We start from the raw sequence: 138310 nt of genomic DNA, 5'->3' as shown, positions 1-138310 counted from the left end.
TTTGATTTATAGATCAATGTATTTAAGCTGTCTTTTTCTATGAAGGAATTGAAGCATCTTTTTGCCTAGGTGCCTGTGTGAAAGACCTGATTATAATTTTAAAACAAAACAAGTGAGTGCTTTCCACAGTAATAAAAACATTATAGTATTCGGGGAAAGATAAAGAGAGAACAGCCACCCCATACTCTGCCAGCCCAATGCAAAGTCAAACACTGCCAGCATTTTTTCTTTCCAGTTTTCCTCTTGCTGATTTGCACTTTAAAACTCATTATTCAGTTTCTATCCTGCCTTTTTTTAAATTAATTTTTTAATTAAAAAAAATTATAACAACAGACACATTCTTAGCATGTGATCATTCTGTTTTACATATATAATCAATAGTTCACAATATCACATAGTTGCATATTCATCATCATGATCATTTTTTAGAACATTTGCATCAATTCAGAAAAATAAATAAAGAGACAACGGGAAAAAATTCATACATACCATACCCCTTATCCCTTCCTTTCATTGATCACTAGCATTTCATTCTACTAAATTTATTTTAACATTTGTTCCCCCTATTATTTATTTTTTTGCCATATGTTTTACTCATCTGTTGATAAGGTAGATAAAAGGAGCATCAGACACAAGGTTTTCACAATCACACAGTCACATTGTGAAAGCTATATCATTATACAATCACCTTCAAGAAACATGGCTACTAGAACACAGTTCTACAGTTTCAGGCAGTTCCCTCTAGCCTCTCCATTACATTTTTTTTTTATCTTAAATAACAAGGTGATATCTACTTAATGCATAAGAATAACCTCCAGGATAACCTCTCCACTCTGTTTGGAATCTCTCAGCCATTGACACTTTATTTTGTCTCATTTCACTCTTCCCCCTTTTGGTCGAGAAGGTTTTCTCAATCCCTTGATGCTGAGTCTCAGCTCATTCTAGGATTTCTGTCCCACGTTGCCAGGAAGGTCCACATCCCTGGGAGTCATGTCCCACATAGACAGGGATGGGGTGGTGAGTTTGCTTGTTGTGCTGGCGGGAGAGAGAGGCCACATCTGAGCAACAAAAGAGGCTCTCTTGGGGGTGACTCTTAGGCCTAAATTTTAAGTAGGCTTGACCTATCCTTTGTGGGGTTAAGTTTCATATGAACAAACCCCAAGATTGGGGACTCAGCCTATTGCTTTGTTTGTCCCCACTGCTTGTGAGAATATCAAGAATTCTCCACTTGGGGAAGTTGAATTTTTCCCCGTTCTCACCATTCCCCGAAGGGGACTTTTATCCTGCCTTTTTTTACTTAACATTTTGTCAAGCCCATTTCCCACTGTTGCATCAACTATTTCCAAAATTGTCATTTTAACGCTGTGTAATATTCCATCAAAGAATAGACCACAGTTACTTACCCTGTGTCCCCTGAATGGACCTCTTGGCCATTTGCAGTTATTCCCATTGCAAATAAAGCTGAATGAACATTTTTGTGCATAGTTTTCCCATGTTTGAAAATGGATTTCCTTAGTGTTGATTCACAAACTGCTTCATTCATTTATGAAATCAACCAAGTGAGGGAGTGAGGGAGCGACTCAGACCACACATAATGTAAACTAGAAGACCAGAGTAGGCAGGGCAACATGACTGAGGATGGGCCTGCCCAGGCTTCCAGAGACCTAGTTTTGGGGCTAAAGTGTTGGGTGATCCAGGGTAGACCTGTTCCCCTCATTGAGCCCCAGATTTGGCAATGAAATGAGGGGATTGGATTCAATGACAGTTGTGTTGATTGTATCTTTTCAGTTACAAATCATAGAAAATCCAGCTCAAATTGGATTGATCAGGTCTGGCTGGATCCAGGAACTCAAACTATGTCGTCTTTCTGTCTTGTTGCTCTGTTCCCTTGTGTGAAGCTCATTTTCAGGCAGGCTGTTTCCAGGTGTGGACAAAGGCCAGAGCTGACAGTTATGAGACTGGCTTGGACCAACTGTCCATTCTGGTAGGAATGGAGAAGGGAACAGGGGACTGACTCCACCTGGATCCCACCTGCTCCTAGAGCTAGGGGGAAGCACAGCCTTTCTGGAACTCATTAATTCAGAGTAGGGGAGGGGTAATTCCCCAGAAGAAAATCAGTGTGTGAACAAGAGTTGGGGAAGGGTGTTGCATAGGCAAAATCCCTGAGGTCACCAGGAGAAACGCAGCCTCGTGTTTGCACATATTTAAGCACATCATTTTCTGCTGATTCTTTGTACCAATTCTGGGACCTGAATCTCCATCTTCCAGCAAAGGAGGCAGAGGCTGAGAGCTCAAGTAACTTGTCAAATAGAGTTGGGCTCTAACCCAGGACATTTTCTGATTCATCCTGTTGCCCCGTCTCTGACACCCCTTTAATGTTCCAAGGCCAGCTTGTCCCCATGCAGTTATAACAGATTACTGGGCACTGGGCATGCAGGGGCAAGCACCCCTGATTGAATCCTGTGGCCTCTCTTGGTATCTGGGGCAGAGGCATGTCATGGGGACCGAGTAAGAGATTCTGGCAGGGAATTGAGGGCGGGGCAGACATTAAGAGGGATATAGGGGGAAGGGCTCTCACTAGGCTAGGCGTGAACACAGCTGGCAACGGGGCTTCCTCCTGGACCAGCATGGCTTTCCCCACCCCCTTCCCTCAGGGAAGGTCCAGGCCCCACACTTGGCTTTAGACAACTGAGAGGAATACCCTGTGCCAGTATTCATTGTTCTCTGGGCCTCAGTTTACCCTTCTGTATACAAAAGGCTTGGATAAGTGCTTTCTAGCTCTAAAACTCACCAACTAACAAAGGCTCAATTACTTCACACAATAAAGAGCGCCCACAAATCAATAAGAAGAAACCCCCTGATAGAAAAATGGGCAACGAGCCTGAATGGGCAATCCCTCCTCAAAAAGCAAGAAGGATTAACAACACATGAAAAATGTTCAAATTCAGTGGCAATCAAAGAAATAAAAGTAAAATCAACAAAGCAGCAGTAGTTTCACCAATCACATTAATAAAGAAGATTTCAGGACTGTTGGGGCTAGGGGTGGGCACTCAGCTATTTGGTGGAGTAGACACAGCTCCTACTATCTTTCTGGAGGAAAGTTTGTGCATCCTTAATAAAAGCCTTAGAATATGTGGGCTGGCAATTCCACTTCTAGGATCTCTCTGAGGAAAAAATCATGGATGTTTGTAAAGGTCGTTTGCAACCACCAGTAAAGCATACAATAGCCAGAGAGGTATTCTTAAAATCACATATCAGATCACATCAACTTCCACCACTCCCGTTAAAATACTCCAAAGATTTCCCATCAGGCTCAGAATAAATCCAACTCCTCATCACAAGGACTGGCCCTGCTCCCTCCTTCTCTGCCCTACATCACCCTTTGTGTGTCCTATCTGTTCCTCAATCATGCCAGGCCTAGTCCAGCCTCAGGATCTTTGCACATGCTATTCTCTTTGCCTGGAATTTCCCCCCCCCCCCCCACCTTGAGTGTGGGCTCCATGAAGGAGGACCTCTGTGTTGTTTACTGCCGGATCCCTTGCCTGACCCCTAATGTCAGTAGATGTTTGCTGAATAAACAGTTAAGAGCCCGAGCTTTGAGATCAGAGGCAGGTGTAGGCTTGAGCCCTGGCCCCACCACTGATTAGCTGTATGATCTTGAGCAAGTTCCTTTACTTTTCTGAGCCTTGGCTTCCTTTGATGTGAAGTACAAACTACCTTATGGGGTTCTTATAGGGATTAACTAAAGTAAGGCATATGAAGTCTGGTGCAGTGTGAGCTCTTGAGAGCTATTTGTAATAATTAAGAATGTTTCCAGATATTGTCTGTCACTGTTTTGCCAAGGGTTGAAGAAGCCCTGGGGCATGCAAAAAAATGCACCCCCTGATAGGACATTTTAAGAAACAACTTGTGTGTGCAAAAGGGTTAAAGATATGCTGTCTACGCACTCATATCATCATTATAAGCCTATAAAGCATGCTCGTAAAAATATAAGCAACAAAGTAAAATTAAAGTCTGCTATATCCCCAATCTCTCATCCAAATCCAAATTTCATGTCATTTTAAATGAAAAAGGCAGGTAAAAAGCAATACGCCTGGTATGAACTGACTTTTTAAAAAGAAAACATATTAATATATACTCATAAAGAAGGTTCTGGAGGATTTACATTTAAATGTTAAGGGTGTTCGGGAGGAGAGTAGAGATTGAAGGCAATTCTCAGAGTCTTTTTTAGCTTTTCCTGTCATTTCCTCACTGTCTCCAATGGTTGGCCACATATTACTTTTTGCAAACTAAGGGAGGGAGGTGCCGCTCTCACGGACCACGGGGGGGTTGCTGGCAGAGGGCAGGGAACTCCTCTCCACTAAATGCATTTAAGGCTGTGCTTCACAGAGCGCTGACGTGCCCTTTCTCTAGAAAGCTGAAATAGTCACAATCCTCTGCCCGCAGCTCTTCCGAAGAGCAGATTAACAAGGCCCCCATGGCGGGGGTTGGGGTGTGTGGAGGAGTAGGGGGTGGAGGAGGGGAGAGTTAGGGTTCGGGAAGGGTGGAGGCAGGGGGAGGCGGGAGGGCTGTGCCTGGGGATCAGAAGACACGGTCCAAGGACTCAGCGAGTGACCGTGGCCAAATCACCACCTTCTCCAGGCCTCAGTATCCCCATCCGCAAAGGGAGTTTGCGCTGGCAGAAGCCTTCAGATTTTAGAACTGTGCTGTGTATTTTTTTTTTTTAATGAAATTATCGGGAGACAGCTGCCCCTTCCTTTCCACTGATTCACAATGGGTTCTTAATGGGAGCCAGTTTATGGCTGCGACCCGTGAGCGGAGGGGGATGGTATCGTTTTTCCAGGAGGAGCCTTTAGCATGGCTGTAAGTGAAGGGGAGTTGGGAGGCTATTTCTGGCAAAGACCGAGGTGGGTGAAAAATGCGGGGGCGGCGGGTGTCGGGGCGCTCGGAGAGGAAACTTGAGCCGGGGCCTCGCTCCCAGGTTCTGGGCTGCGGGCGGGGCGGGGTTAAGGCAGAGTGGCCCCGCCCCCAGGGCCCGGCAGGGCGAAGCTTCAGCAGCTGGGAGGGGAGTGGGTGGGACAGGAATGTCTCTCCTCCTGGGCACCTGTCCCCAGACTTGTCGACCTTTGGCCCCATTTCACAAACACTCCCAGACAGGAAGGCAAGGAAGGCAAGGGAAGCCTCTCCAGTGCCCACCACGCCTTTAAAATAGGGAGGTGGTAACTAGTGAGAACCTCCCACCAGCCGGGCGCTATTCCACCCATTTACATGTACCATCTCAATCAATCCTCCCAACTATATGAAATGGGCATGGTTATTAGCCCCATTCTACAGATAGGGAATGTGAGGCCCAGAGAGGTACATGCCTTGCCCACAGAGGCACAGCCATGAGCAATGGCGCCAAAGTGGGCCTATGGGCACCTGTCACAATGGGCAGACTAGGTTCAAAGCGGAGGAATGGTCAGGTCACAAATGCTGGGAGAGCCAGAGCTGGAAGGAAACGCAAGCACTTTGCGGAGGAGATGGGAATGAGGAAGGGGCAAACCATAACCCGGGCCTTAAAGGATCAGTGCAATTTTGACAGGAGGAAACATGCAGGGAAAGGCGTTCCACAGGGAGGGTACAGCATAAGCAAAGATAGAGAGGCATGCAAGTGCAGGGGACATTTGGGGTACGGCAAGCAGCCTGGTGGGGGCCTTTCCCAGTGCTCAATGGGTAGCAAAAGCCACATGAGCAGTGGGCTGAGGGCAGAACTGCTGTATGCTCTGAAAGGGCCTTGAGGCCTGGCATCTCTGGGAGAGCTGGAGGACACAAAGGGGCAGGAAACCCTGCTGCTCTCGGACCTGTGCTGAGAATCCTGCTGCAGCATGGGCGGCTGTGGATGGACAGGAAGCCGGCTGTTCCTTCCCGTGAGCTGGAGGAGAATGGCTTCTGTGTGAGCCACAACAAAAAGGCTTTTCTGCCAAGTCTGAGGGGGGAGGAAGCAGACGGCTGGGCCCCTGCCCCTGCCTGAAAGGAGGCTCTGTTGGTGGCCCTGGGGTCTCCTCCATGCGCAGAATGCATGGGGCGGGGTAGAAGGAAGTGGGGTTGGGAGGCAGCACCACGGTGGGCTGGGGCTGGGCTGCCGTGCGAGACTGTCCGCCTGGGTTCTAATCTCAGTGTGGCCATTTCCCAGCTGTGTGACTTCGACCAAGTTGCTCCACCTCTCTGAGCCCCATTTTTCTCATGAGCAGACCCTCCAGAGGGGAGCATGCAGGATGCCTGGAGTCATGATCACACACATTTAGCACTAGGCCGCTTGGCCGGCCCTTTACAGCCATCTACCCTCTCTTCGTCCTCTCAATAGTCCGTGAGTTAGGTGGGGAACTGAGGCTTAAGTACTTGCCCTAGTTGAGGAGCTGGCAGTGTCAAGGCTCAAGCCCAGTATGTTTTAGACTCTAAAACTCCAAGTTGTGAAAATGCAGAGAAAAAAATAACTGGAAGGAAATATGCCAAGCCATCAACACTGGCTGGTGGAATCATTTTCTTCTTTATGTATATCTGTAATGCCTTAACTTTCCTACTTGGGAGTTAGCACAACATAAAGACGCTGACGGAATGGGGGCTGCGAGGAGTCCAAGGTGAGTTTTGGTTGCAGCCACCTTTTTTTTAAAAAAAAAAAAAAAAAGTATTTAAGATGCAGTCTCCTGTTCAATCCCGGGCTGTGGCCAAGCTGGGGTTTGCTGGAGTCTGTGCGGATGGGGAGGTGGGACCTGCTTGTCCACCCTTCTGAGACCTGGACTCCCACAACCCCTTCAGAGTTCCTTCAGCCACTGGGTTTCTCTGAGACTTTTAACAGAAGGTTCGGGGACAGAAGAAACTCAGGCAGTTTCCTGAGAAGCTGAGGCCTCTGCCAAGCCTCTCCTCTGGCCTTGGCTCCGAGGAAGAGCTTAAGGAGAGAAAGCCTTTCATCCTTTCCTTCCTCAGCCCTGTGCCATCCCCACCACTGCCCTCCAGGAGCTCCGGGCAGAAGGAAGGCCTGGGAATAGCCCTGGGCCTTCTGCAATGGGGAAACGGACAAGATGGCGTCTGCCCTGGATCCTCCCCCCTCACGCTGACCGCCGCCCCTGCAGTGTGTGTGGGGGGGCTCAGGCTGTTAGTCAGCTAAGCTTGAGGGGCCTCTGGGGCTTCTAAGGGCCAGCATTTCCTCCTCTCTTCAGCCAGTTTCCAACACAAAGAGAGGAAGGGGTGGGACCGAGGGGGCTAGGAGCTGCGGTGGGGGAGGGGGGGCAGAACAGGTCAAGACCCTACCTGAGGAGTTGTGGAGGCCTGGCCTGCTCCACGGTTGGGGTGAGACCCCACTGCAATGCCACTGCATCCCTGGGGGCCCAGGCTGGCACCTAACGGGCTTGGCCGAGAGGATGAATGGGTAGAAGACAGAGCTCCCTGGCTCACCAGGCATGCCCAGACCCAAGGGCAGCCTGCTCTCCTGGGGCGTCACCTGCACCCTGCCCAGGCCTGGGTTTGGATTTTCTGCTTCTTCAAAGATGTGAGGGCAGGTCTTGGGTGCCCCCTCGCCCTCTCACCAGAGCACGTGGGTAAAGTTCCCCTTGGAATTGAAGTGGCACTATTCCCACTTCTTTTATATCTAGCTCTGGGCTCCTGACCAGGCTGGGCCCCCAGGCTGCCCTAGAATTCGGTGTTTCAGTGGGAGGGTGGGGGTGACCTGGCTGGGTCCTTCCCACACCGTCTAGACATGGAGGTGTGTGTGAGAAATCGGGTTGCCCTTTCTCACCCAGAACGAATGGCAAAACAAATCCCCTGCTCCTCCCCTGTGCCACCCCAGCAGGGGGACCCCAGGTCCCTGCTTCTCCCTCCCCTGGTCAGTTGAGTGGCAGTCACCCTTATCCTATCCCAGGGCCTTGTTTCCAAAGGCCACCGGGAAGGATGCTCCCCCAAATTGGGAACAAGGCTCTATTGGGGTGGTGCGTGAGGGACCTAGGTCCCTAATTCCAGCCTAGGTTTGATGCCCCTGCCACCGGCAGGCCCCTCCAGTTGTAAGCTTCAGCCCAGGCCTCTTACAAACAAGGCTATACTCGCCGGCTGTACAATTTAATCAGTGCAGATTATTTCCAGAAATAAACGTAGGGGGATGGGTGCTGGACCCCACCCCTACCCTTCAGCTGGGTTCTTGGAGGTGGTGGTGAAGAAAGCTGCTGCCTCCACATCCTGTGCCAGCCCAGAGAGAAGCCACCACGTGGAGAGAGGCCAGCGGAACTCCCACCCCAGGGCCCCGGGGGTGCTGGGTACAGACCCTGTTTACTAAGGTTATTGGGAAGCAGAGGGGACAGAGCCGGCTGTACAGTACCATTTCCCACAGCAGCCTCGACCTCCTGTTTAATTTGGGAAGGAAAAGAGGAAGGAAGTATCTCAGCCCTCAGGGCTCAGCCCAGAGAGGGGGGTCTCCGTGGCTGGGACTGGCTCCCTTGGGGGCTCCACTGCTGTCCCAGCCATTTGTGGGCGGGACAAGTTGCTGGCCTCCATCAGTGTCTGTCCTTCCACTCCCCTGGGGGACAGGGAGCTGGAGGGGAGGACTCCCCTGAATCCTGGTGTTTGGTGGGCTGGGGGCACCCAAACTGGTGAACACAGGTCCGTGGACATCCACCACCCCAGCCTGGGCACTGGATTAGTGCCCTCTGCCTCAGGGAGCTGGGGCAGTGGCAGCTGGCAGAGCTCTGAGAGCCCCGAGGACTGCAGTGCCGGTGGGGAGGAGGCAGGAGGAAGCCCAGAGAAGGAGCCCAGCTGGGTTACAGTTCAGAGAGGGACAAGTGACAGAAGGCTTTAAGTCCACCCTGGGGCTAGGCCGGTGCTACCTCTTGGGGGGACCCCTCAGCAGACCCCCTTTGGTCCTTGGTAAGGCAGGCCCAGGACCCCTTCTCCAGAGAGGGGAGAGGTGTGGGCTTCCAGGGGTACCTGGGAGCTGCCAGGGGTGGGCTAGGAAGGAGCCAAGCCTCCACAGGGACTCCAAGGTCCCAGGGCCACCCCTCTACCCCTGACTTCCTGCCAGCTCTTCTTAAGGCAGAGAGAGACTCACATGAGTGGCACCCCAGGCTTCCCTCTTCTCCAAACGGCCCCACGGTGGCCCATTCTTCCACCTTGGGTTTTCTGTCCCTCTGTTCCTCTGGCTGCCACCAAGCCAGAGGGGGAGGGCGACCTAATTTCCTGCCTGGTCTACAGTTAGAAAACGAACTCCTCTGGCCTGAGCTGAGCCGGGAACGGCCCCGGGTCAGGAAAGCCGAAACGAATGCTCAACTAATGTGCAAAGAAAGAAAGAAAGGAAGAAGAGGAAAGAAAGAAAAAGGACACCTGGGCATAAATAAACAACGGAGCAGGGCTGGCGGGGATTGTCTGAGGGCCAGGAAGGCGCCGCTCCAGGGGCTGATGGCGCCACCGAGGGCTCTTCCTGGGGCGCCCGTGGGGCCGTCTCCGGAGCCGCGGGGCCCGAGCACCGTGGGCGCAGGCGCGGGCGGGGCTCACACCCACTCTTGCAGGGAGCGCTTGCAGTAGAGGAGCATGCGCGGCGCGCCCTTGCGCTGCATCTGCACCAGCGCGTAGGTCAGGCCCAGGATGCAGAGCAGCAGCCCCAGCGGCACGAGCACTATCACCACGCTCACGGTCCGCGCCACCTCGTCCAGCCGCACCACCACGCGGCTGCCGCCGTCCTCGTCGGCTCCGAAGTCCCCCTCCCCGCCGGCCTTGCCAGGGCCGGCCTCAGCACCCTCCTCGCTGTCAGCGCCCGCCCCCGCGCCCCCGTTGGGGTTGAAGGGCGGGCGGGCCAGGTCGGGCCAGCGCGGCCCAGGCTCCACGTGCTCTTGGCAGCCCATGAAGTCCCGTAGGATGGACTTGGGGTAACCGGGCTCCATTCGCAGGCGCTCGTTGTCGAACTTCCAGTACTTGGTGCCCTTGTAGAAGTAGGTGTAGGCTGCAGGGGCAAGCAGACAGGCATGGGGGCGGGCCCCAGACCCTCCGAGCCCCCTGGAAGGGGTCCCAGCTTTAACACCCTCTCCTTCTCACTCGCTTCCCCAAGTGTTTCCCAACCCACCTCTTCCCAATTTACTGAGGCCACGCTGAGACCCAGGAAGTGGTGAAGTGTGGTCAAGGGCAGGACTAGGTTCTGGGACTTCCTGGGCCAGGCTGACATTGATGGGGGCAGGGGATCATCAAGGAAGCTGTCCAGGCTCCTGAGTAGAATGCTGGGTTGGGGGCTGCAGGCAGGGACCTCTGCTGCCTCAGTGCTAAGCACAGCCCGCTGCCCGATCCCAGAACTGGCTTTACCGGATACAGAGGCCAGCATCTTGTGCAAGTCCACTTAGCCGTCCTCCAGTGGACCTGGAGCTTGGGACCCCTCTCTGCCTAGGGCACCTTGCCATCAACGCTGGGTCTGAATCTGCTCTGCTGAGCACACGGAGATTGGAGTGGCTGCAGAGCCAAACACTTGCATTCTGAAGGTGTATTGTAAGACGTGGCACTGGCAAAACAAGCCAACTAGCCTGAGAACTTTGAGCCTAAAAACTACGACTGATGGTTTCTCTTAAACTCACCAGAGAACCTGCTATAGAATTAGAACAGTCCCAGCTCCCTGGAGCTCAGTTTCACTGACGGAGTGAGACAGGTCTCCCTTCCAGCCAGCTAAGTGGACACCCTGGCAGAACTCTCACCCCAGTGTTCTGAGCTCAGCTCACAAGGGGGCTCTTTCATCCCACCAGCTCAGGCTCAGGGCTCCTGGAGGGCTGCTCAGGGGCGGCTCTACTCTGCAGGGACCTGGGTTGGAATCTTGGCTCCACACTTGCCTTGTAGCCATGGGACTTAGGACCAGTTACTCAAGCTTTCTGGTTTAGTTTGCCCATCTGTGAAAAGGGGATTCTGATGATGCAGGGAGGCCCAGGAGAGGCCATGCTCAGGAGGCTTCCAGCCCAAGGGCAGACACAGACATGTCCTCATACGTTGTGATGCTGGCTGACCTCGGCAAGCCGGTCCCCTGGTGTGTGTGTGGGGGGGGGTGGGGAAGGGCGAGAGCAGGTAAGTCCTGGGCAAACTGGGAGGGGACTGGCCCGGGTACCTGCGTCGTTGCTCAGGAAAGCCCCTTTGGGGGAGGCAGGAATCCCCTGCCAGACGCTGATGGGCTTGGGGTACCCAGGGTCTCCTCGCTGTGTCTCCTCGTTGAAGCGCCAGTACCTGTGACCAGAACGCAGCAGGCTGTGGACCTCGGGCCCGTTTAGCTGGTGCCTCGGCCCCACTGGCAGCAGGTTCTTGCTGGGGAGGCCCAAGGGTGAGAGGGCTCAGGGGGGGCCTTCATCCTTTAGGGGGATCATTGCTGACCTGTCCTCTTGGAAGAAGAAGGTGTGGCCCGTGGGCTCCCACCAGATGGCCGTGTCGATGCGGTTATAGGGGATGTCCAGGCCGTAGCTGGTCAGCGGCTGTGGGTAGCCAGGCTCCAGGTTGGCTTCTCGGAAGAGCCAGAAGCGGTCACCTGGGAGGAGGGAGAGGAGGCGTGAGGACGGAGCTGGGGCAGGGGTGGTGCGGGGCAAGGGGAGAGCTGCTCTGCACACACTAACAGGCACCGACACCCACACATAGTGCCATACAACCCAACTCCCTCGTGCATCCTACGTGCTGACGCTTACTGACACCTGTGACACACTCATTTTCACGTATCTGACCCCTGCTCACACCTCTATTCACACACATACACACACGCAGGCATGCTACACACAGGTCTTTGCTCCCCCTGTGCTTGTATGCGGAGAGGAGAGAGGGAGCCCTGGCTGGCCGGCCCCTGGACTGGGGCCATGTTCCTCGGGTACTCCAGCAGGCTCCTTGTGCAAGGCCGAGGCTGCCCTCCAGGCCTCAACCAGGGAGGCGGGTCCCAATGGGAGGGATGGTGGGAGGGGCTCCCTTGTCTCCGCAAACAGAGCATAGACTCCTGCCCCAGCATGGGCTCAGGGGACCCATTCTTATGAGGACAGGGCTGCTGGAAGCAGCCAGGACAAGGCAGAAACAGGAGGCACAAGTGGCAAGGATGGAGGGAAAGGAAGCAGTGTTCCCAGCCAGAGCAGCCCTGGCTAGGCCTTGGGGCTCCTCCCTGATTTCTATCTGTCCCCCCACCCCCACCTTGTATCTGCCCTCATCTCTGCCAGGTGTCTGGTGTGAGCCCCCATCAGGGGGGCAGGAGCCAGGCGGGCGGGGTTCGAGATGCGTGATGCGGCCCTTTGCCTCTCCTGCACCCTGAGTCCCAGCTGGGTGGGAGGCCAGGCCAGAGGCCAGGGCAGGAAGGCTGCCCCTGACCCCACCTGCCCCAGCTCACCCTTGAAGAAGACAAAACGGCCATCCTGGCGCTCATAGGCAGCACTGATGTTGCTGGGCAGGCCCCGCCAGAAGTGCCCGATGGGCATGGGGTAGTTGTCCAGGACGCGGTTGTGCCGCACCCGCCAGAACCAGCGGCCCTGGGAGAGGGTACGGGTGTCAGCAGGTGGGGCCCAGGCAAGGCCCGTCCTCAAACCCCTCCCCTCCCCTGGCCAGGGCAGGCTCAGGGCGCGGCTGCCGGGCGCTGCGGGAGGGGCTTGGAAAGTTGGGCAGCGCTGGGGAGGGGACACCTGGGCAGGCCCCTCATCCTCTCAGCTGGCATCCTCTCGGTCTAGGGTCTGAGGTGAGACGCTCCTGGGGGCTGATCACGGAGGGAGGGAGGGAGGGCAGGGGACTGCACGGCCAGGCGGGGGAGGCCCTGGGAGAGGTGGGTGGGTGCTCCTCTCCTACTCTGAGCCTGGGACGAGGGGCTGGGGAGGGGGGGCAGGGGTCGGGGGCAGGGTCAGACCTTGAACACGAACATCTCCCCGCGCAACACAGCCACTGTGTCGAAGTCCCCGTCGCAGATGTTGGGGCCGTACTGGTCGGGCCGCTCCGTGGCTCGGGGCTGGGCTGGGGGGCCCGGCTTTGGAGGCCGCTCTGGCTTCCCACCTGGGGGTGGTGGCTGGGGGGGCTTCGGGGGCCGGTGGTCTGGCCGGCCTGGCCGCCGGGGCGTCACGGTGGGGAGCGGCTGGGTGGGCTGTGGCTGACCATCTGGGGTGCCTGCGGCAAGGGGTGGGGGTTGGGGGTGAGGAGGCTGCCCTGAAACTTAGCCACCGTGCCAGGCCCTCCTGCTCAGAACCTGTGACCCTAGGAGATCTGTGCCCAGTGGCAGCCCCACCCAAGTGAAAGGTGAAAGGCTGTGGCAGACCCTCACACATACCTGGGTGCTCCTCCATACAGCCCCCTCCCCTACCTCCCCACACTGCACCCTGACGCTGCCCTGCCTCCACTCCCCTAGGGGACATCCTCCTCTGGATGCCGGCCTGCCCCAGCAGAGGCTCCAGGAAGCAGCAGATGCAGCAGAGGAAAAAAGACAGCTGGTTCTGGTGTCGGCTCTCTAGGTTGATGGGGGTTTCAGTGAGGGGGTGTCTGCCAAGTGCTCAGCAGGGCCAGCTGGCAGCACACAGCAGGGGCTCGTCAAGGGCACTGTGTGCAGGCCTTGACCCGCCTCAGAGCCCCTGGGAAAGGATCGAACACAGCTGAGGGCCCATGCCAGGCTGAGTGGGAGAGGGGGTCCTGGAGCCCCTGGCCATGCTCAGTCTAATAATATTGCTCAGGCTGAGAGGAGAAGGACGGTCAGTGAGGGCCCTGGGTGAGCACCCTGCCCCCGAGGGCATCAGTGTACAGCAGGTGTGCAAGGCCCGCTGGCCTCCGCTGTGCTGCCCGCTCATCCCTTCTCACCGTAGAGCTGCTGGATGCCCCGGAGGTCGTCCTCGGGCAGCTGGAAGTCTTCTGTGTCCATCCACTGGTAGAAAGGTGCCATGATGGCACTGGGATTGCTCGAGTGCTCCAGCCCCAGCGCGTGACCCAGCTCGTGCACTGCCACCAGGAAGAGGTCATTCCCTGCAGTGGGGACAGGCAGCACGGTCAGCCCTGACCCCGCCTGGAGACTTGACTACCCCAGGCCCTCCAGGCTGAGGCTGCCAGACGGCCTGCCCTTGCTGTCCTCTTGGAAGGGGCTGAGCTGCGCTCTGATAAATGGGTACTCTAACCCCTTCCCTCCCACCCTTTGGAGATCATGTTACTGCTCCAGAGAGCTGCACGAGGGAGGCTCTTTCCCCAGTCCCGAGGCTGCTGAACCAGCTCAAAGGGGGCCATGTCCAGCATCCATGCTCTAGCCAGCTGTCCTCACCATGCAGGTCAGTGTTGGAGAAGGTCCAGGGCTCATCAGCGTCGAAATGGGTGTCCCCACCCAGGCCGGGGCCGGGGAAATAGGCGTGGGCCAGAAAGCCGCCTGTGCCGTCAAAAGGGGAGCTGTCACCGTGGAAACCGGAGGCAAAGAGGACCATGATGTCAGCCTCCTTCTGCCGCCGCAGCCGGATGTCCTCGTAGGGCACCTCCTGGAAGACCAGGGGCGTGGCCTGCTCCCACACACGGAAGGCCCTGCGCACTGCTTCCAGCGAGTGGTACCAGCCCAGCTTCTCAGTGTAGTTCTGGATGCTGCAGATGGGGTGGGGGGAGACAGAGGAGTGAGCCAGGGCCTGGGGACTCCCGTCCAGGGCTGCAGCATCTCTGGAGGAACGAGGGGGAGGGTGTTATCGAGGACCACATGTAACATCCAAGGCGGTGCACAGATCACACTCGCCAGTATCAGCTCGTAGCTGACTGTGATAGGAATCTGAAAAACAGGATTAGCTTGTCAAACCCAGGAGTCTGGGTTTGTCTGTGAAGATGTCACTAAATAAGGTTGCATTGTGGCAAATAAGCTTATTCCAAATAAGAAGAGTGTAGAGTAAATTAAAGTATAGGTGATCTGTGGCCGACAGAAGGTCCTAGAAAGTGGGATGCAAGTGGTTGAGGTGGGAAACACGGACTAAGTGGTTCTGAATGCTGGGCTCCTGGTCAGGCAGACCTGAGGTCAAGTCCTGGCTCTCAAATGAGCTGTGTGGCTTTGGGCAAGTGACTCAGTCTCTCTGAGCTCCAGTTTCTTCATCTGTACAATGGGGAGAAGAAGGGTAGTCCTTTTTCCATGGGGTCCCGTGAGGACCAAATGAGAACTCATGTGGAACACGTGGCACAGAGCCTGGCACGTGATAAAAGTGGGTTGAGGCCTGTCATTATCCATACAGATGACAGTAAAGTTCCTTGTGCCACACAGATGGCCCCTAAATGGGGAAGGTATACTGTGGTTGGTTGGACCATTAATTCACTCTGGGGGTCTAAGTGACTGCTGGGGAGATGGAGCTCAGGGCAGGAGGAGGGGACTGCGGGTGGGCTAGAACCAGGAGGGGAGCCCTTGGGGAATGCCACGTGGCTCAAGGCCCACACAGCTCAGGGGTCTCTTGCCCAAGGACTCAGCAGAAAGAAGGAGGGTGTCTGTGCCCAGGGTTTTTGCAGCTGACATGCTGCCCACCCAGTTGACTGATGGATGCCTGGATTCCTGCACCCCAGCCTTCCCCCTCACCCTACCCTAATGCCCGCAGCCCCCACCCTGCACCGTGGAGGCCCAGAGTATCCTGGGTAGGACCCCATCTGGCCGGATGAGCTCAGCCTGGGCTGCTGGGGGAGGGAGGTGGGAAGGACGGAAGCAGCGCGAAGGGTCGCCGACCCTCAGAGAGAGAAGGCCTAGGGTGCGAGGCCAATCCCAACAGCATGGGAGCGGCCGGGCCGTCTGTGCAGGCCACCCTGGGGCCGGCTGCTGGGAAAGGAAGCCTTCCAGACAAGCCCGCAGGGGAGCCTTAGGCTCAGCCCAGATGGAGAGAGGGGCTAGTGGCCTCTGGGTGATGGCCCGGGTAGGACCGCTGGCCGGGTGGGACCCCCTCCTGGGTAATGGAGTCTTACCTGAAGGTCAGGTGGCGACTGTTCCACTTTCTTCCTGTGAGGGCATAGCGCTTCCGCCGCCGCCGCAGATTGGCTTTTACGTGCACCCCAAACTGGTCCGGCACCCCACAGCGGGGCCGCTTCATCCACCTGGGTCATGAAGGAGGGGGTGTGAGCAGAGACCTTCCCTCAGCACCCCTGCCAACCTTGGCGCTGCCTCCTCCAGGCAGTCTACCTTCTTCCACGTCCCTCTCAGCCTCAGGCTGCCCAGGGTGTGGTGGGACTCTGAACTCTCTCTTCTGTAAACCATCCTGTACTGGAAGATGACGTGCCTTGCAGGGGCTCGGAGAAGGGGAGCCCCTTCTCCCTATATCACTGGGAATGGGACAGTTATTCCTGAGCCTCCCAGCCCTTGGTATGTGATACGCTGTTCGGTTCCAAGCCAGGCCTGACCAGGATGTCCTCCCCTTTCGGCTGCCCATGGCAGGCATCACCAATCAGTCACCATGCCCCTTCCTGCCAAGCCTGCACCCTGCCTAAGGAGCCTGCCCCACGTGAGGCTTTAGGCAACCACTACTGATCAGTCTGAATCGGCATGGAGGGCCAGGCCATCTGCCATCTCTTATCCAAGCCATTCTCTCTTGACGCTCCACCTGCCAAGCCCTTGTGAGAACAGGCCAGCAGGGGGGCAGGTGCCAGTGGGATTGGGGAGGGGCCCGATGGAGGGACTCACGCTTTGGTCTCTTCGTCGAGCACGCCCGTGACGGGAATCCCGTAGAAGCGCTGCATCTCAGCCAGGGCTGAGGCCAGCATCTGGGCAGAGCGCATGGTGGACATGTGGCGGCTGGGCTGGGGCAGGTAGCCATAGAGCCGCAGCCAGTTCTGCAAAGAAGTCACGACCCCACGTCAGCAGGTCCTGGCACTGTGACCTCCAAACACTCAGACTGCCCCTGACCCCTTCCCACCAGCCCCACCGCCTTGCCCCACTTGAGCTGTCAACACCTCCCGCCTGCTTTCACCTCCCCATACCCTGTTCTCACACAACAGCCACAACAGAAGGCCTTGAAAAGTCAGAGCTGCTCAACCCTCTCCTGAACCCGCCAATGACTTCCCATCATGTGCAGAGTAAAAGTCAGCTCCTACAAGAGCTACAAAGCCCTCAGCATCCAACCCTACTTCAGTTCTCTGATCTTACCTCCCATGGCCCACCCCAGCCCATTCCTGCCTCAGGGCCTTTGCACTTGCAGTTATTGCTGCCAAGAGAGTCTTTCCCTAGACATCTGGATGGCTCTCATCCTCATTTTTTCAGGTCTCTGCTTAAACATCATTTTATCCAAGGGCCCTGCCCCTCATCTTACACTTCCTCTCCTCCTTCCCTGCATTTCCACCATCTGACATGCTATATTTCACCTAGGTATTTTCCTTCCTCATTACAATGTAACCCATCCATGAGGACAGTTCTCAGTAGCTGTCCTTATTACTGCCCTGGCCCCCAAAAGATGGGCCACGTACCACTCCAAGCAGACTGCTGCAGACCCTAGAGAACTCAGAACCAGCCCCCCTTGGCACTGTCCCCCAGGGGTCCCAACTCTCCTGGAAGGGAAGCAGAATGATCAGGCAGCCCAGCATAGGCCTCAGAGGGTGGGACGGGGGGCCTGAACCTCAGTCCCTGCTCTGCCACAATGTCTTTCCCCCCTCTGGACCTACCCCAGCTTTCTCATCTGCAAAACTGGGAATAATGGGAGTGTTGGGGGATTTGAGGGAGAGAGCCTTGGGAATCACACTTGGTACACAATGGGTGTACCCATCCCCTTCCAGAGCCTGCTGGGCAAGTCTTCTCATCCATCCACCTATCCATCTGTCTGTCTGTTCATCCATCTCAAATGTTTTCAGAGACCCCTCTCTGTGCCAGGCACCATGCTAGCTGGGGGCCTCAGAGGCCCATGGCTGAGGTGTCCTGACCTCCAGGGGCTTACAGTCTCCCTGGAGAGACCTGGCATACACACAGAGCATGGAATTCACACCTCACAAGTCTGTGAGCACACATGACAGCTGCGGTTGCAGCGAGAGGGCAGGAGTCCCTGCAGGAATTGGATGATCTGAGTAGAGCTGTAGTAAGAAAGTGGACTCCACTCTGCCCATCTGATGCTCTCACAGCCTCAGGAGCACAGCAACCACTGGGTGGGGGGCTGGTGGGTGCTGAGGCCTGGGGCTACTGCTGGCCTTGGCCACATGGAACCATGTCCTTACAGCTTTCCTTGCTGACCCTGGGTCTCTGGGAACCTCCAGAGTGGGGGGACCTGAAGTCCTGCTCTATGAGAGGTTCTGGAAGGTAAGAGGTGCACCCAAGGGCCATGAGGCAGCATGATGGTGGGGCTTGGAGTCTGAGCTAGCCTGGCAGCCACACATAGACCAGCCTGGTCCATGCCCACATATCTCTTGGCTCCCAGTGTCACATCCAGCCCATCAGGTACCTGCTCCCTTAGCATCATCTGCCAGCCCGGTCTTGCACCTGGGCAGCCCCAGTGTGGATGAGCTGCCGGAACAGCCCAGGCTGGCAGTGCTCAGGCGACCGATGGAGGGAGCAGCTCCTGAGCCAGGGCAGAGAAACTGCTGTGGTCAGAGATGGATGCCCGGCCACAGCCGCAAGACCTCTCAGGACCCCAGAAACAGCCACAGGGCAATGAGATGGGGACCTGGAGTGGAGTGGAGGGAGAACCATCAGCTCTGGTGACAGAGCTGGGGACAAATCCTGGCCATTCCCGGGGGTGTGCCTGTGGGCAAGCTAGCCAGTCTCCCAGGTGCCTCGGCCCACCAGGGTGTTAGGACTCACCTCACGGTTTTTGCGAGGGTTAAATGGAAGAGTCCATACACTTGTGCATGGCACTGTGCTATGGGGGGTGGGGGGCAGGGATGCTGACCAGATGTGGCATTCATTATCTGAAGCTGGTGAGGCAGGAAGACAGAGCCGGGGGCCTGGCTGTCCTGGGGCAGGTGGCCTTTTGCCTCCACCAGTGGGTGAAGAGGCCAGGCTCTGAGAGGGCAGCCTCAGCAGAGGCAGGGCGGCTGGGCCCTCCTTCTCTCAGCTCCATCTCTTACAGACATCTCAGGCACCCTGCCTGTGTTTCCCAAGCATGGGAACTTTCTCCACTGAGGCTGGTGGGTTCTTGGTGTGTGTGGTGGGGAGGGGGGCAGTGGTACTGGGGTCAGCATGTGGGGGTCCCAATGGACCCGGCTTTCCTGAAGAAGCTGGGAGAGATCCAAAACTGAGGCCCTGACTCTAACAGCAGGAGGAATCCGGATGGGGGAAAAGGCGGGGTGGGGGGTGGAGAAGGGACTGGCTGCTGAGACGAGGGCACCTCTACATCACCTATTTGCATAAGGTAAAAATATCTCGGGAGCGCAATCACAGGCCACCGAGGGGCTGATTAGCTGTGTCTGCAGAGTGGCGGGGAGGAGGTTCCTCAGGCTGGGCCTGCCCGCACTGATGCGCACCCAGACCTGGGCAGGGAGGATGGGGAAGCCTCCGACGTGGGGGCTGGAGGGCTGACGGGAAGGCCCCAAGCCTGCCTGGAAGCCCCCCGTCGTGTACCCTTCGAGGCCCAGGAAAACCAAGAGCTCACACCCCTGTATCAGTCCAGCCGGGCCTCGACTCCTCAGTCTCTGGGTGGTAAAGGCCCGGCAGCTACTGCCAGGGAGCAGAGCCTGAGGCTGAGGACGGGTGGCATCCTTGGGTGGTGGGTGGCTATGGGTAAGCAGAAACGCGGCCTCGGCGCAGCCCAGCCCAACCTCCAGATGATGAGGCGAAGAAGCTGACAGAGCCTGTCTGACTCCAGCAGACGTGTGCTCCATGTGGCTGAACGCCAAGCGCCAATGAATCTCCCAGGGCGGTGGCAGGCACCTCCCATAGGGCCCTGGACTTTGTCCCCTCCCTCCTGAGTGTCCAGGAGGATGTCTCCTGCAACCCTATGGCTGTGCTTAGGTGACAAGCTCAGGAGGTGAGGACACACTGCCATAGAGTGGGGGAGCCCAGGCACGTGACAGGTTGCTGCCTCCAGGTGAAGGGGGCCAGCCTGTGGCACTGAGACCCAGATCACCGAGGTGCTCTGTTGCCACGGGACAAGACAGGGGAGCGTTCCCAAGGTCCCAGCCCCAAAGCAGCCCCTATTGGTGACCATAAAGACTGCCCCCTGCATGGAGTGCTGGAGACCCCATACCCTGTTCTCTCGAAATACCATGCCTTTCTTGAGCTCCACACCCCACCCCACGGAATTTATTAAAGATACTTCAGGTGAGGGGCTGGCCGCTGTGGGGCCACCAGGAGTCCCAGGGTGGGTGTGGATTGCTAGCCCCCTGCTCACAGGAGAGGACACAAATGCAGCAGCTGAAGGGCGGGGAACCTGCTGGGGGGCAGGCCCTCAACCCTCAGCACCCTGTTTCATGCTCACAAACAGCCCTGAAAGGGAAATTCGTTTCCATCCCGATTTTACAGGGCGTGAGGTTCGCACAGGGCAAGCGGCCCTCTGAGTCTGCATTTGGTCTGGTCTACCACCCGGGTGGGTGCTGAAGGACCAGGCTGTTTCTGAAGCATCACCCGGCTCCTCTGGGCCTGAGGCCGTGGACACTGGGCTCTGGCTCTTGTCAGGAGCAGTGCCCAGAGCGACTGGGGGTGGGGAGGGCGCCTAATCCTCCCTGCACCCAACGTCTCCGGCTGGGTCTGGGCGCTGGGCCACGTCAGCAGGGCCGCCCCCTGGGAAGGCCGAGACAGTGCCGGCCAGATCAATACTGTGCATTCAGCAGCCATCCTAGTGGCGGCGCGTGCGTGCGTGTGTGTGTGTGTGTGTGTGTGTGTGTGTGTGTGCGCGTGCACGCTTGCCACTGCCACCAGCCAGCTCTTCTGGGACTCAGATGGGTCGAGGCGGCCCCCTCCTAACCAGCTCTTATCAGACCCTGCACGATAAAGACACTCTCTGCCGGGCTCTGCTTTGCTTCTGTCAGCCACGGCAACTTCTGCAATCCTGAGCAGATCCTGGCAGGGCTGCCCAGCCAGGCACAAAAGGAGTCTTGTCGGGACAGCCAGGGAGGTTTCCAGCCTCAGCTTCTCATGGCCCTGCACTCCCTGCTCTGCTGGGCCCAGGGCTGGTGCTGAATGGGGGTCATGGGTCTGCAGGGAGGCACAGACTCTGTAGTGGGGCCCACCCCTGTCCAGGGATATGGGCCAGGAGCCCCCTCGTCAGCTGGGTGACCCTGAGCAAGTCCCAGGCCCATGCAGCCTCAGGCTGGAAGTCCCAGGCTCATGCAGCCTCACTGGCCACCGAGTTCAGACACCTCACTCAGGCCTCCTGGGACCACAGCTAGGCCAAGGACTCATCCAAGCTCTGTGAAGGGGGTGTCTTCACAGAGCTGCCTATTCCATCTTTGGGGAGCTATGGCTGTTAGGAAGCTTCTCCTCTCAGGTTGAGCAGAAACCTGTTTCCCAATGACGCCTTGGCCCTGACTGTCTGTCCACACAACAGGCCTCTGAGGGGCTGAAGGCGGCTGGGATGACTTCGCTGAGCCTCATTCCCTGGTTTGCCAGAGGGGCTGAAACGATCCTTCCCCTCGTGTGCCTGGGCTTGAGCACGTGAAGGCCCAGCCAGCCCCAAGGCCGGGGAAGACTTTCATGCCAGCAGGGTCCATATTTCAGCAACTCTAGGAGGAGGCACTTGCCTACTTGGGGCTTAAATATGCCCCCCACTTCGGGTCTTAGGGAAAGCTGCAGGTGGAGAAAGGGGCCCCTGGAGGGTGGGGAGCGCAGGTGGGGGTGGGGAGGTCCAGTAGGGGAAGCAGGAAGGAGGCAGATGGTCTGAGTTCCTGCCTCTTCTCTACCCTGCAGCCTCCCAGCCCCACCCCCACTTCTCAACCTGGAGGAAGGAAAAAACAAACCGGTCCTTTGGCCAGTGGGCGGGTAGGAGCGGAGGGAAAGGAGCCTTGATTGCCAGGAGTTTCAGGGCTGGCTGGGAACCAGGTCTCCCAGCTTCACTTGGAACCCCCCTTGCAGGTGTTGACCTCTAGGTGGGGTAGCTCCGGGGTAGAGCCTGGGGGCTGGATGCGGGGGGAGGGCAGAGGGCTGGGCAGGGCTGGGCAGGGCTGGGGAGGGCTCCAGGCTCTCTCTGTTCTGGGTGGTTCTGACTCCACCTACTCAACCTCCTCACCTAGCTCAGGTCCTGCCAGAATGTCTACTGCACAGTGCCCTGGGTTCTGACCTGCAGCCTTGCAGCCTGCCCCAGGCTGGAAGCTTGGTTCAGATTCCAGCTCTGCTGCTCTCTGACTGTGGAACCGGGGACAGTTCTTTTACTTCTCAGTTCCATCGCAGAAGATTAAATGTGAACATGCTTAGGAAACGTCCCCAGGCCGTGCCTCGGTGAGCCAAACGTGGAAGGAGTTCAACACGTACTCATCGAAGGGCTGCTGTCCCTGCAGGTGACACCTGACCTTCACTGGGCCCAAGGTGCCACCGCCGCACCCAGCATCCGGCCTTTACATATCAACGCATTGAATCTCCCCAACACTCCATCAGATAGAAACTATTTTTGTTTTCATTTTATAGGTAGGGAAACTGAGGTTCAGAGAGGTTCCCTGACTTGCCCTTCAACAAGTGCCAAGCTTCTCACTGCCACTGTGTTTTACCACCATTTTGCAAGCACCTTCCTGTGCACCAGATGCCTTGTTCCTAAGTGCTAGACTTGGGGCTGAAAGCTGACCCTGCAGGTGGTGGTCACACCTGAGAGAAGGACAAGGTGGTGCCCCTGGGCTGAGGGCCAGCCTTGGAGAGCCAAGCTAGACCAGCCCTCCCAGCTTCACAGCTCTGGAGGCTCAACCAGTAGGGCACAGGGCATCTCCAGGGGCCGTCTAATGGGTGGACTGGGTCTTCCTCAGCCTGTCCTGATACTGGAGGCTGAGTTGGGGTCTTCTGGCTCATTTCCTGCCATTCGACAAGGGGATGGGGCCTGTTGAGAGGTCTCCGTCTCTGATCCAGGCCCAGCTTGCTCAGCGCTGTTCTTGCCCATGCTGCATGATCAGCCCCAATGGCCACTGGTCTCCAGAGATCCCTAGAACCAGCACCCTTCCAGGAGCCATCCAACATGTGCCCTAACTCAGGGGGGGCTTGTCCTGCTAGAAGGTGCCCATTGTGTGCCTCAGGCCCAGAGTGATCAGTCACCTGCAGGGTCCCAGGTTCTCATATTCACCTGTGGGGTCCACCTAGACCCTCTTTGTAATGGAGAAAGATCCAAGCACAGAGCCCCTGACACTGCCTCTGCTTTTACTGACACATAAAACACATCTCTATGCTCCATGCAGAATAGGCGTGGGGCTTTGCCCCTGCCTGAATCTCTGACGGGACAAGCTGGCTTTGCCAGGTAACCCCTGGGATGATCCTGAGGATGCCAACTGTGATGTGAGCTGGGGAGCAGTGGGAAACCCCAGTGACCACTGCAGCTGACTTCAGGCAGAAGCCAGACTCCTTATGGGGCAGAGCCGACAATGGCAGGGACCATCTGGAACTAAGCACCAAAAGGGGCGTGGAGGGGCAGCCAGGACCCAAATATTTGGCACAGAGAGCTCTTCCAGGCCCAGGCAGTATTTCCAGCCTGAGTTACCGGGGGCGTTGGAATATTGATTGGTTTCTTCTTTGATGGGGGAGAGGGGGCCTGGGTGTGCTTCAAAGATGTTCCCTCATTCAGGGATGTCTTTTTTTGGAGTGGGGCAAAGGAAGGCTTGTGTGTTCAGTGGTCCTGTGCATCTTCTCTTTGGAGAAGTACACACTAGATCATTTCTACAGGGAGGTGGCAACTGAGGGGACCCGAGGGCAGCACTGACATGAGGGCATCTGGCAAAGGGATGGGTGCGAAGGGCCTGGCTCACTCCCATCTGAGGTTCTTGGCTTCTCCAATCAGACAAGTTCTCTCTGGGTTTAGAAATAGGGATAGTGGAGAGGAGGAGGTAGCAAGAGGGGAACAGTGCAACCGGCAGAGATGAGAGGGAGAAGGGGAGAAGCTTCGGCTTCTGTAGACTCCCAATGACAAGGCCCTCACATCAGCCCCCTTTTTCTCCAGGGTGGGCATGGGGGGGGTCTTTGTAGTTCCTGCACCATATTTAACAAAGATTAACACTAAGAGGGGATCAGTGGGACCCCCACGGAGCCCCATGGAAGTGGGATAGAGAATGAAGCCCAGGAAGCCTGGGCCTGTGACTCACAGTCAGACTTGAAGGTCAAAACCAGAATTCAAGCCAATCTTCTGTCTCTCTCTTTTTAATTCCCCACCACCCCTCTTTTTTGCTCATCCTGCTCAGTTGCCAGGTAGGTTAAGGAAGGCATGCGGTAGGTGTGTTCAAGGAAGGTAGGTGTGCCCTTGCGTCAGTGCCACATCTGACAACCTGAGTCACCCCCATGGGGCGGGTTGAGGGACTGAAGGTATGCGGGGAGTTTGGGAGGAAGCCAGAGCTGCTCTGGTGAAAACCAAAGGTCCCTAACTCTGCAAGGTGCTGTAGTCAGAAAGACCAGAGCAGAGATCTGGGGAGGGCCCTGGACTCTCAGACCAGGTAGGCCAAGAGTGTCAGCTGGCACCTGCTCAGGCAGGGCCTGGATATGGGCAGGGAAATCAAGCCCTCCCACTCCACCTCCCAGGATTTGGGGGTGAGTGGGGTGGAGCTCCAGCCCAGAATTGCACAGAGACTGGGAATTGAGGACCACCCAAGGGAAGGGGTGGGACAGAGCAGACTGCCTCAGGGGTGGCTTTTCCAGGCTGGGGCCTGGCAGGCTTTAGGTGAGTGCAGGCTCCTGGTACCTGCTCCCTAATTCCTCAGCTTAGTGAAATCCTGTGGTTTCTGCCCAGAGAGAGAGGGAAGGGAGAGGGACTGACCTGTAAGCTGTTCAGGGAAGATCCCAGCCACTGTCTTCTCAGAGGCCTGAGCTGTGGGGATTCTGGAACAAGGACCAGATACCTTTTCCAAGGGAGGGAGGTTCTGGACACAGGGTGCATGTTCCAAAGGCTGGTTTTTGGACATGGCAGACTAGGAGACAGTTTTCCCACAACCCCCTGGCAGAAGAGTTGGCTTCGGAGCCCAAGCAACTCTTCGGGCACAGGTCTGACAAGACCTGATGGGACTCGAAGAGGCAGCCTGCACCCCAAGGCTAGGTCCAAGGGCTGGGATAATCTACCTGTCTCTAGCCATCCATCTACCCTGGTTTCCAATATTCAAGGGTCCTCTGGAACTTCTAGAGTCTGTTTCAGGAACAGCCCTGGACCCAATCCAAGCTTTTGCCCATGAGATGAGCTGCAGGCCTATCAGAGTCCCCAGCCAATGGAACCACAGGCTTAGGGCACAGTCCCAAGGGCCATGGCCTGCAGGTGCTCCCTCTGCTTGGAGAGAAGAGCCGAGGCTTGGGGTCCGGTGATGGCAGAGCAGGAGCAAGGGAAAGAGAGCAAAGCCCCTCAAACAACAGGTCTCAGTGCCCCGGGGCTGCTACCTCGGATACCAGTTCATAGGGCATGGCCATCCAATCCCAGCTTGGTTCGTAAGTACTTCCTGTGTGGAAATAGCATCCCTAAATAGATTATAAACTCCTCAAGGATGGGTCTGTGATTTAAAATTCTTTGGTACTTAATTCCAGAGAGTAGCAGATGGGCTGGCTGTGGGACAGTCCCCACCAGCAGGAGCCCCTTGTCACCCCCTGCTTGCCTGGGTGAATGGGGGGGGTGAGGATGGCCTCCTGGGAATGGGCCGGCTCCCATGGGGCCTCTAGCAGGGCCTGGCTCTGGGCAGCTTACACTGGCCTGGCCTGGAGGGAGGGCAGAGCAGGTGGGGAACTGGCTGGGAGGTGTAACTCGAGCCCGGGAGGAATTCCCTGCCCTTCCTCCAGGCTTTTATTAAAGTAGGGCGGGGAAGGGCAAGCTTCCATCGGAAAAATCTCCCAGGCAGCTTGGGGAGGTGGGGGAAGCCACCAGGAGCTGGGAGGCAGCACGGCTCCGACTGCAAATAGAAAAAGCGCTCAGGCTGCAGCCCCAGCAGTGGGAAGGTCCAGGCTGGCCCAAGGACACCCAGGCCTGAGGAGTGCCTGCTGGAGTGGCCCAGTAGCCCCTGAGCAGGTCTCTTCCTCCCCTCCCCAATTCGCGGCAGGGAGCAAGATCTTGGAATTCGGGGACAGGACAGACTCTGCTTTTGCTGTGGGACAGCGGAGCTGGAGCCCTCACTGTTCCTGCTCAGAAGGACGGTACTGGGAGACCCGGGAGGCCGGGGCACAAGCAGACCCGGCCTTGCGCCGGGAGGCCGCGCCTCCTCACTCAGGGGACGATTCAGAGAGGGGCCCTGCCCAGCAGGGACGTCAGACAGGCTTCTCGCGAAAAGACGCGCAGAGCCCACGCTGACCCGAGCCTCGGGGTAGGGGCGCCGGGTGGGAAGAGGCGCTGGGGGAAACAGAGTCTCTCCCTCGGATCCCACCCAGCCGTGGCGCGGCTTCCGCGTAAGAATCCAAGAAAGTCGCCAAGACGCCCCCGCATCCAGAGTCTGTGATTAGCGACCTGCTTCTATCTCTGACCATCGCGCGCGGCTCCTAGTCACCCAGACCAGAGGCTACCTAGGCGGGAGCGCTGCCCGTGCGGGGCAGCCCCCTCCTCACTAATAACATCGCTGCGCGCCGGCAGGGCTCTCGAGGAATCGCCGACCCGGAGGGAAGGAAGACGCGGACGCGAGGGCTGGAGCAGGTGGGGGAGGCTCCCACCATAAGGGCTCGGGCGGGTTAGGGGCTGAGGCAAAGGGTGGGTGTGTGAGCCCTTCGTCCTCCAGGGCTTGGGATGACAAGCGCTGCAGAGGGACACCCGCCTGGCCGCCTTTTCTTTTCCCGACTCCACACCCCCGGGTGGGGTGAGGATGGGAGCTCCTCTCTGTGCCCACCACCTCTCCGCTCCAGCCTCGGGGCGTGACCCTGCCCCAACCACCCCGGCCTCGGCCCGCGGGAAAGGGGCCAGTCTGGGTCCTTACCTCGGCGTTGACTTCAGAGTCCACCGCCGTGGCGCCGCGGCCCAGGCAGCCCAGAAGCAGCAGAAGCAGCGGCAGCAATCGGGGCCGCGCCGCCGCCTCCCGGCCGCTAAGGAGGCTGCCGGACAAGCTTGGCCGCCCGGGCACGCTCCGGTCGTTGCCCATGCTCTCGGCGCTGGGCCCGGTCTGCAGCAGTGCACGCGGGGCTCGCTGGCTCGCAGGCGCCAGGTCCCCGCGAGGGGCTCGGAAACTTGCGACACTCCCTGGCTCCCGGCCCGGCGGGCCCGCGGCGGACCTCCCGCGCCCGGTCCCCGCGGGAGCCGCTTAGGCCCCTCGGCAAATTCCCAAGTCCGGGGAGAAGCGGTCCGAGCGCGCGGAGCCGGTCCGCGGGGGTAGGCGGGGGACCGGCCCGAGCGGTCCGCCGCGGGCTCCCGCCGCCTAGCCGGGGACCTGGTTCCCGAGAGCGAGAGCAACTCCTGAGCCTTTTGTCTGGCTCAGCGCTCCGGCCGCCCGGTTCCGCGGCGCCCCCTGCGCGCCCAGCTCCCTCTGTCCATGCCCGGGGCCGGTCGCTGCCCAAAGCGCGCCTACCGCCCACCTAGGGGACCCTGCTCGCCGCTGCGCCCCGCCGGGCCCGGATCCCCGCGCAGTCCTGGGAGGAGGCGCAGGGAGCCGTCCGGAGCGAGCTAGCAAGCAAGCGATCCAGAGAGCGGGCGCCCGACGTCCCCGGCGACTTCGGCGCGGCTTGGAGAGCTCCCAGCCCTCCTCCCCGCGCGCGGCGGTCGCCGCCGCTCTTAAAGGGCCAGTGCGCTCCCTGTGCGTGGACCCGGCGGGGGCCAGGGGCGGTCCCCCAGGCAGAGGCTTCCTGGTAGCAGGTGCCGGCAGTAGGAGGTCCAAGCAGGCGGCCCTTTTACCCTTCCCTGACGGCGGGAAACCTTTCCAGCCCGCCCCCTCGCCCGGCATCCCGGTTTACGGGGGCGGGGTGACCTCCAAGGCGATCCTCCCCGCCTAGGGAGAGCGCGAGGAAGGCGTGGTCTCCTTGCTGGGTAGGAATGAAGACTTGTTGGGTGGGTGGGTGCGAGTATTGAGGCAGCAGGGGCGGTGGAACCTGTGTCCTGTTGTAAGTTTTTGGTCTCTTAAAAATCTTTTTATAAAAGATAAACAAAACTCTAGAAATTGTAGTTCCGATGCTTCTTCAAAAGCCCCAGGGTGTTGGGATCTTCAGTGACTTTTCTCTGTAGGAAGATGAGAGAGCCTTGGGCGCCTCGGTTGCGCCACTTTCTTACGGGGTGGATGTGGGTTTAGCGACTTTATCTTTCGAGCCTCCACGTCTTTCTCTGAAATCTGGGGCAAAGGGACAGGTGAGGGCTAGGTAAGTTTTCCGGTTCCCGCCCGGCCTGACACACAGTAGGTGTCCAGGCAGCGGCCACCACTTTGGCCGCGATTTTGTGCAAATGAAATGTCATGACGCGACCCGGCAAGGCGTAGGGCCCGTGGAGCTTAATGTGCCAGACTTAATTATATTGCGGGTCGACGAGACTACCCGAGGCTGGAACTGGGGGGTCCAGGTCGAGGGGTCTCCGAGGCTACATACATGGCCAGAGGCAGGGCAACCGACCCAGCGCGGAGGACTGGCCCGCGGGGCAGAGGGGCGAGGCCTTGGCTCTCCTCTCTCACCTCCCAGCCCCGGAAGTGGGAGCTTTCCTTACCTGAAGGCGCTTTCCACTAGAGTAGTCCCCGGGCACCCCCGCGGGCTTCACCTGCCGGAAATGGGCGGTGATCTGGCCCAGTCCTGCGAGGCGAGGCGGCGGATTGACACCTACCCCCCAGGCAAAGAAAGGGAGCGTGGACGGTGGGCGTTACCCCGGTACTTGGCGGACTTTCCCCAAGGAGTTTCGGCCTTTCACATCTCATCTGTTTCCATCGACTATTTGGGAATAGGGTTTTCTAAATTCTTCGCTTGGCATCTGTTTAGGGAACTGAGCAGTGGTCGTCAGAAATGGACCACTGGGCTTCCCGGTTTAACTGACTGCATTGCCATCTTTCACAATATTTATTCCCAATCTAGCCTAGTTAATAAAAACGTTTGGATTTGTGGGGCTTTCCAGTAAAGAGGGGAACGAGGAACCATAAACAATACTCCTAGAGGCATTGATTGGACAAATTTGGCATTATTTTCTCTGTTTGATGTTCCCCTCTTCGGATAAATGCTACCTTAAGAGAATGGTGTTAAGGTCTTAAAGCTTCCAGATTTGGGCTTGGGGCCCACAGGCACCCAGAGCTCCGGGGGAGCCATGAGAAGGCTTCCGTCCAGTCACTGGGTTTTCACTGGGTCTGGCCAGCTTTGGCAGGAGAGGGTCCATGGGACTGATGTTTGAACTTCAGCCCTTCAGCCAAGCGGCTTCAAACATTGTCCACATTTGGCCAATATGATTTCATCTGTGCTCCTCCCCCCCCTTTTTCCTTGGAGTCTTTTGAAGACAAACTCAGATATATCATTTTACAGCATAGTTTCATTTCAAGACTGCCGTGTGAGGGGTTGTACAAAAGAGCTCTGGGTTGGAAGCCAGGTCACTGGGCTCCTGTCCCAGCACTGCCAATTTGCTAGGGAATATTGAGCAGGTTATCTTCCCTCTCTGGGTTGTTTCCTTTGGAAAGGGAAGGTTCTGGCCTGGGTAGTGGTCAAAGTCCGTGGTCCAGTGAAGGAAGGGTGCTGTGAGCTCGAACCAGGCCCAGGAACTCCAGGCCGCCCCCTGCCGGGTGACCAGCGGCACCATCAGAGGTGAGGCGGTCCTTGGACTCTTGGTGCTAAGATAAGGAGTAAACAAACAAGCGAGGTAATTTCCCTCTCCCTTGGAAACAAAGCTGGGGTGGTCTGAAGAGGCATGTGCCGAGAGCCGGGAGTGCCAGATGGAAATTGGCCAAACACGCCAAAATGATAATTTTCCTGCCCTGCAGGAACATCTGAGGACACAGAGGCCAGATGTGTTGATTTTGCACTCTAGCGCTCCTTCTGGAGGGATAAACCCCCCACCAAGCGCATTTCTTTATAACGGGCCAGCTGGCCTGGGGCAGACCCCAGCCTGTTTGGTCTCCCCTTCTGCCTCCCTAGGAGTCGCCTGGGTTCCACGGAGCACATCTCCTGTTATGGAAGAGCCCCAGCGGCTCTGCGCTGTCAGCGGGAGTGCTTGCTGAACATGCTCTTCTCCAGAGGCACACTCAATGCCTGGGTGCTAGCCAAAGCCTTGCTGCCTCTCCGCCCGCCCCCTCCCCCTGCGGCCAGTCTCTACTTCCTTCCTCTATCACCACCTTGCCTTCTCCATTGAAGAGCCTGGTATTGATCTTGGCCCATCTCTGAAAGCGGCTGCACTCTAATTCCAGCCTTCACACAAAGGGGCTCCCCGTACCACATCCTCCCCCACGGGACCATCCCAGTCAGTCCTCTTGGGATTAATGGTGGGCAGCTAAGAGTGTGCGCACGCACCAAGGCCTGGCGTGCCTGCTGAGAGAAATCAGGTGGTCTGTGCTTACACAGCCTGCCTTGCTGGAGACTGGGTTTCTGTCCTGAAACTGGAACCGGTAGGAAGGTGAGGTACAGCTGGAAATGGGAAGTTTCTCTGTGCACCCTAGCTGATCCTCCAAATGTGAGCATCCCAGGGGCTGGGATGGAGTCTGCTTCACCCAACCTGGCACAGAGCAGTCCTGGCTGCAGAGCTGGATCTGCCATATTCCTCTCAAGCCAGGAATGATGCCTGGTTCCCTCTCCCCCTCCAGGGTGACCTCAAAAGCCAGAAGAACCAATAAAATAGTCAGAGTTGAATCAGCAGATCAGTGCCGAGGGGGTGGATCTCTCAGCACAGTGACAAGAGCAGGGTTGCAGGAGTTCTCCTGGGAACCAGTCACAGCTCTCTTTCCCCACACCCTCAGGCTGGACCAGAAAACACTGCTCAAGGCTGTGCTGGGATAAGAATTGAGGCTTGGGTTGAATGACCCAGGCAAGTCACTTAACTCGTCCAACTTCTGTAAAAGTGGCATGATCTTTCCTACCCCGTGTACTTTTCCAGGGTGATCAAGAAGAATAGATGCGATGGCCCTAGAAAGGACTTTGAAAGTGTTTACAGCAAAATAAGGTATAAATGCCTGTGCTTACACCAATGAGGAAGGTGGTGGTGAGCCCGAACCAGCTGGTGTGCGTGTGTGCGTGTGTAAGGGGGGGGAGCTGCCGCGTGTGCAGGCCTGGCACACTAAGAGATACCACACTCATTTTACCAGGGCACCACTAATGCTTCTCAAGGCCACCTGAGAAATCAGAAAAGAAGCTCCTAAGCTCACACTCTTCCCTAAACTGTGCTTGGAGTGGGTGGGGGCAGAGGAAAGTCATCATTTTACCTTTTGAATAGAAGCAGTCCAAAACAAAATCCAAAATAAAAACTTTAGTTTTTATTTTCTGAACATAATTTAAAACCAGAACATAAAAAATATCTCTTTACCCCCAGGAATCCAGGCAGCAACTAGATAGGACTGGTCCTTTACCCTGGTGAGTACTTGATGAAAAAGTAGAAAACTCTGGGCAACATTTGGCCTCCTTCCTCGCACCCTCCTCAGAATGCCTGCAGGCCACAGCAGGCAGAAGGAGGAGCAGGAGGAGGTAGCGGTAGTTCGCCAGGAGGAATGCTTCCCTCTGTCTCTTTGGGAAAGCTTTTGGGGAAGCCAGAGGTCACGGAGCGTTGGAGGCCTGGCTTTCAGCCCCAGCCCAGCCACAACGAAACATCTGCTGAAGTCTTCCCAGGCACCTGGCTGGGGGCGGCTGGGAGGAAGGAATGGAGAAAACTGATGCTAAACCACAAATTAGCGCCCTGGACCTTGGCTCTGAAATGGCCTCTTCTATTGAAGGACTGGGCAAAATTAAAAATAAACAAAGGTGACACAGTTCGTGGAAGGAGAACGACAGACGCACAGAAGTGCCCTCTGTCCAGGCTTGAGCAGCCATGGGCCAGGGCAGGATGATTTAAAAAACCCTCGTCTGAGGCGAATGGCATCAAAATGCAAATAGCTGCAGGGGAGGGGAGGTGGAGGTATTAGGTAGAGGGACTGTGCAGTGTGGGTGGGTTTACCAGGTGACCCCAATTTTTTCATGTATTACCACAGAGCAAGAACGAGGAAGCCCAGGCTGCCCTCTACTGGTGATTTTTTGCAAACAATCACAACAAAACAGAATCCAGTCAACAACCCAAAAGGACCAGAACCAGCTGCCGTGAACCAGCAGGAGTAGCGGTGCGTCTTGCCTGGCTGATGGTGTGGCTGGGTCCCTCCCTATAGATTTTAGCAGTTTCCTCCATCTCAACCGGCCGAAGGGCCTGGGGCTGTGGGGCTTCTGGCGCTCACTTCAAAGGCAATGAGAAAAACTTGTTTCCAGACTTGCAGCGGATCTGCTCAGCATGCACACGCAACAGCATCTCAGAATCTTCAAACTCATCTATGATTTCCTTAAATCAGGAACCAAGAGAGGACAGTCACAGTAAGGGGGACTGGGGACCCAGAGGGCACTGCAAACAAAACCAGCCTCTTGCAATTCTTCAAAAGCTAGGGAGCGCTGAAAGGAGCCTGGGGCCATGTGGGACCCAGACTCTGTGCTTTATCTTTCCTAACAATCCCTGCAGCCCTGTGAGTTCAGCCTTATCACTCTAGCAATGCAGTTGAGGAAATGGAGGCTCAGAGCCCTCGATTACAAAAACCAGTAAAACTGGGGCTGGGATCCAGGTATGTGGCCAGCATGTGGGCTGGGAGCAAAGGTGGCTACATGATGGTAATCCATCGGCTGTCAGTATCCAGCCTGGCCATTTTTTTGCTTGGTTTGCAAATGTTTTTTTAAAGATCCAATTAATTGTCAACATTTGAAAACAGGTAGATTATACATAAAAATCTGGATTTCTGGCTTCTCTTGAAAAACAGAAGTGTTAGCAACTCTAGCCCACCTTCCCCACTACTCCCCAATGGTTCCCCCACTAGAGGTGGAGTGTAAGCCACCACTCACTACTGTCCGTACACCTTTGGTTCTCTTCTAAGAGCAATAACGGGAAAGTAAAATATTTCCTTCACTTATCAAAATATGAGCTAGCGAGGATTTGCTGTTTCTCATTCCTAGCACACTTCCTTCATTTTTCCAATCCCTGCCAGGCCTCTGTGGGCACCCAATCCTCTGACCTCTAGGTGAAGAGTTAGGACTTCAGGGGAGGCATGCAGGATCCTCTCAGATCAGTGTTCTAGGGCAGGACTTCTCAAATTTTAATGCGTACACAAATCCCTGAGGATCTCATTAAATGATTTATGACTGATTCCCTAGGTCTGGAGTGAGGGCCAGTGAGTTTGTATTACTAATAAGCTCCTAGGTGATTCTGAGGCTGCCGGTCTAGGGATCACACTTTGAGAAGCAAGGGATGATGTTAGAGGCCCCTGCAATCCTGTGAATGCCCAATCCTCAGAGCCAATCATCTCCCTCCTCCCACCTCTGCAACATACAGCTCATCCTTTCTGCATTCACCACCCTCAGTGTTCCTGTGGGAATTCACCTGTAGTTCCTGCAGGCACTGCCCTTCTAGCTGGAAACGTGCATCGCCTACACACCACGCCAGACTGATGTGGAATGAAGGGTCCTGGAGGGGAACAGCAGGGACAGGTAGTCACCCAGATACCACGGTGGGTCCACAGAGGCCATAGGGAGCAGAGGTGGGTGGCCGCCTAGATGTCACAGTGGGTCTGTGATAACACTGCTGTGTGTCCCTACTGGTTCCCTGGCCTGCTTCATGGAAGAGCACAGCCTCACTCCCTCACTCACTGTACTCAAGTACAGTGTTGATCCCAAGTACTGTCACAGACAGATAAAATAGCCTGAGGTCTGCCCCATTCTCAGAGGCTTTCCTTTAAATATAAGAGAGTCACTAAATCTGGGGATATGGAAGAAACCTGGGTTCTGGTTCTAATACCTGCTCTCAAGCAGATACCACACTTTTCAAAATGAAATGAATCCTAAAATTATGAACAAACAATGATTATCTCCATTCAAATTAATACCTACATACTTATATACAGGTTTTTAAAAGCGTATCAAGTAAACCCAAAGGCCCTTTAAAACCTGGATACTCAATTTAGAGTCTAAGTTCCCTAGCAGGGCACTGGGCAAGACACAGGAAGTACCTGAAGATACAACTATTCCTGAAGGGTCAATTTTATTAAAACTATTTGGGGAAAACTATTTTTTAAAAATATGAAAACAAACATGGATAGATTATTGATGAGAATGCACAAATCTTGTGCATACTTAAAATAAGAAATGCTAGACTTTAGGTGGGCTGCATCAGATGACACCTCAGACCCCTCAACTTTCTGGACACTTCACATCGGAAAGCTCTGGAGGGCTCTTCAGTTTGCCTCTAGAAAGGGATTCTTTAAGGGTGGTTATATTCTAGTAATAGAGGGGCCAATGGAGAAGAAAAAGCGCCATTCATTACCTGGTAGAAAGTAGTGAGGTTGAATTCTTCCATGACTTTATCAACTTCTGAAACCAGGTCCAGGAGCTGGGTGTGCCCTGAGGAGATCTCAAGACCTACAAAGGTCCTGGGGAGAGGAAGCAACACCAGCATGAAAACACAAACCTTAGAGGCTGGGGCTGTGACAGACAGAAGATAGCTAGGCCATGGACTCTTGTCCCATCTCCCTGGTAAATGCATCTTTCTATGCTCTAAGCCAACTTTCTTATTCTCCCTCCTCCATCTTCAAATCTCCTTTTCCCAGGTTTAACCTGCACATCTGCCCCATCTCCCCAGGGTTTAAAACCTTTGCAGGAATACCTTCATCTGCCCCCACCAAGTCTAAAAATCCCCACACTTCTGTACCTGTTCTCTATCATAACTTCCACGGCAATCCACCCCCATGCATTAGTCTCTTTCTGAAGGACTTTGCTTTCTGGCCTCAGCTACTGAGAAGCACATAGACATGCTAGCTCCCTTTTTAAAAACCTCTCCCATGAACCCATACTTCAATTCATTTCACTCCCACCCTATTATCAGTAAAGTTTTAAAAAATGCTTGTCTACTTTTGCTGTCTCTAATTCCTCACCTCCCATCTTCAACTCACTTCACCGAAACTAAGTTGTCAATGACCCCCATGTTACAGAATCCAGAAGCCTCTCTATCCTCATCTCCACAGCTCAGCAGCACCTGGCACAGCTGACTGCTGCATCCTTGAAACCTTTTTCCCTTGGCTTCCAAGACACATTTCTGGTTTATCCTACATCTGGCCTCCTTGTTCAGTCTCATTTGTCACCCTTTCTTCATTCTGGATTACTAAATGGCAAAAGGCTGCAAAACTCAATCTTTGGCCTTTTCATCTTCTGTATCTGTACTTTCACCCAAGCTGTACTCACTCAGTACCCACTTTAAATACCACATAGACCAAAGACTCCCAAATTTCTATCTCTAGCTGGCACCTCTCCTATATATCCAGTTGCATATGTGACAATCTCTACCTGGGGGTCTACTAGGCAGCAAAGCAGAAATTTTGATTTTTATTCCCTATTCATTCGTCCAGTGTTGCCTGTCACAGAAAATGGGACCATTAGTCACCCAGCTGATCAAACCAAAAAACCAGAGGTCTACTTTGCTTCTTCCCCTTACTTCATACAAATTCAACCCATTCTAATTTCGGTTGAGTCTATCTCCAGTATATCTCAAATGTGTCCTTAGCTCGTCCACTGCCATTACCCTTGTCCAGGCCAAGGGTAAAAAATGTAAAAAAAAAAAAATGTAAATTTTTCCTCCAGACTCAGTAGCCAGAGACACACTCAACCCAAAGGCACATTTACAATCATAAACAGATGATCTCTTCTCTCTTCGGATCCCTTTAATGGCTTCCATTACTTTGAAAACTAAACTCCCTACCAAGAAGGAGCTAACCTTGCCCACCTCATCTCCCACCACTCGCCTGCATGCTTCCTGGTTCCATTTCACTGGCATCCTCAAACAAGCTCTTTCCTGCCATAGAGTCACTTCACTTACTGTGGCCTCAGCTTAGAGGGCTCTTGCAGCAGCTCTTCCGAGGATGGCTCCTTTTCATCCCCAGGTTGCCATCAAATGCCAACTCCCTAGTACCCTCCTTGGCCACCCATTCCTGACTGTCTATCATATTATGCTATAACTGAAATGACTTCACTTATTTATCTGTCTTTCCTGCAGAACAGAACATAAGATCCTTAAGAGCAGAGCAGCAACTGTGTTTGCCTTGTTTCCTGCTGAATTTTTAGTATATAGCAAGTGCCAGGCAAAGTAGGTGCTTAATAAATTTGTGCAGAATAAAATGAATGAATAAGCCCTTCTTTCAGAGATGCTGAGAGAGGCAGAGGGTGGCTGCAGAAGGTAGCTCAATGAGGGGCTCAGATAGGGAGGCTCACTTTGAAGGCTTGATAATAATTTCTTATATTCACCTGCAGTATAATGAAAAAACTGGCTAGTCTTTGTCCTCAGTTCTTGGAGAAGCAATCTTTGAATCTTTGGAATTTCCTGTGATAGGACTGTCTCTTGCTCTTCACAGTGGGCCTAGACCAATACCTGAAAGCTCTTATGCTAATGAGACGACAGGGAGGGAAAGGCCAAGCACACCAGTAGTCTTAGGGTGGGGGCTGGCCCCACCAGAAAGACTGACCAACCATGTGATATGGGTGTTGGGGCTTTGGGTGGCATCATATCTGCCCTCCTCCCCAACCTCTGGGAAGGAAGAGGGGCTGCATGTAGACTGAGCTCAACCAACTGGGCATGGATTCTATCAATCATGTCTACACAATAAGGCCCCATATCAGCCTGGGACACTCACAACCATGATGAGCATCCATGATGGAGAAAAAACATCACTGCTGTGCTGGGAAGGTGAGGAATGCGGACCCCACACGGAAAGGACATGGAAGCTTGCGTTTCAGACCCTCCCAGACCTTACCCTGTGCATTTCTTCTTTTGGCTTCTTTGTGTTTGTACCCTTTTACCATAATAAAACTATGATCTAAGCTATAATTACTTTCAGTGAGTTCTGCAAGTTGTTCTAGCAAATTGTTGAAACTGAGGGGGTGGTAGGAAGTCCCAAATTTGTAGTCAGTTGTTCAGAAATGTGGGTTGCCTGAGCTCCCAAACTTGCAACTGCTGCCTGAAGACAATCTTGTAGAAGATTGCCCTTAACCTGTGGGATCTGGCCTAACTCCAGACAGGAGTTAGAACTGATTGGACAAGGTGACTCGGCAGTCCATGGAGTTGCTGATTTAAGTTTTAAGTTCTTTTTTTTTTTTTTTTTTACATGGGCAGGCAACAGGAATTGAACTCAAAGTCTCCAGCATGGCAGGTGAGAAGTCTGTCACTGAGCCACTGTCACACTGCCTGCTGATTTAAGTTTTGATAACAAACCTTTGATAACAATACAGTCAGTATCCAAGGTAAGCACTGTGTGCTTACCTTTATTTTAGTGGTGTGCAATTGAATTGATAGAAGGTTTCTGATAATCTTATCATCATCTAATACTTTTGGCTTTTTAAAACTTGTTTGGTTCATTTCCACCTCACAACCTCAAGGGCAGGCATCTGTCGACATGACAGAGAAAGGTCATAGAAGATGAAGAGAAGAGCCAAACATTACAGCTGGGGGCAGAGCTGGGGCAGGAGCCTAGGTTTTCCCAAACTTTTTTCCACTACACCAAGATGATTTTCTCTACCTCCACAGGCTCCCCCCGAGAGGCCCTTATTTTTCTTAATGAAAGAAAGGTTTCAGATTTGAGAATAGCTGCCTTCGTAGTCATAGCGAACTCCTCAATCTTTGCACCAAAGAATCTTCTGGGAATGGCGGGAGGGGGAAGAGGGGAAGATGGGGAATACACACCTTGTTTTCTCTTGATTGGTATAAATCTTTACTCGGTTGGCAGTAAAGAAGAATCTGAAGTTTGGAACATTGACCACGTTTCAGGAAGCATAATAAGAAAAAAATCTTTAAAACAGTATATAGTTAACTCAAAATATAGATAACTCATTTTACTCAGTATTGTCGCCCTTTTATACATGTGGTAAACAGAGGCAAAGAAAGAGACAGAATCCTGAAATATTAGAGCTGGACAATACCTTACAGTTTCTGAAGTCCCACAAGTTACTTGCCCAGTTAAAGAACCACAGCATGCAGGGAAATCCAATGCTGGGGCCTCCCACCAGAGGTTTAGTTCACTAAAGTCTTCCTACTCCAGATGTGATATACCCATTAGTCATTTTACTATAAGCAATGCTGCCTGGTAACACAGCTGGCATTCTACCTTTATCCAGAATTCAGGGGAACAGAGCCAGAAGCAGGATAACTGTAGTTTTTAAATGCAGAATGGGAAAACGTTCTATTAACGCTGCTCACAAAACCAGATCATATAAGCCAAGCCAGACCAATCAAAGTCATTCCTGTGACTTTTGCTGAAACTATAAGAGGGCTGTCTTTCCAGGCTGGAGACGACCACCATGGCGATGGTGAGTGTCAGATGCCATCTGACATCTGGCCACCTGGTTCTACCCATGCATTGACACTGGTGCTACTTTGAAAGTTTCCTTCTACCAGCCCCCATTTCTCCTTCATTTTAAGCCACTTTGGGTTGGGTTTCTGGCACTTAGAATCAAGAGAGTCCTAATATACATATGACTCAATAAATCTGATGTGACAACCAAAAACACAAACGGGGGGAAGTCTGGACTCGATCTGGTAGTACAAATTATTGGGCTGACCTACTGAACAGGAGCAAATCCTTTCCTTCTCTGGCCTTCAGAAGAGGTTAGACTAAATCTGCAGTTTTCTAAGTGGGCAGAAGAGCTCTGTGGAATTTGCGGGGTCTGAGGCTCCTGAAGCTGAGTATGGGGCTTTGGCTAGAAGACTTGCTTTTATCTCTCTTATATTGCGCATGTGTATAAGGGAGGAGGAGCCCCAGAGGGGAGGGAGATGAGAGACAGAGGGAAGCACTTACCTCTGGAAGGAGACCACGCGGTCCTTCAGGGCCTGTACGAAGGGGAGGATCCAGTGGTGGTGGAGAACCACACTCTGGGACAGGCTGAGGTGGAACGCCTCCATCCTTACCAACCGGGGGACGTATATCTGGGCGTGGGGCAGCAATACATCCAGCAGGTCCTGGAACTCCTCCCTGGCTTCGTCTGGAGGGGAAGAGCGGAGAGGGAGGACATTCTCTTAGACAAGGTGGCACAGCTAAATGAAGAAGCCCAGAAGGCAGAGAGAGAGAGAGAAAGAGAGAAGGAGGCTCTTTTCATTCTGGATTTTGGGAAAAAATTACTTTGAGAGCAGCCTATGTCTATGCATTCTAACAATATGTATTTAATATGTATTTCTTGTTATAGAAGCAACACATGTTCACTGTAAAGAATCCAAATACGAAAGAAATATGCAAAAGAGAAAGCAGGGGCCCCTGAAACCTAGAGCAGGGGTCTCCAAAATAGTTTGATCATACAGTCTATTAGTAAAGAAGTGTGCACGCACACCTCCAACAAACACATATGTACTTACAAATTACAAGTGTATACTACTCTGTGAAATTATGTTACTAAATGCACACTCTCAAAATTAAGAATTTAAAAAGACAAAGTAAAAGCAAAACATGAAAAGGTTCTATTATGTTTTGTCCCACCCCCTAAAGGATCATCATCTTGACTGTCACCCCACGGCACATGTACCCCACTTTCAAGACCAACACCCTAGAGGTAAACACTGTCACATTTGGGTGCGTATACCCTCAGCTTTTTCTCAGGGAATACACTTGTGTTTATATTGTTATTTTTTTTTAAATGAACGCATACCATGTAGGATATTCTTCTGCACTAGTATAGAGAATTCCTTTATTTTTAAAGCTCCATAGTAACCGGTAAGATACACAGCATTTCTTTAATCTGTCTCCTATTAATAGACATTTAGAATGCTCCCTATTTTTCACATAGGCAAAGAACACTATGATGACCATTCTTGTATGTTCACACAGCATTTATTTTTCACCAAACATGTGACCAGAACTGCATGTTTAACAGAGTACATTTACCCACCTGCCCTAGAGAGCAGACAGAACAGAGAATCTTAGCCATTCTGCAGGTAGAGAAATGGAGGTTCCAAGAGTTTACTTGACCTAATGCAAAATAAGAGTCACTACTTACTCTGTGTACTGTGCTAAGAACATGACAGGTGATCTGATTTGATCTTCACAAAAATCCTAGGAGACAGGTATTACTATAATTCTAAGAGACAGGTATTACTATTAGCTCCATTTTAGAGATGAGGAAACTGAGAAAATCTAGTAACTTGCTAAAGGGCACCGAGAGAGGGCACTGAACGAGGACTCTGAAGGCTTGGCATGGGCTGCCTGCTGCCCACTCATTGGGACGGGAGCAGGACTTGAACCCTGTACACACAGCATACCTAGGTCTCTCTTAGAAATAAACTGCCAGCTCCACCTGGGGTAGCCCTGATACCCTGCCCCAATAACCTTCCCCTGGTCACTTCCTCATGAGCAGGGGAACAATATACCCAGGATCAATAAAAAAATTCAAACAATGAATTTAAAACTGAAACCAAGTTTACAGAAAAATTCCCCAATTCCTGAAACCTGGTCTCTCCCCATGGAATTGATCTCCCTTCCACCACCACCGTCCATTCTGGTTGGGGTCATCTTCCTCCCCTCCGAAGGCCCCTGCTGGTCTTAGTCACTTGCCTTGCACACATTACTCACAGGGCACATAGACGTGGGTGGCCCAGTTGCCCCTCTCATGGGGGAAGGTGCGCACCCGGCCCCCGTGTTTCATGCTGTCATCCTCAGGCCCCTCCTCAGGGCCCGGGAACATGTTCAGCACACTGTCCGGCACCGGCAACCTCTGGTCAGGAACGGAGCTCTGGCCACTGCAAGAGAAGAAAAGAAAATGGGCACATTTATCCTCCTGGCACTCTCTACCTCTGTACATACAACCCAAATTGAAACTCTTTATATACACGGACTCTGCCTATTTCTAGCCAGGTGCTGGAAGCAGTTTCTGGATAACCACAAAGCTCCTCTCCCAGTATGGTCTCACTGGGATCTCCAACAATTCGGAGAGACTTTCGTGGAGAACACAGTGCTCAGGGGGCAACAACTGGGTAGGTCAGGAGACAATACAGGGTTTCTAGGTCACGCTCTCCTCACACAGGTGGTATGGGCCGGCATATCACTTCCTAGTTCCGTGGTCTTGGGCATGTCCCTTTTCTGGGCCTCAGCTTCCTCACCTGTAAAGTTCACTCTATCTGACGAGCTACTGTGAGAGCGACCGAGATAGCGCTTGTAAAGCGCCCAGCAAGCATAACTAGCCTGGCAAGTAAGAGATGTGGATGGTTTTGGTCACCTCTGACTCCCCAGTCCTCTGCCTAATGCAGAGTTAGGTGATCAGTGAATATTGACAAGATGAATAACTAGCTCTACGTGACATTTAGCTATTAGTATTGCAGCCGTGTCCAAATAAGATATAGGCCTGGGAAGTGCAGTGAAGCGCACCACAAACTAAGAATGGACCAGCGGCGAAGGCTGGACCCGAACCCACGTTTCCTGGCCTGGCCAAGTGGGCTGCACTCTGGTTCCTCCTTGCCCCCTGAGCTCCCTTTTCATTCTCCCGCGCGCTACCCCGCCCCGCCCCGCCCGGCCTCGCCTCCAGGTCTATCCGAACCCTCCGCAGAAAGACTTCCTCGGTGCTCACCGACGGCGGCCTCCAGTCCCCGGTCTGACCCGGGTCTCAGTCTCGGTCTCATCTTCGGAGCCGCTGCTGCTGTAGCCCACCAGGGGCGCCGCACTCATGGGGCCTCCTCCACGACCACACAGCTCCTCCGCGGCAGACCTCGCCGACTGCCCCGGGTTCCGCTGCGCCGGAAGTGCCCGCCAGGAGGCGGGGCCTGGACTAGCACCTCCCCGGGGCGGGCCCAGGACCGGGAGGGGCGGGGCCTGCAAGACAAGGACCAAGACCACCCTGCGGATCTGCCAGCTGCACGCTGAGGGGAGCCCGGAACCTCCCCGCTCTCGTGCACGCATTCCACAAATTGCTCTGGGCCCTGACCTCTCTGCCTGGTGTTTATCTGCAGCCACCCGGAACCAGACCTCTCAGCCACGGACGGCACCTTGGTCAGCGCACTAGCCCCAGCGCTCCCGCGGGCCCCAGCCGGGATCAGAGATCCTGGAGCCTGCTTCTCAAACTGGACCAAAGTTTGAGCCCCGGAGCCGCCTCCCCTCGGGCCAAGCTGAGCGGTCAGAGGCAGGCCAGTTCTAGAAGATCGGAGGGTCTAGGAGGCTCCTCCTCTCTGGTGCAGGAGTCGAGCCGGGTCCGAGAGCGCCCGCGGCGTCGGAGGCGAGGCTCCCTCCCTCTTTCGGCCGAGGCGCGCGGGCCCCTGGAGAACCGCCCGGTGCGCTGTGCATGGCCGGAGCGGTCCGGCAGCCGGGTCCCCGGCAGGGGGCGGCCTCGCTCCGCGCGGTCCGCTCCTCCCGCAGCCGCCGCTGCCGCCGCCCCGGCTGCCGCTCCTCCCCCGGCCCCGCCTCCCTGCCCCCAGCGCCTCCCGCCCGTCCGCCTGTCTCCGCAAGGCCATCGGTCGGTCCGTCCGTCCGTCCGCCCGCCCGCCCTCCCGGTGCTCCTCCGCCCCGGCCCCGCCGCCCCGATCGCGCGCGTCGCTTCCTCAACCTCGGCCGCCGCTAGCCCGTCCCCCGCCCCCAGGCCCGCCGCTGCCGCTACGTGAGGCCGGGGATTGGCAGCCCGCGTAGGCCGCGCCGCCGCCGATGGAGCCGGAATAAAGGGGCGGCCGTGAGAGCGCCGGTCGCCGCCCGCCAGCTCGCCCCACGCCCGGCCCCTCGGGCGGCCTGGAGCAGGTGAGCGGCGGGGCGCCCGGGGCCGCGGACAAGGACCACCCCTGCGTCCGCCGCGCCCCTTCCCCAGCCAGCCCCTTCACCCCCCGGCCCGAGCCGGCGGCCTTCTGAGCTCCCGGGTGGCCCAGGCCCGGCCTCGGTGCGCAGCCACTTCCCGGACCGGCGTGCGGCCCTAGAGCCTTCCTCTAGCTCATCTGCTCGCGGGGCCGCAGCAGCCCAGCCATCCCGAGCGAGGGGTGACAGGAGGCATCCCAGCTGGGCCGGGCGGGGAGGTGATCTTACTTCACTCTGTTGTCCAGGGAGGGTTGGGGTGGGGCCCAGGTGGGGGCCTCTCCTCTTCTCTCTCCTGCAGAGTGATTAGAGAAACCCCCTAGCACACCTTCTGAAAGAGGGCCGGGGTGGGTAGAGAGGCTGGGGATGCAGGTTTGGGGACCCTCAGAATGACACCAGTCACGCCCAGGAAAACAGTTGGGTTGATGTAGCTGGACCTAGGAGGCACACACAGCAGCCCAGCTGCCCTCTATCCCGGAAAGGCATAGCTGACCCAGTGGTACCCCCTTGCTCATGCAACCTGCTGCCTCCGTTAGGAGCAGCCACTCCAGTCCTTCCCCCCTTCAGGGAAGATGCTGACGATAATAGCTTTTAGCCTAACTGATGTTTTTTGGCAGAATAGTTAGAGGCCAGGCTGACCTGTAAAAGCATCCCATCCCCATTCCTTCTCCTCTTCCCCTCAGGAGAAAACTTCTAAACTTTTAAATGTAAGAGGCAGATAAGCTGGGAACCTGGAAACAGATTGCATCTGACTTTAGAAGTTCTTCCTTCTTGCTGTCATTACCTTATGCTGCCACAAAGTGGTGAGTTAGAGATTTTCCTGGGCTGGATCGGCTTTACCTTCCATTGAGTGCCCCGAATGTTACAGATTTGGTGCAAGGGAAGAGGGCTATCTCTGGAAAGGTGACAAGGAGAAATGCTCAGTGGTTAGCATGATGTTTCCCATGTCACAGAGGCAGAAAGATTCAGAAGATTTAGGAATTTTTGTGGTACACTAGGAGATATCTGGAGTGGAGAAGTTCTGTGGAGACATCGAGGTTGAATGGGTCTCTGAGCCTACCATTTAGCCCCATCACCCATTAGTACAAGTCTATGTTAAACCACCCATGCCTGTTGCGCAGAGAGAGGACAGTCCTGTGGTCAGAGTGGAAGGCCAGGGGATAGTTGAGGGGTGCTGGCCAGCCCCTCCTGGGAGAGGGTTTTTGAGACGTCTTTGGTTCCATGGAGTTAATATTTGCCATTGGGCATTTTGTCATTGGACCCTGGGAGGCCTGGCTTCTTAGACCCAGCAGGCTGTGGTGTTCCCCTGTGCAGTGGCATCCTGAGGTAGGACTCAGAGCAGCAATGGAGAGAGGAGCTGGCAGCCTCCAGGAGGCTTCAACTTGAGCATTTCTGCTCTTACCTATCTTTTATGATGGGCTTCCAAGTAAGAACTTATTTGAAAAATAAATTACGCTGCTCAAATGATTTCTTTGGACACTGTGGTCCTAACCGGTCCTTATAGCCTTCCCCTCCCTATTCCCTTGGAGCCTGAGCAGAAGCAGGAGAATTTGTGGCTGCTCTGTATTGTGGTTAGATCACTCCAGATTCTCTCCTGTGAGATTCCTGGTTAAAAAGTGGTGGTGGGAGGCTGGAGGGGGGACTGGAAGGCTGGGATGCCTTGTTCCAGGGAGGTAGAACTGAAGGTGGGTGGGATTCAAGACCATCACTGAAGCACAGCACCTCTCCCTTCCCTGACAGGGCTTATGTCTGTGCAGCAAGTGCAGGCGGATCAGAGAGAGACACAGGAGAGTGCTGCTTGTCCCTTTTGCTCATGATTTCTCTCTTCCCCACAGAACTGATCATCCGGGAAGGCAGAGCCTCCCTGACACTACTTGGACCCTGCCTCCAAGAGGCCCCTGTCCAGTAGGCAGAGTCCCAGGGTCTGCCTCCTTTGGGTCATCTGACAGTCTCTCTGCTGGGCCTTGTCTGAGGTCTTTGACGATCCCCGACATCGGGCAGCATCTTTCTCTGGCTTGGGTCACCTTAAGTGGGAAACTGAAGCCATTACTCTCCAAACCCTGTTTCATCTTCCCAAGTATGTCAGAAAGCTGGCAGCAGCCACCACAGACGCAGCCGCAGCAGCCTCCACCACCGCCACAGCCGCAGCACCATGCGGAGCCCCCGCCAGCCCTGGCTGAGCACACGCTGCCCCCAGGCACGGCCGAGAACCCCCTGGGCTGTGCAGTCTATGGCATCCTCCTGCAACCTGACCCAGGCCTGCAACCCCCGCAGCACGCGCCCCTGCAGGTGGCTGGTGAGCCGGGCCCCAAATGCGGTGTGTGTGGTCATGACCTGGCACACCTCTCCAGCCCACATGAGCACCAGTGTCTGGCGGGCCATGACCGCTCATTCCAGTGCACACAATGTCTCAAGATCTTCCACCAGGCCACTGACCTGCTGGAGCATCAGTGTGTGCAGACCGAGCAGAAGCCTTTTGTCTGTGGTGTCTGCAAGATGGGCTTCTCGCTGCTCACCTCGCTGGCACAGCACCACAGTGCACACAGCAGTGCTGGTGGCCTTGTGAAATGTTCCATCTGCGAGAAGACCTACAAGCCCACCGAGGCTGCCGAGCCTGCGGCCGCGGCCACACCATCATTACCTCCCCCACCCCCGCCACCCTCAGTCGCCCCTGCCGAGCAGACCGACAAGCCCTATAGCTGCCCCATCTGCCAGAAGCCTTTCAAGCACCTTTCGGAGCTCTCGCGGCACGAGCGGATCCACACGGGCGAGAAGCCGTACAAGTGCACACTGTGTGACAAGAGCTTCAGCCAATCGTCCCACCTAGTGCATCATAAGCGCACGCACAGTGCCGAGCGGCCCTACAAGTGCGCGGTCTGCGAGAAGACCTTCAAGCACCGCTCTCACCTGGTGCGCCACATGTACGCGCACTCGGGCGAGCACCACCTGTTCCGCTGCAACGTGTGTGAGTTACACTTTAAGGAGTCGTCGGAGCTGCTGCAGCACCCATGCACCCCGAGTGGCGAGCGGCCCTTCCACTGCAGCGAGTGCCAGAAAGCCTTCAAGCGGCCGTCGGACCTGCGGCAGCACGAGCGCACGCATAGCGCGGAACGGCCCTTCAAGTGCGACCTGTGCCCGATGGGCTTCAAGCAGCAGTACGCGCTGATGCGGCACCGGCGCACGCACAAGACAGAGGAGCCCTTCAAGTGCGGCCTGTGCGAGAAGGGCTTCGGGCAGCCCAGCCACCTGCTCTACCACCAGCACGTGCACACGCTCGAGACCCTCTTCAAGTGCCCCGTGTGCCAGAAAGGCTTTGATCAGTCGGCGGAGCTGCTGCGGCACAAGTGCCTGCCAGGGGCGGCTGAGCGGCCCTTTAAGTGTCCCGTGTGCAACAAGGCCTACAAGCGGGCGTCGGCTCTGCAGAAGCACCAGCTGGCTCACTGCGCAGCGGCCGAGAAGCCCCTGCGCTGCACCCTGTGCGAACGCCGCTTCTTCTCCTCCTCAGAGTTCGTGCAGCACCGCTGCGACCCGGCCCGCGAGAAACCGCTGAAGTGCCCGGACTGTGAGAAACGCTTCAAGTACGCCTCGGACCTGCAGCGGCACCGGCGGGTGCACACGGGCGAGAAGCCCTACAAGTGCCCCAACTGTGACAAGGCCTTCAAGCAGCGCGAGCATCTCAACAAGCACCAGGGCGTGCACGCCCGCGAGCAGCAGTTCAAGTGCGTGTGGTGTGGCGAGCGCTTTCTGGACGTGGCCCTGCTGCAGGAGCACAGCGCACAGCACAGTGCCACCGCTGCCGCTGCAGAGGGTGCCTACCAGGTAGCCGCGTGCCTGCCCTGAGGCCTCCCGGGGCGCCCACCAGACCAGGCCCAGCCTCGGTGCAGCACGACTACCCTGGGCTCCCGCCCTGCTCAGTATTCCGAGGGCAGCCGCAGGTGGCAGATGGGGTGCCAGGCACTCCTGGCCCCTACCCGGGACCGTGGGAGGAGCCAGGTTGCTGTGGCTGGTTCTGATCCTGTAAACCCCTTTCCCACTTTGGTTTCTGGAGAGCTGCTGGCCTCCCTTGTGTGGGGGTTCAAGGGTGAGGGACCCAGCCCCACCTGGAACAGGCTGGAAGTTAACTGATCTTTCCCCACCTCAAGGAGGGGGCGATGCCAGTCCAACCTTAGAAGACTCTCTCAGCCTAATTAGAAACCAGGTAGGTTAGGAAAGAGTATGACTATGGTAGGGCCTGGGCGAAGGACCTGGACCCCAGAGGGGGCCTGCATGTAGGCCATCCCCCCCTCCAGCTGATGTGTTGGGGGAGAAAGCCAGCTTTGTGACATGTCCTGGGGACCAGGGAGCAGGCAGTGAGCCATAGCCCTGTCTTTCTGCTCTAACCAGATTTCTGACAGGCAAGATAGGCAGGATCGGGGTCTCTGGACTGCGTCTGCCTCAAGGCAGTGGGTCCAGCCAGAAGCGGAGCCAGAGAAATTCTCATGTGACCCAGCTGGGACAGTGCCACTCAGTGGAGGGGAGCAGCCTCTTTTCCACTGAGGGCTAATCCCACTGTTTTGGAAGCACCCCTCTTACTTTTGTGGCACATTTAGAGCTTGGTAGGTCATGTGCTGTCCACCACATGGAACCGCTGGGGTGAGGAGGAGGAGGGTAGGGGAGCTGTTGGACCACTGGGCTTGAGAGGAAGCAGGGTCAAGCCCATAGTCTCCCCAGCAAATGCAAATAAGTGTCCTCCCACCAAATTATGTGAACCAAAGCCTCAGGGGCGTGGCCCCACTCAGCCCACCCCAGCCCTGCCTTGGGCCAAGTCCAGGCCAGGTACCAGGTCAGGGAGGTAAAAGGGCTGCAGGAAGAGCCTCTGACCCCAGAGTGTCCTCCCAGCCCATAAGAATCCTCTCCTCCGCACTTGGGCCAGCTGGCTGCTGGCCTGGACAACATCTAGCTATTTCCAAGGCCAGAGCATTCTCCCTTGGGTCCTCCTGCCCATGGGTGCATGAAGCTAAGAGTGTCCAGGGCATAGGGGTGGGGAAGGGAAGGGGGCTGTAGAGGAGAGCAGTGGGCGATGTACAGGTAGGTAGATGGAGCCCAGAAGGATTGCCCTCGGGAGCCCAGAAGGACCTTTATGATCATATGATTATTTTGAACCCGACTCGGTCCTCTGCTCTGTCCTAGCTCCATCTTTCCTTGGTTGTGGGTCTTGGAAGATTTTAATCAGGGCTCCGGTGGCCCAGAGGAGCAGGGAGACCCAGTCACCCTCCTGCGCCTGCAGAGAGGGGCTGCTTCCTTCCCCCTCCAAAGACATAGAACCCAGGCTTGCAAAAGTCCCAACTGCTAATTTTTTCCTTTCATTTTGCTTTCTAAAAGCAATTTGTTATATTATTCATAACACTGTATAGTTTAATTTCATGTCATTTTGGGTCTTATATAAAAATGTGAGAATTTGGATTTTTAAAAAGAATGACTCCATTTTAGGTAGCCACTTTTGATGTTAATATATAGTGAGTCCAATGTATGCTTTAGAAGTAAAGACATTGACCATCACAGACCAAAGCACTACTTTGTTCTGGTTGTTCTTCTATGGGGAAAGGACGGGTGTGGAGAGGGAGAGAGAGGTGCCAGCCTGGGTACCTGCGGACTGGGACATAGCTCTGCGTTCAAATCCTGATCTTTGAATGGTCTGGCCATGTGACATTAGGCAAATCACTTAACCTCTTGGAATCTCATTTGCCCATTTGTAAAAGGGGGACGTTCACCCTTGCCTTGATTGCTTGTTGTGGGAGTTGCATGGGTTATGTGTGGAGTGTGGGGAGCTGTGAAGGTGCTGACAGCACCCACTGCAGAATGCTCAGGCCCATTGGGAATGGACCCACAGCCTCTTGACCTCCTTGGGGTTGCCCCTGAGAAGGGAGCTGGGCTGGGAGCAACCAGGGGCACAGAGATCAGAGGTAGGGACCTCGGGCCTGGTAGCCTGGAAGCCTGCTCAGCCTCCATGCAAGATCAGGAGATTGCCTGAAGCAGTGGTGGACCCCTCCTGACGGGCCTTGCCTCAGAGGGTGGCCTGCTTTCGCCCCACTGCCATCCCCCCATTGCACAGCCATCCATCTGCCGGCCCAGGCTGTCTGCCCCTCACCTCAGCCCCTCCTAGACCCCTTTTCTTCTATACAGTGGCCCAACTGCAAATCAGCCTCCTTTCTATTTCAAGGGCAAGGATGGAGGTGGGGAGAAAGGGAGAAACAACCTCCATACCCCAGGTTTAGGCCTCTGAGAGGTGGTGGAGGGTGACCAGCCAGAGTGTCCTGTCCTGGGGGATAGGATGGGGCGGGGGGAAAGTGAAGAGGTCCCAGGAGGCGTAAAAACTAGGTATAGAAGGTTTGGTTTGAAGGCTGGGGGCATCTCAGATGGGGCATAGACACCCTTCTCACTCCTGTGTGGCCATGACAGGATCATGCCCTTGGGAAGCCACATGGGTTTCTCCTCCCTGGGGTGGTGGCCTTTGGGCCCTTGTCTCTGTGCCAGGCTTAAATCCCAGCTGGCTTTCTAGCCATGTAACCTTAGGCAAGCTCCACCTACCTCATAGAGACTGCTAGAAAACACTGGCATGTGTTTACAGCTACTTTATAGCAGTAGCTTCACACTGTCCTCCATGCGTGGATGAGGGTCTACAAGTGCCAGGGGCAGAAGGAGCCCCGGCTGGGCATGGCTAAGCTTGCATGGAGCCTGCAGTGGCTTTTGCTTCCTTTGTCCCCACCCCCTATCCTACAGTTCCCACCTGGCCCTCAGCCTCCAGGATCCATCCTGGACTCAAACTAGGACAGTGGATAGAGGTCTGGCCTGTGGTTCGATTGCTCAGGTTCAAGTCCCTAGCCCTTTGATGACTAGTGACACAGAGCAGGTCTCTGACCCTCTTGTCCCCTCAGTTCCCTGTCTGAAATAGGGGTCTCAACCACTGGTCTTTCTACGAACCCAAAGTTCTGATTTTGGGGAAGTGATGGGCTTCCCCTCCATATGCCTCCTTGCCCTCCAGCCTGCTCCCCTCGGGCCTCAGTCTGGTCTCTCTCAGTTGAAAGTGGGGAAATGGCACAGACCAGCTTCAGCAGCTGTCCACTTCACCTGGACACACAGACTCAGGTCCCTCCCCCACCTGCCTGCCTAGGGACCTTAATACAGCTTCCTGTATTCCATTTCTGATGAGAGAGAGTCTCCCTCTTTCAGAGCACAGCATTTTAATAGAGCACTTCAAACCTTGTGGTGGGGGGTTGGACACACACTGGGGCTGTCTTCTTTCATCTACAGTAATCCTCCCCTTACCCCAACCATGGACAGGATGGGAAAGAGGGTGGTGCCGCAGGGTGAGCTCCCTCTGTGGGGTTGGCTCTGTGCTGGGCCCTGCAGGGGGACAGTGGGTGATGACCCTGCTCTCTGGGAGTCAAGCCTGTGCTCATGCACCATGGTGGCAGCGTGTGGTGGCATGGTTAAGAATGCAGCAGCCAGACCTGATTAGAGACCTGCCTCCACCACTCATTGGTTCCAGGACCTTGGGCAAGTTGCTGAATCTGTCTGAGCCTTGATTTTCCTCATCTGTCAAATGGAGCCAATAACAGTGTCTCCCTTCTGAGGAGTAGGGCAAGGGCAAAGGCAAGGGTAGGGAAATGGCCCATGTGAAGTATAGGAAGTGTTTGGCACATGTGGTTTCTCAGTAAGGGAGAGCACTGGGCAGTCAGGCAGGAGGGAGCCAGCCCAGCTCTCCCATCTTGAATGTCACGTGCCTGCCCTCCCATTCCTCCCGCCCCATCAAGAGAACTTGCTCATCCACCAGCCAGTCTAAGCCCCTCACACGGTCCCTGTGAGTGGGCAGGTGGACCTGAGATTTCCTACTGTGCAGAGAAGGATACCCAACTTTTGAGAGGGCCAGGGGCTGCCCAGATCTGCATGGGCAGTGATGAAAGTGGCCTGGAAATGCGGGGCTGCCAGGCAGGCCTGGAACCTGTACATGGGGGGGGGGGGGGGTGGATAGGCGGTGGGGGACCGGATGGTCTGGGCTCAGAACCACCCGCACCTCCAGCTCTGGCCGCTGCAGGCTGGGGCTTTAACTTAGCTCACCCCGTGTGCTGCCAGGAAGCGGGAACAATGATCAGGAGGCACCGGGTCTGACTGGGGGGGCAGGAAAGCTCTTCACCGACAAGCAGAGGCCCGCGGCCTGCTCTTGACACCCTGGGGGACGGAAGCCACTGTTCTCCTCTCCCCATCTGTACAAGAGGCACCCCTGAAAGGGTCCAGGCCTCCCTAGACACCACTGCGGGTGGCTCGTCGCCACCTCCAGGCCTCTGTCCTGAAGCCCTGCGCCCCACGCCTCCCTCTGTCCGCCAGAGCCAGACTTAACCAGGGCCATCAGCTGCTTGGCTGTGGAAATCCGCCCAGGGCCTCTCAGCCCGCGCCTGGGCTGGGCCTGCCCGTGACAAGCTCCACACCCCATCCTCATGGGGGTGGTTTCTTTGTTTCTTGAAGGTCATGCCTCCAGGAAAGGCCTTGGCCGCTATTGATTTTGGCAAATCTACAAAGGTTCAGACCTTCTTCTCAAGCCCTGAAAAGAAGGGCAAGAAGGGGGTGGGGGAGGGGGAGGATTGTGAGGTCTCCCTCCTATTGGGTGTGTGTGTTTGTGTGTGTGTGTCCCCATCCATCCACCCCACCCCTCACCCCCCGCCTTTGTTCATCCACAAGCATTGCTGAGTACCTGCTGTTTACCTAGCACTGAGCTGGTGCCACAGCACACAAAGCAGAACTTTCCAGAAGACAGTTTTGAGTCTCCTCTCAAAGTCAAAAGGGCAAAGTCAAAAATGACAAAACTGCTGATATTTAGTACAAAACACTGTGTGCAAGAGTCTCCCCTGCCCCTCGCTCTATCCCTGAACCTCCCTCCTTGCCAGCCCCAGGCCCTGTTTGGGTACTGGAGACCAGGAGTTCAGAGATGGGCTGAGCTCCACCCATGGGGCTGGAATGTGTTTTGTATGCTACCTTGTAATAAACTCACTATTAATATGTAATATTTGTTTCATTTAGTCCAGGTCGATGTGTCCAGGCCCAGGCCCCGTTCCTGAACTCCAGATCCAGCTAGGAAGATGAGAGGGGCTGGCAAGTGTAGTAGTTCCTGAGAACCCATTGTGGGCCAGAGGGAATGAGTTAATCCCCTGAAACAGGAAGAGATGGAAGAGAAGGGAAGACTGGAGGCCTGCCTGAAAGAGTGGGATTTGGGTAGGAAGAGATGGGGAAAGCATTCTAGGTGGAAGGAAGACTTTTAATAAAGGTCCCAAGGTAGGCAAGAGCCTGGGGTATTTGGGACAGCAAGAAGACGAGTGGTGGTAGAGGTAATCGGGATGCCTAGGGCCTAGGCCAAGGGCTAGGGCCAGATAATGGATTAGTTTTATGCCAGGAAGACCTGGCGACAAGGCCAAGGAGACTGGTGGAAGACTAAGGCTAGGAGGCAGTGACTCAGGCTGGGATGGGGTGGAGGGATAGGAAAAGGAGCTCCTTCTGTCTCTAAGCCTCCAGCCTCTGACTCCTAGGTAAGAATTCTTAATCTGTAGAATGCCACTGCCAGCAGCTCTATGGAAACTTTCTTGTGGGATATCCTCTCCTCTGTCTAAGCCCTGGTCAGATGTCCCCATTCCTAGGAAGTCCTCTCAGGTTTCCTCCCAACTCTTGGCTTGGTGTGTCAAGCAGGAAGGGAGTAGAGGGTGGTACATGAGTGAGCACAGTCCTAAGGCTCAGGCAGGCTGGCTTCAAGTCCCAGCTCTGCTAATTTTAACCAGCCGTGTGATCTTAGGCCAGTCACTTCACCTCCCTGAGTCTACTTCATTTGCAAAATGGGTCTAAAACTACTGTTCTCATGGGGATTGCCTGAACAGTGCTTAATACATTGCCTTGTACTTAACAGAAAGCATGAACAAAATCAGCTTTGTTTATACTCATCCACTCTGCATTTCCTTTATTAGGCACACATCTTTATATTTGTGAAATTGGGGCTAAATGTACAATTGGTGGGCAAGAACCTTTAATTAAATTGCTGGTGCAATTAAATGTCCCTACTCAGGGCATCCTGGGCTGAGGAACGTGGTCCAGGTGTGCCCACATATCACCTTCTGCTTTTAGGATTGAATCAGTTGGGTCTGCCTGACTCTTCCACTGGAATCTCCTGTGTCTCCAGCCCCCAGCCCAGAGCTGGCCCAGATAAAGGGCTCAAATGTCCACTAGAGCAGATTCTGGGAGGCACTTACCTGGTGAGACAGTGGGAAGGATGCAAGGCCAGGAAAGGATTCCAGTGTTCCTGTGTGCTCTCTGGAGCTCTCTGGCTGTCCCCAGCCCCACACCAGCCAAGAGTGCTGTGCAACCTTGGGCAAGTATGACCCCTCTCTGGGTTGTCATCTTGGAGGGGCACATGAAGCTACAAAATGCAGCTCTGATACCCCAAGGTGCTCCACAAGTGGCTTCTCAACAGCCAAGTCAGCATGGGCTGCCCGCTGGACTTTGGAGGAAAGGATTATTTCCTGCGGGAAGTAGCCAGGCCCTAGAGGAGGGAGGGGTTCTGTAATCTGCTTATCACTTCCTGTCTTCTCTTCTCTGTGGTCCTGTCTCCCATCAGATATCAGCAGAGCCCCATAATTGAAGACAGAGAGATGGACACTATGACCCTGTGAGGGCAGTGATCACCATCTCTGCCGGTAAAAGAAAATAAAAGCAGCGTTGGGTCTGTAAGGCTGGCTCGGTCTGTATATCAAACAACAGTTACAATTACCTCCTTGTTTGTTACCCAGGCAAGTACAGCAGGAAGATCACCATTCTGGGAAGTAATTTACTCTACAAATATTGGCCACACACTGTAAGCTGGGACTTGCTTTCAGTCCTGGGTTCTGGTTCCTGTTCTGTTATCAACACACGGTTTAGCCTGAAGTTAGCTACTTCCCAGACCTGGGCCTGTCTTCCTCTCTGAGGAATGGGGTTAACAATGGCTCTGCTCACTTTCCAGGGTGCTTGTGAAGCCTGTCAGGGGTAATGGATCACCTGATGATGTATTCTGAGCAGTATTACAGTGTCCAAAAGTGAGGGGCTGGTATTAGTCTTTTTTTTTTTTTTTACAATCGAACCCGGGTCCTCGGGCATGGCAGGCAAGCATTCTTACCTGCTGAGCCACAGTGGCCCGCCCTGGTGTTAGTCTTTAAAGCCCTCCTGCTAAGACCCTGGCCTTGCATGCAATAGGGACTCAGTAAATAGTAGTGGAAAAGAGGATGGGATGGGTGTAAACCAGAGTTTCCGAAGCTTCACGGATCATCTTGGGCATCAGATGAAAACAAAGAGCCTTCCCAGGGAAAATTCACATGCTGTTGGACACAGTTTTGCACGTGATTTCAGGAGGACTTCACGGATCCCTATACACCCCGCCCTCCAAAGATATTAGTTCCAAAAGTCATGTACAGACAGTTCTTTGGCTTGGTGGCTATTTACCCATCTGTCCTGCAGGCTGCCATAAATGTGGTGGGTGTGCTATCAGGAGGGTTCATTACTAAGCACTGATGCTGCCTGCCCTAACCATACTGGAGACACCCCTCCTTGGCCCTTTTGGGTGGGCTTGGTTAGGACCTACCCCAGGAGCCCCCTGGGCTCCCCCCCAGGCCATCATGACTTCCTTTCGAAGGAGGGGCTTAGGGGTGGGTTGGTGGGCAGATGAGGGTCAGTTCTGATGCTGCATGGCAAAGCAGACAACTTCTGCTTAGATGATATATTTATTGGTGGTGGCTTCGGGGAGCAGGGAACTTTCTTCTCTGAGCAACCTCAGGACTCTATCCAGGTTAACAGGGAACAAAGACTATAGGCCTGGCTAGTTCCCTAGAGCCTGCACAACCCCCTTCAGGGAATCCCAGGCCAAGGAATCCCCCCCAAAGCACACTGGTATGGCAAGGGCTTCAGAGTGAAGCATCTAAACACCACTTTTTAATCCCCCTTTCTCCTTAGGGCCCAAATTCAGGGGTTGAGGTGAAGGGGGCTTAGGTGAGGGGCTACAAGTAGGGGACAGGGGTACAAGGAAAACCCAACTCCCAGGTATGCCTCGGCATCTCACCCCCAGCTGGATCTTGGGGCTCAGACCAGACTTTCCACCTGGGATCACCAAACATCTCCCTTCAGCCTCCCACTGGTCCTCCAGGTGTTGGGACGGGGCAGGCAAGGATGAGACTCCTTCATTCCGAGGCTCTAACCCTCACCTGGTCCCTGACATACACACACACACACACACAAGTCTGGTGCCTCCCTCTGGGGGAACATGAGGTTTATTTCCAATCAGGCAGAGCTGCTGGGGAGAAGGGTGGTGCCACCAGATGCCCTCTGTTCTGCTGGGGGTGGGGGGATTTAGGGGGCATGGTCTGGAAGCCTGAGGTCAACCTCCTTTTAAATCATTAATGCCAGGGAGTCAGGTAATTGACACGACTGTGGAGAGAAACAGGGGTGGGGGTGGGGGGGCTCCAGTATATCCAGAGGAAAAATCAGGCTGCTCCTCTCTAGACCTTCCCCCAAAGATCACCTTTCTACTTTTGAGGCTCTGCCTTTCTGTAGCTCGAGAGCCTTCAATGGCTCCCTATTTCCATTTAGATGATTTCAGCTATTCTGCTTGACTTTCAGGTTCCCTAAACTTCTAGTGGGCTTCAACCTTATCCTCCCACTGATCCCAAACTACGCACTGCTTTACTCATTTTTCAATGACTTAGTGAACTAATCTGTCAGGCATCATACAATCGTTTAACAAGACAGAAAGCATTCCCCTGCGTGTGCCTGGGGAGGAGGGAAGGAAAACTCTTCATCAGTAGTTATAATGCCATAGTCTGGATGCTGTAAGATAAGGATGTACATGTGGTGAACAAGTGGAGAGGGTGTGAGGTGGGGGAGGGCAGGGTCAGGGAACACAAGGAGGACGGGACATCTGAGCTGGAGTATAAAGAGGAGGAGTTCTCCAAACAGAGCAAGGACCACGATCCAAGCATAGATTGCCTAGATTTTTTTCTCCAACAGTGGGAGCAAAGGTGTGTGAGGGAATGTTCGGTGGGGTTCGAGTACACCCGGAGTGTGGTGCTGCTGAAGTATAGAAAGTGGGGCTGGAAAGGTGGGAGATGGCCAGATGATGAAGATACACGAATACCTTGCACCCCCATCCCATACTCTTCTCCATCTCCAAGACTTTGCTTGTGGGGTGCCCTGATACCCACCCTCTCTCTCACCACCCATCCACATCCCGGCAGGCAGATTCCCCATCCTATTCCTCATTGGGTTCATATGTCTGTTTGCTCCTCTGGCCCCTGCTCTCCTCCCAGGTAATTCTGTCCATCTGCCTCCTCTGGGCCAAACAGGGTGGGACACGCACCCCCCTCCCAACCCCACACCCCCAGGTGGGCTGTGCTTTTTCCTGGCTCGGATCTCCCCGGAGGGAAGCAGCTCGCCCCCTGGCATCACCCGGGAGGGCACCGATGCCCTGGTGCCTCCCTCGCGAGGCTCCGGCGTGGAAGCGGTTTTGAGACTCCCGCGCGCGCAGAGGCGGGCCCGGGGCGTGGCCGCGCGTGGGGCGGGGCGGGGGCGGGGTCATTCCCCTACCTGTAGTGCGAGCCGAAGCGTCGGACGGTATTCCTGGGGACCAGGGAGGAAGATGAGCTGGAAGCGGGAAGGGGCGGACCTCGCCGGGAGCCTCACTCCCACCTCGGGAGCTGCCCTCCCTCGCCCCTCCTTAGCGGAGTTCACCCGAAGAAAGAGGGGAGTGGCCAGCGAATGGCTGACGACGTGCTCCGTTTGGTAGGATTAAACATTTGTTCATTTTGAGGTTGCAGTTTTCTTGCGGTGTATTGAATCCAATCCATTTCTTCCCCAGATCTCAGACATTTTCAAGGGCCACTGGGTGCGCGCTGGGGACAGCGGCTAAGGCCCCGCCCTCCCTCCCCCCAGATCTGGGGTCCCGGGTATGTGGCATTACTCACAGGGTGTCGAAAGGCAGGGGCTTCTGTCCATAGCGGTCCAGGCTGGGGTTCTGATTGAGGCAATACTGGGGCGGCCCGGAGGGATGGGGAAGGGGGGTGGGTGAGCAGGGGCGCACGGACCCCTCGCACGCAACCTCCACAGCGCCCTCTGCTGGAGGTCTTGGCCCTGGTCTTGGCCGGTCCCCCCGCCCCACCCCCGGCCCCAGGTGTTGGCCGCTCCCCATCGGGGCCCCCGAGGACGGGTCAGCACGCAGCCCTCCCTACCCGCCAGCTCTGGGTCACTTCCGGCTTCAAGTACCGCACCGCGTAGCCGCTGAAGCGCTCGACTGCGGAGACAGAGCCCTTCTTGGGCCCCCAGTCCGCCCCAAACAAGCCCTGGGCGGGGCCCTCCCCTCGGTCCCGCCCCTAGAACAAGCCCGCCCCTCCTCCCGCCCCTTCCCCCCCCCATCTCCCCGGAACCACAATCCCCGCATCCCAGCGCATCCTCGGCAGCGGGAGGACTGACCCCTCTTGTCCAGGCAGGGCAGCTTAAACTCGCCGGCCGAGGACACGAAGTGGGACCAGTCCTCGATGGCGCGCGTGAGGCAGGGCCAGTCGGCCCTGTTGATGCCGGGTGCGATGGGCGCCAGCTTCCCCTGGAGGTACCTGCCTCGGAGCTTCTGGCCGGTGGCGGTGATGTCCTGACAGGGAGACAGGGTCAGACTCGCGGTCGGGGCGCGGCCTGAGGGTGGGGTTGTCCCAGACCACCCCAAAGGCTGAACGACACTCGGCCCATCTGGCTGGAAGGGATGTCCCAAGCTAGCGCTGGGGTTGCACAGTGGAGTCCCAAGCAGGCAGTTGGGCTTAGGTTCTGCAGCGGATGAGCCACAGCAGAGTCCAGGATCTGAGGGGCTGGGGGCTGGGGGCTGGGGGCTAGGGGCTGGGGCTGGGGCTGGAACTGGGGGCTGGTGACTGGGACTGGGGACTGGGACTGGGGACTGGGGGCTGGAGGCTGGGGCTGGGGACTGGGGCTGGGACTGGGGGCTGGGGGCTGGGACTGGGGGCTGGGGCTGGGGACTGGGGACTGGGGACTGGGACTGGGGACTGGGACTGGGGACTGGGGGCTGGGGCCTGGGGCTGGGGCCTGGGGGCTGGGGGCTGGGGCTGGCAGGAGCTTTGTTCCTTTCCCCTGTGCAAACTCAGGGCCAGGCAAAAGGACACTCACCAAGCACTGCAGGGGTTTGTTGGGGACACCAAGGAGTGTGAACTGGGCATTATCAAACTCATCTGCGGAAAGGAGAGAAGGGGGAGTGGGTCTCAGCCACCGGTGTTCATACACTCACACATGAGCGGTTTGGCTCTCATTGGGCTTAAATTTTTTTTTAAAAATGTGACAACCTTTAAAAATCTAAGATAAAGTAGTATCCATATCTAACCCCCTCCAACAGGAAAACTCCAAATAGATTAAAAATTTTGATGTGAAAAATGAAAATGTAGAAGTCTTAAAAGAAAAAAATGAGCACGTTCTTTTATAACCTTGGAGTGGGGTTTCTAACTCTAATTGGAGATCCAGAAGCCTTACATATTCACACACACACACACACACACACACACACACACACACACAGACGTCTTTGGGATAGGGGTTGAGGGCCACAGTATCCTAATGTCTCCATGGCATCTACAATGGCTCATTAGTTTCCTTGTAGGTGAGATATTCTCTCTTTGTCCAGCAGCTTCCTAAGCTGTCACTGTGGACTGAATGTGGTGTGAGGCTTCTCATCAAGGTGAGGTGCAGAGCTCCTGACCAGAGACTCGGCCTCCCAGGGTTAGGAGAGAGGACAGACAGCTTGTGCCCTCACCCAAGGAGTAGATGTTATGGAGCTGTGGAAGCTTTATACTGAGTGAACCCTAATATATTGGTTCTAGATACGATGAAGTGTCCTTCAGTAGACAAAGGAAGCACTTGTGGTTTGCTTCTGATAAGGTGCATTGGCCTTAATTCAGATGCACAAACTGTCGTGCTGTGATTAGGGGAAATGTGGGTACTACAGAAACACAGGAGAGGGGCAACTTTGCCCTCAAAGAATCGATGTCCAAACTAAGGCCTGAAAATGACTTTGGCTTGCCTTGTTTTCCCACCCATCCCAGCAATCCCGTCATGCCTCACTTCTCTCTTTTCCAAGGGCCCCCATCATATACTCTGGGTGGCCATTCTCATTCTGTCAGCACAGCTCCTGACATGACCAAATCCCCCGCCTTTCTAGGTATTCCAAAATCCTTTCTACATGGAAAAAAAAAAAAAAAGAGTCCAGAGTCCCTAAAAGAAAGATTAATAACTCTGACTACATAAAAATAAAATTCTGCATGTCAAATATAACATAATAGAGGCTCCGAGAAGCCGAGTGACCTGCAGGAGGTTTCCTGGGCAGGGGCTGGCAGAGCTGGGACTAGCCCTGTAGCCCCTTCACCTGGCACTCCTGGCTTTCCCCTCCGAGCTCACTCCCCTCTGTGCACAGCCATCCACCCTCTTGCAGAGGCCCAGAGGGAAGCCAGCGCCGGTGGCAGGCTGGGGGGGGAAGGCAGGTGGACAGGCGCGGGGCCCACCTTTGCGGCAGCAGGTGGAGGACCGGCAGTGCTGGTCGGGAAGGCAGGCCTTGACAGTGTCCATGTCCATGCGCCGCAGGGTGGGCAGCGCCGGGTGGTAGAGCTGCTGCTTCACGCCGGCCAGCATGTTGCGCTGCCGCTCCACGGGCAGCAGGATGGCCGGGGACGCGTGCACGTGGGTGGAGCCGTCATCCCACGGCACCAGGTCGATGATGCGGGCCATGGCTGGAGGACAGAGGACACTAAGGGGTGCCCCCTGGGCTCAGGCCAGCCAGGCACCCTTCCATCTGGGAGCACGACCTTGGCCAAGATAGCTTGTCTATTCAGCGAGCATTTATTGAGTGCCTACTGTATGCCGGGGCCTGTCCTAGAGGAGCTCCCTGGGTGATGTGAGGGACATTCAGACAACAGAGACTGACAGACACCCCCACAATGTGCTAAAGGCTGTGACTGAGGTCATACAGGGTATGTCATGGGGGCTTGGGGCAGTCAGGGGACTGTCCAATAGAGGTAGCATTTGAGTCTAAAGTAATGAATAGGAGGGGGCAGCAGCAGGTGGGTGAAGAATATAGCACTGAATGCATGTGTCTCTGGATGTCTAAGATGGGCTTTGGGGCCCTAGCTAAAGTGTCTGGCCTTTACCCAAAATTCTACAGGGAGACGTAGAAAAATTGTAAAGAAGGGTAGAGAAATGATAGATTTGAACTAGGAAAACTTTGCTGATTTCCCAGTCCCTCCCTTTTAAAAGCAGTTATTTCCAGGAGCCCTTCCGTCATTTATACTTGGGCAAGAATTTGTTAACTTAGAGTGCTTTCTTCCTGACCCTGAGTTAGAGCATCCAAGAGGTTGGAGGTGGGAGACAGGTGGACAGGGAGAGCAGAAGGGGGCCTGGTGAAGAGGCAAGGGGAAGCTGCCTCAGGGTATGGGACTGTGCAGAGAAGGGCAGGGGAGTGGAGCACTGAGGGAGGCAAGAGAGACCCCCCCTGCTTCTGACGAGACTGACAACTACCTCGTCTGCGGAGCACAGGCTGAGGGTGAACAGGCTTATAATGACTTTCTGTCCTTCCAGCCGCTCACAGGGGTGAAGAGGGAGGAAGCAAGGTGGGCAGGACCCCAGGGCCTTATGGAACAGCAGGAGAATAAAGGAAAATTCTCCAGAGACAATGCCTACTGTAGCCTGATTGTGAGGGCACCCACTTCCCTGCATCCCTGGCAACCGCCGGCTGCCCGCACACGAGGACTCCCTTTCGGCCTTCCCGGGAGGCTGCCGTCTCCCAGGCCTCAGCACACACAGGGCAGGCTGGGAAATGTCAGGCAGGGAGTGGGGCTCCCTGAAGATGGCCAGGCCAGGCTGGCCAGCCCTGGCTGCTGAGCCCACCTCAGGCTGAGTGACCCAGGACTCATCTCTGTCTGTCGAGGCCTCGGGGCTCCCACATGTGTGCTATTAATAGGGGTATTTGGGAGCTGGGAGGCCTCTCCCCACCCCCTAAGCTTCCAGGGAAGGGGGCACTTCCTGCACCAGTCCCAAGGCTTCCAGAATCGGAGATTAGCGCCGGTCAGTCTCCAGGGTCAGCAGAGGGGATCAGGGAGACTGGTGGCCTCAGCAGGCCAGGGATTAGTGGGTGATAGCCCCCCCTGCTCCCCCCTCAGGCCAGCAGCCTCTGTCCCTCCTGGGTAAGTGGAGCGGACAGTGAGGGCTTGAGCCCAGCCCCCTGGGACTGCCCACTGCCTTGATCACAACTGCCAGAGCTGGACCCCAAGGAGAGGAAATCTTGGGAGAGGCTCACTTATTTGCATACATTGGCATATGCTCTGCAGAACTTACCTGGTTACTGAGCCTTGTGGGTTCTGGGGCTCCGACTGTGAGATTTGGTTCCCCATTTGCTCCACACAGTCCCATATCCTGCCTCTTCAGAAAACTTTCCCAGAGTTGACTCCACTCACCATCCTTGCCCCTAATTAATTTAACCCTTTTATAATTTAAAAGAATAAAATATAACGAAATACAGGTTCTCACTTCGGGTTCCGGCCGTGTGGTTCCGTTTCGCTCAGTGTCTTTTTTTTGCGGGTGAGAAGATGGCAGCAGGGCCGCCCAAATCGGTGCTGTTTGTATGTCTGGGTAACATTTGTCGGTCACCCATTGCAGAAGCAGTTTTCAGAAAACTTGTAACTGATCAAAATATTTCAGATAATTGGAGGATAGACAGTGCCGCAACATCCACTTATGAGCTAGGAAACCCTCCTGATTATCGAGGGCAAAATTGCATGAAGAAGCATGATATTCCTATGAATCACATTGCCCGGCAGATTACCAAAGAAGACTTTACCACATTTGATTATATACTGTGTATGGATGAAAGCAATCTGAGAGATTTGAATAGAAAAGGTAGTAAAGTTAAAAACTGCAAAGCAAAAATTGAACTACTGGGGAGCTATGATCCACAAAAGCAACTTATTATTGAAGATCCCTATTATGGGAATGAGTTGGACTTTGAGAATGTGTACCAGCAGTGTGTTAGGTGCTGCAAAGCATTTTTGGAGAAGTCAGAGTAAAGCTGCAGCTGTTCATTGCTGAAGGCCAACAATGATTAACATCTTACAGTGATGTTCTAGATTTTTCAGTGTGTTAAAAATGTAATGTTTCATAGCTCAAGACCACAACTTTTGTTTCAATTGACTCGTTTATCTTAAAAAATAATTGTAGCTGGAAATCAATGTTGTGTTTGCAGAAGAATTAATAAAATTCTCTGATTGAGCTTATGGGGTACATTAAATGTTCTTAAACAAATGGGACCTCTTCTCTTGCCCCGATTACAAAAATAGTGAAACAAACAAAATTTAAAAAGTAGGGCAAACAAAAAAGTAGAACCACAAAATACAATGTTTTGTGTGTTTTGTAACAATCATTTCTTTTCAGTGTTTAACCTTAAGATACTATCCATGGACCACTAGCCTTCTAATATGCTTAATTATGATCTTAGTAAATAATTAAACATCACTTTCAGGCCCAAGTCAATATTTGAGCCCATTGAGACTTTTAAATAATCTACCTCTTTAATAAGACGATACGTATAACTTGATGGACAAATGTCTTCTCTTTACCTATACTACCTCTTTTCTCTTACCCCAGGGCCTTTTATTGAATTACATACTACCCTAGTTATGGGTTTTCACAATCTTGATAGTATTTTGATTCACACATACCCAGAGTGCACATTTGTATGTTAAAAGGAGAGGAATAGAATAATTTATGGTATAAATCTTTAGCATTAGTCTTAATTTTTCTTTTCTAGTTTATTTCATGAGGAAATCAACTTTTTGCTCCCATTTGGACTACATTACCTCTGAAAATTTAATCTTATCCAGAAAGGACACTGTATACTGTTTCATCATATGCTCACTTTGACAAATGTGTCTGCTTTGTGTGCACATATAACCCAAGTGTCAAATATTATATATTGGCTTATATGGGAAAAAAATAGTTTAAAAAGCTAGAAAAAGAGAAATCTATTATGTTGAAGTCCTTAAATATGTGTCATGTTCTTTTATCAGTGTTTCATTTATAGGTAATTACTATGTGCTTTGAGAGAATTGTATTTGGCTATATAGCAGAAAAGGTTGTTTTCAAAATAAACTGGGGAGTATAAAAATACAAATATATATATATATATATATATATATATATATATATATATATATATATATATATATATATATATATATATATAACGAAATACAGAAAGGGCATGAATATATCATTTAACTAATACCCGCTAGTGAGAAGCCTGTGATACTACCACCAATTTTAAGACCTTTTTTGGAAATCAGTTTAGTAGATTCTCAAAAAGTTAAACCTGAATTTAGTATAGGATCCAGCAGTTCTACCCCTAGGAATTTACCCGAGAGAAATGAAAACCTCGGTCCATGCAAAGATTCACATGCAATGTTCATAGCGGCATTATTTGTGTTAGCCAAAATGTGGTAACAACCCCCCATGCCCACCAACTGATCAGCAGATAAACTGTGGTGTATCTGTACAATGGAAAATTTTGCAATAAAAAAGAATGAAGTATGGATATGTGCTATGATGTGGATGAATCTTACGGGGAAAGCAGCCAGTCACAAAAGACCTCCTATTGTGTAATCCCATTTAGATGCAATATCCATAATAGGCAAGAAATAGACCAAAAGCGGATTCATGGTTGTCAGTCTGGAGAGATTGGGGGAGGGAAGAATGGGGAGTGCTAGTGCATCTGGAGTTTCTTTTGGGGGTGACACAAATATTCTGAAATTAGATTATGGTGATGGTTACACAAAACTCTGTAAATATATAAAGCCCATTTAGTTGTACATTTTTAAAGGGGTAAATTTTTATGGTATGTAGATTATATCTCAATTAATACTATTTAAAAAAGTCCTTTTCTTAAAGAGTGGCTAATCTTGATATATTTATATTTACCCCATACTTCAAAGATTTCCAGCTTCTCTTGGCCCATCTACTAAAACCCGTGATGGACAAGGCCCTACACGATCCAGTCCCTCCCACCTCCCCACCTCATTGCCCATCACTCTCCCTTTACCCACCACACTCCGCTCTTCAAAGGCATCTGAGCTCATCCCGGCCTCAGGACCTTTGCACTTGCTGTGTCCTCTGCCTTGGAATACGGTTTGCCCAGATCTGACAGTGGTCCTTTCTTGCTTTTCATGTCTCAGCTCCAATATCTCCCTCTGCCCTGAACACCCATTTAAAGATGCCCTCAGTCTCATTTCTCTGTTTCTTACATGGCACCGGCATAATTTGCAATGCATATATTAGTTTTTAATCTTTTAAATTTCTGTCTCCTCCATGGGAATGTAAGCTCCAAGAGGGCAGGACTATGTCTGTCTTGCTCAGTGTGCCACAGTTGGCATGTGCTGGGCTCATAAGAAGAGTTCAAGAAATATCACTGCGGGCGGGCCGCGGTGGCTCAGCGGGCAAAGTGCTTGCCTGCTATGCCGGAGGACCTCGGTTCGATTCCCGGCCCCAGCCCATGTAACAAAAACGGAGAAACAGAATACAATAAAACAAGAAAATGTTTAAAAATGTTTCCCTTTCTTCCTTCCTTCCTTCCTTCCTTCTATCCTTCTATCCTTCCTTCCTTCTCTCTGTCTTTCCTTTAAAAAAAAAAAAAGAAATATCACTGGGATCCTGTCACTCCCCTGAGCCCTCCTTGGGCACCCTCCCTCACTGGGCGTCTGTCTCTTGCACCCCTCCCTCTCAATTTTCATTTCCTCGCTAGGATATGACCGTAGTTCACAGGGCTGACTCAGAGGCAGTCAGTCATTCTAACAGTCCTTGGACCACTCCTGAAAACCCAGTCCTGGGACCACAGCCATTCTGGCAGAATCCATGACAGGGGCTGCTGAGGCCCTGCCCAAGCTACAGAAGACTCCGGGGCCAGAGAGAGCCTGCCAAGATCAGCATGGGGGCTGCAGCACTGGATGGACCATGCCTCCTGCACTGAGGGCTGAGAGCTGACAAGTCCCTGCCACCTGGAAGAGTCTCCCAGCATCACTTGGGGACTCCAAGTCACCATCATTAGTCACACACGTGGCTTGGCCAAGCAATGTGGGGAGCCAGACGCCCTGGTGCTGTACAGGTCTCCCTGGTACCTCATGAAACTCCGAACTTCTGCCACTTCCTTGGGACCAGGTCCCTGCTAGCCCTTGTGTGTGTGTGGAGCCACTGGCTCCCTGGGCATCAGCCTTCTCTCCTCTATCCCCACCCCCATCTGGCACCTCCTAATCCTTTGCACATAGCCCAGCTGCTGCCAATTAATCCCTCTGTGTCCCTGAGGCTCAGCCAGGAGTGGCAGGAAGAAGGCGATTCCTGGCTGGTGGTCAACATCTGAGCAGGTAACTTGGGATGAGGTGGAGGCTTTGTGGGACCCTTGATGGACCCCCATGCTCTCCTTCTAGCAAGGGGTGTAGACACGAAGAAGAAGCAGGCAGTGGCTGGGAAATCTGGAGCCTCCCTCTTCCCCGGTGGGTCTCAAATTTTAGCATGCATCAGAATTTCCAGGGCAGCTTGTGAAATGTAGGAAATCCAGTTTCCTCTAGAAGGTTTTCAGAGGATTCTGAAAAACAGTGATGGTCCAGGCATCACAGTCCTCTCAGCATCCCTGCCACCCTCATGGAAGTGAAATTAGCAGGGACATGGCGAAAAGATGGGAGAGACCTATGGACATTCTGATCCAGGAGGAAAATAACTGGAAGAAGAAAAATTAGGGGTGTGGAAGTCTTCCCCAGTCATTTCCAGAAGGTTCTGGGATGCAGACCAGCATTTCCACCTGCTGGGACAGAGTCTCCAGGCCTGGTCTGCAGAAGAGGCCAATTCTTGACAGATGTCAGTCCCAGCTCAGGGTGGGTGCGGCCATCAGGAATTAGGCAACTGAGTATGCTCAGCTTGGCCATTTGTTGGCTTGTCTGTGCCTCCATTTTCTTCGCTGTAAGATGGTGCTGGAAATCCTTGTTACTGGGGTGGGATAGGGGCAGGGAGGAGGACGAGGATGGGTGCCGCCATGGATGGAATACACCTAGCTCAGTTCTTCCATGCAGGGAGAACCCCTGTTGCAACCTCTTGTGGCTGATGGGGTCACTGGGAATCTGCTGACCCAAACATGGGCTCTGCTGACCTTGGAAATCACTGCATCTACCCCAGACCCAACAACAAATGGAAGTTCAGAGGGGTCATGTTTTGGCTCAAGTTCCCCTTTTTGGAGGCTGAGCCAGGGATCTGACTCCCCACCCTGGGCTTTGTCCCCACTGTTCCCTGCTCCAGCCTCTTATTGGAGAAGCTGGGCTGCTGATGCCACAGTGGGCCAGGGGCTGGAGCTGTGAGCAGAGGGGCTGGCCGCATGGTGAGGGGCTGCAGGGAACTGGGCACTGGGGCTGGGATTCCTTTTCAGCCCAGGATCTCCTGGCAGAGGACTGGCATAGAGGCATTCTGCCATCTCCCCGGCTGCCCATGGCTAGGGAGGGATGAGGACAGCTATGTCCTAGGGGAATTGTCTCAGCAGGGCCCTTCCAGGGCCTGGCAGTTTACAGGTACTGACCTGCATGGTGTCTGCTGGGGCAGGCCATCCACCTGGCAGGGCTCCAGTCATGAGGGCAGGAGATCCCCATTTCTCAAAGACAAATGATGCCAGAACCCGTTCAAAGTGGGCCCAAAATATCCCCATAAAACACGATAAAGAGGCTTAACTGACATTTTATCTCGAAAACTAAAAAAAAAAAAAAAATCATGAAATAACTTTATTTTTTCTTACAGTAAACAAAACAGATTTCCATGCATATGCTACTCCTAATGCATTTATCTCTAAAAGTTTATAACAGGATTATGCTGTATATGATTTGCCACAATTGGTGTTTTCGTGTGACACCACATGGCAGTCAATGCCAACATTTATTATGTCTTTGCCAGTCACTGTTCAGAGGATGTTGTGCTTATTGGTTCATTTTATCCTCACAGTTGTTCTACGCTGTAGGTACAATTAATATCTCCATTCTTCAGAAAAGCAAATTGCGTCACAGAGAGTAACTGATTTGCTCATGACTCGAACTCAGAGTATGCACATCTTCCCGTGTCACTGCACTTAGACTTGCTTCTTTTTAACAGCTCTGTAATATTTCAGTAAATGGGTATATCAATTTGTTTAATGTTTGTCCCTCTTACCGATGGATATTTAGGTACTTTCCAACAGCCAGTCTCCTATCAATGGCTATTTGGGCGCTTTTGATCTTTTGCTATAATATTATTGCAACCAACTTTATTGTACACTTTGTTTCGGCCTTGAGTGTTTCAATCAGTTATAATTGCAAGAGTATTTTTAAAGATGAGGCAAGAAAAGGGAAATGTGTAACCCACAGGTGCAGCCCACAAGTGGTGGGAGCAGCGGTGAGCATTCGCTAGGGGAGGCCCCAAGAGTCAGTCCTTTACAGGTGTCAGGATGTTGGGCTGGGTCCAGAGGGTGCTGCCTCAGCCTCCGAGGACCCCTCAGAAGACCAGGATGGAGCAGGAGGGGGGTACGGAGCCGGAGTGGGAGCCGGAGCCGGAGCCGGAGCCGGAGCGGGAACCGGAGCCTGAAACAGCCCCCGCGGAGGCTGAGCTGGAGGATGAGCTCCCGGTGAGAAGCGGGGGGCAAGGAGGGGCAGGCTGGCCTCGCTGTTCAGGGACTTCTCCACTTAGGCCCATGTCCCCATGGTCCTCCACAACAGAAATTTGGAACCTGAAGGAAACATGGAGGTCCAAGGCCTGGAGAGTGGGCAGGGCTTGTCCAAAGCTAACTTCTTCTATAAAAGTCCAGAAAGTAAATATTTTAGGATTTATGGGCCATTCCATCTCTGCTAATTATTGAACTCTGCTATTATATGTATATAGCCAGTCAATATGTAAATGAATGAGTATGACTGTGTTTCAATAAAACCTTATTTACAAAAAACAAGCAGCAGATTAGCTTTGGCTCATGGGCCATAGCTTGCCTACCTCTAAGCATCTCGAACAGTGCTACTCAAAGCAGCTGTCCGTGAACTGCTACTGGTTCGTGATAAGATTAGGAGCCTGCACTAGAAGGTAAACCTACTATATCGGTATGTGTTTAGTAGCAAGACTTTCTCAGTGAAGTAGTGCATTGATTTACATTTAGCACACACTGTTTATTCATCCTGGACCAGAAACAAACTGTTTGCATACTGGCACTGGTCTGTGGATCATACTTTGAGCAGCTTTGCTCTAGAGCTTTCCTGTGAGCACATCATCAAAACTTGACTGTTGTGAGTCTTATCCATCCAGGAGCCCAAGGACATCTAATTCAGCAGCTCTATTTTCATTTAGTTTTTTTTAGTTTCATTCAGATTTTCATTTAGTTCCTAATTGATGCCAGGCCCTGTGCTCAGGCATGGGGGCATACGGACGAATAAGGCATGGCCCCTGGGGGTCAGCAGATGATACTCTGCCAGCTCATTCTGTCGAGGTGACAGAGGGGATGTGGTGAACCCCAACTTTAGCCTCAGCTGTACCCTTCTTGGAGGGTGAAACAAGTGCATACTGGGGACTATAGGAACTCAGAGGAGGGAAAGAGTAATACCAACTTTAGAGCTTGGAGTACTTCGTAGACAAAGAGGGCAGGGCAGAATTTTAACTGGATGAGATGGAGGGGTGAGGCATTCCTGGGAGAGGAAAGCCCATTGCTGGGATAGTGCAGGGTTTGTTTAGGAAGCAGTGAGCTACCCAGGTGTAGGGTTTGTGTTCATATGTGTGTGTTTGCATATACAAATGTGCACGTGCATATGCTGCCCTTTGTGACCTCGATGGTGTGTCTGTGTGCATAAGTGTGTTCTGTATGTAAATTGGGTGTGCATACTTGTATATGCACATTTATATGCATGTGTCTGTGAATGCAGATATACGCACATCTAGATTTTCATGTGTGTGTGCGCACATGCGGGAGTGTCTATGGTTCCTGTGTCCATGTGTGTAGTGTGCATAAGTGTATACATGCACATGCTTCTGAGTCTGTGAATGTATTCACATATATGTGCATATCACATGTTTATGTGCCTGTGCATGTGTGTATATGCACATTTTGCATGTGTCTAACTGTAAATTTTGTCTGTGCATGCATATTCATGTATGTATATTTAGATGCAGGCGTTTTGCACATCTCTGCACATATACACTTTTGCGTGACTGTGTACACATGAGGTATATGCGTAAATGTACATCTCTGTGTGAACACAGGAGTATGCATGCACACACACATTTTGCTTGCCTGCCTACATGTGTATGTGTGCCTGGCCATGCGTACACCTGTGTGTGCAGTGTGTTGGGTGCCTGTATGTCCACACGTATGTGTGTTCACACATGCACTTATCTTTGTGTCTGTGCATGTTCACATGTTTAGATCCCTGCGTTTGTGTGTATATGCTCATGTTTGTGGGTCTGTGCGTGTATGCACATTTATGTTTGTATATGCACATATATGTGAGTGTGTGTATTCACATCTATGCACAAAGTAGCAGGAGCTGCAGCTAGAAAACGTGTGTGTGCACGCATACTCCCGTGTTCATGCAGAGATGTACATTTACGCATATACCTGCGTGTGTACACAGCCACACAAAAGTGTACATGTGCATAGATGTGCAAAACTTCTGCATCTAAATCTGCTTCTGCACATGAGAAGCAGATGGTAGAGGCTGCACCCTACCGTGCTACCAGAGGGGAATGAAAGGTTTGGACCAGAAAGAGAGGGAGAAGCCTAGCTGGGGGGAGGGAGGGCATCTTCTCCCACCTCCCCCTTCCTCTCAGCTTGCCCCAAGTCTTTGCAGCTCACTGCTCCTCCCTTCTCTCAGGAGGCCGTTGAAGTGGAGCAGCTCGCTGGGGATGTGATGGGTGTGGGAGGCTACTTGGGGGTGTCAGGGCCTGAGTCCTGGATGAGGGACCCCTTAGGGCTGGAGGAAGTAAGTGTCTCCAGTTGTAAGTGAGGCCTCTGGGATTTAGAGACCGTGGTGAGACTAGAGTTGTGCAGCACCGTGGGGAGAGGGGGAGTGTCTGGTGCTGAGCCAGGGGCTGCCCCTGCCTGAACCAAGCTGGTCTCCCTGAGACCTAACTGGTCCTGTTTGAACCCTCCAGCCACCCATGGAGCCATTCGAGGGGGAGGCGGTGGCCGCGGCAGGCCCAGGACGAGGTGGTGAGTGCCAGACGCTGCGGCTGGCAAGGCAGGGGACCGCTGTTTCCCCTCAGAGCCTCCCAGCAGCCCATTTCACATGTGAGGAGACAGGGGCTCAAAAGAGCAAGGGTGGGCTCCTGGGGACCTTCCAGCTGAGCTGTGCTGGTACCCAGGTCTTCTGGCCCCTTTGGGGTTCTTCTCCTCCCCTGCCTCCACTTGTGCTCCCCAACAGGGTAGAAGTGGGGCTTCTGAGATGCCAGATCTAAAGTATGAGAGACTCTTTTCCAGACACCCAGGTGGCAGCCCCTCCTCCACCCGCATCTCTTCAGGCCCAGGTCTCTGTGGTTCCAGAAGCAAACAGGTACCGCCCGCCATCCGCTTTCCTCGGGGGCTGGCCAACCAGTGGGGCGGCCATGGTGGGGGAGAGCGCTACGCCAGGGTCTGTGATGGTCAGTCCCAGCCAGAGGCCCGGGGGCATCCTGGGAGGGGGCCGAGGGGGGCTGCGGGCAGAGGGCAGGGGTCTCCTGGGCCACAGGGGCAACGTGACCAAGAGAAACAGAGGGTGGGAGCTGCAGCTAGGAGCCCCTCTCAGGGGCCCCAAGTTCCGATGTGGCCCAAGCTGCTGATCTTCCGAAGCGCACCCCAAATCCCGACTTCTGCATGAGGTCACCCAGTGGGCTTGCACGCTTCAGACCTCGGCGGTTGTAAACACTTCTGAGCCTGGGCGGGGTGGGGGAGGCATTGGGCAGTGAGTCTGCGACCCTTGGATTTAGACCACCTGGGAGACACCCCCAGGAAACCCCCTGCCCTTCCGGAACACAGGATGTGTGCCCAGCGCGGGGCGGGGGTCCCCGGAGCCAGGCTAATGAGGGGAGGCAGGATTATAGGGAAAACTTGGCTGCTCTTGACCGGGCAGCCATGGGGGGGGGCTCAGAAGGGCACCCGGCCAGCCTGGCCTCCCTTAGGGTTGATGTCGTCCACTTTCTGGAGAGGGACCCAAAGCTCAGGGTTTGGGGTCGTGATTGAGATCTCACGGAGGGGGATGGGGGCTTGGAATTCACACCCAGCGATCCCTGCAGACTGCCCCCGGGCGGGGGAGGGGCGGAGGTTGACAGCAGGCCCGCCTCTTGGTGCCCCCGCAGCGCCAGCGGCCGGGTGCTGGCCTGGCTCAGGAGGGGCGTGGAGAAGGTGGTCCCGCAGCCCGTCCCCAACGGCGGTCCAGCCCGCAACGCCGCTGCTGGCTTGGAGGACCCGGCTGAGGTGCTGCTGGGGCTGGGGGCTGAGGCGGGGCCAGGGGTTGGCTAGGGGAGGGGTCGGCGGGAGGCCGGCCCAGCCTGGGCTGACGACTGTGCTCTCTGCCCGCGTCTGTCTCTCCCTGGCAGGCTGGAGCACAGATCCTTGAGCACTGTGGCACTGGGGGCCCAGGTAAGACCAGGAGGCCTTTCCGGGCTGGGGGCTGAAGGGCTGAGGGGTGAGCCTGCCCCTGGGTAGAGTCCAGGGACCCAGAGTTTCTTACTTTCTTGGCCGAGGGGTGACCTGGGTTTGAGCTGGGCTCCTGGCGCCTGTCCCCAGCTGATCGGGACGCTGTGGGCAGGCCTCCCCACTGCTGACTGCCTCTATTTTCCATACAGGGTGTGCAGATGGGCCCAACGAGGCACGCTGGGCCCAGGACACCGGGTGAGTCCCCAACAGGGGTGCTGGTTTGGGAGTCCCTGAGCCTTGCTTGTAGCACATGTCGTGGAAGAAATGGTGTGTCCAGAGCTGAGAGTCTCGGATTCAGGAGCAGGGTCTGCTACCACCTTGGTGGGTGACCTTGAACATGTCTTCTGTCCATTCTGGACTCACTTTTCTCAGCCATAAAATGTGGGCAAAGGCCCTGGCTTGGGCAGGGGGTGCTATACTGAGTCCTGGGAGATCCCTGAGTGGGGGGCGTCTTCTGAGATGGGAAGGAGCTGTGGGTGGACTCCTCAGAGCTGGGCTTCATGGGGTGGGCTCTGTTGGAGCCTGGAGGCAGGACCTGCATCCCCGGGGGCAGCGGGGTGCCCTGGCTGCCTCCCGGTTGGCAACAGCTTCCGACTTCTCAGAGCTGACCAGAGGGGTGGCTGTCAGCGGGCAGCAGGCCAGCTCAGTTCCAGCTGCCTCTGCCCTGCAGGAGGGTGGGCCTGGATTGACCAGATCCTCCCATTTTTTTCAAGAAAAGTTAGAAATTTAGGTTGTTTATGTAAAATCCTTTATTTTTAGATGGTGTCAACTAATTGATAAGTTTTCAAAACAATGTGGGCCCCAAAACAAGCTTCAAACCTCTGGTTTGTAGTCTCTGCTGGAAATCCAGACTCATATATTCATCTCCATTCAACCCATTCATTGATTCATTCCTTAGATTGTTGACTTCTTGAGGACCTTGGGTCTTGGTCACTGCCGGACCCCTGGTGCCCAGCACAGGGCCTGCCATGAGGGGGCTCAGCACATTCCAGATGAATGAATGGACAAAATGGGTGAATCTATGCAATCCCACATTTATTCATTCATTGCTCCAGCTCTCTGTGTCTTTTGTCATCTGAAGGCTGCCCAGGTCAGAGGACCCCAGGGCCACTCTGCTGACTCCAGGGGCCAATAAAGCAATTTAAGATGAGGTCACCAAGAAATCTTGCCAGCTTTCTTTTGGCCTAGACTTGGGAAGTAGGCGCCCCTGGGAACGCAGAGCTTCCCTGAAGACGGTAGGCTGCCTGGAGGCCAGATGAGTCTGGGACCCAACGTATAGCCTCAGGACCAGCTGCGTAATTTGTGGGGCCCGATGTTCAAAAAAAGAGTAAGGATTTCAAGGTCCCAAAACAGAGCCCTTCTAATCGTGATGCTGAACCTGTCTGTCCCAGTCACAGAGGTCCCTCCCCCGATCCTGCATTCAGTCCCGAAGCAGCCCCTGCCCCTCACCTGCTGCCCCAGGACGTCGAGGCTGGGCCTGTTGTTCTAGAACCTGGATAAGCCCGGGGTCAGAATTTGAGGTTGGCCAGAGTACCACCCCCCTTCCCTATTCTTGTGACCCTTAGGGGACATCCAGGGCAAGGCCCAGCTGTGCTGAATGGCAGCCAAGGCCAGGAAAGGGCTGGTCCAGGCCTGAACCCCCAAGGGGGTGGGCAGTGGGGCTGGCTCCCTCAGGCCACTCTGCTGACCACTGGCGCCTCCACAGGCCCGGACCCTGGCTGCTCAGGTGGCTCGAGCAGAATATGGAGAAAGTGCTGCCCCAGCCACCAAAGACCCCCCAGGTGAGTCAAGGGGAACGCGGAGCAGTCAGCTGGTCACCTGGGAGGGTTTTTGAGGCACCCAGAAGGTGCCTTCCCAGTTTAACAGACTATCTCTACCCCCGAGACCCACAGAGGGGGTGCTCTCCTCCATACAGGGGGTCTTGATGTGGTGGAGGGTTGGGGGATTGAGGGAGGGAGACCCCCGCTGCCGTTCCCAGGCTAGGGCCGTGCTTTCAGCACAGAAGTGTGCAGGGGTTGCTTTGACTCATGACCTGCTCCCTGTTTATGATCCAGGGCTGGAGAGATGAGCCTGCGGATGTGCCCTCGGGCCCAGGTACTGGGAGGGGAGCCTTGGAGGGGGCTGCCTGGGGAGGCCATGGACTGGGCTGGGAGAGAAATGGGGGTCTGAGGGAGCCTGAGCTGGACAGAGAGACCTCAGCCTCACCCTGGGTAGGGAGGGGGTTGGTGCTTTGTGGGAGTGGGCGGTCAGAAGGGGGGCACAGGGATCTCTTGCCCAGCCCAGACTGGGAAGCTAGAGCCTGGCACAGAGCTGTGAGGTCGTGCACGGATCCCTTCCCCAACCTGGCCTCCATTTCTGGGTCTGCCCAAATGATGGGGTGTTTGGGTGGTTCTAAGGGGTCCCACTCCGGTGTGCTGGAGACTCAGATCTGGCCTCCTGTGCCCATGAGGAGTCGCACGAAGCCCTCCTGCCACTCCTTTAGCCTCCTGCTCTCCCTGCAGCTTTAGAGCCCCCAGGAGCGCCCCCAGAAACCGAGCCCATGCTACAGGACCCGGAGACGCCCTCTCTGCCAGCCCCCAGGGTCCCAGAGCCGGAGGATGAGCTGCTGGCTCCAGAGGCCCAGCAAGTCCCCTCCCTGCCACCCCCCAGGGACCCTACCAGGTGAGCCACCCAAATACCATGCCTCCCATGGAGCAGAATCAGTGCCCTCCCCAGCCCAGGGCCCCACCTTCATAGAGGGAGTTTTTAAAACGATCAACGTAACGCATGCACCGGGGGAAATAAACGGGTTCAGAAGAATGCTCCCCAGGGCAACTGAGTTCGCAGCTTCTTGTCCTTCCCGTCATATCTGTGCACAGACACGCTTCCAAGTGCATCTCCCCCTTGAAACACACGTCTGACAGTAGCTAACCATATATATTATTTTGCACTTGGCTGTTGTCACTTAAAAATATATCTTAGAGGTGGTTCCATTTCATACAGATAAATCTACTTCATTCTTGCAACAACCACACAGCACTCATTACGTGGCTGCACCAGCTTTTACTTAACCGTCTGGTGGACATTTAAGTTTATCTTCACTCTTTCGCTATAATCGACAACCTTGTACATGCATCATTTGCTTGTATACAAGTCAATCTGTAGGATAAATCACCAGAAATGGGGTTATGGGGTCAAAAGATACACACCTTTACAATTGGGGTAGGTATTACCAAATGCTCCCACTCGAGCATTATGTGAGCGAGGCCCCCAGTGCGCCTCTGGGGGGGCAAGCCTGAGCTGCTGGGGTCCGAGCCACAGCTGGAGCCTGCCTGGGGGGTGCAGGAGTCCGGCCTCTCCGGCCTTCCAGGCTGGAGGCCGGCATCTCCGATGCCTTCTGACAGACTGCTGCTGGCCTTGGGAGGGATCCGTCTCTGGCCTCAGTTTCCCACGAGCTCTCACACCCCGACACGGCCACTCTCTCCCACCCGCAGGTTGGTGGCTTGGCTCCTGCACAGGCTGGACAGGGCCCTGCCGCAGCCGGTGCCCCGTGGGAAGGCCGAGGGGCAGGTCAGTGCGGGGCCCTGGGAGGGAGAGATGGGAGATTGGTGGCGGGAGGGCTCTTGGGCAAGGACAGATGGTCGGCCCACATCCCTGGGAGGTACAGGGCATGGTAGGAAGCAGGGAGCCTGCCAGGGGAGCCTGGCCCTCCCCGCTGCTCATCACCCTCATTCCACACACACTCTCTGAGGCCCCCAGGTAAGCAAGGCTGAGAAGTGCTGGCCCTGCCCTGCCTGCTGGAAGCTCACAATTGGGTAGGGGGTGTTTCAATGTGGGGAGCAGAGAGCACGTAGGGTGCAGAGGAGAATTTCCCAGTGACATCAAGGAAGGCTTCCCAGTGGAGGTGGCTTCCAAGCTGAGACCTGAAGGAGGAGTAGGAAGGAGATGGGTGAAAGTGAAGGCAGATGGAATAGAAGGGGCCCTTAGACAGGGGATCAGTATAGGCAAAGGCCCAGAGTCAAGACAGACCTGGAATATTCTGGGAAGGCATGGGGCTCAGACGAAGCCAGAGTGGCCTGTGTGCACTCCTAAAGACCTCAACAGGGTTGCTGTCACCCCCTTTCTCCCCTGCTCTCTGGGGGCAATTGGACATCTTCATAGAAGCATCTGGAGCAGGGAGGCAGGAGGCCTGAATTTCAGTCCTGTCCATGTGAGCTCAGCCCCGGCCCTCTGGGATCTCCTTTGCCCACCTGAACAACGAGCTAACAGTCCCCACCCTGTCACTGCCCAGGGTTGTAAACAAAGATGGCCGGTCTGGAGGAAGAGGGGGATCAGGTCAGGGCCTGGGCCTCTGGCTCCCTCATGGTCCCAGCTGGCCCCTCTGAGCAGGTAGCCCTGCTGTGAGCCCCTGAGGACAACCCTCTTTACTCATCCGAGCCAAGATGCATGCACGAAAAGCCCCCCATGCCAATCCCCTCATCGGCTCTGGGCCCAGCAGGGTCCCTCTTTCCCATTTCATGAGACCACCGAGGTCCAGAGAGGTGGACCCCCAGACCCGGGGCCCTGCAATTAGAGCCTGGGGGAGGCTGTGGTGGGAGGCAGACAGGAGGCTGCAGGAGCCCTTTCTCCCAAGGCTGGGCCCCCGGCCTCTGCGTTCCTGTGGTCTCTGATGTTGGTGTTGGAATCGCAGCTTCAGAATCTTCCAAGAGGAGAAAAGGGGGACCCAGTGGCAGGAACAATGAGTCCCTGGAGATGCCCTCAGTGAGGGTGGGGTGGGGCCTGGGGGTGGGTGCCCACGGGGAGAGGCCTTTGTGGAGCCAGGGAGCCTGGAGACAGCCTTCCTGGGAAGGACAGGAGGACATTTTCCATTCCCTGGGAAGAGAGGAGAGGGCGCTCTGGGGGGTAGGGGGGGTGGCCCGAGCTGAGACCCTGGCAGGAGATCCTGGCGCAGAGGCTGCCTCCAAGACGGAAGGGGAGTGCTTGAGGCAGCGGGGTGTCTGCAGGGTCTGGATGGGGGAGGAGAGACCCCTTTTGCTCCAGGTGTGCCAGGAGCGGTGGCCGAGGCTGGAGGCCAGGGCGATTTTAACTTCTCCCCAAACAGGAGCCTCACGCTGCTGAGACGTGGGATGTGCAGACCAGTAAGTGAGGCCTTGGTGGGTCCCCGTGTGAGTCTCCAGACAGGTCGCTGGGTTCCTCTGCTCTCGTGTGCCCAGGCAGCAGGGCTGTCCCTGGCTAGGCCTGGACTCATGGTGGTGTGGGGGGTGTGCATTTGGGGACCCCCTGGCCTGGAGCTATAAGAGCCTCATGCTCTTCAGGCCCCACCTCTTGTCAGTTTGTCCAGGTGGCCTGAGCCCAGCCCAGACCGAGTCCGTGAGTTGAAGGCCCTTCCTTGCAGGGGGTGGAGGAGTCCTGTGAGGGGGAGGACACGGAAGGGGAGCCTGGCCCAGTGTTTCCAAGCTTCCATCCAGAGAAGACAGTCCTGAGGCCCAGTGGCTGGGCTGCCCCCTGCTGGGAACACCCCCAGAGCCCCCTCCTCCCCCTGGCCTGCGGTTCAGCAAAGCAAAGTTCCTGGTGGGTGGAGAGAGGAGAGGGGAGCAGAATCGCCCTCGAAGAGCCCCGCCCCACAGACCCCAGCTCCCTTGAGCTGGGAGGGCCACCCTCTCCCCTGTGACTGAGCTGAGACATGTGCTGCCTTGTGTCCTAGTTACTGCATCAGGAGGGGAGAGCTGGGGGTGGAATCCACTCTTCATTTCATGGCCTCACAAAAGGCATGTGGTGGGCAGGACATCCATCCATCCCCGTCCACCGCAAGTAGTTAGGGAGGCGCTGGGTGGGTCCTCGTGCAGCATTCAGGACAGTGGCCTCCCCGTCCCACCCTCCCCACTGGCTCTGCAAGGCTGTGTCCCACCCCAGCCTCTCCCGGCTGCTGGTGGTCTGAGAGCCCTGGGAAGCAGGGCGCGGCCCCCTGTGGCCGGCGGCAGGTGGGCTCTGGAACTGGGGTGAGAGGATTTATGGTGACCGCAGGATAATCAAGGGAGGAGCAGGACGAGGTCCCCTGGGGCAGAGCCTCAGCCGTCAGAGCGGGAGCTCCTGACCACCCTGGGGTGGGGTGGGGGAGCTCAGGGAACGGAAGGCACTTGTCCAAGTTCTAGAGCAAGTTCTCGGCCGGGCAGTGAACCAAGGCCTCCTGGCTTGGCAGCAGTTGCTTGGTCAGGCCAAGGCTAAGGAACCTGCAACTGTCCCCTGGAGCAGAGACCCCCCCACGGGGCGCTGAGAGCTCAGAGAACAGGGCACCCGCCCCTCTTACTGTCCTCAGCTCCTCTGCAGAGGGGCAGGCTTCTCAGCCAGCCACGGACCGGGCCTCCCTGCAGTTCCCGGAGTGTGTGGGGCATGGGTGGGTGCTGACCGCCAGGGGATGGACTCCTTATGGGGGCCAGGCTGGGAGTTGGGAAACCCTGAGAGACTGGAGAGTGAGTGTCCCCCACTTCTGACCATCTCCATTCCCCAGGCTTCCCTATCCCTTCACTCATTCACTTCTTCATTCCCTTTTAAAAATTTAAATATTTCTTGTTCTTTGTTTCTATTAACTCAAAATAGCAAACCCTAAAAAAAAAAATTAAAAAAATAACTCCAACCCTTGACTATTCTGTCAATTTGGGTTGATGGCCGTTGATTACTTAGTTCTTGCTTGTTTCTAACATATAGTGACATAATCTATCATAAATCACATCTTTAAAAGTTGTCAGCAAGCTTTAAGCCTGCATATTTAGATTCTAATAAAAACTGTGATTTAGTTATTAGTTTTGAGTCTAAGCATTCCCTCCATCTGTCCATGCAGCCGTCCACCTTTCCGTCTTCTCCTTTGTTTCAGGAGTGGCAGCGGGTGGAGGCCTCTGAAACAATGGAGAAGGGAGCCTGAGAGAGCACAGACGGACAAATGGACAGAATGTTTGGAAGGAAAGAGAAGACCCACAGGGGAGGGGGAGAGGAGGTGGCTGTCGACCCCCACCCTATGAAATAGGGACCCCTGCACCTCCCCACACTCCCAGGAGAGGCAGGGGAGCTGGAGTCACCTCCACCAGCCCCAGAAACCCCTCTCCAGGTATCTGCCAAATATGGAGGGTCAAGACCTGCCCCTTCCATCAGAACATGGAAAAACAGCCGACAGCAGCCTGTGAGACTTAGGCTGGAGAGCAGGGCTTCCCTGCCCGAGGCTGTGTAAGGCTCTCGAGCGCGCCTCTCTGGGCAATGCCTGCACAGCCCTTTCGTGCCGCCTGGCACAGTCAGTGCTTTCAATGGGGCACAATTTTCCAATGGAGTTTCTCCTAGGCCTGGCCACGTGCTTTCGCTTGGAGGGATGGGGACCACCAGAAGACAGCAACAAATATTTTTTAACGTTTTAACCACATTAAAAAAGCATAAATTAATACATCAGACCTGTGACTTCATGATATTATTGCTTAGGCTAGGGCTAAGAGAAGCAGTTCGGTTTTAAAAGTGGTGGACTAAAGAAGCTGTGGTCTGCAGTGCTGGGGTTTGTGGGAAGAGGATTTAGCCAGGGATCCTGAGCTGGTTGCCTGGGCCCCAGCCAGCCCATGGGTGTCTTTATTTGGGCCAGTGAATGATTTTAAGAAATTAGCATTAGTTGCCAACATTTAGAAATTAGGTGGCATTACATTTTAAAAGTTTGGCCTCTCTTGAAAACTGGGAAGATTTCACTGTCAGGGACTTACATTGTGTTCCCTGAGAGCAGGTTGCACCCGCCACGTCATCCATTTATACCATAATGGGTGGCCTTTGAATTTAAGACCCTTGTGGACTCAAACTGGCAGTAAGGGGTGCCAGCCAAACAAATATTGGAGGCAGGGAAAGTGATCGGTGCAGAGTTCTTTAATCGTGAAACAAGCGAAGCACTTGGGGGCAATTAGGTAGAATTTCTCACCGTAGACCTTCTGATTTGAAGGGTGTGGGGTGCCTGGGGATCTGCATTTTGGAGAAGCACCCACTCTCCCTGATGATTCTGTTGATGGGAGAGGAGCTGGGACCACATTTTGAGAAACAACCAGTTAGCAAGAGGTCAGTGCTTGGGGTCCCAGATGGAAGGCACTGTGGGCCTGGAACAGGGAGAGGCAGGGGCAGGGGTGTCCTGTCCCAGGCCTGAACCTAGGGGGGCCTGAGGGATGTGGGAGGAGAAGTTGTCAGAGAAGATGGACGCTTTGAGCCAGGGCTTGGGCTTTGCCAGCCATCCGAAATTGTTTCTGAGTAAAGGCTTTGGCCTTGAATCCATCCCCAGGACCCCTTGCCTGCCAATCGTGGAAACAGGGGCTCCACCCCCAGTTTTAGTCTTCATTGGGAGGGTCAGGATGGGTTCGGGGGCCCTGAAGGACATCCTGGGCTGGCAGAGAGGATGCTGGTCAGAAGGCAGCGTGCCCGTGAGGGGCTCCAGGGGTGAAGGTCAAAGCCCTGTCGGAGCAGCAGTTCTCGTCACCTAGAGCGCCCATTGTGTCTCCATGTTCCCATGCGTGACCTGGGACCCTGGTGGGGGTATGGGGTGAGGGATGTGGGGAGGCTGGAAAAGCCCAGAGAGCTGTGACTGTTACCTACCCTGCCGGGTAGGCTCGGGGCCCTGCCTGGGTGTGAACGTGTCAGAGCCCTGATCCCAGCTCTTGCTGGCTGTGTGACCTTGGGTGCCCTCCTTCTCTTAACAGAGCTGAAGAATCTTTGACTGTAAAATGGGGACAACATAGGACCTACCTCTCAGAGCCAATCACAGAGATTAAAGGAGGCAATGCTTGGAAAAGGCTTGCTCACTAAATAGTACCTAAAAAGAAAAGGTTACTGAAAGAAAGGCTCCTAAACCAGGACTGCCTGGCCTCTCACATACTCGAGATGCTGGGCGAATCCAGTGCCCTTTACAGAGGGGCCGCCAATGCCAAGAGGTACTCACAGGACACGTTTGTCACCTGAAACAGCATGCCAGGGAAGCAGGCTGTGCCTGTGAGTGAAAGAGCTGGATTTGGAGGCAAATCTACTTACTGTGTGGCTTCGGACAAGTTGCTCAGCCTCTCTGAGCCAGCTCCCTGGTCTATAAAATGTGAGGGTACTGTTTTCATCCTTTGGGGTTACTGGGAAAGCTAACAAGTTCATGGTGAGGGCATACTCTGCCCCCTAGATGTCCCTTGCTATCCCCAGGCAGGAAGTTTCACCCTGAGTTGCTATACCACTACAAGATGGCAACAGAGAATAAGACACGTGACACGTTCCCCACTGGATTCAGGGTCACAGGGCAGAAGCCTCCCTGGTCAAACCCAGAGGTGCTCACCAAACCAGAGGCAGCCAGGACTGACTGTGGAAAAGGCTAATTCAGGGTAGACAGTGGATGGGGTTCTTTGGAGGGCGGGTGCCTCCCCTGTGAAAGGGGGATAGCACTGCTATCTATAAGTGGGGAGAGGGACAAGGGGGAGGAAAGTAACTCTTGCAAAGCAGACAAGCTGGTGCCAAGCACGTGGAAAACACCTCATAAAAGAAGGCGTCAACCTGTGTATTGGGTTGCTCATCTGTAGAAGAAGGGATTAAAAAAATTAAATGGGGAGAATGATGGTTCCCACCTTAAGGCATTGATGTGAGGATTAATAGATTTAATCAGTATAAACCATTTAGCAAGCACCTGGTACATAGTAAGTGCTCAATAAACGTAGCCATTATTGTTATGCTACCCCATGAAAATCACTTCCAAAGTCACAGGATAAGATTCGAAGTCAGCCTCTGTTTAAAGTCCCAGTTACCAATTTATGCTCAGCTTGAGGGCTATCAAGAACCCTGGAAATTTGGTGGCCACCTGCTATCCTCGTAGTCTCCCCCTTCCTCCTAATATCTGCCTGGAGGAGGGCTTAGTTTCATGCTGAGGTGTCCCAGGGCCCACTTCCTCCAAGCTAACAGCCCCAGTGATTTTTGTTGTCAGGGACCAGGGTGAGTGGAGAAGTACTGAGTATTATCTGAGGGTGGGACCACCTCTCCTGAGAAAGCCAAATTCCCTTAAAGAGTGGACCCCATAGGTCAGTAGGGGAGGGAAAGAAGGACTCCCAGAAGCAGGCGCCGAGATTACAGGAATGTAGTATGCTGTCACCAAGGGGCGGCATCTACAGAGCAGGTGGTAGGCAGGCTTTCTCTGCATCCCTTGGGACAACCCAGGTCACCCACCCCTGGATGTGGCAAGAAGGACACCATACTTAGGTCTTTGGTATCACCCTTGCTGCTGTGACTAGAAGCATTGTTTCTGCTTCAGCACAAATTCCACGAAGGAGGTCCCAATGAGAAGCCAACTTGATAAGTGGAATTGAGAGCGCAGTCTCAAGAGTAGAAAGGGGTGGGGAAATAAAGGAAAGAGACAGGGTGAGTTGCCATGGGCTTCAACCCATAGCTTTACCACTGATCTGGCTGCTACTGCCCCTTTCCTGACAAGTGCCTTTTCCCTGCTGCCAGAGAGCTGAGCACCCCCTGGGGATGGCCCCCTCTCCCCCACACCCCACTAGTGGCTCCCCACTGTGTCCCCTGCAGTTGGCATCCTCCCCGGGGGGCAAGTGGAGCCTGATCTTGTCCTGGAGGAAGTTGACGCTTACTGGGAGGAGGGCACACATCAGGACGGCGGCACCAGCCCGCAGGGAGCAGAGGCGGCTCCTGCTTATGAAGAGGAGACTGGGACCATGGAGGAGATGCCCAGGTGGGACCCAGAGATGGCCTGGAAACTGAGAAGATGATAGGCATGTAGTGTAGATCCTGTAGGATAAAAGGGCACAGAATAGAAACCAAGCCAGCCTCCAGCTGCCTGGTAGTCAGACCCTGTCCCCACACCCACGGCCAACCATGGCCACAAGTTCTTCTCTGCCAGTCCCGGGACAGTCTGGGTGTGTACAAGTATGGCACACACACACACACACACACACACACACCTTTTAATTTTTTATTGGAGCAGTCACAGCATTACAGAAAAATCATGCAAAAAGTACCGTGTTCTCATATACTCCTCTCTCCCCTGCAGGTTCCCTTATTAACTTTTTGCATGATGAAACAATACTATAATTATGCTATTAACGTTAGCCCTCTGTTTACATTGGAGTTCACTCTTTGTGTTGTACAGGTTTCTGGGGTTTCTTTACATATATAAACCTAAAATTTCCCTTTTTATCAGTTTACAAATATGTCAATTCAGTAGGTTTAATTACATTCGCAAACTGGTGCCCCGCCCCATCATCATTGCCAAAACTTTTCTTTCACTCCGAATAGAAATTCTGTACCAATTAAACATTAACTCCCCACGCCTCGCCCCAACCTGGCCCCAGTGATCTGTATCCTAGCCTCTGGCTTTAATGAGCGTTCACAATCTGCTCATTTCACATGAGGGAGCCCACGCAGCACCTGTCATTTTGTGTTTGGCTTATTTCACTCCAATGAGAACTTCACTGTCACAGGTATCAGGGCTTCATTCCTTCTTACAGTCGAATAATGTTACAGGTGATTCTGCAACAAATCCTCTTCCACATAGTCTCTGTACATGAGCATAAGTACATTTTCGGGGTAAATTATCGGAGGTGGGATTGCTGGGTTAGGAGGGATGGGAATTGGTTGTTGTGGTATTGATTGCCAAGTTGCCCTCTACAAGAATGTAACAATTTTTGCTCCTCCCAGCAATGTTTGGTGATAGCCACCCAAGCTGGAAGGGCTCAGGGCTTCAGGTATCTTTAAACCCAGGACCTGCATTTCACATATGGGGAAACTGAGGCCCAAAGAGAGTAAGGGGCTGGCCTAGGGTGACAGTGGGGGCGGGACAGGCCTTTTGTGCAGCGAAGGGGCTTCGTTGCTAGATCATGGGCTGCTCGGGTGGGAGCCCCGGGTCCGAGATTGACTGGGGAATCCAGGCTCTGAGTCCGGGGGTCATGGGCAACCCACAGAAAATGAGGTGGGCTAGGCTGCAGCTGCAGGTGGGTTTACCTGCCACCCCTGACTCCATCTCAGGGAACTGCCCCAAATTCAAGAGGAGAAAAAAGATGAGGAGGAGGATGGAGAGGAGGAAGACGAGGAAGAGGAGGAGGCAGAAGAGCTTATGTGAGTTACTTGTCCAGCCAGCCGAGGCACTTGTCCTCCCTGCCAAGGGATGCCCCAGGGAGGTGGGGTTGCCATGGGAGGCTGCTGGGCTCCTGGGCAGGGTGCTCCCTGTGGCCTGTGGGAGCTCCTTTCATTTGTTCTGTGCTGTTCGCTTCTGGGCACTGACCCAGAAGAGTTTCTCCGGCTGGTGCTCTAAAGACCTGGAACTCACATACCCACAACTCAACAACCCCTCTACACACACACACTCACACACATGCAACCTCCACAAGGGCTGGGATTTTTGTCTCTTCTATTCACTACTTTGTCCCATGATCCTAGAACAGTACCTGGCACATAGTAGGCACCAAATAAATGCTTGTTGAATGAATATGTGAATAAATGGATGAATGGAGGGGCATACATAGTGGCTCACAGTTGTTCCTTATTTTAACAAAGTCAAGAAATGGGGCTATCTCTCTCCCCCCATCTCTCCCTGCCCTCCTGTGGTTGCCTTTGATGCCTTCTAAGGCTGCCCTGGATTCTGTTCTACTGTTCATTAATGGTTGAGTTTCTACCCATATCCATAAGGATTTCAACCTTGAAACACATAGAATAGTTCAGTTAAATAAAGATTTAAAAATGGGGACCAGATACAAAATTTATATTTTGTCTAGTGCATCTCCTAATATAACTATGTAAAAGGTTTGATTGGACACCATAAGTACTTGGAATCTCAGGTAGGACATGAGATTTTGTTGGTTTGTCCGGACTGATGCCCTGATGAATCCCAGAGTGATTCGATCAGTGAGTGGAAAAGTATTTGCAAAGCCCCCTTCCGGGAATGGTGAGAGTGGGGAGAAATTCAACTTCCCTTTGAATTCTTGATATTCTCACAAGCAGTGTGGGCAACCAAAGCTATAGGCTGAGCCCCCAGTCTTGGGGTTCATTCATATGAAACTTAACCCCACAAAGGATAGGGCAAGTCTACTTAAAATTTAGGCCTAAGAGTCACCCCCAAGAGAGCCTCTTTCGTTGCTCAGATGTGGCCTCTCTCTCCAGCCAACACAGCAAGCAAACTCACCACCCTCCCCCTGTCTACATGGGACATGACTCCCAGGGGTGTGGACCTTCCTGGCAACGTGGGACAGAAATCCTAGAATGAGCTGAGACTCAGCATCAAGGGACTGAGAAAACCTTCTCGACCAAAAGGGGGAAGAGTGAAGTGAGACAAAGTGTCAATGGCTGAGAGATTCCAAACAGAGTCGAGAGGTTATCCTGGAGGTTATTCTTACGCATTAAGTAGATATCACCCTGTTATTCAAGATGTAAGGGAGAGGCTGGAGGGAACTGCCTGAAAATATAGAGCTGTGTTCCAGTAGCCATGTTTCTCGAGGATGATTGAATGATGATATAACTTTCACAATGTGACTGTGTGATTGTGAAAACCTTGTGTCTGATGCTCCTTTTATCTGCCTTGTCAACAAACCAGTAGAACATATGGAATAAAAATAAATAATAGGAGGAACAAATGTTAAAACAAATTTAGTTTGAAATGCTAATGAAAGCGAAGGGTAAGGGGTATGGTATGTATAATCTTTTTTTTTTTTTGGCTGTTCTCGCTTTATTTCTTTTTCAATTGTCTTTTTATCTCTTTTTCTGAATTGATGCAAATGTTCTAAGAAATGATGAATATGCAACTAAGTGATGATATTGTGAATTACTGATTATATATGTTAATGTTTTAGTTTGTTTGTTAAATTTTTTTTAATTAATAAATAATTTTTTTTTAAATGGGGACCAGAAGTTACTAAGAGGGAGAAGGCTGTTAGAAATGTGGGATGGAGAGAAGGATGGACGGACAGAAGGGCAGAGAGAACGAAGGGTAGATGGATACAGGCGGAGACGAAGAGCAGGCAGGCGCACACCTGAATGCGCCATTAGTAGAGGGAGAGTTTGGCCTGAAGAGAGGAATTCAGGAGTCAGGGTCATGCAGTTGGGATTGGAAGCTGTAGGCTGGAAGAGAAGCCCTAGGGAGGGAATGCGGATAGAGGAGAGTCCTAAAGCCAACTAGAGGTCGGGCTGGTGAGGAGGGAGTCAGCGAAAAGGAGAAGCCCCTGGCAAGGTGGGGGGCGACAAGCAGAGCATGGGGCCCTGGAAGCCAAGTTAGAAAGTGTTTCAAAGAGGAAGGGGTGATCTGCTGGGTGGGAAGGAGGCTGCATGTCGGGGGAACAGTGACAAGGTCAGGGTGGCTGGGGGAAGTGGTAGGAGATGACCCTCGGAGGTGGTGGGGCCAGATTGTAAAGGCCTTGGACTTGATTTCCCGGGAGCCACGGGGAGCCACTGAAGGTCTGTGAGCAGGGGAATGGCACGCTCTGGCAGCCATGTTGGGGAGAGATGGAGGCCGGGAGAGCAGTGGGGAGGCCGTTACCACGGACCAGGCAAAAGTTAGTTGACCTGTCCCCTGGCTCCATCCCCCTTGCACAGTTCCCTGACCCTGCCTCTCCGGCCACCCTGGTATCTCTTAGGCCGCACCCCTCCTCCGCAGCCGAGGCAGGGTAGCACCGTGATGTCAGGAGCACAGATTCTGCCATCAGAAACCTGGCTTTGCTCCTGCTGGCTGAGTGGCCTGGGCTGCTGGCCCACTCGGAGCTTCTCTCTCCCCGTCTTTAAATGGGGGATAGCAATAGTCCTCTCCAGGGAGGTCGTAAAGGTCAGCTGGGATGGTGCATGTGGTAGGGCCTGGCCTGACATAAGTGCTTCTCCATGGTCACTGATGTTCTGGTCCCCTCAGAGGGCCATTTTTTTTTATGCTTTTTTTTTTTTTTGTGAAATATAACATATATACAAAGCAAAGAAAAAAAAAGCAATAATTTTCAAAGCACACTTCAACACGTAGTTACAGAACAAATCCCAGAGTTTGCTGTGGGCCACCATTCCACCATCTCAGATTTTTCCTTCTAGCTGCTCCAAAACACTGGAGGTTAGAAGCACTATTAATATAGTGATTCAGCAGTCATACTCGTTTGTTAATCCCATTTTCCCTGTTGTACCTCCTCCTTCTCCTTTAATCCTTCTCCCAGTCTATAGGGATCTTTGGGCAATGCCTGTTCTGACTTTTTCATGCTGGGAAGAGGTGTCCACATTAAAGGATAGGGGGAAGAAATTAATTGATTAATCTTGGAGAGGTTGTCTCCTCTGAGTTTCAGGATTTATCTGACCTAGGAGCCCTTTGGAATTATAGGTTCCCGGAAGGCAGATGCAGTGCATGAAATCTTTATAAAGTCTCTGTTCGAGCTGTAGGTGTTCTTAAGAGTCAGCATGAGTGATGCTGATTGGAGGTTAGCCAACCAGGGCAATTAGCATGGTCTAACTGATTGGAGGTTAGCAAACCAGGGCAATTAGCATGATCTAACTGAAGCTGGCATGAGTAGCCTCCGGAATAGCCTCTTGACTCTTTGATCTCTCTTAGCCATTGATCCCTTATTGTACTACACTTCTTCCCCTTTCGGTCATGAAGGCATTGAAGATCCCATGGCACCTGGGGAGTCAGCCGTTGTCAGGGAGACTTTAACCACTGGATGCCATGTCCCACTTAGCCGGGCAGAGTAATGATTTTCCTTGCGGAGTTGGGCTTAGAGAGAGAAAGAGGCCACATCTGAGCAACAACAAGAGGTTTCCTGGAAACAACTCTTAAGTCTTGTTATAGTCTCTGCTTCTCTGAGGGTCCTTTTTAGCCCTAGCCAGGGAATAGTTCAACCGGGAGACCTACACATGGATTCAGGGCTTGGAGCCTGCCCAGTGTCATTGCTTCTACTTTACTCTTGCTCAGTTCACACATAGTCTTTCCATCCGTAGCAGAAGGCCACACAGCCTCTACTTGCTAACCTCCAGTGACGGGGAGCTCACTGTTTTCAAGGCTGTCCCTTCCATCTACTCATATACACCTCTGGCTTGTAAAATTATTTCTTACACCAAAACTAAGCTTGTTTTTCTATGACTTCCGTAACCTGATCCTAATTCTACCTCCTCCCCGAACCCCCGAACCCCCTGTGACAGAGCAAGGCTGCTCTAACAGGTGACTGGGCCCTTCTGATGGGAAAAGACCTTAGACGCCGCCTAGCATCTCTAGTGCAGCCTTGTGCGCCCTCAGCTCTCCGCTGCGCATCTCTCACAGGCCTCCAGGCCCCTTTATTTGCCATTCCCCTTGAGTCGAAACTCCCCTTGATGGATGGCAATAAATGTGTGCACACCTATGCACACTAACTATACACGTGTACTCAGTGTACAAAACACATGTCTGCACTATGCACATACACACCAGAACATAGATACCACACACACACACACGAAAGTACAGGCATGCACTCACATACCTACAACACATCCTGGCAGCTGCCTAGCCCATGTACACACTCACACACAGCCACACTACACCCTTGCACATTTTCACACCCAAGCACCTGCAGAGTTACCCACGTCACCGCAGGCACACACATGCTCACACAAATCTTCCGGCAGAGTTTTAAGTTTGGGGAACTTTTGGGCCCCAGGATCCAGGTAGGGCTGAGGGTGCTGTGGCAGCAGGGTAAAGCGGTGCCGGGGCTGGAGGGTGCAAGGCCTGGGACAAGTGGAGCTGGGCTGTCATCCGCTGGAAAGGATGCACTGGGCCAGCTTCGCGGAGGTGCAGATGTCACTGCTGACGCGAGGGCCCTGGTCACGGGCGGATGGTCACCTAGCGACCTGGTCTCTGCCGGCAACAGCTCAGCTTTGCCTAGCAACCACAGCCTTTTGGTCCTCACCTGGTCTCCCTGGGGGCATTTCTGCGGCGTTCCCGGCACATCCCCTCAATCTGATTAGAAGCAAGAAAAGATCGGAGTCTCATCTGCCACCAGAGCCAGACTGGCTGGAGAGCTGAGCTTGGGCTGGGCTGGGACTGTCCAAATCCTCCACGTGTATGCGCCGCCCCCAGGACTGGGATGAGAGTTACAGCCCCCAGCTGACCCCCTGGACCATGGGCTTCCTTGTCGGCAAAGACAGCGAGACCCAAGTAGGTGGCTGCTGCTCCCCAGGGGCTCCCCTCCTACCTTCCGTCGGGGTTGGGATGCTGGGGAACGAATGTGCCGAAGGTGACAGCTGGGGCCTTAATTCGAGGGGCATAGTCCGCTGGGGGATGCGGGGCAGGAAGTGTGGGCTGGTAAATGTTGCAAGCTGGCTGCTGCCACTGCTATCCCTGGGCTTTGAACTTGAAAAGCCAAGAGGGCATCCAGGGATACCCATCCCAGCGAGCCTCGGCTGTCCCTCTGCTTGGAAATCCCTGCGGCATGGGAACTTTCTAGGTGTTGCTGGACTGCTGCTTCTGTGCTGGGCAAGGGCGGGCCTTGGAGGACGCAGGCAACGTGGCTTTGGTACGTAGGCCCTAAAATAGCCCCTGGTGAGGCAGGCAGGGTCACTGATGGGCTTGTGCGTCAGGACTGCAGTAGTTGGGGATGTTTGTGCCAATTGTTCGTCAATCCACGTGGGTGATTTCATAACCCTGCAGATCACTGCCTCCTCTGGGATTAATAAAATAACAATAATGACAAGAATAACAAGAACAAGCTGCTATTTGGTTCCTACCTCTTTTCTGTGCCAGACCCTGTGCTAAGGGTTCTCCACGTGGCAGATCCCATTGTGAAACCCATTTAACAGATCAGAGAGTTGAGGTTTGGAGTTGGAATCCTGCATGTGCCCTGCCAGCAGGGAATCTAGCTCCAGCCACGCTGGCTCCAAATCGGACACGAGGTCCTGCAGATGGAGAAAGCTGCTTGCCATTTCTGAGATAGAGAGTCCAGAGGAATCAGGACATGGAATGTTCTTAATGGCTTTTCCGTGAGACTCTAACTGGCCCTGTTAACCTCACTCCACTTAGCTAGTTGTACAGGCTGGGCGTGTCCTATCTGTTTTGAGAGATGAGCAAAGAGAGGTAGCCCAAGGGTCTCCTGGTGACTTGGCCAAGCGCACACAGTAGATTTCCTGGAATGAGCAGATCCCAGGAAGCCTCTGGTCAGGACTGTGGGAACTTCACTTCCTGCGCCTTTACATTGTGGGCCTTGGGAGCTGAGAAGGGCCCCGAATCTGGATGGGGTCAGCCCCCTTTGGCCCTTCTGGACAGGCCGCCTGGCAGTAGGTGCAGTGCCAAGGGCCTGAGGTAGGGACCACGAGAACATTTTAATTTCTTTTAAAACCAGAAGGAAAAAAGCAAACCTTTAATATATACATTAATGTTAATTTCCATACTAATGTAGTCATAAAACATGATTTTAATATCTTTTTATGGAGAAAGAAGCTCACAAAGGCCAAAGGACCCCACGACCCAGGAAAGTCATCAGGCAGCCCTGCCTGGGCACTTGGCTCTCTTTAAGAAATTCACTTTGTCCCTGGACAGGCTGGGGAGTCTCACCCTGATAACTCAGACCCCCCAGAATGGACTTATCTATACAACGAAAAGGAAGGAAATGCACTGGGTGCTGGGATCCTCCAGACCCTTGCATCCCTCCTCCTCGTCACGCAGGGCCCTGTGGACACTTGGAGGTGGGCAGTAGAGAGGAGGGTTGAGTCAGAGGACACGTGCTCTGTCAAGGCTCAGCCTTGCACAGGTCTGTGATGCGGACAGACCATCGGACCTAAGCTGGGTGGGGGCAGCCGCTCAGGGTTGCTTGGGTGCAGGTGAGGGCAGGTGCTGCGTGCCAAGTGAGCTGCTGTGGCTATGTGGCCACTGGCTGATTCCTGCTCCCAAAACCACCAGGCGGCAGTCCCGTCCCTACTTCCTCGCTCTCCTCGCGAGGGCTGAGACTGGCCTTCTGGGTGGAAGATGGTGAATCCAGGCTTACTGACACCCTGGAACTTCTTCCCCTGTTACCCAGGGGCTCACTGGGTGGGGCAGGACCCCTGGGGTGGGGTGGGGCCGTTTAGGGAGCAGAATTTAATTCAAACTACAAAATCACATGAGCCCCTGGTCCCGGGTCATCACTTTAAACCAGAGTTTGCACACAGGCATCCGAGGGCCCAATTTAGCCCAGAGACAGGCCCTTTTGGATATATTAATATAGATTTATTAGCTTGAATTAATGATCAGCATCTAAACAACACAATTCACGCTCCTCTTGAAAACCAGAAGAACTGGCCACGCTGGTCCCTGTTCCCAGCAGAATGGGGTCAGCCTGCATTGGTTTACCCCCACCCCCACCCCTGCCGAAGCCTGACCCCTGACGCTGTCACTCATTTGTGCCTGCTGCCCAGGCAGGGACCCTGGCACCTTCTGCAGCTGCAGTGTGGCTCTGACCTCAGCATGGCTCGAGGTTTGTGTGGTCTGGGACACTTTGCTGTGTGCTCTTGGCTATCTCAGTTCACCTCTCTGGGTTTCACTTTTCTCCTACTCCCTGCCCTGCCCCCATCACCACGTGGCCTGGAGACCCTTGGCTGACAAATGCTGGGCGTGCACTTTCAACAGTGCCTTCTGGCTACAGTCCAGAAGACAGCTCCTCCAACCACCCTTTACACTTCTCTTCGCCCATGCTGTTTCCCCTCCTGGACCCCTTTCCTCATCTAGTCCCATGGGAAGCTCTATGTCTGCATGACCCAGCTCACAGGCCCCCTCCTCTGGGAAGCCCTTCTTCCTGGGCAGGGTTGTGGCTGTGTCCGGCGCACATCTTAGAGAGGGTGGCTGTTAGCAGGACATGGGCTCTGCGGCCCCTCACTGCACTGGGAGCCTCGTGAGGGCCGGAATCACTTCTTGGGCATTTCTTGGGCATACAGCTGGCGCTCGGCAGAGTGAAGGAGCTGTTTAAAGGTCTAACACCAGCCCTTTCCTTCTGTCACCCGGGGGTCGCAGTGTCCTGCTGGATAGCTGTCTGGTGGCGCCGGCGGGCGGGGAGCAGAGCAGCGTAGACGCAGCGCAGCCCCGGAGGTCCTCGCGCCAGGTACGGGGGCAGCCCTTAGCCCCCCAGCCCCGCCTCCGGGCACCTCTGAAATCCGGGCCGGTGTTGGAGGAGGGGGCTGGGGCCTGTCCACCTGGTTTATGGAGGGATTTTCAGCTAGGGAGATGCCCCCAGGTCAGAGGGGAGCAAAGCGGTGGGAACAGGAGGCCCCACTCAGGGCAGGGGTCAGATGGTGTCATGAGGCCCTTGGGGGGAGGGCTGTAGTCCGAGGTGGGGGGCTCTGCTCCTCACGCAGTTGCAAGATTCCAGACAAGTCGCCTCCTTCTTCCAAGCCTCAATGGCTAATTTTGTAAAATGGGGCTAAAAACACCTCCTCAGGGTTTGTAGAAGGATCCAGAGTGCTGTACACTGTGAAGTGCGGTGCCTGGGTGGGGCGTCCTGTGGTGGCCACCAACGGCACTTTTCCTGTATGCATAGGCTGCTCGGGGAGGTCCCTGCGCGCTCCGTGGCAAGCCCAGGTGTTGGGGCCTGGGGCTGCTGTGTGTGCTGCACTCTGCAGGTTGTACTCACCTCCCTGGATGCCTCAGGACAGGGGCTGGCCGGGCCCGACATGCCAGGTGGGCAAGGCGGAGAGCTGTGGCCGTGTGGTCTCCTGAAGGCAGATCCTGCGAGAGGGGCTGGGGTAGACCAGTGCTGGGAGGGGGCCGATGGTCACATTCTGTCTCCACTCTATTTTTTGCAGGAGCTGCAGGAGGAGACCAGATCAGGAGGTAGGCATGTGTGTGGTGGGGGTGGAGGAGGTGGGCCAGCAATGTCCAGGGTAGCCTCGGTGCAGGGGCAAAACCCCCTTCTCCCACCCAGCCCCGTCCGCCTCCACTCCCCTCTCCCACCCTGTCCTCGGACAGAACCCATCCTCTGCATCTTGGAACCACATTATCAGATGAGGCCTGGGACTCCCCGCAGGGCTGGGGAAGCCCTCCTCCAGCTGTCCTCCCCCACTCCTCCCCTCCTCCCAGCACCCCCCCCCCCCACCATGGAACCACGCCCTTTGGACTATCGCTAGGGAGGATTGGGCCTGACCCTAAATTATCCAAATGAAAACTGGACCCGAGCTTGCTAAGGGCCGTGTCCTGGGCTCCACTTCTCTTGAAGACCTTTTCTTTAACGGCTAAGCTCTCCACGCTGCACCCAGTGTGTGTACTTCGCTGCTGTTTTATTCCTGAGAAGCCTAGGAATGGTGGGGACAGAATCCAGGGAGTCAAGCAGCATCTGGGACAAGCCGTGAGCTGGGACAGATGCTACCCAGCCGAGCCTGTCGGTGTTGCAGGCTTTGCTCGCCTCCATGGGCCCCAAGGCACCCCAGCCTTCCTGTGAGGCAGGCAGACACTTTACAGACAAGAAAACTGAGGCTCCATGTGGACTGATTTGGCTAGCAAGTCAAAAGCACTGACCTGCGTTTCACTCCTGGCTCCTCCCTCTTTCTTGCTGTGTGACCTGGAGCACTTCTGCAACCTCTCTGAACTGTATTCTCAAATCGAGGAAAACAGGGCAAAAACAGTACTTACCTTCTTGGGCAGAGTAAGGGAGACGCTGTGTACCTAGAGGCACCCAGCGTGTGGCTGGCATGGAGTGGAGGAGTTGATAATGGAGGCAGTGATGCCTGTGTTGCTGCCAGCCGGCGATGGAGGTGGGTGGGACTGGGCCCGGGCATCCTAACCCCATATCCTGAGCTTGTTCCCACCTGGTCTTTGAAAAGCAGCTTTTGTTGTCTTCAACACACTTCTATAGAACACCCAAAGCACTGGGCTTGGGGGTGGACCAGATAAGCCAGACCTGGGATGGGGTGGAGGTAAGATTGCAGAGAAAATCCACACGTTCAGATGAAGTGCTGGATCTGTGGCTACCTGTGATTTGCACAAATGCACGGGGCCGACCCAGAAGCCGAGGGGTCTGTGATGGCCCACCAGGGTGGGGCAGGTTGGCTGGGGGTGGGGGTGGGCTTCGCATGTGAGGAGGAAGGCTGGCTTTTGAAGATCTGGTTGGAACTGGACAGGGAGTAAGCAAGGGTTCCCTTAGGGTGCGTGCTGCCGGAGCACAGCTACAGGGCAGGCAGAGGGAGGAGGGCTTAGGCTGCAGCCCAGAGCGGGGCGACGGAACCATGCAGTTGCAGAACAGCCTGGAAAGGCAGACTGAGGCCAGATTAGGGGGTGCCATGAAGGCCCAGCTCCAGAGTTGGAGCTTTTAGGAAGGAGTCAGGGAGGGGGCAGGAGGCCACGGTCAAAGCCATCTTTGAGGCCAGTGTCAGCTGAGAGCAAGCTGAATTGTTGCAGGCAGAGTAGGAGGCCAGGGGTCCCCATATCAGACAAACAAGAGCTCAGAGCTCCCCTCGGGTCTGCCTTTGGGGTCGGGGTCTTTGCGATCGTGGTTTATTCTCATTGGTGCAGGCTGATAAAATCCAATGGCTGATGACTGCCCCGGTGGGTTTGTGGGTGGCTGCCCCGGGGAGGTGCTGGTGGGTGGGAGATGCTGAATTTTGCAGCTGGTGGAATGGAATCTGCCTCCATGTCCCTCTCTGTGCCTGGAAGTCATGTTATCAGCCACACCCCCAGCCACCACCCCCTACCTCCCGCCCCCTTCTAGGACCTGTGATTCCCACCCTCTCCTCCTCCATCTAGTCAGCCCAGCGGGGAAGTCCTAAGGAAAAGGCCCTCTGTTAGGATGCAGCAGGTCCTGCGAGGGCATGGCAAGGATTCCTCCCCCCACCTCTGGGGTCTGCCCAAGGCCCCTTGGAGGAGAACGGCCTCCTGCTGTGTCCTGGGGGGTTCCCGCCATCCCCACGACTTTCATGGAGCATCCTCCCAGGGCCGGCACAGCTGGGGAGATGGAAGGTGGAGAATCCTCCATGCTGGGATGGTCGACGAAAGCACGCGTGAGGTTCATTCATTCAGCCTCCAGCCCAATACAGAAACTTCTCAGTGGCCACTGGCGTGCCCACCCTTTCTTTAGGCACCAGCTGTGAAGTATCTGGGCTAAGATAGAAAGAAGAGACCCACTCCACAGCTCCGGCAGGGCCAATGACCTCTAACTAATATCAGTAGTGCCATCAGTCTTGGGTCCCTGTGATCAGGTGAGCTCATACCCCACCTTGTGTATGGATGCTGTCAGTGCACCCCCCGCTCCCCAAGATGTTCAATTTCTGTGTGTCCAATGAAGGAGCAGGAGAGCTGGAGGAGGCCAGGAACCCCAGTTCTGACAATGATTTTGTAGAGCAGGGTCTCTCAGTATCCACTAGGCTGGCAGGCCCCCAGTTTTCTGCCCCCTCCCCCAGGCAATTGGGATGCAGGTTGTCTGGGAACCACACTTTGAGAAACACTGAGATCAGGGCCATTTATACATCACTGATCAAAAATGGTTTGGGGATCACCTGAGAGTTCATTAGAAATGTAGAATCTCAGGCCCCACTCCAAACTTGCTAAATCAGAATCTACATTTTAATCAGATTTCCAGGCAGTGAGTTTGCACAGTAGCATTGGAGGGGCCCTGGCCTCCAGTCCTGGTTCTCAAAGTTGACTGCACATTGGAATAATTTGGGGAGGTTTCAAAAACTCAGGTGCCTGGCTTCACAGGCCAAGTCAGAAATCTCCAGGGATGGGCTCAGGCATCAGAAAATGTGAACTTTCTCGGGTGAGTTTAGTGGGCAGCTGAGTTCAAGAACTAGGGCCTTAGGAAGAGGTACTGCATGTGATTGGAAGTGAAATTAACTGATCTCCAGGGTTTCTTTGGGATGGGAAATTTCTACCAGGCTAAGCATGTTTGAGTCCCAAGTTCTCTAAGAGTGTAAGATTCTATGAGTTCCAGATTCTTTGATTCTAACTTTTTTGAGTCTGAGATGAGAAACACTCTTGGTGGCTGGTTAGCAGAGAGATCACGAGACGCTGGGGCTTTCCAGTGCTGTCCCTCGGGGCTGTCAAGCTGACCAGGCATGTGTCTTGACAGCTGCCTTAGATGCAGACTTCCAGGGACAAGAGTGACACTTCAGACCTAGGGTAGAGCTGTTGCAGCAGACTGGTCAGGGCTGGCATGGGTGGAGGGGAGCCTGTCTTATCTTGCCTCCCCAACTCTGTGCTCCCTGTTACAGTCCCCAGGGCCCTGTCTCTGCCTGAGACCCCCCTGGCCCTGGCACCATGGCTAACTCAGACCGGGATATGGAGCTGAATCGCCTGGTCCAGGATCAGCCTCCTGGCCAGGTGGCCCCTGGGCCTGGTCCCCCGAACCTGGTGGAGCATCTCCCCAATGTGCCCAGCTACCGTCCCCCAACCACCCGTATCCCCATCCTCACCGTCCGGAGGACGACCTTGTCCAACTCCAGCTTCGCCAAAGAGACCAGGAGCTCCATCCGCCGCCTAGGTAGTGTGACCTTCCCCGCCCAGCATGCCGCTTCTGCATGGCTTGTACGTCTTCCCGCAGGGGTCAAGGTATGGGCCGCTAGTTGGTCTCATGGAAAACCACCCATCTAGCTTTGCTGATCAACGCTCTCATCCTACTTTGTGATGGTGTCTTGAGGGGATTTGGTCCCCCTTTCCTCTAATTTCACAATTAGAAATTCCTTTGAGTTACACATTGCTTTCTGCAGGTCATCAGGTAGTCACTCACACCATAGTTTAAACAAGTTAGTTATATCTCCGAGCCAAGAGGCTTCAGGGATGGGGACCACAGGGAGGGAAATGGGCAGAAGAGGAATGTGGAGCCCACTGCAGGCAGAATCTATGCCCTCGAGAGTTTTCTGGGAGCTGGCCTTTCTGATGTCTGCCCAGCCGATGCTATTTCAGAGCTCCCTTCCCCCATCTCCTGCACGAACAGAATGACCAAGAAAGGAGCATCCTCAGGGGCCCTGTGCAGAAGGAAGGCCTGTCTGGATCTGTTTAATTGTGACAAGTTTCCTGTTGCTCACTGCCTAATGACAAAGTGCTCAGAACACAGTGCCTCCGGGCTGACCCCTGTCACTTTCTGCTTTAACTAAAGCCAGATCTGCCACTATCTCTTTTGCTCTATTTGTTTCCTCCTTTTGGATGGCACTCTCTGAGGTTGCCTCAGATCAGGCCAGGCAGGTAGAGTCCATTGTATCCTCTCCTCTCCCCAGTCCAGGCTGGACAAAGAGAGGGGTCAGGTGGCACATGAGTGACCTCTGTGACAAGAGACGGTGCCCTAGGCTCAGCCTTCTGGTGGGCAAGCCCAAGCCTACTCACCCCAAAGGATCTCCTGGCATCTACCCCCACGTGTCGCTCCCTGATTTTCGCTCTTTTCTTGTACTGATACTATTCGTATTTGCTTACTATTTTTCTTTCAATGGATTCCCTTTTTAATTTAATTACATGCATTTAAACAGGAACATTTATAAAACTGTTCAGTTAAATGGAGAACCAGCACCGGGTGCCATAAAGAGAAGGCAGCCACAGCCACAGAGACAGTGACGACAACACTGGTGGTTTCCAGTGAGAGTCGATGGCTGCTGACGCTCACAGCTGAAGCTGCTCTATCGGCCAAAAAGGGGGCACTCTGGCCACAGCAGCACCGGTCTGGGGCCCCCTGTCTGATTAGGCAGGAACTAGAGAGAATCAAAAGGCGGATGATGTTCTCATTCTGTAGTTCTTTGCCTTGTCTTGTCAGCACCACCCGCGATCACCTCGTGTCCCACCCCACCCCCCCGCTCCTGGGAGCCCCCACACTTTGGGAAATGTTCCTGGGGGCAGATCAGGGCAGTAGCACGCCCCGGCTTTGGTCTGACGCCTGCTGATTTTAAATGCTGCAGACAAGGCAATGAAGACGGGGCGGGGGGTGGGGGGAGGCGGTGTGCGTTATTCCCATTTCCGCGGTGCTGCTCGGAGCCTCCTGGGCTGAGGTTTGGATGCAGCCGAGGCCTCCGCGCACGCTGCCCCCGACCCCAGGAGATAAGAGCCAGCGCTCTGGGGAAGTTTCTTAACCTCTCAGTGCTTCAGTTTCCTTAGCCACAAACTGGAGACATCAGTAACCACTACCTCCCACCCCGCAGAGGGGCTGGGAAGGTAAAAAGTTACTGTGACAAAGCACAGCCCGCAGGAGGTGCTTAACAGCAAAGATTCTCTAAACCATTTAATACATACAAAGTTATTCTTTGTATGTCTCACAATATTATTTTTACTCTACTCATCAATGTAATATAAACCAATATGATTTCTATCTTGAGTTCCTGCTCTGCCAAGCTGGTGGGAAATGAAACATCAGTCTTAGGGGTGTTCCTGCCTCTCCTGGAGGCAGTCTAGGTTAGAGGGTCTCACCCCGGATAAGGCAGGGGGCTGGGGAAACATCTGCCCCCTCCCAGGCTCCCGGAGACAGCCCCTGGATGCTTGTGGCTGGGGTTCTTTCTGTTGCCTGGGGCGCTGCTGGCGACCCTTCTGGGCCCCTGGGCACTTTTCCGGGCCCCAGGTCCCCCTTCCCACCTCCAGTCACTTCTCCAGGTGTGCAGGGACTTCGGGTGATGCCATCTGCCTCATGCTTTCGCTTCCTTCCCACGGCCTGGGGAATCTCCTTCTAGTCCGGGAAAACTTTCTCCCTTACGTTTTTTGAAAAATTCTTGATTCCTGCTCCTCCTCTTCCCCTGAAGTCTTGGCTTCGGGCAAACAAATACCCAGAAGTCTCTAGGTCTCCTGTTCCTTCTGTCAAACTGTAAACTAAGTGTAAGCAACTCCACAAGGTGCTGGCTTTTCCCCCAGTGGCTATTTCAGTGCATTGATATATATTTCATATTTCCAATTATTTAAAAATGCAACCCCTCCCCATTTTGGGGCGCATGTGCCCAGGCCTGTGCCTGGCTGCTAGCAGGTGGTCTCACTCAGGTGCAGTAGGGAGTGGGGGTGGGGGAGCCTGGGTAGGGTTCCATCCAGTCCATCCTCTGAGCTTGGCCTCGGACCAGACCTGCCCCACAGTCCCCGGGGTGGGAGATGGGGCCAAGGTAAGCCACGACCAGGCTCCCCAGGGAGGACCTGATTCTTAGGATGGGGGACATGGCACAAGCCTCTCGGAGGTCCAGAGATGGTCTGGGCAGATGAATTTGGGGGCCTCCTGGCATGTGCAAAAACAAGGAAATGTCAAAGCAGGTGCCCAAACATGTGTTGCAAATGTTTGCAAATAAATGCACCTGCACGTGCTCCTCTGCAAAGCTTGCTTGGAGGAAACGTCCAAATGTCTCCATCTTAGATACTACAAGAATGCGAGGTCCCTCCCCTACGGGTCTGGGAAGGTATCATCACTCCCATCCTGGACCCAGAGCAGGGGAGCAGCTGGCACAGGGTCATGTGGCAGTGATAGGTCAGGACCCCAGGACCCTGGCACCCCCAGGCTCCCCACAGGCTCCTCATGCCCTCTGAATGTCACCTGCCTCCTTGGGTCCATGATGCTTCTCCAGGCTCAGGGAAACCAGGCTTGGCTGTGGAGTGCCACGTCCAGGACTCCTGTGGCTTCTGTAGCATAGTGGCTCCTTTTGTGGCTGGGCTGGTGGCTGGCCTGGCTGTGGCTTCCGGAAGACCTGGCCTCTTCACTCTTGCAGTCCCTGCATGAAGCTTTCCTGTGGGCCAGAGGTCCCTCCAAAGATGCTTTCTGTGGCTTTCCTCAAGATCATAGCAAGGCCTTGGGACCCAGCTTCTCACTCTCTGACTCTCCTCTCTCCTTCCTCTTCCCAAGTGCCTGCCACGAAAGAGCACCCAGAAGTGCAAGTGGAAGATACTGAAGCTGACAGCCGCCCCCTCATCGTGGAGGAAAATCTGCCCTCACCTGTGCCGCTCCCACCTTCTCCTGCCAAATCTGATACCCTTGAAGTCCCAGGCTCAGCAGCAGGCAGCCACAGGTCAACTTTTATGCTTCTCTTGGGCTTTTCACAGCACCGTGCCACCTGTCCATTTGACAGATGAGGAGACTGAGGTCAGAGAAGGGAAGCAGTTGGCCCAAGGACACACAGCAACTCAGTGTCAAAATTGGGACTATGCCAGTTCTTCTAGCTCCTGGCTTAGTACTCTTCACAGAGCCCTCCAAGGACGTGTATCCCCCACATTCTCAGCTGCACATTAGAAGGGCTAATAAGTGTGTGTTTTAGTTGCCTAGGCTGCTCAGGCAAATACCATGCAATGAGCTGGCTTAAATAATGGGAATTTAATGGCTCACAGTTTTGTGGCTAGGAAAAAATCCAAATCAAAGTGTTATCAAGGTGATGCTTTCTCCCCAAAGACTGTGTGTTGAGGCTGGTTGTGGCGGATCCTTGGCCCTGGGTTCTTTTGTCACATGCCAAGGCACATGGCCTCTCCCTTCTCTTCCAGATTTCCTTGAGGTTTGGCTCTGGCTGCTCCCTCTGTGGCTTTTTTTGGCCTAAATTTCATTCTGCTTATAAAAAGCTCCAGTGATAGGATTAAGATCCATTCTGATTGAGGTGGGATACATCTTAACTGAAGTATCCTCATCAAAATGCTCTACTTACAATGTGTTCACACCTACAAGAATGGGTTGAGTTTTCTGGGGTGCATACAGCTCCAAATTACCAGTGTGATGGGACAAATTTCTGTCCCCTCATTTTATTATAAAATAAGATCATGGAAACATCCAAGAACATTAGAAAAGTATTCATCCATAATCCCACCACACTAGATGGTGTTTTATTTCTCTGCATTTTCCTATATGCCTTATTTATAGACCCATGTTTTTGTCTGGTTCTAATCAAAGGAGAAATCTAATTTGGGCTTAATCTAATTTCCTGAATCCTTTTTCAGGATTGCAAGACCTGAAGACCTTAATGCTTATTGCAAGACCATCTCCTTAATGCTTGTTGAAGATGGCTGCATGGTATTCTGCCAGAATAGGTTTTAAAATCCCTTCTTGTAGGGCGCTGTCCACAATGGGGCTGTGAGCATCGCTTTGGTCTCTTCTTTTTTTTTTTTTACAATATGATATGAACATTCTTTTTTTTAATCACATAGTTGTATATTCATCATCATGATCATTTCTTAGAACATTTGCATCAATTCAGAAAAAGAAATAAAAAGAAAACAGAAAAAAATTCATACATACCATACCCCTTACCCCTCCCTTTCATTGATCTCTAGCATTTCAATCTACTAAATTTATTTTAACACTTGTTCCCCCTATTATTTATTTTTAATCCATATGTTTTGTTCATCTGTCCATAAGGTAGATGAAAGAAGCATCAGACACCAGGTTTTCACAATCACACAGTCACACCGTGAAAGCTATTTCATTATACAATCGTCTTCAAGAAAAATGGCAACTGGAACACAGCTCTACATTTTCAGGCAGTTCCCTCCAGCCTCTCTGTTATACCTTAACTAAAAAGGTGATATCTATTTAATGCATTAGAATAATCTCCAGGATAACCTCTCGACTCTGTTTGGAATCTCTCAGCCATTGACACTTTATTTTCTTTCTTTATTTTTTTTTCTCTTTCCCCTGTTGGTTGAGAAGCTTTTCTCAATCCCTTGGTGCTGAGTTCCTCCCTTTGGTCTCTTGCTGTCTGTCCTTGGGCGCTTTTCTAAAGAGTGGGATTCCTGGTCAAGGTTGTGCACATTTTTGTGCCTCTTCAGATAAACTTGTCACCACATGGTTAGAGTTGGTTTTGGATAACTTGAGTCAGATAACAAGAAGGCCCTGCATGCAACTCTAGGCCAAACGGTGAAATGCAGTGCAGTGCTTCATGAATGACTGTATTTAAGCTAAGAGGGACCTACCAGTGCTTCTCTTGCCTTGGCTGACTGGTTAGAGGGTTATTTTCACTTTCATTATTTTTTAGCTCTTATCCACAAGCCCTAGAGTATAATTTCTCAGCTGAGGCCAGGAGCCCACCAGAACAGAGATGAATGAATGTGGTCAACCGAAAGCTCTCAAATTTTAACATGAAGAAAAGAATCATAATCTCCTGCAGTTTGGCAATGCAGCTCACAACCCCTATCAGTTCAGCCAGAGCCCAGAGTTGAAGTTTACTGAATTATCCACAAGATTCACTGGAAGGTTTAGAAATGGCTTGACCATTGTTATAGACATCTGGTCTACCTCCCTCTGTTCTCCTTGTATGGACAGGGAAATTATGTAGGTTGAATTTGAGATGGGGATAGTTGGGGAAAGGAGCAGGAACTAAGATTGCCAGATTCTGGGATCAGAATCCAAACCTCCCATCTTCTGCTTATGGGCTGGACCTGTGAGGCTCCTCTTGTCCCTGCCATTCATTCATTCATTTTCATTATCAAGCATCTTTGTGCCAAGTTCTGATCTAAGTACTAGGGATATGTCAAGGAGAAGCCTGGCAGGGGTCTGCCCTTGTCGAACTGACACTCTAGTGGGGGCAGAGATAGACAATTAACAAGCAAATTAACAAACAAGTCATTTCCCTAAAGTGCCAAGTTACATATGACTGAGAAACTGGGGGAGGCTCTGTCTGGTTCTGGCTCTGAGAAGGGAGAATTCTGAGACCCAATGGCTGAGGTTGGCGGGCTGCCTGTGGTCAGGGACAAAATGAGGATCAGGGCCACTGCTGGTGCCAAAAAGCCACAGAAACCACAGGTGCTGACAGAAGCCACACAGGGCAAGGTCCTCATCACAGCTTAAGGCCTTAGTTTGGAGTGAAGCCCAGCTCACCACTGACCAGATGTAGGATTTAAGGCAAGTCATTCAAACTTACAGGTCTATGTTTCCCCAGGGTAAAATACCCCTGTCACCTAGAATTGTGGCAGGGATTAAGTGAGCTATTGCATGTGAAGTACTTAGCACAGGGCCAGGCACCAGGAAGTGCTGGGGGTATATGAGCTGCTGGTTCTGGGTTCTCTGGGGCAGCCTGAAGAGGGCACTGGACTGGGCACAGGAGGACTGAGTCTGGTCCCAGCTGTGCGACTTTAGGCACCAGTCTTCTTGTATGTGGCTGTCTTTTCATTGGAGAGTGAAATAAGTGAATCCATGAGTCTTGCCATTCTTCGTGAGTTGGCAGAAGGTAACAGGACAGTTTCAGAGCCTTCTAGAATAAAGGTAGATGCTACATGTCCTTCTGTCTATACCCCTCTAGAAGGTCTACTGGTGGAAACCTCAGTTACAGTGGCTGAGGCTGGGGAAGAGAAGAGGGCAGGCCTGGAAGGCCACCAAGAGTCAGGTTTGAGTCCCAACTTGGGTGCAGCATCTGATCAATGAGAGCCTCCAGTTCTGTGACTGGCCCTCAGGGATTGAGTAGAAACCTTTGCTAATGGGAGCTTCTTTGGAAGACATGCAGATTTCAGCAGCTAAGGGCTTGGCCTGGGAGAAGGGGACAAAGAGAGGTCCGGCTTTTCACTCTCCAGCTGAGTAGGGCTTGGGGCATGGGGACCAGGTTAAAGGTTCCAGCTTTTGCCGGGATTGCACGTGAAGTTGAAGGTCTTTGTCGGGCTCTGGCCCCAAGGGGGTTATTTTCCCTTCATGTATTCCATCTCTGCTCAAACCTCATTGAGCTAAAGCCCTGGTAGCGGTGGTCATGGGCTTTTCTAGTAAGATCAAGGTCTCAGGGCTAAGCACTTGTTTCCATGTGCTAACACTTTGCATTTCATGTTTTACAATCTAGATTTCATTTCTTCATGAAGTGATCATTCTTCCCCATCAGAACCTAATTCATTAACCTATAAAATATTGCTTCTGGTGGTAGATATTGGCTCAGTCTGGGTCCTCCAAGCGTAAGTTTTGTGTTTCTACATCAACTAATTGCTATTTAATCTTAACCAGGACTTTTTCCTGTACAACAGTCCTTGCTTTCTTGGTGGCATTAAGAAATTTCTCTTTGATCTCTCTCCCAGGCTTTTGTGTTCCCCAGTAAAATAATTCATCTTCGTTGTTGAGAAAGAGGGTGGGAAACCCAGAGAAATAAGTGAATCCCTCAGATGCCAGTGGAAAATAGTACCAAAGGCCAACTCCCACCCCACCCAGCCCCTGCCATGCCCATCCCAGTTAGACGGCCCAGGGTCCCACCTGCTGACCTCAGGTCAGGGGCAGTTTGGGTAAGAATTGTCTTGTCTCTGACATCTAGGTGGAGATACTCAAACTATGGACCTAGACTCTCCTTGTTTGGGGCTTCCTGAGCAATAAGGGCCTTGGGGGATAATTTCATTGTCATCCTTCAGTTGGGGAACCTGGGGCTCCAGGAGGACATGGGGCTTGCCTGGGGTCACACCAGGAGACTGACTGCGTGTCCTGTGGGTGTTTCCTTCTCAGCCAAGATCACGTCTGCAAAGGACACGTGATGTTGAGCTCCCAGGAAGAGTTACCAAGATGGACCGTGGGCCCTTTAGGCTTCTCTGGTGGCTAAACAAAAAGGGTAGTGTGAGAGAGAATGGGGTAAAGGGGGAGCAGGGGAGGGGGCAACTTTAGACAAGGTGGGGGAGAGAGGAAGGACGGTGAAGCTGCGATCTGAGTGAAAAGTATCTCATTGAGTTGGAAAGGTGATCCTTCGCCCTCTTTTATAGAGGGGAAACTGAGGGAGCTCAGAAAGTTTAAGTTATTTGCCCAATTTCACACATTGGGAAGAGGCAGGGGTATAAACCCAGATATGCTTGATACTAAGTCACCCACTTCTGTCAGTCTCTGTGCTGGGCCATTGAACAGATACAGAGACTGAGGTCCCAAGAGCAGCCATGCCTTCCCTTCTCCCTCCAGGCAAAACATGACACTTTGGCAGCAGCCCCTCCCCACTCCTGCCCGCACCCAGGGAGCAGGATGTGTCGATCCACAGTGGTCAAAGCACTTTTGCTTCCACCTGGCACCCCTGTCCTCAGCTGAGGTCACCTCCCACGTCTGTGCCCATGCAGGAAGAGGCTGCCCTCCCACGATGACGAGGCCGAAGAGCTCAAGATGCTGTCACCAGCTGAGTCCCCTGTGGTTGCCTGGTCAGACCCCACAACCCCACAGGGCACCGAGTGAGTAGGGGCCACCTCTGGGGGCTCAGAGAGCTGGAAGGCTGGGTGGGGATGGGTTGGTGAAGGGAGGCAGATGTGAGGGGAATATGGATGTTTTTGAACCCTCCACCACAAGGCAGACTTTGCTGGTGGCTTCCAAGCAGTAAAACCAGACTGTCTTGCCCAGGCTGCTTCTGGTTGGCCTTAGAGCATGGTAGGCTCAGGCTCTGAGCCCAGATGTGCCCATACTCAGCCGTGCTCAGAGAAGGCAGTGCCTCTTTGCAGTTTCCCTTGTAAAGGAGAGTCTGAGGGGAGCCACTGGCATTGGGCCCCTGACAGGGTCAGTGGGTGTATTAGTCAGGGTTTTCCATGGAAACAGAACCATCAGGAAATATCTGCAAATAGTATGAGATTTTCATAAAAGTGTGTACACAATTGTCAGGATGCATGAGTTCAGATTCTGTAAGGCAGGTGGCCAGCTGGTACTCCAATGAAGGTCTTCAGTGACTCCCCGGGGAGAGGCTGGCTGGCTGAAATAGAGACAAAAGTTCTCTCTTCTGACTGCTGAAGTCATCACTTCTCCCTTAAAAACCTTCAACTGATTGGATTAAATGTCTCTCATTGCAGAGGACGCTCCCCTTGGTTAATTGTAAATGGAATCAGCCATAGATGCAATCAACTGACTGACGATTTAAGCCCATTAAATGTCTTTGTAGTATCAGCTAGGCCAGTGCTTGCTTGACCAGACAGCTGGGTACCATTACCAGGCCAGGTTGACACACGAATGTAACCATCCCCGTGGGGGAGAAGGGCCATAAGGATCTCCCAGTGGGTCCCAACTTGGGAAGCTTGTGAAAAATACAAATTCCCTGGTCTGAGTCTGAACCTCAGCCAGGGTCCCTGGGGAAATCCATTGTTTTACAAGGTTCCCTGGTGACTCTAATGCAGCTGGCCTGAGGGGTAATTGTAGCAGCCACTGTGAAGGCACTGAGACCTGTGTCGCTGACACCTAACTGCCCCAAAGCCTGGACCAATGGAAGGAGTTTCTTAGGAAGATTTGAGGAGCCCGGGTTGATGGTGAATCCCCCGGCCCCGGACTCTGGCCTGGAACTGCAACCACACTCCTCGGCCACAGCTCCTGCTAGCTGCAGGAGGCATTGGGCTTTTTTCTTCTGGTCTTTTTTTTCCATCCATGATTTCATGGATTTTTGCTTGATATCATTGTGGAAAGTTCTCAAAGTTAAAGAAGTTGGGAAAAAGAAAACCTCATCCATAATCCAGTTGTCCATTTGAGCACATAGTGGAGTCACATCTTGATATCATTGTGGAAAGTTCTCAAAGTTAAAGAAGTTGGGAAAAAGAAAACCTCATCCATAATCCAGTTGTCCATTTGAGCACATAGTGGAGTCACAGCTTATGCAGTAGGGCAGAGGTTTAATATCAGAATTTAAGGTAAAAATCAGGTATAATAATAAAAATTACCCTTGAAAATTCTTAAGGAAGTCAGCGTAGAGACCCATTGTATTAGTTAGGTAGGCCAAGCTGCTGTAACAAATAGACCCCAGAGATTCAATGACTTAAGAAACAAGATGTTTCCCTCTCATGTTACTAGTTGCATGTTTCAAGCCAGAGGAGGCCTCTGTTCCATGCAATCCATTAGAGGCCCAGCCGGCTGCCACTTTCTCCATGAGGCTTCCAAGATCACACCCATCACTAGGAGAAAGGGAGAACTCCAGGTCCCTCTTCAATCAGTGAGGCCTGAAGGTGCGCATTTCATTTCTGCTCTCTTCCCAGTGGGGAGAGCTCACATGGCCACATCAGGAAAAGGCAGCCCCTGGTTGGGTGGCTGCATCCCAGTGACTGTGCATCACAGAAGGAGAGAATGGATGCAGAGGAACAGCTAGCGTCTGCATCACACCTGAGGACCATTTGTTATTAAGAACCCTATGCTGGTCATTTCCAGCTTGACATCCTTGGTTGAGCATAAGAGGCTTGAGTTTGGGTTTTGTGGCTGTCTGAAAAAAATAGATCTCTAAACACTAGAATTACGGTTAGCTCAGCTGGATGATCCCAGTAAGACCTCCCAGAGGGGAGCTGATTCATGGCCGGTCTCAATTCACCCAGGTTAGTTCAGTACCCAGGCTGAGTGGAGTGGCAGGCAAACACTAGTTTTCTCTCTCTCCCTTGATCTCTCCACCCTTTCCATGTGCATAAAGTTTAACTTCTGTAAGTTAAAGTTAAAGGAACATATAATATGCTTTTTCTACCAGTTTTTCTCAGTGTCCTCCAAACTGGGGCTAACAGTCTGATTTTGCTGAGCCCTGAACTGAGCTTCAAGAGTTTCCCCTTAATTACAAATGGGATCAAAAGTTTTTCAAAACAAGCTATTTGAATCAGCCTCCATGATACATTTTCTAAAAGTCTTACCCAAGCACCCAGGCTTTATTCCCAGGCGGACTCTCCTCCTGGGAGATACGAGAGTGGGCCTGGAGCTCCTGAGAGCAGAAGGAAACATGAGCAGGTGGGACGCAGATGCCACCTGGCTCTCTCCCCGCTCAGCCTCTCGGCTTTGGGTGGGATTCCTGCAGCGGCCAGGAGCGGGCGGCCTCCACGGCCAGCCAGAACAGCGCCATCATCAATGACCGGCTCCAGGAGCTGGTGAAGCTGTTCAAGGAGCGAACAGAGAAGGTGAAGGAAAAACTCATTGACCCCGACGTCACCTCCGATGAGGAGAGCCCCAAGCCCTGTGAGTCCAGGGCACTAGCAAGGGGTGGGAGTCGGGGTGGGGGATCCCAAATCTCCTGTCAGCAACTTGTGGTGTTGGTGACCCCAAGGAAATGGTTGGGGTGTACGAGAGAAGCCCAGGTCGCCACTCTTTGGATTTGGAGACCCAAATGTACAGATGCAAACCCAGAGGAGGGGAGGAGGTTGGCACTGTAAGCGACTGCACTGGGCTCCTTCTCCGTCAGGGCAAGTGCCCTCGTCCACCTCTCTGTCCCTTTCCCACTGGTTGGCGGGTGATGCCCCTTGGGGTGCGTGTCAGGATCTTGCACTCAGATGGTTCCACAGCCCACTGTGGAAGTGGAGCTAGATGGTCTAAATTTTCAGAGGCCTTGGTTGCAACATTCTTACAGTACTACCTGAGGCACCAGGAGGAAATGAGAACTATGCTTTCTCATCAGGGAAGGTTTTCGTTGGTCTTTCAAGAGGAGGGCTGTGCCTTAGAACCCACAACGGGCCTGGCAGGCTGACTTCAAAGCCCTAAAGCTAGAGACACAGCCATACTGAACCTATAAGCGCCAACCCCTCGGTCACCAGCAAGCATGGCCGTAGATGCACAGGGAGGCAGTCAGAACAGCACAGACTGCAGATTGGTTCCATCCAGTCTCTCATTTTAGAGGTGAAGGACGCCCTGAGATTGCTGCCTCTGAGAAATCTAAGGCAACATTTTTTTAATCTCCATATAACCCAGGCTGTCTCCCGACCCTGGGTGGCAGGAGCCCTGGGTACAAAATGCCCCTGCCCACCAGAGGGAACCAAGGGGGGGGTTCAAACATGGACACACAGGCAGAGGCTGAACTGGGACATCCATCTTTCCCAGAACACCTATTTGGAACAGTTCCCAAGAAGCAGTTTCAGATTGGTAGCTGGTAAGGGTCTGGGTGGGCAGCAGGCTGCCAGTGGAGATGGGGGGACGCGCCCCAGCGCAGTGCCTCGCTTTCTGCACACAGAGCTGACGGTGCCGGGGTGGGGTGGGGGTGTCCCTTCAGTTCTGGCTCCCGGGTACGCCGTGGGGAGCCCTGTGCCCGAGCTTCAGGGCTGGCTCCGGTGGTCAGCAGTGTCATTCCACAGCCCCAGCTAAGAAAGCCCCCGAGCCGGCCCCGGAGGCAGAGCCCGCCGAGGCGGGGCAGGCGGAGGCCGAGCACTACTGCGACATGCTCTGCTGCAAGTTCAAACGCCGCCCCTGGAAGACCTACCGGTTTCCTCAGAGCATCGACCCGCTGACCAGTGAGTCCTGGGGGGCGGCGCCACCGGGCAACACGGGAGGGGAAAGAGAGTAGGGTGGGGGGTGCGGTGGGGTGAGAGGCAATGCACAAGTAAGATTCACGAAGTCTTAAGCTTTTCAAAATGATTCCACATTTCCTTACCGGATTCTTAAAACAAACAAACAAACAAACAAAAACCTCCCTGGAATAGGAACATTAGATCGTAGCGAGTTAGTGGCGGACCTGGAGCAGGAGCCTCAGAGCGGGAAAGGACAGACGTCCTTCCAACTTCTAAAGTGAAGCCCTCTCCCTTCCCTTTAAGCCTGTTCTGCATCTCCCAGGAAAAACAACGCTTGGTTATGGGCACAGGACTTTGCGTTTTATCTCCCTGCCTCTCTCAGCTGAACGTCCACATGACTTCTCCGAGGAGGGCAGGGCAGGTGCCAGAGCGGGGCTTTCCTAAGGCCACACAAAGAGTCATCTGGGGCCCGGACTCCAACCCTGGTGTCCTGTGTCCTGAGTCCTGGGGCTTCACACACACCTCAACTCAGGGCCTCAAAAATGATCAGGTGACCTACAGTGACCTTCCGTCTACGCGTCTGACCATCCACCACGCATTATTTACTATGCTGCATTTGCTGTCAGGAAATAAATGCTTTGAGAAATTTCAACAAGAAAGAATTATCCAATAATGCCACCATGCCCTCCACCCTCCATCAGAGCGCTCTGATTCATTAGGGCCCAGCAATGACTTTTTTTTTTTTTTTAACAAAACTAGTTTTATCTCCTTCTAGTGCACAGTGTTTTTAGGAAGCTCAGACAAGTGGAAAGAAGACAGCCCTAGCCTGATCCCTCCTCAAGGCGCTCCTTCCCGGCTGACGTTCTAGCATGTCCCTGTCCCTTCCTCTCCCCGCAGACCTGATGTACATCCTGTGGCTGTTCTTTGTGGTGCTGGCCTGGAACTGGAACTGCTGGCTGATTCCCGTGCGCTGGGCCTTTCCCTACCAGACACCAGGCAACCTCCACCTCTGGCTGCTGATGGACTACCTGTGCGACCTCGTCTACCTCCTGGACATCACCGTGTTCCAGCTGCGCCTGCAGTTTGTCAAAGGGGGGGACATCATTGTGAGTCACCGGCAGGGGGAGGGGGTGACCAGGGGCAGACCCCAGAGCCACAGCCTCCCGGGCATTGACCCCCTGATGTTATGACAGATAAGATGAGCAGCCAACGAGGAAAGCTCATGAGCAGCTGCCCGTGCTTGTCCAACAACACGCCTGTTTATCTTGCACCCCCTTTATATGTGGAAATTTCACACACCAAGCACGGTTCATAAGGGAAAGGGTTCCTGGAATGACATGTGGACAAGTGTTGTAGAGAATGGTCTATCACGTGGGTGGACCTGGTTCAAATCCCAGCTCCATCACAACGACATGTCTCATCTCTCCGAGCCTCAGCTTCCCCATCTGCAAAATGGGGGTGGTAATTCCCACCTCATAGGGTTGTGATGAGGATTGATTGATGTGTGTAGAGTATTCAGCCCGGGTAACTGCTGACAACTGACATTCCCTCGGGGTCCTGCAAAGAACACATGGAGTTCCAGATGCTCTGCTTCTCGGTCCAGTTTGAGAGCCTGTGCTCTGGTCCAGCCCCTGTTTACCAGGGAGGAATCTGGGGTCGAGACTGTGACTTGTCAGAAGCAGGAGGCATGGTTCCCCCTCCCCCCACGCAGGTCACTTTACAAAACTACCCCCTGATAGCAGCTGCTCCATTGTGCCTAGACAAGTTGACGCTTTGCCTCTAAAACAATTTCTAGGAAGGAGAATTCCCTGGCTGGCTCTTTCCTGGCCTGATCAGAGCAGCTTCCCAGTCCTCAGCAAAGAAAGTTGCTAATGCGTATGGCATGACGCAGGTCTTGTTGAGACCAGTGCTCTGGGAGAACAAGCTCAATATTATCCTTTGCATCCAAGAAACCAGCCTTTATGTGGGCAACCTTGGACAGGCCCCTCTGCCCTCAGAACCCAGTCCACCTACCTGTAAAATGTGGAGATTCCTGCAGAGCTCACCTGGGGCCCTGTGGATCCACATGCATGGGCCAGTTACTAGGCACAAAGGTGGGGCATCCTGCAGGGACATCCATCTCTGCTCCCCATAGGGTCAGGAAATAAGCTCTGAGGCCACCTCACAGTCACTATTCTACTCTCTTCCAGACAGACAAAAAGGAGATGCGAGACAACTACCTGAAATCTCGCCGCTTCAAGGTGCGTGCCAAGGATGGAAGGTGGCATCTCCGGGGGCCCTGGGAGCTCTGGGGACCAGTGTGACGTGGTCCCTGCCCGGTGGAGGGATGTGGGTCCTATCTCTGAGGGGAGGGTCCTCCGGGCACAGGCCCCAGGAGACCACACAGGCTAAGTGGCCCTCCAAGGCCGCGTCTCTGTGCATCTGTACCATCCAGTTACCACTGCAGGGCTTGGCAACCATTTCCCACAGCAGTGAGGGTTACTTTGGGGTTGGGAACATGGGCTTTGAAAGCCAAACAGGGGCTTGTTGGTGGGACGCCTTCTGCTCTCGAGCAGTCTGACCTCACTTTTCTGTGGAAGGTAGAGATTGCCCCTCGCCCCTCCATCCCACAGTCCCAGGGTTGCTTGTTTTATACACCGTGATGTCACATTGACATTTCAGATGGACATACTCTGCCTCTTTCCCTTGGACTTCCTCTACTTGAAATTCGGTGTGAACCCCCTCTTTCGCTTGCCCCGCTGTTTAAAGGTAAGCCCTAGAGGCTTCCGACCTCCGAGGCTTCAGCTCCTCCATTCTCTGCATCAGCACTTGCTTCTTCACACACCCCATCTGGGGTGGAGGAGACATTTGCAAGGTGTTGGGGAGATGCTTTTGCTCCTCACGCAGCTTAGTGGGAGGTTTATTCCAATAGTTAGCACTTCTGAGGCTCAGAGTGGTTAAATAACTTGCCCAGCATCACACAGGGAGAAAGAAATGGAGTCTGGATTTGAACCCTGGCAGTTTGTCTCCACAGTCTATGGTTTTAGTAATTATAGGGACTCTCAAGAGAGGGGCTTCTGCCTTATAGTGATCTCCATTGGAAGACCAGAGGAGAGGCTGGGGGACTTGCTTAAGGTCACAGGAACTGGGTAGTGCCCAAGCCTACCTGTTTCCTCGTTTGTCAGTGCCTCGCATCATTATGGCCAATCCTCCCATCACTCACGGGAAGAACTTGTGTCCCAGGGAGGGCCTGGCTGGCACAGTGTGGAACAGAGACATGCCAGCCATCCTTTCTTTTTTTTACTGAATATATACAATTTATTTAATAAATCAATGTCATTCAAAATACAGTGCCAGAACATTATGCAGTTGAACATACTAGTATTGTTTATCATGAAGAACATACTAGTATTGTTTATCATGTTTGAAGAGTTCCAGCCATCCTTTCATAGGGCCAGCATGAGCAGCCAGCCTGAGCACTCAGGAGCCTCCAAATGGGTTTTGCTGGTCTACCAATTAAATTCATTGCTCTCTCCTTACATGGCACCTCTTTCCAAAAAGGGCACTAAGGGAATATTACAATCGCTTTAATAATCCAGAGAAACAAGGCAGAGAAAAATAGGAGAAATACAAGGGCCTTAAGGAAAAGAAACCACACCTTGCTGGAAGTGGGCACGGATGCTGCTTCCAAGCCTCCCGGCTGTCAAGAGAGAATCTGTTAAGTGGCCTTTTTCTTCTAACCCGAAATGTTCCAGCCACTGGGGGCCTGCAGAGTTAGCTTAGACTCAAGAATTAGGGCAAGAAAGGTGAGTTTACTCCGTGGTTCAAGTGGAGGCCAATCACGGGGCCCAAGACCCAGTGCAACGAGAGGACACAGCTGAACAGAAGTCAGAATGCACGGGAGCAGAGATCTGGAGTGAGTTTAGCACAGTGGACAGAGCTGGCAGTTTTGAGTCAGGTCTGGGTTTGAATCTAGACTCTGTCACTTACCAGCCATGTCCTCTGGGCAAATTACTTAACTTCCCCACGAGCCAATTTTCTTTCTGTAAAAGGAGAACGATAATACCCACCTCACATATATAAAAATAATACGACAATGCATGCAAAGCACCGGCCAGATATACTCGGTGCTCAAAAGCGGAGAGCAGACATTGATTATTAGACTATTATTAGAGACAAGCCTTTTGAAAGACAGACAATAGAGACTGAGAGTTATAATTTAGGGATGCCTAGAGTGTGCAATGATAGTGCCTAAATGTACAAATTTAAAAATGTTTTTGCATGAGGAAAAAAAAATAAGCCTTTGCAGGATAAAAGTGGGTCTCATTAGGCATGCTGCTTCCTTAGAAAATCGTTGACTTTAGAAGTAAAGATTTAAACAGGATCCTTAATCTGAGGCTTTTGTAATCCTTAAAGTCTCATGATGGGATTCAGAGGCCCTAGGAGCCTCCTGAAAGTAGATACAAGGGGTGAGAACTGGATTCTAGGCCTCAGATTTGCACACAGTGTCTCTGCCCCCCAGTCCCCAGAGGACCCAGGACTTTGATTTTGAGCTCCCGCCTCCCGGCGCCCTCCTCCTGGGAGCTGCTCCGTCCAGCACCTGGGGGGAACGGGCGGAGCTGAGGGGGGCAGCAAGGCAGGGCCACCCTCACGTCTCGCTCTTCCTCCCAGTACATGGCCTTCTTCGAGTTCAACAACCGCCTGGAAGCCATCCTCAGCAAAGCCTACGTCTACAGGTGAGACGCCCCTCCCCTCCCAGGCACACCCACACCCACACCCACAGAGGGCACCCTTGCAGAGACAATGGAGCAAGGCATTCTCTGCCCCCGTGGCTTCTCCTTTCAAGCTCCCCCGGTCCCTCCAAGGTCCCATCGCCACTGGCAGCTGCGCCTCTTCCTTGCCCAGCCTCCACTTCTCCAAAAGGATGTTTTGATTTCTAGAGAACCAGGAATGTCCCGTTTCCCCCTATTGTGATGAGTACACACGTAGGTTGACACCCTGGCTCACCAGGATATCCAGGGAGTCAGCCCTCGTCTTGGTCCCAGCCAGGGGAACTGAAACCCCACAACTTTCCTCAAACATAATGGACTGGGTGCAAGGATGCAGGGACTGTCTCGCAGATGTCCCGGGGTGGGGGACGCAAGCCCACTGGGAAGAAGACTCCTCTTCCACCTCTCCCAGCGCGGCCTGGCTGAGCTCTATTCCCTGCACCCCTCCACTAGGATAAACCTCCCCTCAGGCTCCTCTGCTCCCCCAGGACACGTGCACATATGAGGCTCGTGCAATTACAGCTCCAAACCCCAACAATTTTATATACTTCAAGCCCCCAGGACATGTGCACACGTCCTGCTCATGCAATTACAGCTCCAAATCCCAACGATTTTATATATTCAAGCAGTGCCATTCCTACCTGGCTGGCATCCAGTCACCTGGTCCAGCCGCTGATGGTTTCCCATGGACCAGGGGCCTCTCGCCAGGCAGCTGGGCAGGGCCCTGTGGTTCCAACAAGGGGATCTCTGAGGTGGGCGTGGGGAGAGGGATGCCTGTCTCGTCCCCTGCTGTCCCGACCCCTGGGGCGAAGTGTCACCGGCACCCTCTCTGCCGCTGGGTTCACAGTTTTTCCTTCTTCTGCAGAGTGATCAGGACCACAGCCTACCTGCTGTACAGCCTACACCTGAATTCGTGTCTCTATTACTGGGCATCGGCCTATCAGGGTATCGGCTCCACTCACTGGGTTTACGACGGCGTGGGAAACAGGTGAGCCACCCTCCTCCTCCTGGGGACACCCTGTTCCTTACAACTCGCAGCGCAAAGAGTCCAGGAAGAGCTGCATCGTTGCCACCAGGCTGATCTGTTTGCAAAGGGCCACGGCCATGGGAAGGCTTAAGGGCCGGCTCTCCGCATTTTCCCTAAGCTAACTCTCCCTGAGCACCTGCTGTGCCACGCCGCCTGCCAGGCAGAGGCAGGTGCAGACGCGAACAAGACCCACTAGAAAGTTCCTTTCCGCACCCTAAAATCTAGTAGGGTTGGTGAATATGCTGCACAGGTGTGACCACTCCTGCACCTCGTGAGCACCCCCGGGAAGCCGGAAAACTAGATCAGTCTATTTGCCAGTGCAGAGGTCTGCCACATGCTATGGCACATGCTGAAATGATACTGACGAGGGGGAGGAGACAGCAGGCATTGTAGAGTCCTGATTGTGGGCCAGCCCTGTTGCAAGCGCTTCACATGGTGACTCACTCAATCCCCCCAACAATCACAATAAGGTCGGTGCTGTCAGCACCCCCATTTCACAGGTGAGGTAGCAGAGGGGAGGTGACTTCCCAAGGTCACACAGTTCAGAAGTTAGAGAGGTGGGATCTGAAAGCAGGCAATGAGCCTGCAGAGTCTTAACTGAGGTATCATCTGCTCCAATGGGGGGGAAATGGTGCCAGTGGGTATCCAGTGCGGTGGGGGGATAAAAGTTAAGTTTGACCTTGGCCTTGATAGGTGGAGAGAATGGAGTGAGAACTCTTGAGGGCAGGGAACAGAATGAAGAAAGGTGGGGAGTTGTAAGACAGGGGTAGAGTCAAGGAACTGGGGGAGGACCTGTGTGGCTGGAGGGCGTGTGGTGTGCGGCAGTTTCCAGAAGGACAGGCAGAGCCAGGCTGCCAACAGCCTCCTGCACTCGCTGAGGGGGTTGAACCTTACCTTCTTTCTTTGGAAAAAGAGAAACATCATACACTGACTGTCACCTACATCAATTATAGAAAAGTAACAATGTGAACAAATATGTCACCAACGAGGAACTAGAAGGAGACAATATGGAGTATATTTTCCCATCATTACAGTTTAAAAACAACCCCACCCCCACCCCACCCCCGCCCCATGGTCATGCCACCAGTCATTCACTTGCTTCATTGTCACTGGTGGCTTTGGGTGCCCCAAGCCCGCACTCTTACATGTGCTGCCTCTGGGAACAGCCTCGTAGGGGAATCTCTGTCCTCTGGGCTTAGCATCTCCTCACAATAAATTGCTACATGGGGGGATGGCAGGGTCAACGGTGGGAACATTTTAAAGGTTTCCATGCTTGTTGAAAGCTACCCATCTTCGCTCTCACCCCTTGCCAACACTGGCATTACCTTTCAAACCTTTTAAGCAGAAGAGTGACATGATGGGTGGGGATTTCAGAAGTCAGGAAGGAGAGGCAGGAATGGCTGGGCCCACTAGGGGATGCTGGCACGTCCCTTAGAGCACAAGAAGGCTAAGACAAGGGTTTGCCTGATTTGGGGGAGTGAGGGCAGTGTGGGAAGGAGAATTGGCGCCAAGAGTGGGACAAGCCTGGAGGCTCAGAGCCCAGGCGTTAGCGACAGGGAGCCTGGATGTGACTCCTGAGGCCACCTGCCTGCGAGGGACAGGGCACGCCACGTCTCTGGACCTCAGTGTTCTCACGTGCAAGTGGGGTTGATGACAGGACCTATGCCTGGAGGAGGTGGCCTTGAGGACTGGTGCGCCCGAGTCACTGCTCCAGTGCCAGGCTAAGGTGGACGCATCGTCAGGTCAGCTCTGGTGACCAAGGGCAAGGGGAGGAGGTGGTGCGTTAGTCACCCCAGGTGGGCCCTGCTTTGCCGTGGGCTGTGCCCACCAGTAAGCGATATGCCCTCAGCCCAGCCATCCACACCTTGGTCCCCTCCAAGCACTTGCTTCCAATCGGCAGCTGTGTTCCCAGAGGTGCTCGGATCGGGATGGGGGGGTCCCTTGCATGCAGGGCAGCTTCTCTGTAGGGCAGTTACTTGTTCAGAGTGTCCCCTTCTCGGTATGGATGCCCCAGCCTCAGCCACCATGGCCTGGCTGTTGCCTTCTGCAATGGGCCTGTGGCCCGGTGAAGCTGCACCCTTATGCAGACGTCCCAGAGAGCAGGGCCGCTGGGGCCCGGCAGGTGGGCATGAGGGGGCTGCTGGCTCCCGTCGGGGTGGAGGGTGCTGGCGTGGTGTCAGGGCCCAACACCCCACACTGGTGGGCCTGCTCCTGGAGCCCCTTCGGTGGACCCGTCCTCAGCCCTGCCTCTGAGCACATCACCAGACCCACTCATTCACTCATTCATTCATTCATTCATTCATCCCCTTGCAAAGGGGCAGAGGGAAGACATGAAGGCCCCTTCTATGTGAAGGAAAGAACACGAGCTCTGCATCAAACCCTGGGTAAGGCCTGCACCCACTCAGACTTGGTTTCCTCATCAGCGAGATGGGGCAGCATTACTTTCAGGATTTTGTGAGGATTAATAAACTCACGTGTGCAAGTTTTTGCCCCATACCTGGCCAGGAGTCAGTGACCCACTTCTTATACGCGGTCATGGTTACGGGGGAGGCCGCAGACCAGTGCGGCTCAGAGATCTGAGTGGGCTATAAGCCTCCCCTGGAAACTAGAGCTAAAATTTGAGACCCTGCTGCGTTTCTAGGAAGAGGGTTCCTAACTTGCATCAATTCTCAATGGGGTTTATACCCCAACAAGCTAAGAACCTGCCTCCCAGGCTGGGCCTGGATGCCTGGACCTGGGCAGTCCTGGAAGGAATGACAAGCAGGCAAGGGGAAGACACGAGACAAATGTCTGGCACCCTTGGGGACTCTTGCTGCTCAGCAGTGCAGGGGCTCACTTTCTCAGCAACAAGAGTCGCTTCAAATAAAATCCTATAGGGAACCCCAATATTTTAAAAGGTATAAGCAGTGAAGTGTTCAATGTTAGGGTAATCGATAACTTTAGAAACAGTTACATCTATTGAAGGTTAGCTCTGCGCCTGGCCTTGGGGATCCATGCTCCTGCAGAAGCCGGGTCCTCCTTCCAGCTCCCTGGGTCCTGGCTCTGCCCAGGCTGGGACCTGCAGGGTCACCAAGGGCCCAGCGCACGAGGAACTGGAGGACCTCAGAGAGGCCCCTAAGAAGGGCCCTGCCAATGGAAGATTCCTCAGGTCAGGAAGGCTTCAGGGGGAAGTTCCATTTTTATGGACATCACTCCTGGGTCTTCTATTCACGCCCCAGAAGCAGGACCACCCAGCTCTGGGACAGTGTCTACAGGGTGGGGACGGGGTGGAAGGTGGGGGTAGTAGGTGCTGCTCAGTCCTGCCCAAACCTGCTTCGGTCGCCCTCTGGTGGTCAGGACTGTCAGGACTAATGGGCTTGATAGGGCAGGTCAGTCTCTGTTGCCCCGTGACTTGTACCGACCAGAGGGGAAATGAGATGCAGAGAAGCCCAGAGCCCTGCTCAGGGCCCCACAGCTAGTTGGAGTCAGAGACCTCCACCTCACTCCCCAGCAGCTTCTACCTCCCCCTCCCAGCACTCACTGCATGTCCACTTGCATGTCCCCACTGTTCCCTTCCCTGCCGCATGCATGGGGCTCACACCAACAACGGTAAGGATTTGGATGTCTGACATTTCCTGAGAGCCCGTCATATGCAAGGGACTCTTCTAGCATCACATTTAGTCCTCCCCATGAAGGCCATTCTATCACCAGTCCCATTTTACAGAGAAGGAAACTGAAGATTGGAGAGATTGAGTGCTTTCTCCAGGTTATGCAGCTAGAAGGTGCTGGCACAGGGTCTGGCTTCAGAGCCCGTGTTCTAGCCACGCTGCTCTGACACAGCTGGTGATGGAGCCCAGTGGGGGACCAGTGCCGGGTCATCCTCAGATGGGATGATTTGCCAAATGAGTGAAGTTCTCAATTTTGGGGCTGAGCAGGGGCCCTGAAAGTCTCAATGGCTCAGGACCCTGGAGCCGGTCAGGACAACTCCTGTGTGCCCTGGAGGTGGACAGGAAGGCACAGGAAAGCTGGCTGGGACTGTCCACGTCTCTAGGCCCTGACCTGGCTGGACCATGGCCTCTGCTGAGCCCCGGGAGGGACAGCCTGAAGATATGGACAGGTGTATTTGAACTCTGGTTGCTTTGATAATTAGGCAAGCTGGGGGCATTTCCTGAGTATTTTGCCATATAACAGGACCCCATCACCCATACCTCCTTTCTGGTATCAGTGACCCCTTGATACCACTCGCTGGTATCAAGGGGTCACTGAAGGTGAAATGACAGCTTGGAGAAGAGGACACTGCCTTAGATTCTAGTCCCAACTCTGGAACTTACCAGCTAGTAGCTTGGGCTCCCTTTCTCTTTTGAGACCTCAGTTTCCATATCAGGAAAAGGGGGAGAAAGCGAGAGGGTCAGAGATACTGTCCAGCCTTCACCTTGGCTGTCTCCAGATTTCCTTGCTTTCCATGAACCAGCATGATGGGAGACAGCAAAGGAAAAATCACAGAAATTCAAGGAACAAGAATCTCGAGGGAGCCCAGGCATTAGGGGTCAGAAATCCCCACTCCACCCTATTGACTACTCTTCCTAACAGTGTCCCAGAGCAGTGCTTTCTGCAGCTGTAAGTGGGCATAATAACATGTCCTTGCAGGGTTGGGGCAGAGCCAGAGTGAAACCAAGCTGTGTGTGCGAACATGTTCTGCAAGCTGCACGGTGTGTGTGTGTGCGAGCTCGTTTTCCTTGCATTTCTGCGCTGTACAGGGCTCTCTCTCCTACAGATGATTCTATCAGAGGTGCCCGAGCTGGGCCCGAGTGGGCAGGGGGCGTCTGTGATGACCGAGCTCCCCTTCTCGCCTCTCTCCAGTTACATCCGCTGTTACTACTGGGCTGTGAAGACCCTCATCACCATTGGCGGGCTGCCTGACCCCCAGACGCTCTTCGAAATCGTCTTTCAGCTGCTGAACTACTTCACAGGCGTCTTTGCTTTCTCCGTGATGATCGGACAGGTAGCTGGGTCCCCAGCCGGGTCCCCAGACCACCTGCAGTCCCTCTCTGCAGGCTTTCTCCCGCTGCCAGAATTCTCACCATGTCTGTGCAGGGGAGCTCTGGGTGGGCTGGGAAAGGCAATAAATTCCTTTGTGGGTGTCGTTCCCTCTTTCATGTCCCTCCCCACTGATTTCAGTCCCTTTGTGGGGTCTTCGAGGCCTGGGTAAATGACTTTCTGCAAAGGCTGAGCATTTGGGCTGTTCCCTCTGAGAGAAATGTCTGCTGGTTTCTCACGTGCCACCTGTGGGGTTGCGGAGCATGTATTCTGCCGGTGCAGGAGGTGACAACCAGGTGTCCTCATAATTCCCTTCGTAGGCCCCCCCCCCCCCAAGGAACAGTGCATGGGGTTCATACTTCCTCCAGGGCAGGGTCAGAGGGGCAGTTGGCACCGAGGGCCATGTCACCCAGAATCAGCACGGCCCAGGGGTGCCTTCCCTCCAGGGAACAGAGGCTGCCCGAGGGTCCCGCAGCCTCTCTCCTCCTGCCCCACGTCCACACTAGAGGAGGAAGGTACCCCCCCCCATCAGAAATGCATGTGCCACGTGTGGCTCTGGGTCTGGTGTCGCCCTCACCCCCCCATGAGCAAGTACCCCAGGTCTCTTTAAATGTGTGCCGGGCACACATCTGCAAAGCCCATTTAATAGCCCCCCACGCTGACCCAGTGACTTCCTCACCCCCTAGATGAGAGATGTGGTGGGGGCCGCCACCGCGGGGCAGACCTACTACCGCAGCTGTATGGACAGCACAGTCAAGTACATGAACTTCTACAAGATCCCCAGGTCCGTGCAGAACCGTGTCAAGACCTGGTACGAGTACACCTGGCACTCCCAAGGCATGCTGGGTAAGCGGGCTGCGCCCCCTGATGCCACCAGCTTCGCGTTGCCAAGTGCCCCTGGACTCCTCCCCTCCTCGGAGTCTCTGAGACCCCAAACACTGGGGCGTCTCATGGCTGAGGCTACCACATTGATGCATGAGGGACCTAGGGGCCAGTGGGGGCCCCTTGAGGACTGGAGGGTCTTGTCGTCTGTTCTCTCTGACCCACCTTACTGAACCCACCTTGAGATGCATCCCCATCACTCTCCACCCATCTATAAAGTTGCAAAATGTTTTGATGGTATGATTTGCTTCTGAAATTATCTGGCTACAATAATGCATTTAACTCACCGTTGATTCTTGGAATGGTGGGGTGTGCTTAGCAATTCTTGCAAACTGGGAGAATCTTACCAGCAAATGATTTCCAAATTGTGAAGTTTTTATGGATGCTAAATTGAATGCTTAGTGAAATTTTAATATGTTAACTTTGTGTTTATTAATTTTGATTTTTTTTGCTGTTTCCTTTTTCTATTTGGGAGCTAGTAATTTTGTTTTCAGAGCCTAGACTTCATTTTGCAGGCCTCTGAAAAGCCCACAGGAGGCCCAGTTCCTTAGAGTCCTCCCCACCCCCAACTCCTTCCGGCCAAATAAAAGAGCCCCACTGCTTCCATGGGATTCCCACTGGCCCCAGAGAAATTACATTTCAGTCCTAAGGGCCCCTGAACTAGGATGCTGGCAAGTGTGTGGGCAAAGGGTGTTAGAATCTTCATTATCTGTTGCCAGCGCATATCACTTTACAGCACGCAAGGCACGTTCACATCTACTGCCTCCCCTGTTCCTGGGCAGACTTGCATCATTGTATCATTTCCTCTTTAACAGAGTGATAGCTCAGGACCAGAGGGGATGCTGACCTACCCAGGGTTGTGCAGACCGAGGACCTGACCCATAAATAATAAATGTCGTGCAGCAGGAGGGACAGTTAGGGTGAGAAAGTGTGCTTCCTATTTCCACGGCTTACCAGCTCTCAGAGCTGCAGCTTCCTTCCCTGGAACTGGGATAATCACAACGCCATTCATTCCTTGCCTGGCTCTCTGCTGGGTACTGCAGACCCCATGGTAGGGGCTAAACAGACATGGCCTCTGCAATTTGGGGCAGACGTGGGGGTAGACTCCCGATTCCATCCCTCTCCGGCCATATGACTTCGGGCACAGAGACTCCCTTCCCTCATCTTTGAAATGGGGATTATAACAGTGTGTCCCTCTTGGGGCGCTGTGCAGAGTCAATAAAATCACCCTTGCAAGACCCTCAGTAAAACAGTGCCTGGCAGCAGTGTGCTGGATACACATTAGCTCTTGCTAATATTCTTATCATCTGAGGGAAAGACAGATCATTAACAAATAATCACAATAAATGGTGTGATACATGCTACAGTACAGGAATTGTTAACAGTAACTGGGTGGGGAGATGTAAGGGGAAGGCTTCCTGGAGGAGGTGACAGCAGTTCTGGGTTCTGCAGATCTAGTAGGAGTTAGCCAAGCAGGAGTTAGTGCAGGGAGGAGGTCTTGGTGAAGGGAACAGCATCTGCAAAGGCCTAGAGGTCGGAGAGGGCACTCAGGGACTCCACAGTGGTTCCGGGTGGCAGGGAAATGGTGTGTCCAAAGTCAGCCAGTGCAGTGTGAACTCAGTCTGCAGTGTGTGTGGGGGTTGGGTGGGGACCTGGCCTTGGCCCTGAAAAGTCCAGCGTCTCATTCGCAGACGAGTCAGAGCTGATGGTGCAGCTCCCGGACAAGATGCGGCTAGACCTGGCCATCGACGTGAACTACGACATCGTCAGCAAAGTGGCGCTCTTCCAGGTAGCACTCCCCCACCCCACCCCGGCACCGGCACCCTCGGGGCTCTGGGAGGCCCCCAGTTCGCACCTTCCTCTAAACGGGGCTCCTTCCTCCTGCTCTCTGGGACAGGGCTGTGACCGGCAGATGATCTTTGACATGCTGAAGAGGCTCCGCTCCGTCGTCTACCTGCCCAACGACTACGTGTGTAAAAAGGTGAGCGGGCGGGGACCCCCGCAGGGGCGGCTGGGATGACAATCCCACTGCCCTTCCAGGAGCGCGACTGGAGGGGGCGCCTTTGAAGGGCCCAGCGGGCTTTGCAAACCCCAAGAGCAGAAAAGGCGGCCGGACAGCGCGAGTTTTGCCGGCGTCCCGGGGTCCGGCTCCCGGCGGCGGTCGGTGCGCATGCGCAGTCCCGCGGCTCCCACAGCGCCCGGACCGCGGGAGCCTGCGAGGGGCGAGGCCTTAGCGGAGCTGACCCCACCGCTCCCGGGTCCTCCCCGAGGACAACTGGCTCGGGGAGGGCAGGGCCATGTCAGAGGTTACAAAACGAGGAGCCAGCCCACAGATGTTTTGTAGTTGTATTTATTTTTCATGCCCTTTTAAAAAAATTGAATTCATTTTTTAAAAATGGGTAAGTTTCACGTAAAAATCCAGATTCCGGGCGTCGCTTGGAAACAAAATCTACTGACACCGGGTCCCGCTTTCCCAAACAGCTGAATTGTCAGCTGGAGTGGAAGAGGGACTGTCCCCGAAGGTGGGGGCGTGGTGCTCTCTCCTGATGCCACAGGCTCCACCACTCCCCATTGCTTCCCGCATCTCCACACCAGGCTCCCTTCGCTCCTTCACATCGCTCACCTGATACGGGAAAATGTTTGCGTTTGAATCTTGGGGCTAGGCGGTGTCTCGGGCACTTTCTGTTACCACTCTTTGGGATTCAAGGTGAAACCCAAGTGGGTGAGTACTCAGGAGAGCTAGGAACCCAGGTTGCTGTCCCTTGTGCAGAGCTGTCAATAAGCTGGCTGCGTGGACAGACCAAGCAACCTCTGTAAGACTTGGGACCCCTCCTCCCAAAAAGGCCCCTGTCTCCTTCTGAAAACGTAGAACCAGCAGAGGAGAAAAAAGTGGCCCTGCGGGTGGCTGAGATTTAAAGCTGCAGCCCTGGAGGCCAAGAGAGGTTTGGGAGCAATAGAGCAGCTTGTCTGATGTTGGAACCATGTGCCAGATGCACAAGGAAACATTTGTTAAATAAATCTGAAATGTAACCAAGGGACTGGTTCTTGGTCTCTGCCCCTTTAAACAGGTCAGGTGTGCTGGACAGGTAGTGAGTTGGCCAGGTTAGGGGCCCATGAGGGCACAAGGATTGGGAGGTTCAGGGCAGACTGGGTAATTCTGATTGCAGTCCAGTCCATTCATTCATTCATTCATTCGGCTTGACTTGGGATTAAGATCATGAATTTTTGATGCAAATGTTCTAAGAAATGATCATGATGATGATATACAGTCTTGTGCAATTGGCTTCTGTGTTTCTGTCTTCTCGTGGATAGTCGGGATATTGATGGTAGCTCCCTTGTGGGGTGGTTGTAAGGATTGAATAAGATGTATGTTCATCTGGCACCTTCTCTGGCACAGAATAGGGACAGCTACTGTTGCTGTTATCCTCGTGGGTAGTGGAGAATTTGCCTCAGATAAGAAAAGGCTCACCAGGTTGTTGCTGGTGTCTGGCTAAAAGTTGACCCGAGTGCGTACTTGATGAGCACGTGTGAGCAGTGCCCTCTGCTGGCCGGTTTTGCTCTGTGGCCATCTTGCTGAGACATCCCTGGGCCACCCAGGGGCTCCTTAAACCCCTCACACCTCGACCCAGAAACAGAAACTTTCTTGAATACAGAAACAGGAAAATAAAACCTTCTACCTCTTTAAGAGGGTCATGCATGTGCCAGATGCACAAGGAAACATTTGTTAAATAAATCTGAAATGTAACCAAGGGACTGGTTCTTGGTCTCTGCCCCTTTAAACAGGTCAGGTGTGCTGGACAGGTAGTGAGTTGGCCAGGTTAGGGGCCCATGAGGGCACGAGGATTGGGAGGTTCAGGGCAGACTGGGTAATTCTGATTGCAGTCCAGAGCAAGCCATTCATTCATTCATTCATTTGGCTTGACTTGGGATTAAGATCATGAATTCTTGATGCAAATGTTCTAAGAAATGATCACGATGATGATATACAACTATGTGATGATATTGTGAGTTATTGATTATATAACAGAAATTATATAAGAACGGAATGATCATATGGTAATAATGTTTGTGTTTGTATGTGGTTATGTATCATAAATAAAATAAAATAATAAAAAAAAAAGATCATGAATTCTGGGACCCATCTGCCTGGATTCAAATGTCATTCAGGCATGCTCTATTTTTGTGACCTTGAGCAAATTGTTCCTGCCTCAGAAACTTGTTAGAATGAAGCACATTCATCCATATAAAGCACTTGGAACAGGACCTGGCACAGGAAAATATTATGGAAGTGTTGGGCATTGTTATCATTGACGGGTCAGTATTATTTCCGTTAGCAGCTGCCCATTGGGCTGCAAATATGCGCTAGGCATAGATTTCAGGTAATTGTTAAACTTTCCAGGCCTCTGGGCCTCCCCACCAGTGTGCAAAATTGGGAATTTGCAAAATTCCAGGATACCTGCTACTCTGAGCTTGCCTAGTGTTCTCCTTCCCATGACATTCCTAACTCCTAAGCAAAATCCTGCCAGTTATGCAGATGAGGAGCCTGGGGCCCGAGAGGGAAAGTGACTGGCCCCACACCACACACCCAATCAGTGGCATGACCAGGACGCCAAGACCCAGATTCCTTCTCGCTGGGCCACGTTGCCCCTGGGACCATGCTGCTCTGGTTGCTTTTGGGAGTGGGCAGAGGGACTCGCCCCTTCTCTGTTGCAGGGGGAGATTGGCCGTGAGATGTACATCATCCAGGCAGGGCAGGTGCAGGTTTTGGGCGGCCCGGATGGGAAGTCTGTGCTGGTGACGCTGAAGGCAGGCTCTGTGTTTGGAGAAATAAGGTCAGAGGGGAGTTGGGGTGAAATGAGGGGAGTGGGGGCAAAGGAGGGGAAGAAGGTGGGAAATGGTCCTTGGGTGGGCCTGAGGGCAAGTCTGAGGGCTCAGCTCCTGCAGCTGCTGACCTATGCAGGGCGGGCCCAGGTGCTTGCCTGGGTGGGGCCACCCTTTTGCTCAAGGCAAGGGGTAAAAACTGTGGCCTCCGAGGGGTCTCACCTTCCTGCCTTCTCTGCCCCAGCTTGCTGGCTGTTGGGGGTGGAAACCGGAGAACAGCCAACGTGGTAGCTCACGGGTTCACCAACCTCTTCATCCTGGATAAGAAGGACCTGAATGAAATTTTGGTGCATTATCCTGAGTCGCAGAAGTTACTCCGGAAGAAGGCCAGGTACTTTTGTTTTGTTTCGTTTTTTCATTTAAAAACAACTTATATATGTGTGTATGTGTGTGTGTGTACATTTCATAAGGACAAAGCTTTTCTCATGCATAACCACAGAACTTTTCTCAAAACCAGGAAATTTAATATTAAACAATACTATCTCATCCATAAGCCATATTCAAATTTCACTATTTGTATCAATAGTGTCTTCTACAGCTTTTCTGTTTTCTTTTCCATTCCCAGATCAAATCCAGGATCACACTTTGCACTAAGTTGCCTCATATTTTTAGTCTTTCTTATTCTGGGATAGTCCCTCAGCCTTTTTCTACCTTTAATTACTTGACTTCTTTGAAGAGTATAGGCCAGTTATTTTGTAGAATGTCCCTCAATTTTGGCTTGTCTGATGTTTTCTTCAGGTGACCTTCAGGTTCTGCAGTTTGGATAGGAATAACTCAGAAATGATGTGTCCTTCCCGGGACAGCATGTCAAGGGGCCCAACGTGCTGGTTTCTCCCAATATTGCTGGTGTTTACTTCGATCACACTTGGTTAAGGTGGTGTCAATAGGTTTCTGAATTCCATCTTTTCTCTTTATAGTTAACAAGTAATTAGTGGGGAGATGCTTTGAGGATTATCTTGTACCCCATCAAACGTTCCTCTACTGCTTTTCTCATCCACATCCACTGGTAATTCTTGGCCAAATCAGGAAGTGCTATCATGGTTGCAAAATGGTGATTTTCTAGCCCATCGCGCCTACATTCATTAGCTGCATTCTACCTATGGAAGAACTTTCCCTTCTCCTCTGCTTATTTGTTAATCCATTTATTTATTTGCTTTATCCAATGACTATCCTGTTATTGTCATTATTTTGATGCTCAAATTGTGCCAGATTTGGCCAGTGCCTTTTCAAGTTGGCTCCTGTGACCCCTTTTTCACATCTGTGCCCCATTCCTGGAAATGGCCTTTTCTCCAAGGAGCCTTGACTCCACTTAGTGGGGAGTGGTGTTTAGAAACCAAGGTCTGAGCACTAGATCGGCTCATGGCTACTGGGGCGTCATTGCTTCAAGGCCTCTTCAGTGGACAGAGATAGGAGACATACACACAATGTACAAATGCAAATACACACACACATCACCATCTACTTTCCTTAATATATCTCTCTATATTAAACAGTTTCAATCCAGCACAACGGAGTTCATTCCAATCTTCTCCCTTTCCATATTTGTAACTTCCTTCTCCAATACTAAGAAATCTGTTTTTCTTTATCCTCACTACATTTATTCATTTGCTCAGTCCTATAGTACAGAAAAGGTAGTTTCGAGATTATTAGTTCATGCTACTACTAAAAATAAACCTTTTAAGTAGCATTCAACCTGTGATGCCATTCTTTTTGTCTTTAGATTGAGTGTTTATAAGCATTGTGCTCAAATTATTTAGATCAGTTCTCTTTTTTTCCCCCTTTAATGTGTTTGTTTCATTCATTTGAAATACAGGTAGATTCATTTCTTTCCATTTGCATTTCATTTTAGAGTTGTGCCCCCTACCGCCTTATCCTCGGTTTTTTTTTTTTCAGTATGTAAAACACTGACATGGTTCCAAAAGTCAAAACTCTATAAAATTGCGTACTCAGAAAAGTGTCCCAGCTCCTGCATTCCTTTTACCTTGTTGCCACCCATCTCCTGTAGGTTATTGTTTGAGTTTCCTCGGGCTGCCGAAACAGAGTGCCATAAGCTTAAAACAATGGAATTTATTCTCTCGTAGTTCTGGAGGCTAGAAGTCTGAAATCACAATACCGGGAAGGCCACAATCCTTCCAAAACCTAGAGGGAAGAATCCTTCCTTGCCTCTTCCAGTTCCTATTAGTTGGAACAGAAATCCTTGATTTTCATTGGCCTGCAGATGCATCACTCCAATCTCTGCTTCCACCGTTACATGCTTTTCTCTCTGTGTATCTGTCTCTGAGTCCAAATTTCCCTCTTATAAAGACACCAGTCATATTGGTCATACCCTAAGCATGAGCTCATCTTTTCTTGATTACTTCTGCAAAGACCTATTTCCAAATAAGGTGACATTCAGGGTTTCCAGGCCTAATGAACGAGGGGAACACTACTTAGCCCAGTTCAGTAACCATTCTCATTAGCTTCTGGTTTTTCCTTCCTGTGTCTCTTTTCGCAAAAAAAATAGGCAGATCCATTAATATTTTCCTATTTTCTCTTCTTTCTTACACAAGGTAGTATACTATAGATTCTCTTTTGTGCTTTGCTTGTTTTCACGTGACAATATATCCTAGGAATCATTCTCTCTCAGTTCATAATAATTTTCCTCATTCATTTTTACATTTGCAGAGCGCTCCTATGAAGAAGCCTGTATTGTTTAAAATATTCTGCAATTACAAGCAGCGTTGCAATGAATAACCTTGTGAATCTGTATTTCGTATCACTGGGAAATGTGTACTTTTTTAAAAAGCAGGGTTTGGCTTTCAAACCATTAGATTAGGTTTTTTTTTTTATTGAACAGGGGAGGAGGCTGTGGTGGAAATCCCATTGTGGGCTTGGGGATGAGTCTGATAGGGCTTAGTCCCTTCCAGGGCAGGCACTGGTGTGTGACCTTGGAAAAGTTACTTAATTTTTCTGATCTCAGTTTTTCCCTTTGTAAAATGAGGATAACATAACTCCCACTTTGCTATTGTAAAGATTAAAATAAAATAGTATTCGTGAATGTCTCCTGCACAGTGCCTGGCACAAAGGAGATACTCCCTAAATGTTAATAATATATTTTTTGCTGTTTATCCAGTAACTTTGCCCTCTAATTTTTCAATTGGATTAAGCATTGAATTTTTTTTTTATACTTTCAAGTTTACAGGACAGTTGTAAAAATAATACAAACCCCATGCAGAGAACTCTGACATAACTCTCCCCTCAGATACACAGAGCCAACAATTTTCATATTTTGCCATATTTGCAACATCTATCTACGCATTTTCTGAACATTTGAATATAGGTTGTATACAACATGCTCCTTGAACACTTAATACTGCCATGTATGTTTCTTGGGAACAAGGATAGTCACTTACATAATCACCTTAAATACAGTTATCAAGTTCAAGAAATTTAATGTTGCTATAAAGCTTATGGTCTATATTCCAATTTTTTTCATATATCCTGATTGCATTTAATTATCATTGTCTTGTCTCTTTAATTGCTGTTTCTTTCTTTCTTTCTTTTTAATTGTTGGAACATATATGTAACTTAAACTCTACCATCTCCACCACCCCCATGCTTACCGTTTAATGAAATTAAGCACAATATCACAATATTCACAGTATTGTGGTAAACTTACCACCTTCCATTACTAAAACTTTCCCATATTCCCAGACAGAACTACATCCATTATATGTTAACCTCTCATTCTCCCTGCACTGATCCCTGATAACCTGTACTCTTTTAATTTCTGTTTCTTTGAGTTTACATATTCTCCACTGGTTTCTTTGTAGTTACCATGGGGCCCAAATTTAACATCCTAAATCTGTAACAACCTCATTTGTTTTGACACCAACTTAATTTCAATAGTAGACACAAGCTATGTTCCTCTCCTCATCCGGCCCCCCATCTTTATATAGTTCTTGTCACAAATTTACATGTTTATACATTTTGAGTCCCAAACCACTGATTTATCATTACATCTCATGGATTTGCCTCTTAGATTGTGTGGAAAGTAAAAAGTGGTTTGTGGAAGTAAAAAGTGGAATTACAAACCAAAAATACAAAACACCGTCATTTATACTTACCCATGTCATTACTCTCACTGAAGATCTTTATTTCTTCATATGGCTTCGACCTATTTTCTATTTTCGTTTCCTTTCAACCTGCCCAATACCCTTCAGCATTGCCTGTAGGGCAGGTCTAGTGCAGTGAAGTCCCTCAGTTTTTGTTTAACTGGGTATGTCTTAAACTCTCCCTCACTTTTCAAAGATAGTTTTGCTGGATATAGAATTCTTGGTTGGCAGTTTTTTGCTTTCAGCATTCTTAATATGCCATCCCATATTTTTCTTGCCTCCATGCTTCCTGGTGAGAAACGGGCATGGATCTTACTGAGGCTCCCTTGTATGTGACACCTGGATTCTCTCTGATGGCTTTCAGTATGCTAGCTTTGGCATTGGAGAGTTTAAACATAATATGCTATAGCATTGGTCTATTTGAGTTTATCCCGTTTGGCCTTCACTGAGGGTCTTAGATGTGTATACTCGTGTCTTTCATTACATTTGGGAGGTTTTCTGCCATTATTTCTTTGAATAATCTCTCTGCTCTCTTTTCTCCTCTGGGATTCCCACAGTATGTGCATTGGTACAGTTGATGGTGTCCCATGGGTTCCGCAGGTTCTTTTCAGATTTCTTCATTCTTTCCTCTTTCTGCACCTCAGACTGGGTGATCTCAATAGTCTTATCCTCAAGTTCTCTGATTCTTTCTTCTGCCAGCTTCAATCTACTGTCAACCCCCTGTAGGGAATTTTTCATTTGTTACTGTAGTCTTGGTTCCTTTTCATAATTTCCTTCTCCCTATTGATATCTTTTTGTGTTCACCTGTCATTTTCCTGATATCCTTTAGTAATTTGTCCATGTTTTCCTTTAGTTTTTTGAGCACATTTACGACCATTTTTACAGTCTTTTTTTGGTGTGTCTCCTGTCTGACCCTCCTCATTGATGGTTTCTAATGCTTTAATCTTCTCGTTTGCTTGAGCCATCACTTCTTGTTTCTTTGCATGTTTTATAACTTTTTGTTGAAACCTGGTCATTTGATATTTTGATGTGTTATTGCTGGAATCTAGGCACTGAGGCATCTGTTCCTTAAGCTTGTGTCCACCTAATGTTATGGGAAAGCTTTCACTGAATGTCAGGTGTTAACCGAAGTTAAAAAGAAAAAGGAAAAAGAGTGAACAGCTTTCCCAGTCTTTGCAGTTTGACTTGTACAAGTGCTCTCCTTCAGGACTTATCTGTATGATGAGCTTAGAGAATAGCTCCAGGGCAAAGCGAAGGGCTTCTTTGATCCTTCTGCTCATGCCATCTTATCTTAGGCATGTCCTCTCTTCCTCACAGTACTGGACACTGCCTTGTATGCCTTAAGGCCAGCAATCCCTTCTCCAAGGCAGCACATTCTGTAAGGCAGTCCCTTGAGCCACTTTCTGCACACAGGGCAAGTTCTGGGACAGAAAATTCCTCAGGACACCACCAGGCAGATTGGGCCAGACACACATGCTCTCAGTAGGTGCACGAGGGTTAATCTGCTCCCTCTGGGACTGTGACCAGAGAGCCACACTGGGAGTGCAAGTTGGCTCTGTACCTAGGCAGTGAGGGTGGGAGGTGCCTGCCAAAGCAGCATGAGATCCTACTGCTTTTAAGTGGCCTTTTTCTTGATTTAACACTCACCCTGTCACTGTAGTCCTTCAACTGTTTTCTGGAGCCCCGAGGAAAACGCTTTTGCATCTTACTGGCTGTTCAAAGCATCTGTGCAAAATGGAACCGTAAAGCATCTCACTCAGCCATCTTGATCAGTATTTTTAATCTACATATCTGTTGTTTCCCCCCTTCCCTTTTCTCCCATGTTCTTAATTTTCCACTTCATTCCATGACATGATTCTGTAACCAAACCACAGAAAGAGTAGTTTTCGTAAAGGTTACAAACTCACCAATGTCCACTCACACAGCACAATAATTTGTCGAGTATATAGTTCTAGGCCCTGGGGATACAGCAGAGAAAAGACAATGCTATGTTCCAGCTGGGGGAGTCTGACAACGAACAAATGGATGATTAGGTAACATGTAACTTGCCCTTTGTGTAGGATAAGGGTTGTGAGAAAGCATAAAGCCAGGTGACGAAACAGGTGACGGAAAGAATTACTTGAGATAACCTTGTCAGAGAAAGTCATCTGAGAAGGAAGCATTTCACCTGAGACCTGCACATAGTGAGGAAGTGAACTGGGGGCTACTACTGGCAGCAGGAGTATTCCACGCAGAGGGAACAGAATGTGCAAAGGCCCTGAGGGGACAGAAACACTGTCTGAGAACCACAGGGCCCCAGTGAAGGTATGCATGGGATTCTGTCCATGTTCCTGTTTTACAGAGGGAAAGCCTAAATCCGCAAAGACAGTGCTTAGGTTTCTGATATAGTCATTGTAAGAGAAGGGGTGAAACTGGTAGAATGCCAGTGTCTCCTGGGGCAAACGCTCAGTCCTAATTATAGGGGAAACATGCCACCCAAAAACGAGGACGAATTTTCTTAATCTGGAAATGTCACTGAAACCAGCGCTACGTTTCAAAACAAAGACAGCCATTAGCAACCGACGGTCCTTCAGATAGTTCTTTTGTGTCATTTTGTACCACGCTGTCCTTCCTGAAGACTTTCGTGCTGTGACTTATGAACTCAAATAACACAGGTGACAGTGTCAAGCCTGTGGGAAGCCTCTGATGAATTATCATGTTTGTATTCTCCTGGGGAAGCCCCAACCAGAAAATAGAAGTCTTGAGCAATTAATATCAAGCTGCACAATTTAAACCCATTACCTCTGATTAGATAAGCAGCCAGTAATGGCCTCGTTTTTAAACAAACAAGCTTTGCTGGAACGCTGATGAATGAATCTGCCAATTAGTAATCTAGGCCTGCTAGACTGCCTGTGAAACTCATTGTTCTTAAGCCAAACCACTCATCACATATATGTGGTGTGAAAAATTCTTTGTCAAGGCTGGTGCTCTGTTTTTATTGGAAATTTCTATCCTTATTTAGAGAAACATAGTGGTACATTGTATTTAGAAGATCTAGGTTGTAATTCTCTGCCACTTCCGAGCAACCTTGGGCATGTCACTCCCCCCACTCTGAGATTCAGTCTTCCCAACTGTCTTAAGCACAATCATCCCAGCCCTATTAGTCTTATAAGAGTGTTATTAGCATCCTAGAAGGAAATGACCATGATATTACTTTGTAATAAATAAGATGTAGGGCGGTGGGGTCAGAGGTACGAATTTGAATTCCAGCTCTGCCACTTTCTAGCTGTGTGGATTTGGCCAACTTACTCACCCTCTCTGGTTCTCCATATCCTCATCTGGAAATGAAGGTGAATAATAGTGTCTACCTGTGAGGGTTGTTGTGAGACTGAAATGAGAGCATATGCATTAGTTATCTACTGCTATGTAATGATAGTGCCACAAACTTAGCAGCTTAAGACAACATGCATTTATTAGCTCAGTTTCCGTGAGTCAGATGTCTGGGGAGCTTACCTGGTACCTTTGCAAGGCTGTAACCAAGGCTTTGTCCACAACCGGGGTTCATCTCATCTCAACAGGGGAAGGATCCAATTCCAAGTTTGCTTGATTGTTGGCAGAATTCAACTTCTTATGGTTGTTGACACTGAGGGCCTCCTCAGTTTCTGCTAGCTGTTGGCCAGTGGCCACCCTTGGTTTCTTGCCATGAGGGCCACCCCCCACATGGCTACTTGCTCCATCAAAGCCACCAAGGAAGAAAGAGTCTTTTTGGAAGAAGTCATACAATACTAAGTGACTTCGTCATGGAAATATCAGTCCTTCCTCTTTGCTCTAGTCTATTGGTTAAAAACAAGCCACAGGTTCCTCCCATCCTTCAGGGCTGGGATGCGACAGGAGGCAGAGAACATGGGGCCACCTTGAGGTCTGTCCACCATAGATGCCTATAAAGGATTCAACACTGGCCCTGACACACAGGGACAAGTGTTGGTGATGGTGACAATGGTGAAAAGATGGTGAAACAGAAGGAGAAGTAAAAAGCTTTGGGTCCTTTAGAGTTTTTCATGAGGGCATCCTGTTTCTGATTCCATATGTTGCAGTGTTTGTATTTCCTGTGTGATCTTGGACAAGTGACTCAGCCCCTCTAAGTCTGTTTCATCTAGAAGGATCAGACAGTAAGACCCACGTTGTCATCACTGTTCTGATCACGCGATGAGATGTTGTGTTTAAAGCACCCAGTTTGGCACAAAAAAAAAAGCATTCAAAAATCGCTAGCCGGGGCCACGGTGGCTCAGCAGGCAAGGACGCTTGCCTGCCATGCCAGAGGACCCGGGTTCGTTTCCCGGTGCCTGCCCATGTAATAAAATAAAATAAAATAAAATAAAATATCAAAAATCGCTAGACGAATCAAGGGATTGAGAAAAACCCCAGAATGAGCTGAGACTTAGTATCAAGGGATTGAGAAAACCTTCCCGACCAAAAGGGGGAAGAGTGAAATGAGACAAAGTGTCAATGGCTGAGAGATTCCAAACAGAGTGGAGAGGTTATCCTGGAGGTTATTCTTATGCATTAAGTAGATATCATCTTGTTATTCAAGATGTAAGGGAGAGGCTGGAGGGAAGTGCCTGAAAATGTAGAGCTGTGTTCCAGTAGCCATGTTTCTCAAGGATGATTGAATAATGATATAGCTTTCACAACGTGACTGTGTGATTGTGAAAACCTTGTCTCTGATGCTCCTTTTATCTACCTGGTCAAGAAACGAGTAGAACATATGGAATAAAAATAAATAATAGGGGGAACAAATGTTAAAATAAATTTAGTTTGAAATGCTAGTGATCAATGAAAGGGAGGGGTAAGGGGTATGGTATGTATAATCTTTTTTTTCTGTTATTGTTTTATTTCTTTTTCTGTTGTCTTTTTATTTCTTTTTCTGAATTTTTGCAAATGTTCTAAGAAATGATGAATATGCAACTATGTGATGATATCGAGAATTACTGAATATATATGTAGAACAGAATTATATGTTAATGTTTTTGTTTGTTCTTAATTTTTTTAATTAACAAATTAAAAAAAAAAGATCGTTAGCCGAAAACAGCCACCACCACACAGCTCCGAGCTACGCAAATGAGCGTTTCTTTTCTCCCTGAGAGCGCATGTGACACTAAATGGGCCCTGCTTTGTTTCAGGCGCATGCTGAGAAATAACAATAAGCCCAAGGAGCAGAAGAGCGTGCTCATTCTTCCCCTCCGGTCGGGCACCCCTAGGCTCTTCAATGCCGCCCTGGCTGCAGCAGGAAAGATGGGTGCCAAGGGGGCAAAAGGCGGCAAGCTTGCCCTCCTCAGGGCTCGGCTCAAAGAACTGGCTGCGCTGGAGGCAGCTGCAAAGCAGCAGCAGTTGCTGGAACAGGTAATGCCGTTGGGAACCCATCCAGCCCATCCCTTTAAGCTTTGTACTTAAAGGGAGAAAGCCGAGGAGAATCAGGGAGCAGACCACACACTTAGTTTTAGGTGATTTCCCCCCTTCTTTATGTGAGTTAGGATTCAACTGGTTGCAAGCAACAGAAATGAATCAAAAGCCAAGAATGCCAACTAGACCGATTGCACTAATTATAGCTTTCATGATCATCCTTTAGGGAGGCTGCTGGGAATGGGGATGGGGAGAGACTGGGCCTGGGCAGGAACTCACTGGCAGGGCCTCTTCTCAGAAGGGGCCAGGCAGTCCACATGGCAGAATTCAAAGGGGTCCACTGAATTCAGTTTCAATCTACACTAGCATCAGAATCCGGGGGGGGGGGGGGGGGGGGGCGGTTGACAGCAGAAATCTGGTGAGTGACAGAAAGTTACTTGGGGTTCCAAGGCAATTTCCAGACACAGCCACCAATGCCCCTGGACTACCTGGCTCACAGACTGTTAGGGCATGACTGAGCAGGCAATTTGGAGTATTTAGTGCAGCTCTATAGCACTGGGAAAGGCAAAGTATGGATATAAACTCCAAGCATGGTCTCACTGCAATGAAAGGCTTCGCCTGAAATAAATGGGGCCTGCTGCCCCATGTGTTCTAATAAAAGGAATTCCTCCTGAAATTTGGAACAAATGGGAGAAGGGCAGAGAACAAGGGGTTCTTAAATACAAATCCAAAGACCTAGGTCCAAGACTTGGTTAGCCATCCTCCAGCTCTGAGATCCTGGGGATGCTACTCGAATTTTCCGAGGCTTGCGTTACTCGAGGAGGCCTTATTGGAGCTGTGGCGTGCAAACACAATACCTTTTATGAAAGCATTTTGGACATGGTGAAGGAATCCCCATGATTGTTTTTGTTACCAGACAAAATTGCCTGATGCCCTCCATAACCAATTCCTGAGACATGAAGTTTTCAAAGACAGAAAGAGTTTATTACTGGGTGCGTGGGCATGTGGCAGGATAACAGATGGCCTATTAGCCCAAAATCTGTCTCCCTGAGTTTAGGGGGTTCAAGGTTTTATGGATTTTAGCAAGGAAAATGAGGTCATTACAATTTCAAATGGCAAATTCTAAGCAGAAAAGGAGACAGTGTAATCATTTTAATAGGAAAACCTAAGTGGAAATCACTTCAATGCTAAAGGTGTAAGCCAGAAGGAAGGCAGACAGTTATCTTTTCAATAGCAGAATCTAGCCACTACGATTTACAAATATAAGGGCTGGAACTAATTAATGGCTGCCTTCAAATTCTTCATTAGCATTAGGGCCTTTGCCCTACAAGTTACTTTAAGAAAATGGTGGATAAAGGGAGTAACAGCTCTTATAGTCACAAAGGCACAAGGTAAGGGCTTTTATGATCATTTCAGATAGAGCAGCTGAATTAAACTTTAGGGATTTCAGGTATTTCCTTCTGTCTACTCCAACATACCAGAAAGCAAAAAAGGAATATTTATATAATGATTCAGTAATCAAAATCATCCCTTAAATCCTAATTTCTCAGTTACATTCTGGTTCCCTTCCTAGCACAGTTATTCAGGGAGTCCCATAACAGGCACCATCTGGGTGTGCTCCTTGGAAGTTCAGTGTCAGAGTTTGGGTGGATAGGGGAAGGTGGAATGCACCAGAAGATGCAGAAACACCAAGACAGAGGGACCCTTCAGAGAGCTCCTCTGGGAGCATCTTTGCTCCCCAAACTCCTTTACTTTCATCAACATTCTGTGACTTGAGCAAACTTCAGGGAGTCTAGTCCTCCCAAGCAGACCTAATGCTCTCCTTTTAAGTTCATTATCACCACCTCAAGTGGGTCTTTGGTGGCTGAGGACCACTTGGGTCCCTCCTCTGGGGACCCACTCCCTCTCCAGTTCCCTTCTTTGCAGGATGGGGTCAAATAGTGCAGGGAAGTCCACAGGTATCCACAAAGGCTTGGCTTTTTACCCAGTTCCCTACTGATCCACAGACCATGGCCAAAGTCTAGGACGAAAGGCAAGCTGGAGGCTGGAGGCGCCCAAGTTCCCCCCTCCCCCCACAAGCCCAGCTCAGCTTAATATCAATGGTGCCAGCCCCATTCTTCCCTGGGGATCTCAACCTTGCAGAAAGGCGGCCACACCACTGGTTGCTCCTCTGCTCACCCTTTACCTTTGTTTGCTTAGAGTTTTTCTCATTCCCTCCAGGAGCATCCATCCCTAGTGACAGCAGGTGGGCAGGCCAGGCCAGCTCAGCCTTTGCAGAAACTTGGCTCTACTTGGTGGCGCCCCTTTTGGTCACAGCCTACACATCCCATGTCTTCTCCTCCCTCAATAGCGCAGGGAGGAGCCTCTGCTCTTGAAGCAGCCACTTCACCCTGGCTTTCAGCCCTGCGACTCGGAAATCTACAAAAACACGTTTCTCTTTCCCAAAACCTGCCACTCAATTCAGGCGAGCCTTTTAATCCTTCAACGTCGTAATATATAGTTTCTACCCAGTAACCCTGATATGGCTTCGGCCCCACCCCCTGGATTTCACTCCCTGCACCAGCTGCCAACCTTGCCCTCAAGGGACCAAGGGAAGGGTCTCTGCCTCACGTGTCACCTCTTTCCGTTTCCAGGCCAAGAGCGCGCAAGATGCCGCGGGAGAGGAGGCTTCGGTCGCCCCCGCCCAGCCCGCCGCCCCCCCAGAGGCGGCCCCCGCAGAGCCCGCCGCCCCCCCAGAGCCCGCCGACCCCCCAGAAGCCGCCCCCCCAGAGCCCGCCGCCCCCCCAGAGCCCGCAGCGCCCCCAGAGGCCGTCCCCCCAGAGCCCGCCGCCCCCCCAGAGTCCGCAGCCCCCCCAGAGCCCGCAGCGCCCCCAGAGGCTGGCCCCCCAGAGCCCGCCGTCCCCCCAGAGGCTGCCCCCCCAGAGCCCGCAGCACCCCCAGAGGCCGCCCCCCCAGAGCCCGCAGCACCCCCAGAGGCCGCCCCCCCAGAGCCCGCAGCACCCCCAGAGGCCGCCCCCCCAGAGCCCGCAGCCCCCCCAGAGGCCGCCCCCCCAGAGCCCGCCGTACCCCCAGAGGCCGCCCCCGCAGAGGCGGGTCCCGACCAGCCGGTGCCCAGCGAACCCGCGGCCCGGGACCCGCCACCACTTGTCTCCCCAGGGAGGCCGGAGGGAGGCGAGGAGGCGACGGCCAGGCCGGAGGAGCAGTCGGTGCGGATCCGCGTGAGCCCCGACCCGGACCCGGAGGAGCAGCTGCTAGCCGTGCAGGTGCGGGAGGGGGAGAAGAAGGCCGAGGGCTGAGGCGGCCCTGCAGGCGCGCCCCCAGCAGCCCCCCCCCGAGCAAGGCCATGTCCGCACCCCACCCCACTGACCCCAGCCCCGCACAGCGCCTCCCCGCCCCGCAAGGTGAAGACGCTGTTCCGCAGTGGGGGCCGCGGTCACGGCCCTCCGCCCGCCAGCACTCCCGCCCTGACACCGGCTGCTCCGCAAAGCCCGTCAAGCGACGCGTTCGTGTCCCCCGCCCCCCGTCCTCGCTTGAGAACCCTACATCCCCCGGCTGCTAGTTTTAAGAACATAACAGTTTCTATTTTTGAAGTTGTCGTGGAGGAGAATGGGGCTCCACGACGTGGGAAGCTTTGTTGAGAAGTAGAGGGTTAACGAATGTACTTTTCTTTTTCCTTTTGGAAATCCCTCCCCCCGGGTCCCTCCCCCTTTTCGAGGATAGACACAGTCC

The 138310-nt window shown here is 52.9% G+C and overlaps 5 protein-coding genes and 1 pseudogene across 9 annotated transcripts; 3 read left to right on the top strand and 3 right to left on the bottom strand.

Moving 5' to 3' along the window:
- Positions 1 to 8075: 8075 nt before the first annotated feature.
- MMP15 (matrix metallopeptidase 15) lies at positions 8076 to 27266 on the bottom strand. Its single transcript, XM_077132577.1, has 10 exons — positions 26887 to 27266; positions 16598 to 16746; positions 15886 to 16014; positions 14237 to 14544; positions 13786 to 13947; positions 12851 to 13104; positions 12344 to 12482; positions 11359 to 11509; positions 11099 to 11214; positions 8076 to 9961 (listed from the first exon to the last, which is right to left on the bottom strand). The coding sequence occupies exons 1-10, from the start codon at positions 27046 to 27048 to the stop codon at positions 9513 to 9515; spliced, it is 2019 nt and encodes a 672-aa protein (XP_076988692.1). The 5' UTR covers positions 27049 to 27266; the 3' UTR covers positions 8076 to 9512.
- Positions 27267 to 31300: 4034 nt separating this feature from the next.
- Positions 31301 to 41812, bottom strand: USB1 (U6 snRNA biogenesis phosphodiesterase 1). The gene is made up of 7 exons (XM_077132576.1): positions 41654 to 41812; positions 40663 to 40829; positions 38902 to 39085; positions 37791 to 37844; positions 34389 to 34494; positions 33450 to 33533; positions 31301 to 32366 (listed from the first exon to the last, which is right to left on the bottom strand). Exons 1-7 carry the CDS (start codon positions 41749 to 41751, stop codon positions 32262 to 32264), a joined length of 798 nt encoding a protein of 265 aa, XP_076988691.1. The 5' UTR covers positions 41752 to 41812; the 3' UTR covers positions 31301 to 32261.
- Positions 41813 to 41898: 86 nt separating this feature from the next.
- Positions 41899 to 47473, top strand: ZNF319 (zinc finger protein 319). 3 transcript variants are annotated; one of them, XM_077132572.1, is made up of 3 exons: positions 42715 to 42807; positions 43539 to 43658; positions 44691 to 47473. In XM_077132572.1, the coding sequence occupies exon 3, from the start codon at positions 44935 to 44937 to the stop codon at positions 46693 to 46695; it is 1761 nt and encodes a 586-aa protein (XP_076988687.1). In that variant the 5' UTR covers positions 42715 to 42807; positions 43539 to 43658; positions 44691 to 44934; the 3' UTR covers positions 46696 to 47473. The 3 variants fall into 3 exon arrangements, with proteins under 3 accessions (XP_076988690.1, XP_076988687.1, XP_076988689.1); XM_077132575.1 differs by lacking the exons at positions 42715 to 42807; positions 43539 to 43658 and adding an exon at positions 41899 to 42072; XM_077132574.1 differs by lacking the exon at positions 43539 to 43658 and having other exon boundaries at positions 42775 to 42807.
- Positions 47474 to 54894: 7421 nt separating this feature from the next.
- Positions 54895 to 60737, bottom strand: SPMIP8 (sperm microtubule inner protein 8). Of its 3 annotated transcripts, none has more exons than XM_077133642.1 (8): positions 60454 to 60737; positions 59445 to 59669; positions 58063 to 58124; positions 57504 to 57538; positions 57123 to 57184; positions 56859 to 56923; positions 56482 to 56538; positions 54895 to 55326 (listed from the first exon to the last, which is right to left on the bottom strand). In XM_077133642.1, exons 2-8 carry the CDS (start codon positions 59665 to 59667, stop codon positions 55288 to 55290), a joined length of 543 nt encoding a protein of 180 aa, XP_076989757.1. In that variant the 5' UTR covers positions 59668 to 59669; positions 60454 to 60737; the 3' UTR covers positions 54895 to 55287. The 3 variants fall into 3 exon arrangements, with proteins under 3 accessions (XP_076989757.1, XP_076989755.1, XP_076989756.1); XM_077133640.1 differs by having other exon boundaries at positions 54899 to 55326; positions 57364 to 57538; positions 60454 to 60733; XM_077133641.1 differs by having other exon boundaries at positions 54904 to 55326; positions 56482 to 56514; positions 57364 to 57538; positions 60454 to 60715.
- Positions 60738 to 61520: 783 nt separating this feature from the next.
- On the top strand, positions 61521 to 62313 carry LOC143660324 (low molecular weight phosphotyrosine protein phosphatase pseudogene; annotated as a pseudogene).
- A 5119-nt stretch (positions 62314 to 67432) lies between these two features.
- On the top strand, positions 67433 to 137896 carry CNGB1 (cyclic nucleotide gated channel subunit beta 1). The gene is made up of 35 exons (XM_077130490.1): positions 67433 to 67609; positions 69834 to 69941; positions 70114 to 70194; positions 70480 to 70712; positions 71293 to 71446; positions 71533 to 71575; positions 71782 to 71827; positions 73338 to 73413; positions 73687 to 73726; positions 74140 to 74293; positions 75106 to 75181; positions 76713 to 76749; positions 82169 to 82331; positions 83624 to 83713; positions 91566 to 91653; positions 92171 to 92228; positions 95809 to 96086; positions 99261 to 99490; positions 104463 to 104570; positions 107138 to 107295; positions 108402 to 108557; positions 109452 to 109660; positions 110744 to 110794; positions 111216 to 111302; positions 113205 to 113269; positions 114168 to 114290; positions 119169 to 119310; positions 120032 to 120191; positions 121919 to 122016; positions 122125 to 122208; positions 124941 to 125059; positions 125293 to 125439; positions 134362 to 134581; positions 137215 to 137337; positions 137686 to 137896. The coding sequence occupies exons 1-35, from the start codon at positions 67433 to 67435 to the stop codon at positions 137875 to 137877; spliced, it is 4374 nt and encodes a 1457-aa protein (XP_076986605.1). The 3' UTR covers positions 137878 to 137896.
- Positions 137897 to 138310: the final 414 nt, after the last annotated feature.

This window comes from Tamandua tetradactyla, chromosome 16, assembly GCF_023851605.1.
Source record: "Tamandua tetradactyla isolate mTamTet1 chromosome 16, mTamTet1.pri, whole genome shotgun sequence".
Lineage (NCBI taxonomy): Eukaryota > Metazoa > Chordata > Mammalia > Pilosa > Myrmecophagidae > Tamandua > Tamandua tetradactyla.
This window is presented reverse-complemented; position numbering and strand designations above follow the sequence as displayed.

Excerpts from the sequence above, each read along its gene's own strand:
- MMP15 (XM_077132577.1), bottom strand. The coding sequence starts at position 27,048 with ATGGGCAACGACCGGAGCGTGCCCGGGCGGCCAAGCTTGTCCGGCAGC. Across the intron at positions 16,747-26,886 it reads ACTCTGAAGTCAACGCCGAG|AACTGGCTGCGGCTCTATGG; the intron begins GTAAGGACCCAG and ends ACTTCTTTGCAG. Across the intron at positions 13,948-14,236 it reads CTCCAACACTGACCTGCATG|GGAATGACCTCTTCCTGGTG; the intron begins GTGAGGACAGCT and ends TCCCCACTGCAG.
- USB1 (XM_077132576.1), bottom strand. The coding sequence starts at position 41,751 with ATGAGTGCGGCGCCCCTGGTGGGCTACAGCAGCAGCGGCTCCGAAGAT. Across the intron at positions 39,086-40,662 it reads CACCCACGTCTATGTGCCCT|ACGAAGCCAGGGAGGAGTTC; the intron begins GTGAGTAATGTG and ends CTTCCCCTCCAG. Across the intron at positions 33,534-34,388 it reads ACCTCACTACTTTCTACCAG|GACCCTTCATTCCACATCAG; the intron begins GTAATGAATGGC and ends GTTCCCCTCCAG.
- ZNF319 (XM_077132575.1), top strand. The coding sequence starts at position 44,935 with ATGTCAGAAAGCTGGCAGCAGCCACCACAGACGCAGCCGCAGCAGCCT.
- SPMIP8 (XM_077133640.1), bottom strand. The coding sequence starts at position 59,667 with ATGGCCCGCATCATCGACCTGGTGCCGTGGGATGACGGCTCCACCCAC. Across the intron at positions 57,539-58,062 it reads ACAAACCCCTGCAGTGCTTG|GACATCACCGCCACCGGCCA; the intron begins GTGAGTGTCCTT and ends TCTCCCTGTCAG. Across the intron at positions 56,539-56,858 it reads CCCCTGCCTTTCGACACCCT|CTCATCTTCCTCCCTGGTCC; the intron begins GTGAGTAATGCC and ends TCCCGCTTCCAG.
- CNGB1 (XM_077130490.1), top strand. The coding sequence starts at position 67,433 with ATGTTGGGCTGGGTCCAGAGGGTGCTGCCTCAGCCTCCGAGGACCCCT. Across the intron at positions 73,414-73,686 it reads AGCCACCAAAGACCCCCCAG|GGCTGGAGAGATGAGCCTGC; the intron begins GTGAGTCAAGGG and ends TTTATGATCCAG. Across the intron at positions 76,750-82,168 it reads GACGTGGGATGTGCAGACCA|TTGGCATCCTCCCCGGGGGG; the intron begins GTAAGTGAGGCC and ends TGTCCCCTGCAG.